The following is a 104806-nucleotide window of genomic DNA, read 5'->3' as shown; positions in this document are numbered from 1 at the left end:
TTTGGAGGTGCGCCTTAATTGGATTGTTTAAAATTACAACTTCATAAAAACCGCACTATATATATATATATGGCAATGACTTCATGCAACCGTTGTATAGTAATTTTTGGTTGCATATCTCTCTCCCATTGCACATTGGAAGCCTCTTTTTTGGGTTAATAATCGCTCCCACATTCTCCAGATCCTCTCGCTCTCTCTTCATCTTCCACCCTCCCTCTCTCTGCTCTGTGTCCTTCTCAAGCTTACCTCTCTCTAGGAATTAGCGTGGGGAAGTGTGGGCATACGAGAAACAAGAACACCTAGGATCGCCGAATCGGATTTACCATTTTACCCATATGAGTCCATTCTTACCTATTCAATTAAGGACACTGTTTTTATGAGCCCCATTGGTAAAACTCTATTTTTGAGATGGATTTTCAGACATGATAAATATAAATAAATATTAAAACGACAAAAACATCTGGACCTTTAGTTTCAAGATGGATCACCTATTTGCATCTATCTTTAAAATTGATGCTTTTCCTTGGACCCAGAAATGTGGTGCAGGCTGTATGACTCTTATATAATTCATTGGAGCTCCAGTTTTATAGATATTATATTCTCCTGAGACTAGTCCATCAATTAAAACACTCACTTGGGAAGAATTTGAAGCCTGGAATTTTGGGAACTATCTAGAAATTACTAGATGATCATTTAGAAAGAAAAATAATTTTTTTAAAATTTTTTGATACTTCGATTCTGCCCTTCAAGATTTGGACGGTCTATGTTCAATGTTGAGGCATTATTGTTTACTAGGACATAAAGAATTCAACCTGGATTTTTATTTTTATTTTTATTTTTATTTTTATTTTTATTTTTATTTTTATTTTTATTTTTATCTTTATTTTTATTTTGTTTTTATTTTTTTATTTACTTAGCTTAGTCTATGGGTTTTAGATATTATATTTCCAATACTTTGGGTCACAAAATTCCCTCTATATTAGGTTACCTCAGTGAGTAAGGACAGTATATTCCCACGGGAGTTTTATTTATATTTAGATTTTATCTTTTATCTCTACTAATTGGGCTCAAATTAGGTATTTATTAAGGATCACACACACCTACATAAATAAATTATAAAATAAAGTATACCCTTGAATACTCCAAGAGAGTTTTGGTTATTTATTATTTTTGAATTTTTAAAATATTTTTATATAAGTGTAATAGTGAGAAGTATAAAGATATTAAATTTGAACTTAATTAAATGAAAAGAAATAAATTTACAATAAACTATATGCTCTAAAGTTTTGAGAATTAAAATATGAATTATATGGGACTAATTTTAAATTTCAAAGACAAAAAAATCATTTTTCTACAAATTTCCCTATGTTTTAAGAATATTAATAAATTATCAAACTTGTCAACTATTTAGTAATTTACCCTTTGTTAACTGTGTGGAGTAATGTCTATTTTTGAGAGGCATTTTGCAATTAAATAAATATTTGTGTAAAATACTAAACAATCCTGGAATATTAAAAATAAAAATTAGAGGAATCATACATGTGGCATTTTCCATTTTTGAAACAATCTTATTCAGATCACAAAAAGCATATGAGATAATTTTATGGGATTGTATACTATGAGATCATTTATCTTTGTTATAAGGAGGTCATGATTGCTCCTACCCATTTTATGAATGGTTTGAGATGTGTCTAAAAGTTGGAATTTTTTGATTTGAACTCCGATGATCAACATTAATTGTGATCTCCTGGTATAAAACGTAAATTATCTATTAATATCCTTTTCCTAGCATTATTTATAATTCACTCTCAATAACGTTCAAGGTTTTATCTTTCCACGTGAATTATTTTAAAAAAAACTTGAGATGTGCCTTCACCTTAGCAATTTGGCAATTTTTTTATTACTCGCTAGTCACTCTTTCACATTCATAAAGCAAGGCCTCCTTATCTCTGCTCTTAGTTTCTTTATGCATTTGTTTCTCGCCTATTCTCTTATTTTCTCTCTAGAAATGTGATACTATTGAAGACACGAGAAAGCAGAACCCCATTTTAATTAGAATGAACAAAAAGACCTGTCCAATGTTTCCAAAAGGAAATAAGTAGCATCCATTTAAATGACTCTTACCATCCAACCCATCCATGCATTTAAATGGGGTTGGGGGCAATCCAGCAAGTCAATGAACGAGATACGTAGCGTAAGACCTACTTTCTCATATTAACTGTTGATACAATTGATTAAACAAAAGCCTCTAAAATACAATGGCCAAACCAATCAAAGAAGAAAAGTGAGTTCCCCTAATTTCTATAATTACATGGATAGAGAGAGAGAAGGGGGAGAGGGCGGGCAGGGGCGGACGGCGGGAGTTTACATAAAGAGAACAGAGTATAGCCAACTCCCAACACGTTCCTCACAACTTCCAATCAATCCAAATTCTCTAGATAAGTTGACTTGCTCATCTTCAGGTAACCATGATATAACACATTCTTCTATACAGCTCCCATCTTGGTTGCCTCAATGACCAACATAAATTATATACAGTGGGAGAACTAGTCTTCCGATCCCTCCACATTTGGGAAAGCATTAGAACTTAAAGCAGAGAGAGAGAGTGTCTCACTCCGGATGTCGGACCAAAAACTGGAAAGATGGTATTTCTCTCAAAAAAGGAGGAAGCTCCACATCTGCTGGATCGATGGCTGGTATGGCCTTGGAGAGATCCTCAGCAGAGAATGGGATACTACAAAGATAGACAGCATATATGGATTGAAAACTAAAAATTACCACTCAAAATGTGATGTACGAAAACCATAACCTAAAAATCTGTCCACATTGAATCCCAACACAAATGACATCAGATAATATAGTGCATTCAAATCTAGTGGCATCCAGTATCCTAAACATCGTGAGCATTACATAGATACTTCGACAAAAGATCTTGTGTATATACATAAAACATAAGCACGGACCTGCGCTTGCAGACACATATGCATTACAGATCTATGTGTTGTGCATGTGCATATAATGTGTGTAGGCGTGCACATGATAGGCAAATAAATATATCCACAGACAAATCAAGACGTATATTTCTGCATTACATAAACATAAAAACGGTATATATGCAAAGTTATATACAAACAATAGGCCATTGGTGTCCATTGGTGCACACAAATAACACACGCAGATAGAAACAGATACATGATGGTTTATAAAAGACAAATTTTCTATCAAAAAATTTGTGTACAAATTTCTGGGAATATTGACACACATGTAACAACACATGCATGTCTTATGTGGGTGTGCATGTATGTCTTTGTATGCAAATAGTTATATAAAACTTACATATGTGTATCCATATATATATTTATGACAAATTTACAGCATATTCCATAACGAAGTATCATCAGCTATAAGAGTGTTAACATTCAATATAAATTTCATGGCTTAACTGACCTCAGATCATCATCCAACAGAAACGAATTTGACGTGAAATTCTGTTCCTTGGAAACAATTTCCCTCATACTGGCAACAACCTGTTAAAAGGATTGAGATGCTAGGGAATCAACAACATACATGAACACAAGCACCCAACCACACACACAACTCACACTCTATCAGAAATAAAAAACGCAACCCACTGTATACAATTGAAATCAAACTTGCCTCATTTGACACACTCTGTGTCCCATATTTGTCATCCCAATACATGGTGCTTATCCGATAGAGTTGTTGTACAGTTAATGCCTGCTCAAGATATCAAAGTTTACAGGTTTAATTAAATTTTTTTTTGAGAGACGGTTAACTTTTAACTAAAAAGCAGAATATAAAAGTAAAAAGAGCAGGTCTAATTAATTTAATATGCTGCTATGCAGTACACACACGCAAGTTGCAAATTAGTAATGTAGAGGCACACACAGTTGGGTGTGCATGTATAGATAGTACCAAAGATGTACATAGCATGTGCAAGAGGATCAATGCCTGTAATTATGAAACATACCGGGCACAGTTCGTTCGTTATTTCATCCAGTGACTTTTTTCTCTTCTGATGTATGACCTGTAATATTCAAGAGAACTAGTAAGAACCAGAGAGATTCAAAAACTTCAGAGTAAATAGTTCAACACACCATTGTATTTGTGACATAAGAACCGATTAATGAGGACTCACCAAAAACCCAACGGCTTGTCTGATATATTTAAGCTCATGCCAAGATGTTCCAGCATACTGCAGTCCAAGAAATAGTCATAAAACGAAGATGAATCCTGCCCTACTTAATTGAGGGACAAAATGAAATTCGATCCACTTACGTCCTCAGAAGCATCATTAATCCATCTTTCTAACTCTGCAAGCCCAGACTTAACATACTCCCCATTGGAGAATGAGCAACATTCACGACGCAATAGAAGACTGCAATGAACAGTTGATAGAACAACAGCACATATATTAAACTGAGTAAAGAGCTCACAAGGTTATGCTGAACATTAGCAGAAATTTGGTTTCAATTACAACTTTTCAATTATTAAACTTAAAATTCAGCCAAAAATAAGCAATATTTTTACTTCAATAAAATTATTGAAACTCTTTGAAATGTTACATTTACAATTAAGACAAAGTTTGGCAAATATTTAGAAATTTTCCACTCTCCTTACTTCTAATAATTTATTTTATTTTATTTCATTTTTTGAAATTGTAACATTGTAGTAAGGAAGAGAGTCTACAGACTACAGAAAATAGGCATCTCGACGACTTTGAATAATTTACCAATAGAGAGTAAATAGTATTGGAAACTTATTCAGAGTTTCAATTTCAAACCATGTATCAGACATCTCTATTGTCAGAACAAAAGAAACAAAAACCCCTCGCACTAGGTTATCCAAAGCCACATAATATTTTAATTCTCGGGCTCCTTTAGGGGCTATTTGAATCCCTGGAAAAAAATGGCTGCAAAAATCTGTTTCATTTGAAACATATTTCTTGAGAAAAGTATTTTCTATAAAATAGAGTTTTGCCAATTGGATGGAACATAGATGCATAATATTTTCATGGCTTTTCTTTTCTCCTTGCTTCGTTAAATGCTTTCGGTTGTATTATTTACTACACTGCCATCAGTTTTTCAAAAAGCGCTAGGCGGCACCTAGGCGGTCAGAGGGGTCCAGGCCGCCCAGCACCTAGGCGGGCGCTCAGAACCTGAGTTGCCAAGTAAAAAAATGTATTATTTTGGGTTTTCTCTACCTAAAATAGCCTCTAATGGGTTTTAGGTTTCAAATAAACCTAAAACCCACAACTTTACCCCTTTAGTATTAAAAAAATGACCCAAAAATACCCTCAAGGAGCTGCGTTTCCACCTCTGGGTGGGGTGGAGGTCCTAGGCGGCCGCCTAGACAGGTTTAGGCAGGTGCCCAGGGATATCCGGCTAGGCAGCCGCCCCGACGCTCGGTGAACTGCTTTTTGAAACAGCGAATGTCATTTTCTTCGTTAAAGTTCAAATAGTTTATCTCTATGAAAATTTTGAGATAGTACTTTTTCTCTCTAAAATTTAATGTTTTCCGGTACTTTCTCTCTCTAAAACTTGATGTAGTTTCTCTCAACAAAATTTGAAGAAAATTTCTCTCTCCAAAACTTAAAATTTGTGATAGTTTCTCCCTCTCAAGACTTTGTGATACTTTCTCTCTCTAAAAAATTTAAAGTATTTCTATCTCTAAAATTTGATGTAGTTTATCTCTCCAAAATTTTAAGATACTCTCTCTAGGAAACTTAAAATTTGAGATAGTTTTTCTTTCTAAAGATTTTGAGATAGTTTCTCTATAAAAAAATTAATGTACTTTCTCTTCTTAAAATTTGCTGTAGTTGTTCTCTAAAAAACATTTGACATAGTTTCCTTCTCTAAAAAATTTTAGGTACTTTTTCACTCTAAAATTTATATAGTTTCCTTCTCTAAAATTTTAAGATACTATCTCTAAAGTCAAAATTCGAGATAGTTTCTCTCCAAACATTTTCAGGTACTCTTTCTCTAAAACTTACAATTTGAAATAGTTTCTCCATCTAAAAATTTGGAGATAGATTCTATCTCTAAAAATATTCCAACACTCTCTCCCTAAAACTTAAAATTTGATATAGTTTCTCTCTAAAAATTTTAATATAGTTTCTCTCTTAAATTTTAATATACTTTCCCTCTCTAACACTTAAAATTTGAGATAGTTTCTCCCTAATGATTTTGAGACAGTTTCCCTCTCTAAACTTTGATATAGTTTCTCCTTCCAAAATTTTAAGATACTTTATCCCTATAAAAATTTTGAGATGGTTTCTATCTCTAAAAATTTTCAAATACTTTCTCTCCCTAAAACTTAAAACTTGAGATAGTTTCTCTACAAAAATTTTGAGATAGTTTCTCACTAAAAAATTTCAAGTAGTTTTTCTCTTTAGCATTTCAAGATACTCTCTCTAAAACTTAAAATTTGAGATAGTTTTTTTCTCTAATTTGTCGGAGTGTTTTGGCACAATTAATTGTATTTTATAAAGTGGGCTGCTCTTTAATGGGGAAATCTGGCTAGAAAACAATTTTTTTGGGTGAAGGGAAGGATACATATTTCTTTATTTTTGGCTTGAATGAGGAAAATAATTTCTGGCAGAAATACTTTCCTATAGCAAACTTTTAATCCAAACCCATAAATGTGTCATCTCCATGAAAAAATATTTGTAGAAATGTATTTCCATAGATCCAAATAGTCCCTTAGTAAAAAGAAGGGATTGTGTACAATGAAACCATTACCTTTACTGCAAAAAGATCACAAACACACCAAAGCCACAGATGCAAAATCAGACAGCTGGATGCTCTACACAAACTCAAGTAAAAATACTCAGAAAACGAGCATGGTCAATGGTACAACCCCAGCGACCCAATTTCACATTTAATGGCTAGGGTTTGTACTGAAGGTAAATGTTATTTGCACACTTCCACATAAAAACCGTGCGATTTAAGAATATACACATCAATAAAAAGACAAAGATGCAGAAATAATCTTACCTATTGAATAGTTGTATATTGATGAATAAGAAAATCTGCGTGACTAATTTCCGTACCAGAAAGGATGGCACCTAAATGCATTAGATCATTCATCAATAATCCGACTGAACAACATCAGCTCCAAGTCTCATTCTAATAATTATCATGGAAGTATGCAATCGATATTTAAAACTGATATCCTTTATAGATTAGATCTTTACAACACACACACACACATGCATGCATACACAAACTCCGAAGGAGGGGTACTTTACACAGAAGTCATGAATACTTGGGCTATATATATTCTTGAAGCAGTAATCCTTTCTTCAAGAGTTCTGATAACAATAAAGCTTCCATGCAAGAATAGGATTAAAATAAATTTTGTTTAATAAATATTAAATTTTCCAAATTTTTCATTTTTAACTACTTAATTTTAGAAGACTTTTCCAAAAACATGATATAAAATTAGTTTATCCAGGGATTTTAGTCCCTCGGTTAAGATTTAATAAATTGTATCTTGATTCACTTAATTGTTCTATTTTCAATCAAATTAGAGAATATGACACTTCGCCATTTTTTTAATCACAAACTTTCATTCGTTTAAAATTACATTGCATCAAATTAAAAATAGGTTGTGCCTGTGATTCACATTGGCAGAGGACTAGTATCAAAATATGAGAGTGGGAGACTTTATTGCTCCCAATTCTCATATATATGATGTGCATAAGCTCGATTATATCGCAAAATTAAAAATGGGCAAAATATACTCACATGATTTTCACGTAATCGGCCTAGAAGTGAATCCAAAAATTTGATGATACTGTCCCAGTGACTGCTGAGTGACAGCTGAGAAGCCCCGCCTGGCGATTTCGATGCTCGGGCACTTGATGCACGTGTGGCTTTTGGAGCCTTCCAGAAGAACAAAAAAAAATCAAAATCAAAATATCCAGGAAGAACATTTCGTTTAGACAATGATTTGTTCTTTCACTTTTGGGCATGTTACTTCACAAGCAGTTTAAAGTTTAAACTGCTTTTGAAGGAAAAAATATGAACTTGCCCATAAGGCACAATTAGCTAGAGTCTTTTCCATGAGAAAACTAAAGAATCATGCATGAAATAACATCAGCTGGCAAGGGAATAAAAATATTTCCTGTTTCATATAAAATTATGTACCAGTCTACTATATTAGTTTGAAAAAAATATTTCATTTATCCTCAGATGGAGCTAAACTTAGGAAAAGATAATCCACGGACCAAAGGATTTGCATATGCTACATATACATCAGGTCAATATTGTAAAAAAACGGTCCGCCCGGCGCCTAGGCACCCGCCTAGGCGGCCAAGAACAAAATATCGCACGCCTCGACCCAGGCGGCCCAACACGGGCGGTTGCACCTGGGTGGGCGTCGAGCGTCCCGTTCTGGGCGGGAGCACAGGGCCGTAAATCGTTTTCGAATTTTAAAAAGGCAAAAGGGGTCATTTTGACCCCCAAGTTTGTATAAAAATGGTAAGGGGTTATTTTTTAACCCCCAAAGTAAAAAAAACAAGACACCCGCAATCTCTAAACTTATTTTTGAGAATTTGAAGAAATTTCTAAGAATCGAAAGTACTTTTTGTGGATTGAAAAAGTTTTCTTTTCTCATTGAAATTATTTTTAGGGTGCTATTGGTGGCATTAGAAGACTTTTGAGTTGATTTGTAGCTCGATTGACGAAACCAACATCGAAGATTAGAGATTGGGCAGAAAAGGTCAGTCTGCAATCTTTATTTGAGTTTTATTTTTCCAATTTGAGATGTCTTCTGCGGGGTCTAGTAGGGGTGGAGATCCGGGATGGAAATATTACGTTAACCAGGATAAGAATGATAGGAATAAAATTATGTGCAATTTATGTGGACATGTTTCTATTGTCGGCATAAATAGATTTAAGAAACATCTTACTGGTCTTAGAGGTGATGTTGCTCCCATGTAAAAAAGTCTCAGATCTTGTAAAGAAAGATATTTTGGAATACATTGAAGGTAAAAAGAGTAAAAAAATTGCAAACAAAAAGTATATAACAGAATTAAAGTCAGGGGTCCACGATTTTTATGATAATATTGACACTGAATATGAAGATGAAAAGGGGGAAGAAGAGGTAGCCATGGTTGGTACTCAGAGCTCTAAGAACAAGAGTGCTTATGGGTCTAAGAAGCCTCGTATGGGAGGGCCTATAGATAGCTTTTTTACACTTAGCCCTGAGACAGTACTTGGGAAAGGCAATAGAGGAAATGGGAAAAAACAAGCGACAATTGAAAATAGATTTCAGAATGAAGATAGAGCCAAGGTGATTCAGTTTATTGCACGGTGGTTTTACCATGCAGGCATTTCTTTTAACACTGCTCGCTTGAAAAGCTTCCATACAATGTTGGAAGCAATTTGGCAAATTGGGCCAGGTTTGAAAGCTCCAACTCCTTATAAGATTGGAGAGCCACTACTGAAGAAAGAAGTCGAGAATACTAACGAGTATCTCAAGACCCATAAGGAAGGATGGGCTAAATTTGGGGTTTCTTTAATGACATATATGTGGAGTGATAGGAGAAGGAGGAGTAACATGAATTTGTTAGTAAATTGTCCCACGAGTACAGTTTGTGTGCGCTCAATTGTTGCTTCCAATGATATTCATGATGCGCATTACATATTTCTTTTATTGATAAGGGCATTAAAGAGGTTGGAAAGGAACTTGTAATTCAAGTGGTCACAGATAATACTGCTCCCAATCTAGTTGCAAGTCATTTGCTTCGACAAAAGAGGCCTTGCTTATTTTGGACTCCTTGCGCTGCACATTGCATAGATCTTATGCTTGAAGCCATTGGTGAATTGCCTACAGTTAAAGGAACTATTTTTAAGGCAAAGGAAGTTACAATCTTCAGATACAGTCACATACTTACCCTTACCATGATGCGCAAGTTTACAAAAAAGAGAGAGCTAGTGAGGCCTAGGGTCACTAGATTTATCACTGCCTACCTTAGTCTAAAGAGCATGTATAAGAGGAGGATCGTATTAAGGTCTATGTTTTGCTTCAGAGGAGTGAAGTAGGTGTAAGTGATTTAGAGATGCCAGGGGAAAGAAGCCACGAGATATTGTTCTTTCGAAATATTTTTGGCGTGGCGTGAAGCATGCGATATTAGTATTTCTTCACTTGGTGAAAATCTTGAGCTTGGTTGATGCTGATAAGCCCTCCATAGGCTTTATATATGATGCAATGGAAAGGGCTAAGAATGAGATTGCAGAAAATTTGGGCAATGATGTAGCTAAGTATGCCCCAATTTGGGAGATTATAGATGACAAATGGGATAGGCAGCTCCATAGACCATTGCATGCAGCAGGGTACTATTTGAACCCCAAATTCTTTTATGCAGATGCGGATATTGAGTCAAAAGGGTTAATTATGGAAGGTTTTAACGAGTGCTTTGAGAAATTAGTTCCCGATCCACATATCCAAGATACGATATCAACTGAAGAGCTAATTTCGTACAATGTTCTTTGATGTCATTTGGAAAAGATATGGCATTAAGACAGAGAAACAAAGACGAACCAGGTAGTATACTTTTGACTTTTGTTTTATAAATTATAATTTTCTCTCAAGTTTCAACTTTCAAGTTTCAACTTTCAAGCTTCAACTTTCAAGTTTCAACTTTCAAGCTTCAACTTTCAAGTTTCAACTTTCAAGTTCTGATAATGTTAAATACCTAAATAAATTATAAACGTTGCCCACATTTTGTAGCCTAATGGTGGAGACAACATAGAAGTAGCGCTCCAAACCTCCAGAAGATCACTATACGAATATTGAGTTTGACAACTACCTCTTCTGATTGTGAGCGCAATTGGAGTTTGTTTGAGATGGTATTTTACTATTTTACAATTTTATATGTTTTTCTTGTTTATAAGTTCATTTTGTAATATAGATTCATAGAAGGTAAGAAGATCATAGACACATAGTAGTTACTTGTGCATTTTTCCTTATAGGTGCATACAAAGAGAAGAAATAGGCTTGAGCAAAAGAAGCTCATTGACTTGGTTTTTGTTAAATAGAATCAAAAGCTCAAGGAGAAGAAAAACCAGCCAAAGAAGGATCATATCTCTTCAAAAGACCTGGAGAACGCTTCGGATTAGCTAGTTAGTGACCCTGGAACTGAGGAGGTCTTCCATGCGGAGGGCTTGACACGGGAAATGGTCGAGGAAGCTTCGAGCAAGCTTCTGATCCTAGGAGGGCCACTCGAGCAACTTCTACTGCAGGTACTTCACGGAGGGAGATAGAGGAAGAGGAGGTAGATTCAGAAGAATCTCTAGAAGAAGAGGAATATGTTGAAGAGAGTGATGATTCTGATGATGACGGCCTCAATTCTGATGCAGATGAAAATAATGAAGATGATGATTCTGATTCTTATTGATATCTTCTCTCTTCTTTTGTAGTAACTTTATTGCACCATCATTGTTTGGCTTTAGACATTTGGACTATATTTATTTTGTTATGTGGTTTATACTTTTTTGCCTTTTTGGACTATTTTGTTGTGTGGTTTATTGGTTTCTTATATTTTGGAAATCAGTTTGTTGAAAACTTGGAGAGTTGGAGACTTGGATGTTATTATGGTTTATTTTATGGATATGGAATATGGAGAATATGAGAGTTGGAAACCTTACAATAGCCTATTAGACTTTTAAATGTTTTGTGTGGATTGAAATTTTGATTCTCAACCTGAGATATGTGATATGTTTGTATATAAAAACATATGTTGCGAACTTGCGATATTTTCAAATAAATTATAAAATTTGATACAAATATAGGCATATATGAGCATTTAGATAGCAAAAATATAAAAAAATGCTAAGAATTTGCACCATAGGGCGCCCAAGGTTCTGGGTGCCCGCCTTAGCTTTGGGCGCCAGGCAGGCCGCCTAGGGACCGCCTAGCATTTTTTGAAACCTTGAATTAGGTCTACGGATAACTTACAAAACAACTCAAAACCCATAGGTTCAAAAAGTGCTAGGCGGCACCCAGGCGGCAATGGGGGTCCAGGCCGCCCAGCAACTAGGCGGTCGCTTAAGCAAGCACCCAGAACCTGAGCAGCCTAGTTGAAAAAAAAAAAGAAAAAAAAACTGATGTGTGATGACTGATAATGATTAATCCATAAGAATTTTGATAATTCATACGACCATAATCCCAGTTTTTTAAAAATAGATAGAAATCGATAAGAGAATTTTGATATTCCATAAAACCATAATCCATATTTTCATACAATGCTAAAACAATAAAACCACACAAGCATACACTGATAGTCTGATACACTGTAGACTGTACACACAAAAGTTAGATAATGGAACTAAAAACTAAAAATATGAAGAAAAAAATATACAGAAATTCAAAAAATATACAGTGTAGGACACAATAGTCAACACTCAAGACTCAACACAACAATCAACACTCAACATCAAGAGTCTTCAGTCATCATCATCATCAGAAGGAATAGGGAAAGCTTCATCATATGCATCAGAATCGAGGCAATCATCATCAAAGTCATCTCCCTCTTCAATATAACGCTCGTCCTCCTTGTTTCTTCTGAATCTGCATCTTCTTCCTCTTCTTCTACCTCTTTCTTGCTAGTATGTGCAGATGAGGTCCTAAGAGTCTTGGCTATTCTACCCTTTTCTTCGTTTTGTGTTTTCTTGAACTCAAATATTGTATAATTTCCTCCCTGGTAGCCTCAAGAACATTTTTACACAGGGCAACATCCCCCTTAATACCGGCAAGGTGTTTTTTAAACAGGTAAATGCCCCCATTAGTATCCTTTCCACAATAATTACATTGAATAAGATTTTTGTCATTTGGATTCGTGTTATAACCATACTTCCAACTCGAATCACCACTTCTAAAAGAACCTGGAGAAGATATTTTCATATAACAAGACTCGCTTTTATCATTATCTGGTTCTTTTAAATTCAAAAGTTGTTTAATCTCATCCCGAATAGCTTCAGGAACCTTTTAACAAGAAGCAACATTCCCTTTAATATCAACAAGGTATTTCTTGAATCGGTTATTACCCCTATTGATAACTTTTTCACAAAAATTACACCTCATAAAATTTTTATCATTTGGTTTTGGGCTATAACCATACTTCCAACCCGGATCACTTCTTCTAAAAGTAGCAGAAATAGATCTATTCAAATGACAAGGATTTGTTCCTATTTTTGTTTTACAAAACTCATATATTGCTTAACATCCTCTCTGATAACTTCAGGAACATTTTTACAAAGGGCAACATCTCCCTTAATACCGACAAGATGTTTCTTAAACCGGTTTATGCCCTCTTTCGTATCTTTTTCACAAAAATTGCATCTAATGCAATTTTTGTCATTTGGATTCAGGTTATATCCATATTTCCAACCCGGATCTCCACTTCGATTAGATCCAGATGAAGACATCTCAAAATAAATTAAGCAATCTAAAAATAAATTTTTGCACATACTTTGATTGCTCGAACTCCAAACTCCCACCTCGGAGATGTTTTCTGGTGCTAAAATAATAAAAAACACCCTCTCATAGAATTACAAAACTCCAAAAGTAAATCAAATCTACCTGGGTGATCTTTGGATCTGTTTTTCGTAACTTTGAGAAACACTTCGATCCAATGAAAGTCATAAAACTTAGTTTTCTTGAAGTTTCTTTCTCTCTAAAAAGGGTTCTTGTGGGTTTAGGTTTGAAATGAAACTAAAACCCATCCTTCAAACCCTTTTTATTTCAATAAAAATCAATACAAATAATAAAAAAATTCTGCCCCTAGGCAAGGCGCAGGCCCTGGGCGGCCGCCCAGGGCTGGGCGCTGGGTGCCGCCTAGGCGGGATCCGTACCACCTAGGTGGCCAACCAGGCGCTGGGCGGTCCGCGTTTTTTAACACTGTCAAAAGCTCATGCCATTACATGAATCAGCGCTTAGAAATATTCCTTTGTTTTTCCTCAAAGAGATCCATTAGCAGCATATCTTCAAACCCAATCTATGACAAGATTTAGATCATCAGATTTATTTTGAATTTATAGCTAGAAGCATTACATGTCAACAATAACATTAGCAATTAGCAGGACAGCACATGCAACCACTAAACAAAACAAACGAGACCTGTGTAATAATGTGCATGAATTATTGAGGCCCACAGGAAAGAGACAAGGAGAGAGCACATTTGTCATAGAGTGTAATGGACATGGTGATAGATTTTCTTTCTAGCATATTCATAAAACCCGTATCGTGATGTCTTTTTACAAATATAATATATAGATTTATGCAGACTGTAACATATATAATAGTAGAGACTTTCATATTACACATGACCAACATTTATTTGACATTTAGACCATCAACATTATACATACTGCATGTGCGCAACAATATTTCCACTTAATAACTTGAATAAAATAACCATGCAGAGTTGCCTGTAACTGATTACAAATACAGTACGAACTAAAAAACAAACAAGATTTGCACCAGTACTCTTGCAATGGAGATGGCTGAATGCAAATTGCTAACAAGTATTACCACATACATTTACTCACTGCCACAAGAAAAAGATAATTTTTTAAGTAAATGACAAGAAAATAGACTTAACAAATAAATTACATAATACTCGTCATATTCGAATAGATAACCATCATCAATACCAAATAATTGATCATATCAATAAATAAGTATGAACATTACCTGAATACAGTTCGTCAACAATGGGTTTATTTCCTTCTTCATGTTATCCCGAATCAAACCGAAAATTTTCTCTAGACAAGCTGTCAGTCGTTGTTTGAAAAGTATGGCTGGGTACCTTGCATCAACATGTCGCGTACCCTCATCACTAAATGTTCCACCAAGAAGTGAGGAGCTAGAACTTAGGGGTGATTTCAAACCCTGCTAATTTTAAAACAATGAACAAACTCAAAAAACTAATGCAGTAAAAAATCCATATGGTCATACAAGAAAAGATCAAAATTCCACTAAACAAGTACATGTATCATTGCACACAATGAACATGCAAACATTAGCATATACAGAATTTGAATAAATGCTATGATAGTGGCATTGTGGCACACATCGGGTGAAATAAAGGAAGATGGTCGGTCACATCATGACATTTGATGGAGGTCATTTTAGGTAATGTGCACCCTAAGCATGGTGGCTGGTCCTGGGTGTACCACCATCTGAGGTCAACTGGAAAACTATGGCACCAAAAGTGGAATATTGTGACAAAAAAAAAAAAAAAGGCCAAATAATTGGATCTTGCTCTAGTGATTCAATGTCAAATCCCAATGCATAAATCGTAGTATGGCATGCAAAGTGAATCCAACAACATGCATAAATAAGTTCTGCAGGATCCATGGCATTTCAAATTATCAACAAAGGCCCTAGATAAAATTTTGCTCCAAGACCAATGCATTTGTTTTTTCCCCAGTGTGAGTAATAGTGCGAGAAGCAAATACACGACAAAGACATTTTGAATTCATCCCAAAGCAATAAACACAATGAATAAAAGCTAAGTCACCTGTAGCTATACCATTGTTCTTAAATTATGCACTCCATGCCACATGTGTCATGTGACCTTGAGCGCAACACTCCGGACCACATGTAGGAGAAATGGTGATGCACCCGCACATGTGGCACATCACCCACATATGCAGGCATATTGCATCAAAAGAGACATGCCCACATATGCACCCACTGCTTTTGGGTGGAAAACATGTGCACGAGCACAGGCAAAAGCGTCATTTTCTCCATCGAAAAGGGAGGAAAGGGTTTTGGAGGGGCTATAACCCCCAAAAGCACCTTAGAACCAGTTTTACATGGTTTCAAGGTGATTTAAAACAAAAAACTCAAACTTGGAATTCTGTTCTCGAATCCAAAGTTTTTGAAGGAACTAAGGGATTCCTTGGACTATCCCTTGAAATAGTTTTGGGCATTATTTGGAGGGTGATGAAAGTGATGATGATGCCTTTACATCCTCAGCTTTGGATGTGGGAGATGCACATGCAGAATATGACCTGTCCGATTGGGAGTTCAGAATTAAGATTTGGGACACTAGATAGTTTTATCTTTTTAATTCTATATGTGATATGCTTTTGATCTTTGCCTCTTTGGAGTTTAAACTTATAGCTTGGATGTTTGTATAACATGTACTTGTGACTATGAACTATGAAATACTTTTGGTCACAAGTACATGTTATAGCTTGGATGTTTGTATAACATCTACTACTCTTTATCAGGATATCAGGGGACCTAAACAACTAATAAATTCAAGACAATTAATAAATTAGAATACCTACTATCACATAAATCACGCATTTATGCTCTTCTATGCATTATTCTTTCTAGGAACTTTTATTTTCTTATTTTCTTTATTAATTGAATGCATTGGAGGTGATGCGACTTATAGGGACCGTGTCAAACTAAATCGCCTCATCAGACGCTTGACCGCACAAATCTGCATTCCACATTTTAAAACACTAAGCTATACAGTTGTAATATATAACAAACTCACATGTGCCACTCTTCCAATCAGTCCCCGTCGCTGAGGAGTTCCAAGATATCCATTGGACCTTAGGTTTCGCTGTAGAAGGCACAAAAGCGTTGAGGCATTGGACAGCCAATACGGAAGAATCTTTGCTTGGTCACCTCCCTGAAAGACAAGCAATTAAAATGAGTTATTTGCAAATCCTTACCAGCCAACGCAAAACAGAAGCTAGAAGTGACAAATAGAGGAAGTGCCACAAGTACTAGAACAAGTGATATCAGCAAGCAACTCGGTAAAATCATGATTAACTTTATTGTAAGCACAAAACCTCGCCATCCACATTTGACAGTTTAATTTGTACACATTCATATAGAACAAAGGTTTAATACAGAGAGATAGAGCAGGTGAAACTTTAGTCACCAACATTACCTCGAGAAGATTATTAATACCCTCAATCACAAAGTCGAAAATCGTGGTCCTTTCTGCCTCAAAGGCATGCCAATGGAGAAGCGATTTGTATATGATACAAGCAGCAACTGGTTTACCATTTGTGAACCCCAAATCTTCTGTAATGCACTTCAGAAGAAATTCATGATTGCCCTGCAAGTATCGGAAACCTATTCCTTAAGTATGAAAATTCTATACATCGTGAATACTGGAAAGAACAAAATTTTCATCAAGTAAGAACAATCAATGAACTATCTAAAGTTCAAAAGTCAACATCATAGTGTTGCAATGCATTAGAGGATCAACTACAAAATGTCACCTGGTGCCGCTCTGCAGTGATTTTAGAACGACGTGATTCTGACAGAGAATGGGTGATGCTTTTGACCACTTTTGAAGGTATAGGTGATTCCTGTAGAAAAAAGTTTTACCTGGTTATTTTGCTGAAAACAATTTAAATTTACTGCAAGAAATTGAAATAGAAAGAACAACTTACAAAGAGGGACATCTGGTTCATGTGGGGAAGCAAATGCCCATCAGAGAATTTCTGTTGCATAACACAACACATGCATTCTTAGAAGGAAGCAACCCTATGATATGCTAACAAGTAGGAGAAAGAAAGCACTAAAGAATCCCCACAAAGAAGGAATTCCAGAAACAACTAAATATTCACGAGACAAATAATGAAATAACATAACCTCATCCTCACATATTACAAACTAATAACAATATGAGAAACAAATAATGGACACTAGAAGGAACGGGGTTGAGGTCAAGGTGGTAGCATGACTTGTGACTCAGCTACCGGTTTCGGTTTTCATTCTTACCAATACTAGCCCCTTTCGCAAACTACTAACGGTTCAAAATTTGCTAATACACAACTAACAGTTAACGTTCAAAAAAAAAAAAAATTCATCATTATATATGACCTCAAGTAAAGGTTTCGAATGGCCCGTAAGATTGCTTGTAGGAGATACTGCCAAAGCCTGTTGCCGAAGGACCTGATTTTCATGCTCCAGATTTGAAAGCTTCTCCTCAAAACTAGAAAACATTAAAACAAAATTCAAGCTTTCATAGAAAGCTAAAAGAAATATATGGAAAAAGAATGGACCACAAAGCCCAAGAAAAAGTAAGGCATTCAGAAACCGCAAGCACTCACTGTGGTAACACAAAACATTGTATCCATTGTGCGATACTAGACAGAGTATATAGCATACTGCAAAAGATGTCACTGGTACAGTTTTATAAAGAAAAAATAAAAAAAATATGTGACATCTATATCCGTATCCTTTATGCAAAGCCATAAAAGAATGAAACCATTTACAGAGAGTTAAGAGGGACCAATTTACACAGTGAAGCAATACCTATGAAGATTTTGCTGAAGCTGCATATACTTTGCTTCAACTTCCTGCAATTTATGTATTTTGGCTTCGCTCTCTTTTTGAGCCTTCAGGAGTTCTTGCTGCATTGTCTTGGCCGTCTTTTGAAGGGAGTCTATGGAAACCTGTTGAGGAAGTCCAAGCCAAATGAGATTAAGAGGCAAAATTATGATCACTAACAGAAAATGACATTTTATCCACTAATATAGAAATAATTCCACAATGTAGCAGATATGGTGAAAACAGATGATAAAAATCATTGGATTACCCATCGACACGAATACCAGTCTAAGTTCCAACTTTAATAATAGAAAAGGGCACAAGTTTCAATTTCATACTTTCCACCAAATCATTCATGAAGAACAATATCATTTCAGTTCAACAACATGGCCATAGAATAGGAATTGAAAGCATTTCATTAAGATCATACACAGTGATCTTGCAAATCCCCAGCAATCATCCAAATGCAATTGAGTGAACAAGCTGGTTGAAATTGGCAAGGAAACCTCAAAGCAAGCATAAGACAACACGCATGATGGATTCAAAAATGCCAACTATGAAAGGTCAGCTTACTTTTGTGTCACAATAGGGATCACTAAAATCCAGGGGATAGGTTCAAGTACCAATAACATGTAATACATAAGTTTCAGTTGCCACAATGGGTCTGTACTATTTTAAGTGATTAACTTAATCCCAACTCCATATAAATAACATATGACATTCAATGTGCCAACAACAAATAGAATACCAAGCAAAATCATGAAGACTAGTCGTTGATGTTTCACCTTTAAAATATGGTTCTCCTTGCCATGTTCTTCCATTTTACCAAGTTTATTCTCCAGAGTTAATTTCTCTTTAGTCAAGAGCTCCAGCTGGCTTTGAAGCAGTGAGTTCTGCTTACGCTCTGTAAGAGAAACCAATTTGGCAGAATCGAGCTCACTTTGCAATCCACACAATGCATTCTGAAGCTTAGTGACCTCCGCTGCTTTTGTGTCCTCAACAGATGTCTGTTCTCCAAATTAATGATAGTAGTGATGAGATGTTATCATGAGCAGCATACCAATAAACAAGATAGGAAAGCATAAAGTAAAAACATATGTCATCCATGTCAAATAAATTCTCAAAAAAATTGGCACTCTCTCAGTATATGAAATTCGTACAAAAAAATAAATGTACTGACTGAAGCCTACCACTACAGAAGAACAGATGCAACAAGATATTTTGGAAAGCGACCATGCAAATGAAATAGCAAAGAGAAATAAATTGAGAACAAAAACCAAAGCTAAAAGTTCCCACCCGCAGTCTCTTCTCCAGTTTCAGGCGCCAAGTGAGATCCTCCAAGTTCTTTTGAAGCTTATTTTTGGCTTCACGTAATGCCCCAGCTTCATTTGCTTCCTGACAAATTAATCACGAAAGATACAGTATTTAAGAACCATAACTAAATCATGATGAATATAGGCTTTGTATAGCATAGTCGACCATCCGTTTGGTCATTATAAATTATGTCAGAGTGAGTTTTCACCCAGGACTTACAATGCTGCTTTCAAATCTTCTCTCTTGACAGGCTTGAATAATAGAAGTTCCAAGTCACAATGACAACTCAGGAGGATCGAGTGCCCATATTGGATATTTACAGAGAGTGTAATATATTAAGAGTAAGAACTATTTGAATAACTGTAAAGACCCGGAATTTAAATAGATTGTCGGTTAAAAGGCCCATTAACAGGGTCTCAGTGAAGGATTAAATTCGAGTTCATCATTTAGCTTTGAGTTCATGTTCAAACTCTGATTAGAAGGGTTGGGTTCCAATTCAGAACTTGATGGTACTTTATGCAGATGATTCCAGCATTCATAACTAGATTTAACTTCCAGTTGTTTGACAAACTTAAGAGGTGATTAACAAATTTGACAAGTTAGAAGAATGTGAAATGAAAGAAAGGAAGCAAAAAGAGCTCAATCCAATTATTGTCATAAACCAAATTTGGACATCCATTGATAAAGGAACCTGGGCTTCCATGTATCCAAGCTATTCAGTCATCTTGGCGAATAGTATGAAATAAATATAGGGCTGCTAACGAGGCCTCCTGGTGCTCGACCAAATCTGGCACTGACCTGCAGTTCTATGTATATGGAATACAGACAATAGCATTGCTTATAGTATATCAACTATACACAATAGCAATGTTCCAAGACTCGAAGGAGTCCACTCGGACTCGACCGAGTTACTCAGCCTTTGTCCTGAGTTTTGTGTACACAGAGAGGTGTTGATGCAGCCCAGATAATGCTTTCAAATATCTATATAAGAGAGACAAGCTTGAAGTTTACAAGAGGAACCGTTGAACGGCAAAAATAGTCATTGAATCTATCCTTTTATATCTTTTATTTATTTCTTGAGTCATTTTATTCCCTTAGGATCATAAGTAGTAATTTCTAAGTCTTTAATCTTTTATGTCTTTCTATTCACTTAAAGTCTTTATAATGAATGGCCATGATCAGATTAGATAGATTACCAGGATTAAGTATTGTTTAGGGCTTTCTTATATAAAGGGTTGTACTCAAGAATAATGAAGCATCTTGTTATGGACTTTATTCAAAACCCTAGAGCAGCTAGTGCTCCTCCTTTTATCTCTGGTTTTGCATCTTTCTCTATATCTTCCTCAGTTTTGGATCTTTGCTATCTTCCTCTTTGCTAATCCAAGCTACTAGGACTGCGCCAGGTTGCAACTGTAGTTGTTGTTTCTCAAAAACTTTCGACAAAAATTTGATCAAATTTTTACTGCTAACCCCATGCCATATCCTTTACTTCATTCAAAGCAATCTATCTTCAAATGATTTGGATCAAAACTAGTCATTTAGGGATTTATATATTGACTTTTTTGGTGAAAACATAACTGTATTTTGAACCAATCCACCTAAACATGGTTTTTTCTTTCATTTTTCATTCATATCCATTGAAACTTTGATGTGATTTCTTCTTGATTCATCCCTCTACGACATCTGTATACTTATTTGTTGGACCAAAGGCTAGATATGAAAATATCTGGCTCGAAAAGTCTCAGTTCTCAAGAAACTTCAGAACAAACCATAAACTATCCACCTTTCCATTGATTTCTCCCCCATTTTTTCACCAAATCTGTTGAAACTTGGTTCCATTTGATCGTGATTCAACCCTTCAACAACCCATATTAATTTATTTGATTAATGGATAGAAAATGAGATTTTGAGCTTGAAATTTCACTTTTATTTTTTCTCAAAAAAAGTATTTTTCCATTTCCAACAGTTTTTTGGCGCCATTAAATATATATTTTGAGGAAATTTTCATCTGTAGTACTAATGTCGATATTTCTAATTTGTTTCCCCTTTTTTCTGCTTTTTTCTCCAGCCTTGATCATATTGAGCTGGACTGGGGGCAAGTCCACTTGGACTCACCTGAGTTAACTCACCTCAATCCATTGACAAGTACCTAGCCCGAATCGATTCCCGGAACACTGGTTAATAGCATGGGGTATGGACTTTCAAAGTATGGACAGTAGACTATAATATGGACATAGTCTATCATGTTTTTGGATTACGCTCAGGCTAGCTTGCACCCAGCCTGACCCGCACCCAAGGCACAGCCCTTAGATTGTGACCAGAACATGGCTCGAAGCCAGGCCCAGCCCAGAGGCCCAAGGGCCGTACCGGCAGTTTGGCAGCCCTAAATACAATATAATCAAGAATATCAATCATCTGAGAGTGACAACCTTTTATCATATGCCATGAATTCTGCACAAGCAAAGCCCCCTGAACTACGTAGGATGCAAAAGCACACAAGGAACTAGCACCATTACAACATAACTTCAAGTATGCCAAGAAACCTAACTTAAATACAACTGACAAAAAGCATGCCCAGCACCTTCTACTTTCATTAGACAGCTGTGTCAGTCATTAAACACAAACTGCAAAATATGCAAAATGTGAGGCCCTCATTCATGGAACAAACAAATTTTATTTAGTCAGGACAAGGCCTCATGAGATTTCAAAAGCACCAAAAAGATACAGTAGAGGATCAACTATGATACAATAAACCTACATTCACATCTCACAGGATGACAGGATTTTCTATTCAATTTTAAACAATAATTTCACATCAACATAAAACACCAAAAATATACAAAAACAGCTTAATTTACCCTTTTTAGCCTCCGAAGTTCTCTTTTCGCAAGCACCCTTCTCCGAGCACATTGGAAGGTTATAGATGCATTTCGATACAGCCGGAAGGCTAAATATGCCTTCCACATCCGCCATTGTGCCTAAAAGGAAAGGAAACGATCATGTTAAGCATCAACATAATAAGAATTGCATAATTTTGGAGAAGAATATAACTCTCCAAAGGTAGTGGGCACACACAAAATCTTATAAGCTGTTGACTGGTGAGTACATGTGTAAGTTCAACAACAACTATTAACAAATAATAAAGCTTCCTGTAAGTTGATACAATGATGCTTATATAAAACTACTACTAAAATACCCTTCATAGGGAGACAATACAATATATCAAAATGCTTAAAATATGGGCATCATCAATTCAAGTATGTAATTTACCCAGAAGGTCAGCATGGCAAATGTAGCAATATCAGGGTTTCCACCACATTAGGTCATTCAGTTTCATCCATAGCTAAGACAATTACGTTGAGATGCACAACCATGTGAGTGAAGCTACACAGTCTAACACTCTCCCCTTGATTTACCATCATTACCACAAACAGAAAATATAGATTGAGTCCATTGCATTCACGAGATGCACAACCATGTGAGTGAAGCTACACAGTCTAACACTCTCCCCTTGATTTACCATCATTACCACAAACAGAAAATATAGATCGAGTCCATTGCATTCACCCAAGTCAACAACATTTGTCTTTTGAAAGTTCAGATCTCTGCAAAGCATGTTATAACACCAATTATTAAAATAAGGGCACAAACAATGACACATTGTCTCCCTCATGTGGGGAAGGTATCGTAACTGCAAATGTAATATAGTGCCAAAGTAGTTTTCCCCAAGTCTGTAAATTTTGTTCAGCCCTTTCTACAGAACTCCAATAAATTCTAAACAGAATGTGTTTTGCTGCAATCGTGCTCCAACTCATGCTCACATGGAGCTATTGATACAAATCTGGCTTCTAAGATTCACCCATTTATTTCAATAATAGAATTACATTATTTTAAACAAACAAAACGTTTTGCAATTCAATTCGTTAAATTAATACGATATAGATATGCACATATTATCACTTAAGAACCACAAATGCGTAACCACCCTTTGGAGAATGCATTGAAAATGCGCATGGAATGAAACACGCAATACTGAAGAGGCTTATTACATGCATTAGGAAACCTTAGAAAGGCATATTATACAACGTTACAATCACTTGTCTGGAAAAGAAGACACGGTGTCTCATGTAGTATAACTTATTTGAATAGACCTATGGATACTAATCACTGGACACAAAATGATGGAAACAATAATAAATCATAAATTGTGTAATGAAAACATCAGATGATACATCAAGTCAATCAACCAACAATTAGGTCAAGAGATTGACCTGGATCATCGTAGCAGCTCTTTCTTCCTTTCTTATAAGGAACTTTTGACGGACAATTGATGCTCTTATGCTGGCTTGTATAAGAAGAACAGCCAAACGTACTCGCAAGTAAGCTCGTCTAAGTAGCCAGCAGCGAGCATACTTTTGAATCGAAATAGCTGCAGCAGCCCGTCTTTTAATTGTATATATCGTTCTCGCAAGGCAGCCTGCAATAAAAGGACACAACATAAATGCAAACTTGTATAATCAATCCAACAATTTGTCACCCTGACAGTTCTTTCAAAGATATAGATGAAATAAACCATAGTTCATTTCTTGAGCATAACATAATAATGGTAATACTCAATATTAAATTCGGATACCAAGAGTAGTAAATGACAAAATACTGCAATTATTGCCTAACTAAATGTGAAGGAAAGGCAGCTGCAAATGAGTAGAGACACAGATGAGAAGTAACAAAATAACATGCATTGTCAGAAGTTTCACTGTCCTAAAAATCCATAGCCACGAAAAAAAAATTCTCCCTAGAGCACACCGAGGACAACTGCAAATAAAAGTTTGTGGCATGTGGGAGATCATAGTTTGTGAGCAGTAAGGACATATGGGTCCGTCCAGATGGAAAGTTGCCAACCCAACTCCATACCTTGTGTGGCATGTGAGAGATCATAGTTTTTGAGCAGTTAGGACATATGGGTCCGTCCAGATGGAAAATTGGATACCCAACTCCATACCTTCATTCTACGAGTATCATAGTATTGACCACAAAACATTCCTCCAAAGACTTACAATAGGACTCCATGGTTCCAACCAAGCAAGCCCTGTAGCAGAGTGAGACAACCAAGCTATCTGACGAGGTGGCAGTTCAAACTCACCCAAAAAATAAAAAAAGACAACATTCATGAAGGACAGAGAGAGGGCCAAGAGTGGGGAGGATAAAAAGAAGAAAAATGAGACGACAAATATAAATTTCTCATCTTTTAATTTTCAAGCCATCAAAACATCAGAAGCAGTTCATGTATGTCCATTGTACAGAACCACCATCCAACCAGCAAAAGACTCAATTACTGAGAAACCAGATGGCCTAGAAGAGAGCTGGGAGGGCCCTGCAGGGTAGCAAGTGTTATGACCAAGACCTAAGTTATTAAGTCACTGGATGTCTAGCAAGAACATAAAGAGTGTTAATGAGGCTTCCAATTGACATGCCTTAGGCCTATATTGGGTATTCCTCTTTCAAAAGATTTATATCAATAGCAAACAATATTTCTTTCCCCACTTACAATTCTTCCTCATATCATAATGCAAAGTCAGCTATCAAAAAAGAAAAGTTACGCAAGTTTTCTGAAACAAAACAAGCAGCAATATGGGGCCACCATATTTGTCTAGTGTCATATTTAATTTGAGTTAAATTAACTACTGCACAATTTTCCTGATCTTAGTTGCAGGAACCTTGCACTAGGCCACACTCCTGCTCCAATGATTAACATTCCCAAGGCAGTCACTAGATGATTCTTAGTAGAAAAAAGCCACTTCTCTACTCGCCACTCCGTCTCCAGTTCCCGCAGATACTCCCTAAAGTTGTCACTGATTAAATCCTGATAGCTCAAACCGAAGAATGGCATTCAACCCAGAAGAACACTATTTGTTCCAAAGATGACCTGCCCAAACACCTTACAGTAGCAATCTGATGGAGGGCAAAATTCTTCTTATTTTTTATTTCTATTCAATTTCAATTATGTATACTGTAGTTTTAGTTTTAGGGTTTTTTTCTAAAGATTTTTAGTTTTTTAGGAATTCTAGGATTTCTATTATTTATTTACTATTCATGAGTACTATTCATGGTACTGTTCACGCATTATTGTTCATGGGGGTATTTTTGGAATTAAAGTACTGTTTTAGGGGTATTTTAAAGTCTTAAATGTTTACTTGGATGTCAAATTAAATTAAGGTTTCATAAGCTTATAAAAGGTTGGATGTCATATTTAGGAAGATGTTATGAGAATAATTTTTATTTTATGAGAGAAAAAAGTTCTTCTGTTGGCTTGATTTACAGCCATGTTCTTTTTATATTATTGCTAATTTTACTTTTTTAAGGTTCAGGAAAATGGTGGATTCAATTTCCCACATTTCCTTCCTGCATCAAGTGATATCAGATGCATGGTTCGAGGACGGCTGGAGATTGCAATGGCCTGTCATGGAGGTCATAGCCGTAGGGATGCCGATCCGATCATACTTCGCATGGAAATCAACAACTTGACAGAGAGGGTTACAGATCTATTGCTGCACAAGCGGGCCCAGCAACAATGTGCCCTAAACGACAAGGAATCTACGGGGATAGATCCAAATCGTGAGGGTTTTATGGAGAATGGTGTGAATAAGAGTCTGACTCAGAGTTGGAGGGGAATGATGAAGTTGCCTTTAACCACATGTTCCATGCATGCCCTCCGCGTTGAGAACCTCATGTTCGGAAGAATAAATTATGGGATTTATTTGATCTACATGATTTGAAGGAAATTAAGGTTAATTTTGGCGTAAGCCATAACGAAATCAGCAGGTTGTAGATTGGAATTTGCCACCAATTTTCGATACATACTTAGATGATGAATAAGATCTTGTAAAAGATCCAATCTATGATGATGATCAAGATTATGTGGGTGAACCGATCTATGACAAAGAAATAGATAAAGATCTTAAGGATATCAAAGAAGTTGAACATTTAGGAGATTAGGGAGCATAGTAGCGCAGTGGAAGTGTGGCTGACTCAAAATCTGCAAATTGTGACCTTGGTTTCAGATAGTAATGAAATAGATATGGAGAAAGCCTTCAAAGAACAAAAATTTGAATCTGCAGTTTCCCATACAATTTTCAATGGAAGTTATATGTGATAAAGTTGTATGATTCCTCAATATGCATATCAAGATCCACAATAAATTATTTTTGCCTCGAATAATATTTGAGCCGACAAAGAAAAAGAAGGTTGAAGAAGGTAGTTTCGATGTTGAGTCTAGTTTTAGTTTTTGGGTTTATTTCTAGGGTTTTTTAGTTTTTTAAAGATTCTAGGGTTTTTATTTTTATTTACTATTCACAAGTACTATTCATAGTACTGTTCACGCATTATTGTTCACAATTACTGTTTGCATGTTACTGTTTACAGTGGTATTTTTCGAATTATAGTATTGTTTTAGGGGTATTTTAAAGTCTTAAATGTTTTACTTGGGTCACAAGTTAAATTAGGGTTACATAGGCTTATAGAAGGTTGGATGTCATATTTTGGGAGATGTTATGAAATGAATTTTATCTTATGAAAGAAGAAAGTTCTTCTCTTGGCTTGATTAATAGTCATGTTCTTTCTCTATTATTGTTGATTTTACTCACTTAAAGTTCAAGAAAATCATGGATTCAATTTCCCACATTTTCTTCCCGCATCACAATCCTAGAATGAGGAGTTTATGGGCAATGATTGAATGTGTCGAGAGACATTTCCAAATGTATGCAACCGGCTTTACGGAAGAACATAAAAAATAAAATTTCCAGTTTTTCATTGAATAATTAGTACACCAAAATAAAGAAAGAAATGATTACTAAGATTAGCACCAATATTTTTACACCTAACAGTTACACAATAAAGGACCGAGATGAAAAAAAGTAGAGAAACGAGGACTGAGATGAAAAAAAGGAGAGAAACAATCACAAACTTTGATCCTTGCCAGCAAAGTCCTGACAGTTGGACATGGAAGGAAAGATCACCTCGGCAGTATGCTTGAAGCATGATTGCAGCATCACGTGTCAATAAATAACTCCTGCGCGCAATGAAGGTCCGATAGCGACCTTGAATAGTTTTTGCTGCATTATCCAAAACTTCAGCTCGCAGTGCATCCAGAACAGCAATCTGACCAGCCCTAAGGAATACCTTGTTCTTGCCCAACTGCCAATTTTTGTAATTCGCCAGTGAATAATTCATAGGAATAAAATTTCAGCAATAAGAAAGATGAAAAAAAATGTTAGGAAAAGAGCCTGTGCTTAATTGGTTAGCGCTCGACGATTTGCTTCTAGGCTCAATTCCTATCAAGGGTAGTAGGGGCCCTCTCCCCGCTTACTCACCCAAAAACACAAAAAGAAGATGAAAAAAAAAAATGTCCATATGCCAGGATATAAACCTCTTACCGAAAGGGATTTGCTATAACTATGGGAAGTCCATATCAAAGATTAATACGAATAGAAGAGGGGATATGTAAAAGAAAGTTCAACATGGAAAAAAAGAAACACAAGCAAAAAAATTTAACACCATTCATAACCGCACTTGGTAATTTTCAAGTTTCAGCTTGTCAAGAAGCCTTCCTGTTGCAGTCTGTTCATCAGGACTGTTGCAACAAAAAAACAGAAGAAATCAGATAGATGGACAAGCCAAAGCACATAAATTAATAGTAATAAAGAACAACAAAAAAATATTCTAATATATGTAAGTAAGCAGATGAATAATTAGCAAATTGCAATAATACTGCAGGTGAGGTTGACAATAATTTCTGCGAGTGAGGTTGAGGGAAGGCTAGTATTTTTCAAAAGCAGATATATGGATTATTCACTTAATAATTATGTAAATATTGGACAATACAAATGAAACACATCGCCTAGAATCATAAACACAGATATCTGAGATCCACCTTCCATCAACAAGCTCAGGCGCTATAAGTCCAAAACGGTCTAAAAACTCCACATACGTCCTTCGAGTGGGGTAGCCAGCAAGGCTTATTCGAACAGCTTCTAAAACACCCTGTAAACAATTAGCCTTAGAAAGTGAGAAAACTCCAAACGATAATTCTTAAGAGAATAATGTAATTAATTCACTATATTGCTATGCTAATTTAGGTCAAGAGAAACAAATACCCAAGGTGAGAAAAGAATGATGAGGCAAAAAATATCCGGCTCAATAGAAATATTTCAACATCAAAAGTATTTGATTCTGATTACCATATCATAAATCAAGATAGTACACATCCTACAGTATGAGGATCAAATATAACTGCAATGTAAGGCAATATTCTACAGACAGAAATTAAGTGTTCAGATGGGAGAACATGAACATGCCGTACACATAGTACTGATTATTTTTGTCCATAGAATTTATCACTTAACTACTACCCAAGTGTCATATTCTCCCCTTCTTATCCTTCCTCCCTATTCCTTCTCGATAACAGAGCAGGTGAACATGTTTTAGTGTTTGTTTTGTCTACATATGTTGTGCAATGTTACAAAAAACAACCAGACAGGCCAGTTCAGCCAGATACGTTACAACCAAAGCCGAGTTACATGCCCGTGTTTTTTCTATTTAAAATTCAAGAAAATGAAGCAAAAGGGCCCTAACGAGCCTTAAGCCCATCTAACCAGTTAGACCAACAGGTTCACATGATCCGAATTGGACCAACCAGTCCTGGTATATGACTGCACAAAAGAGTCCCAAAACCTTTAGGGATTCAAGTCGTTTGCATAAATCTTTTTTGGCGTATTAAAAGAGAAGGACAGAAAAGTTCACCAAGCTAGTGGGGGGTTTCCTGTGTCTTAAGACCCTCTTTGGAGCAAATTAACGTTTTGTACTTGGCTTAGAGGAAGGATACTGAGCTCCACAACTCTAATTTTCTGACTCCATCTTATAGTTCTAAATCTTATCCAATTACTTCTATTTCTTTTTATGTTTCCTAATTAATAATTATGTTTATTCTTTAAAAAAAAGAACAAGTACAGTACATGTGGTTTAGAAGAGAAAAAATTAAAACCAAACAAACTAGGACAAGTTGTCCATTAAGCCCATAGCTCAACAAAAAATTGGCAACAAGAGATACAAAAAAAAAAATAACAAATACTCGTAAACCGAGTTTGGCAGTTTCTCCATTTGAAGCCATGAACCAAGAGAAAACAATACAAGATTTTTCAAATGGTGAGAGAAAAAGATTCGCCTCGAAATCATAAGAAAATAATAAAGCACAACCATCATGGTTCTCTATCCCACTGACCCCACAACGCAGCTGATGCAAGACACTTGGGTTCTCAAATTTCTGAGGACGGTTGTATGAGTTTGGCTTAACACAGCGAATATAATGAGGCTCCGTAGAGTTGAGTGTTTCCATCAATGCTTGAAGTTGTTGCTACAAAGAAAGCACAGTCAAATTATTAACAAAAATACTGAAACTTGTCAACAGAAAATAAGAATGCAGGGTCAAGTATCCAGAACAAAATAAATAACACTTTAATCTGACATATCTCCCAGGTTCATTTTTCAGTTATAGAATATCAATCAGATTTATTTAGAAAGGGACAACATCACTCATTTAAAAAAATATATATATTACAATGAGAACCAGTGATTAAAAACCAGAAGTCGGATCAGGACTTGCTCAGGTCCCAAGCTCAAGTCACCTGACTCAGCCAAGACTATATAAAAACTAACAAAAGAAAAGAAAAACAAGGAGACTCGGGGCAAATCCAGAGGTTCTGCCGTGGACTTGCCAAGGTCCAGATCCCATCCCCTAAGCAGGCATAACGGTTTTTTAAACACTGATAAGAACTAAATAGGCATGATTCCCTCATGAACCACATGAAAATAACAAGCTTCCTACAGACCATATGACGAGCAGGGCCAAGTAAGTCAAGCTCATAAGAATAAAAGCAGAACAACCTAAATCAGAAACGGGTTTAAAATGCAAACCAAATATAGTATAATATGCACAAAGGGCATAGCATAATATGCAACTACTAAACCCGCTTCAACAGATCAAATACACAAATAAGTAGCAACAGTTCATTGGCGGCAATACACTTTAAAATCGGCTAAACATATGCGGCAAATAAACATTGGAATCAAACAAACACTAGAGATGGATTAATCAGGCAGTCCAATTCAAAGCCAAACTTGTACATCCCATAAAAAAGTGACAGGCTAAACATATAAAAGACATATCTCTTGCTGCAGAACTAGACAGCCTTTTTGCTCCAAAATGCCACATCCCACCATGGGTATTGTCAGATAACACCCAAAATTTAATACAATGAATCCCAACTTGCGTGTGCCTTAGGACTGTCAAGTGACGTAAGTACTAATATGTGTATGTAGATAAAGGCTCTCACAACTCAAAAGGACGCTTATCCAACTCCGGATGAAACTCAAACACAGAAATAAAATACCCGGAATAAGCAAAGAGAAAAGGTACACCTTAGTCCTCTACTCCTATACATTGTTAAAGAAATTAGTCCCATGTAGAATAAGCACCCAATCACCGACCAGGTAGACGGGTGCATCAAGCCCCAACCTAGTCAGTTTAAAACTCCATCTATGTGATTAGGAATAGCACAGATTTCACACAGAGAAAGGCACACAAACTGCAGATATATCCAGGGAGGAAACCCAATCTCTCCAAAAATTAGATAGTCAATAAATGATACATTGAACCCCACACAACATTCTCCATTTCAATCAAGAGTATATGAAACTAAAGCGTAGAAGAACTCTATGACCAACCAAAGGGTCTTGAACAGCCAAAATTATGCATTGCACTAGCCTGAGAGCACCAGCAAGATGCCAAAATCGGAAATTTCAAGCACAAACTGAATCCCAAAAGTAAGACTGAAGTGCTGAACATTAGGTAGACATTTGTCAAAAGCATCATGGACCTGATCTGGCAAATCCAAGACCAGAAACTATATCCAAGATAAAATCCAAACCAGTAAAGTCTTCTCACTTGGTTGCACAAAGCTGGAGTCCAGGAATGTCCATTTCCTCAGAAGGCTCAAGGTTGCGGCTGTCTACGAACAACAATTTTATACACATGAAGTATGGTGGCCGGAAGATCTAAACAACTAAGAGACCCAGAAATCCCCGCAACCATATTTACATGACCTAGTGCCATTTAGGCTACTTGCAGAAAAGAATTAGAATATGAAGGAGGAAGATCATTCCATATGTTCATGCTCACCAAGACAATTGACTAAGAGAAAAGTAACATATGAAGAAAACAAAATATAAAAAGCAGCTTACAATAAAAAGTCCTAGAAAGCATATTTGTGTCCTGGATTGTGCAATCTCTATTAGAGTTCTTTGGCTGGAGTATCATGAGAAGTCCCACATAGTTTTCAATAAGAACTCCTGAAAAACCATTTTTTGATGTGACATAGATTTCCCCCAATCAAGTAACATAGGCATCCCTTTAGTTTACTTATGTGAGAACCATCATGTTCAGAAATACAATATTTCATGTTTCAATTAGTACATTAAGAGGGTTGTAAAGTACAGTTACTGAAACTAGCTCATAACATGGGTTCGGCAACCGAATGCCTGGCAGTATATGTAACATTTTATGCCAGGAAAATTTAAAGTTAATCATGATGAACAGAGGTCTACAAGATATTCTGAATAAAGATAACTGAGATTCAAGGAGCATACTCAATTACCTTAAATCTTGTTGCCACAGACGAGAACTTGTAAGATGATTTAGAGGACTCCTCGGGCAATGAAGGGAAGAGGCCAGCTATAAAAGGGCATTTCGATGATGACAATAGATTGCTATGTTCAACAACAACATAGTCTCTATTTTTGTCCAGAAATGAGTCTGTTTGATAGATCACCTACAAACTCATGAAGCATGATCAAAAGATAAATAACTTGTTCGCTGACTTCTAATCCAACTTTATGATTCGAATTCAAGAGCACAACCAAGACAGGACAAAAACACACAATACATTGTAATAAAACTTAGCAAAGTTACAAGCATAAAACTGGAATACTCGGCATACCTTTCCAGCATAGTGAGAAACTGTAAAATCAGTCTGTGAGAACTTTGGCTTTTCCAACCTTTGGTGCCTCCCAAAGCTCTGGAAAAGCTTGGTAGAAAATGTTTCATGTGTCGATTTAGGAAACATGCTAAAAAAATCACCAAATACAAGTTCTCAGCAAAGATTCCCACCCCCCCAACCCTATCCTGCCCCCCCAAAAAAAAAGTTTAAACAACAAGAAGGAAACAATCCCTACCAAGCTTCATCCAGAAGAGCAATAATTCCCACAGGCTTCTGCAAAAACAAACAACAATGAATTAACAGTAATTCAGTATCCACCTGTGCGGATCTATTTTAGTGCTGTCCAAGGCACGTGTCACCATACACAATGTTTAGAAAAGCACTAGGCAGTGCACAGGTGGTGTGGCACATCATGCCTAGGCGACCAGCTCCACACACACGAGTGTATTTGCAGTTCCCATGGTACATATATGCCTATCTATTATAATATTTTAGTAATATATGCATATGTATGCATATATAACACGCAAACGCATGCATGTGTGTGTAGACGATTAATCAATTGAAATCAAAATCAAAATTTTGAAAAAGACAATCCCAAAGTTTGAAAGTAAATAGGTTAATATTCAACCACATTTCACAAATCTAAATAAGTAAATTTAAGACGTGATAAGAGGGCAAAATTATACATAGTTTTAAGTTCTTCTCAATTATAAATGATGCATACTTTGATTTTAGTTTTAGAAATGATTCTTAGGATTTTTAGGTTTTTAAGAATTCTATGGTTTATAGTTTTTTTATTTATTTATAGTTTTTATTCATTTCATGAGTATTATTCATAAGTACTATTCATAAGTGTTGTTCATTGGTACCGTTCACAACAACAAAACTGTCATTACAAAATTTAAGTTTAAGTTAGGGTATATAGGTCATTCTAATCATTGTAGTCATGCATATTCATACACAGTGATTCAAAAAACGGACCACCAAGTGCCTAGGCAGTCCAGAAGGCCTGGACGCATTGCCCAAGCCTAGGCGGCCAATCTGGGCATGCCGCACAGGGCTTGCGCCACGCCTAGGCAGTACGGAACCCGCCTAGGCGGGCACCACGCTCAGAGGCGGAAATATGTTTTTTTTGTATTGATTTTTTGAAAAATATAAAGAGTTGAAAGGATGGTTTTAAGTTCATTTCAAACCTAAAACTTATTGGAGCCCATTTTAGAGAGAGAAAGCTTCCAAAAAACTAGTTTTTGGTGATTTTTTTAGAATCGAAGGTTTCTCAAAGTTGACAAAAATTGATCAAAACATCACCCATTGATATTATATTTAATTTTTTATGTTTTATAAATCTATTGGGGGGTTTTTTAGAAGATTTTGAGTCCTTAGAATCATCTTTGAGGTGAAAGTTTGAAGATCAAGCAATCAAACTCAAAGTAAGTGCCCTAAATACCTAATTTTTATTTTTTATACTATATATCCATTTTTTATTCAAATGGACATCCTTTTTGGATTTGACTAGGCCGCCCTGGTTCTGGGCGCCCGCCTAGGTACTGGGCGGCCTGGACCCCCAGGCCCCCTAGGACCCACCTAGCGCTTTTTGAAACACTGTTTATATATCTCCTGGAGTACCAAAACCCCTTCTTAGTATGAATCCCTCTTGGATCGAGTTCTAAAGAATCCTTTGAGAACTCGTGAGAAACTTTAGAAACATAGGGGCGGGGGAACAAAAAAATTCTCATACATCTATTTTGTGGAGAAAAAGTAAAACAAAAGAATTGGTGCTCGAGGAATTGGTGCTCAATACAACTGATGCGCTCCATTTATTAATATTCAAAACTTGGGCGAGTGAAGCAGGAAGGTGAAGTGGATTGAGATCACGAGATTGGTTGAGAGGTAATGTATGCAATCTTGAGGTTTTTATCGAGTAGCGATGGTTGGGTTCTCTGCGACTTCCCAAGAAGCCAACATTTGTCTTTCCAAAAGTCGATTGTCCCCTATTTGAGAAGGACGGAACCGAAAGGAAAGATTCGATGATTTGTCTGTGCCTCTTACTCATCCCGATCTAGAATCAAGGACAGGGGGGAGAAGAAAGCCACCTGTATCTCTGGTTTTGAGACATTGTGCTTCCACTGGATTTACGTTAATCGATCAATCGACTGATCTCTCCAAATGTCGAGTCTTTTTTGTGATCGAGAAAGTCTTATTAAGTATTTATTCAGTGTTGGTTTTTCCTTTAAGTGTTGTCTGTCAGGGTTGGGTTGTTTCTAATAGTCCATTCGTTGCGTGTGTTTGTAGTTCTTTTGAAATTGAGATTGTGAATGCAGTCCAATCTTTGGCTCGTTTAGTGCTTACACACTTCTCTCGTTGGGCCAATTTCTCAATGTTTCATTGATCAATCAATTCAAGGGAGTTCATGGAGAGATATACTCCGCTTAGCCAACCACCTTGCTCTCGTCTCACAACAAGTTGTGTGGTCTAAAATCCCAATTATATAGGTCCTTCATCCATTAGTTAGTATTCAGTTAGCAGTTCACGAAGTGAAGGAGGAATTGTCCAACTTAATGGTGTACAGTTAGTGAGGCGACTGAACGAACAGAAAGTGGGGAGGTGGCTCCAGTACTAAAGACCCTAAACGACATATACCGACAGAACAAATGGTTCAGGACTCCCACTGATTGACGGCACTCAACTAAGGAACTTCGGACCAGAATCAACTAGAAACTTTTGACTATCGTGAGAGACATTCAGTCCCGAAATAGCGGTCAAAACAGGCCATACAATCAATTTTCGATATTGAGCAGACACTGGATTTTTCGATCCGACTGATGAGGTGTACACAGGAACAGGGTCGAGCTCACCCGTCGACTCTTCATTCGTGTAGAAAAGACCGGGTTGACGCTCCGATTGATCTATGCATGAATGGGCTGCAGCACGTCGAGGCACTGCTTAGTCCCCGTTCGTCGAAAGAGACAAAATGGGCAGGCACTACTAACCAAGCCAAGACCAATTTTCTCCGATAGATGAGCTAACGCAACTGCTAAAGCTTTTGATACTGTCTTTGAGCTCTATTGCTTGCTATGCTAAAGCAAAAAGAAAAAGCTCACTACTGCTTCACCCATTGCGCATCTCCCTCTGTGGCTAACGCGGCGCGTTAGCGCATCCATTTTCTTGTTTGCATTCGTTGGTTTGCTTTTTTACCCTGTAGTTTTCTCACATGCATCGCATCGTCCCGTTTTCTTCGCTTGCTTGATTGGCTTTCAAAACTGAATACAAACTTCATGCGGAGGCACATGCCTTAGTTTGAACCAAAAGACTTTCCTAACTCGCAAAGCTGCCACTCGCTACCGCTCCATCTGCTCACTGGCGCATAGCACGCTTGTCAATCGCCGTAATGTTCTTGTCTCACACGAATCGAATGATCAATGTGCATTCAATGGCCAATCCACTTGCCGTCTTGTTGAAAAGCTAACTCACAGCTTAATTGAGCCGATTCGCGTTAACACTAATGATAGTTTTGAGTTGCCTTAACGCTCAATATGCTGTCTCTCAGAAGGAAGAATGCCGAGTGGTCGCCCCGATGGATATATAATATAATGTTTTAAAACATTGAATTATAACATACGAGGTATGTGGGGCCTTGAGAGGATCAAATCCATATGATTTTTAGAAATTAAAAGCGATAAAAGCTTAGGCTTTTGGAACTCTAGCTTGGGGTTTGGAAAAGAAACCCTAGGTTTTTTTGAATTGTGCTTATGTTCGACTTTGTTTCTTGCTGTTTTACCGTTCCCTCAAATTTACCAGCATCAAACTGGTATAATTTTGCCCTCCATCAAGATGCAACAGCCATAACGAACCAAGATCATAGCATTTCCAAAATTCAAGTGTCAATAAATACCACGCTTTAAATCTCCCAAATCTCCTCTTGTGATGTTTCTGATATTTCAAAATGAATCCTATCCAAAAAAAATTGGATTTGAGAAGATTTTACAAAGTTATTGGATTTTTTCAATTTTAGTTGTTTTCTCACACACCTATGTATCAAAGCAATTGGGGGGGAAGCGGGCTATAATACACCCAATGTCCCCCACCCCCACCCCCCTCCTTATGGGGAGAATTCGACCTTTTTGCCAATGGCCCAAAGGCAATTTTTGCCGTTGGGTCATGGGTACGTGATGCTCACCCATCTAGGGCTCGGCCTCCACAGACTAAGCGAGAAGCCTAGGCCCTACAACGTCACGAGGCATCACCTAGAATCCTGAGGCAGCGGTGCTCAAAGTGAGTTCTTTAAAACACTGCCCATACGCTTGCAACTGTATTTAGGAGAGTATGCAGCACCAGTGGCCCCAGCAGAAGTGAGAAAAGGGAAACAGCATGCAATCAAACATGACAGAAAAACAAATTTGAGAGAGAAAGAGAGAATAATGTAGGTTAGGATACAAGAAATAACTCCAGAGACATGTCATTCAAATGCATATATTTTGCCATTGTTGGGTTAAAGTTCGTCACCTCTCTATCACGTAGTGGAACACACCCCACTTCCCCCCAAGAAGTTCTAAGCATCTCAATCCACCAGCATGAATTCCCGACTAACATGTCCCAAATCAATGAAATAAAACCTTGACTTCATAACCACACTGACGCCTACTCTGAATGCACTAGACCTAACCATTCCCCCATCCATTGGACCCATGCAAAATAGTAAAGTGATGGTCACAAGAATGGAACCACCCAGTCACTCAACAAGAATACAGGCAAAATAACTGATCCATGAGAAAGAAACATGTTGCAATGCATGCAATACCTCTGAGCAACAGTAAACTATTTCTCTTCAGAGGATATTTCATTCAGCATTTTCTCCATAGCATTTAACAATCAGATTTTAGAACATATTTTCCCTCCCCATGTGTGTATATAGGTTGGGTGGCTATGGTACAAGTGTAATATCAACAAATTCCATGGAGTAAAAATCAGCAACCAGAAGCATTTAAACAAACCCATAGTGTGAAAGTAATCTCAACAAAATAATCTGCTTTCGGGGGGATCATGAAAAGCTAGCAGATCCCTATAAGTGGGAGTATTGTCCGCACAATGCATATGTAAAGGATCGAGATCCCTAAATGTTAGGGATCTCGATCCCAACCTTTTGGGATCTCAATCCCATTCATCTAGGGATCTTGTCCAAACCCTAAAGAATCTATATAGTTTAGGGCTATAACCTACTCTTTAAAGCAGGGCTCTCTTTGTTTATAGCCAACAAGCAATGCAACTATATTATAAGCAATGGTTCAAAAAGCGGACCGCCCAGTGCCTAGACGGTCTGAAAGGCCTGAGCACATCACCCAGGCGTAGGCGGTCAATCCCTGGGCAGCCGCCTAGGGGGTAAGGAACCTGCCTAGGCGGGCGCCCAGCCCTAGGCGGCTGCTCAGGGGCGGAAATTGATTTCGGTAGGGGCAATTTGGGTCTTTTTTTTTTGTTTTTAGGGGACGACCAATATGTCGAGGAGGGTGACAACTCCGATGAATATGATGCCAATGCAGCTGACCCAAGATTTTCTAATGATGAATGAATGATGAATGTTGATTGTTGAATAATTATTCAACTTTGAAGTTTGAACTTTGATTGAAATATTGTGTATTGAACTATTGAAGAATCTTTTGAGTCTTCAAGTATTACTTTCATAGTTTCATAATTCAATTTTGTTTTCTTCCTCATGGTGGTGTACTGCAATACTAGTGTGATATTATTTGATAACTTGGTTTGATAATTTGGTTTTAAGTTTTAATTGGATATGGAGTGCGAACCGACTTATAGATTATGGTGATGTTTATAGAGTATGTGCTAAATGCTAATATGTAGTATAATTTGAATTATGTAATGCAATACATATAATTGATACTGACATAACTGCAATGCAAAATCCTTATTTGGATTCAACTGGGCCGCCCAGGTGCCGGGCGCCAGCCTAGGCGCTGAATGGTTTGTAGGGCCCGCTTAGCGCTTTTTAAAACACTGATTATAAGTACAGTTGCATTGCTATCTTACTCGAAATCAACATTTTGGTTATTATCTTGCTCATTAAGGTGAGGATCTAGATCCCTAATTGTGAGGCTTGAGATGCCAAAATTTAAAAATTGAAATCCTTTCAAGATCCTTTCCCAAAGTAATATTTTGGAGAGGGATCGACACTTAGGCTGGGAGATCCCTACAGCTATGAGTCAAATATAAGAGTTCAAATTTTCAATAAAGCCAATATTCCAAGCTAATGGCAGCCACATATATCGAATAGAAATCTTCCATATGTCAAATAGCTCGAGGAATTACAAGCAATTTGATGGATAAACTAGCAGCCAGCACAACCGACACAAACGATAGAAAACTAAAAAATCCATAACATCGTGTATTTTACTACAACCATCAAAGTCCATTTGAACACCCATCACAAACACTACCAAGAAAAAAAAAAAGTAAATAAACCAAATGCATAAATCAGACACACACAAGACAATTCTACTAAAAAGCCTGACGGAGAGCATAAGAATGGACCTTCTCAATCAATTCCAGAACATCTTGGTTGTCTATGAACTCAATGTAGCTCCAGTTGATTTCTTCTTTACTGTACTCTTCCTGCTCCATCTTAAACACATGCTGAAAAAAATATAAAATAAAAAATAAAAAGAAATTTTCAGCAAATATGAGAACAGGTCCCCATCCTAACAAAGGCAAAGTGAGCATTCATGCCTACCTCATTAAAATGCTGCTGAAGCTTCTCATTAGCAAAGTTGATGCAGAACTGCTCAAAACTGTGCACAGAAAGAACAGAAATAACCAATCAAAAAATCTGGACACAAAAAAGCAACGCATACAAGAGACTAAAAAGTCCATTCATGCCATGATCTACATCCAATACGATATCAACCAGGTGCCCTCATGGTCCAGCTGAACATAAGAACATTGCATCCGATTGTCCACAATAAAAAAAAATTATATACACAAAAATTTCACCAGTAAATTTTATTTCTTTATACTTTTAACTCATTAATAGGATCAAAAGCAACAGCTAGAGATAACAAACATTTGGTATGAAGGGATACCAATCATGATACACCAAAGAGAGGTTAGTTGGAGTGTCCATATGTTTCACTAGAGAGGCAATTGACACAACTACCCAGACATAGAACTTGCTTTTACTAACATCCCTGTGCTCTTCATAGTCAAGAAATACAATTAATCAGACTGCACCAAGTTTGTGTTATCATGCAAAGGGGAGAAAAAAAAAGTGACATTAATGATTAAAAAAGAAGAGCAGCTCTAAATAATAAAAAAAAGCCTGAACAGTTACCAATAAAAAATTTGAAGAACACCAAATGGAACGATCAAAACCACCATAAATTTCGGCTTGTAAGGATCACTAACAACTCAACTGGTTTATGTGCTTTATGAGAGATGGCTACTACAGTTCCAAGAGTTAAATTCGCTCAAGAAGCCCCAAGTTCAATTTATAAAAATCACACATCACAGATGCATTTACATGTTCAAAGGTAAACTTGTTTTGGTTGCCAAGGTTTAATGTGACTTCCAGAAGCTGCAAAACCAGTTTCTCAATACAAGTAAAAATTACACTCACAACTATTAGAATATCAAAAAAGTAAGTTAACCCACAAAAGAAGTTAACCCACGGAAGGAAAACACTACAACATGATGCACACAAATCAGGAGAGATAATTGCAAGCTTGTATGTATAAATTAGATCACAGAAGGAACCTGTTTTTTTTAAAACATTCAAAACCATAAATATCCAGCACTCCTATCTGCATTCTAGAATCCGGATCTTGCCCAACAGATCTATTAATTTTCTCTACCAACCTGCAACACACAAAAAATAAAACCAAGATGTCGAACATAAGGACATGTCATTGTTTGCATGGGCTTTGGCCTAAAAGAGAGAAGCTTTCAAAATACTGTTAGGCATTCATGTAAGTCATGAAGAAGAAAAAACATGCTTACCAATCAAACAAACGAGAATAAACTGTTTTTGCCAAGGCATCACGGCTAGCCACAGCTGCAGCACAGTCCAACGCTTTCACAATGGTTCCCTCCCTAGTCTGGATTGAGCGTGTACATAATGTTGCAACCAAGAGTTTACGATCACACCTAATGAAAAGAAAACCAATTATATCGATAATGGATTTATGCGTATAACCTACAGCCAACTGTTTCAGGAAATATATAGAAATAAGGCATCAACATTAAAATGAGATTTTAGCCAGACTATTAATCCTTGGTTTAGGTGCACAAATGAAATTCATTGATAGCTAATAGCTGGGAAGGAACATGAAAAGGGTAATCACATGATTTCCTATGATCACGATTGTAAGCCACCATGGCAGAGCGACAAGCCAACTAGTGAAGAATCATGCAGTGGTCACTCTTAAGTAAAGAATTGGATCCAAGAAATGGAGTGGATAGGATCCAAGAAATGAACATCCAATATATTGTGCATGTAAAGTTCCTTACATGAATAAACTAGCTGCTGTTTGAAGATGAAAGTTAGACTTCTGATCCTTAATAGTTGACGAGTCATGCTCCCTTCCAGGTGAAAATTCAATATTTCCAAGGTGAAGAACAGCCGCCAACGTACGGAAAATGGCTTCCTATAAATGGAAAGGATAAGCACTAGAACAAAAGGAAGCAGGCACGAGAAGGCAGTGTTTATGGCCCCAAGAACCAGAATCTCATTTTATTTGCAAGCTAAGAAGAAAGAATATACACCTGATCATCGAAATTTATACCAACTATGTCCATCGCCCTTCTTGTCTTTATGTACTCCTCCGCACTACTCACTCCTTCTAATTCATATGTCTTGCTCTGATTTAGGTAATGGAAAGTATTCGGAGGGCCCAGCTTGTACTTTTCTGTGTCCTTAGACATGAATAATATATCAACAACAAAATTAATAGCACATTTGCATGAAGAAAACATCAAAACACTACATTTAAAACACAGGCAATGAATTACATGCACCTTTCCAAAGGAAATCCAATGAGGATGAAAAGGCAAAGGAATCTACTTACTAAATACAAAGGTACTATTAATCATTCCATCACATACACAAATAAATTGAAGACATTAGGCGAAACATTGTAAGCATAGAAACATTTTTGAAGAGTGGAAGTGACATACAAATTCCAGTCATTCAAAATTCAAAAATATCAAGCAGGCAGAAAACCATATTCAGAGGATTCATCGTTGCATGGACAAACCAAAGGGCTTCTATATACTCAATGTGGCAAACTTAGGCATTCATTCACCTTCAGCATTAATTGTGAAATTTCACAAACAAGGAAAATTCCAGGAAAAAATGCATAACTGAAATGATAATTATGGGTGGGCAGTGAGAGTCAAGGATTGACACCAGTATAGGCAAGCTCCTCCATAACTTCAATTTGCAAGCATTGAGAGATTAGCCAAGACAAATTAGTTAGGGACTGTTAAATTGTGATTTTTAATTATATTCATGTGGTCTTACTCCCTGTGATGTACTTTCAGTCCAAAAAATCACAATTTAACAGTCCCTGGACTAATATGTCCAGAGATTTTTATTTTCTGTTGATAATTCATGCATTATCACAAGCTACACATGAATTATCAACAGGAAAAAAAAATCACAAGCTACTCATGAATTATCAACAGAAAAAGAAAATGTACAAGGACTAATATGTCTAGAGATTTATAGTGATGTATAGGTCCTTATATTTGGATGAACTTCCATAAGCACTACAAATACATACTCATAAATACAATATAAAAAATATACGCAAAAGAACATATGAACAAAAATATGAATATATCAATATCCAAGAATTTTTAATTAATACTTACATCACTGCGTATCTTCAAAATATTTATGGATATTGATACGCATTATATGAATGGTTACTTAGATTCCCACCTAGCATATTACAAAAAAGCAGCCTCTACACCCAATTGGCCATTTCAGGCAGGATGGAACAAACCCACCCACCTACATTAAGGCAGCACACCTTAGGTGGGACTGCCTGAGGTGGTCTCTGCCTAGGCGGCCTCAAACCAACTTCAGCAAAGGGCAGACAATGTCCTTACCTGAAGGTTAAGGTTAAAATAGTTATTTCCACCCTTTTAAGAAGAAGAAGGGCTAGAGGGTGATATTCCAGTCCCCAAGCCTCTCTAATCTCTCTCTTGGGGCATAAATATGCACTTAAACTTGGATTTTCAATTGTTTTATGCAGTTATGTATTTTAGTAACTTTGTGTGTGGACATGGGGTCATTGTCAACCTTAGGCAAGGGTATTGTGGTATTTGAATCCCTGATGATGTTGTCAATATACATGGAAAAATGTATTCTCAATTAGATTCTTTGCATGGTTATGTAATGTCACACTTACAGTGTATCATTGCACGCACACACACAAACAATCACACACCCTCACCTATACAAATGGTATAACTTTTTGACATAAAATTAGTAGTGTGCATACACCAGTTTTTTTTCTTCATTTCTTTTTCTTTTAAAGAAACAGAAACTGAAATAGCACTATCTTGTTGAAAATCATACTATTTTTTATGCCATTTTTGTTCTCGGCCACCATAAAACTTGAAGCAGATGTCTCAGCACCTGCACGGCCAGGAACCCCTGGCGTTGTAGGCACCGCCTCACTCGCATGGTCTTACGTCCGCCATGAATGCTGGGAAGGACTTGCCTGGAAACTTCCACCTGTAATTAATGAAGGGGGAACCGAGCACCTAGAACACTTTCAATTCAATAGCTTTCCACAGATGTGGACCCCCTTTCTTTTGTTTTTAACCAGATCCCTTTATCAAATAAATGGCATCCCTTTCCATGGCATATAAAGTTCATATATGACTTTTGTAATCTCATAACAATAAAACCAGCATCTATGATTGCAGGAAAAATCCAATCAACAAATTGCCCATCAATCCTTGAGCATTTACATGTTAGATAACACAGTATTGACTATAACTGATAAAGACTCGTGAAATAGGGAGTGCATGTAAACATAAGCTGAACTGCAAATTAATTCTCAATAAAACACATTACTTGACCTTTCAGCTGCCAACATAATCAAGTAGGCAATTACTTCGTATAAACTTCATAAGACTAGATTTGTCTATTCTAAAAACGAACGGGCATGCAAAATAGCAACAGTAATGCCAATTGATTTTCACCATGCAACTTTCCCTTAAACAACATATATCATGACAACCTAACTAATGCAAGGAAAATCACTCACAGCAAATAAATACCTTCGGTGAAGCACATAGTTGATAAAAGCAATGATAATTCCTCTCAGGGTCAGTGATCTGCACAACCCGAGACCGTTCCAAAAGGTAAGTTCTAATTGCAGCACCAGATATTCTGCCACTTGCATCGAACTGGATCTCAACAAATTTGCCAAAACGACTGGAGAGAATAAACAGAATGTAAGAAACGAATAAACAAAGTATCATCCAGTAAGCAAGTGAAAATTCATTGTGCACTCATGCACAAAAAAAACACAAATAAACATAGGCAAGCAATAAAAAGATAAAGCACATATATTAATCATTCCCATAGAAAACGGTGCCTGAGTTTAGAAGGGCAGTGAACATTATTAAAAGTGAAACTAGTTTAACAGTAGAATCAATAAATACCCCCAGCACTGCTTATTACTTAAAGAACAATAGAGAAAAATATCCTAAAATTAAAAACCCATGGACTTTAGAAACCCATAGTCCATGACATCAGAGTAGGAAGTAATAAGGTAACTCTGTTTCTTTTTTACTGCTATAGACCCCATTATACATGTTTCAAACACGGCAGGATACACTAAATCAAAATAAACATCGCTTCAAATTGCTCTCACTTCTGCTGGGACAACCAGAAGTTACGATATAAAATAAATTCCATATGGAACTTGTAAACAGTCCCAGTGTGTAAAAAAAAGATAGATTTTAAACTTTTGTGAATAATCCTATATAGCAAGAAAACATAAAGGCTTTGTGTGCGTGTGCGCTTCTCAGAAATGTTGACAATTTAGTTCTGGCATGGTAGAAATGTGTTAGTACAGTCTGGTCTGAAGTTCTTGTACCAAATAGTTCATGAAGGAAACCAAAGATTCATCAGAAAGCAAATAGTACAACAATGGCTCAAATGAGTTCTTCATGGGAAGCCTTAGGCTAAAACAACCTAGAGATAGTCCCACCTCCTATTTTAGTGAAATTTGATGGCCGATTATCACCAATGTATCCACATGAGGCGAACGAGTTATTGGGGAGCTTCATGAGAAAACCTTTCCACTCAAATCATAGTTGTTGGGATTGGCAGCTGGATAGGGATCCAGAGCAAGGGGCTTGTAAAAGGCTAGAAAATCCTTGTGGTTGTGGGTGCTTTCTTCATACAATGCATATGTAAGGTTTCGCGACCCCCTAAATGTTAGGGATCTCGATCCCAAACTTTTGGGTATCCAGATCTCAACCTTTTCGGATCTCAATACCAACCTCTTAGGGATCTTTCTCCTAAACTTAAAGGGCATATAGTCTAGGATATACATACTCTTTAAAGTAGGGATCTCTTTGTTTATAGCCAGCAAGCAATGCAACTATATTAAAAGTATAATTGCATTGCTAACTGTCTTAAAAATCATTATTTTGGTTGTTTTCTTGGACTTTAAGGTGGGGATCTAGATCTCCTATGATGGAGATCAAGATCCCAAATTTTAAAAATAGATATGCTTTAAAGATCCATTTTCCGAAAAGCAAAAGTGAGATTCTAGAGCAGGATCACCGCCTAGGTTAAGTTATCAAAGGAACGTTCCCCCCCCCAGCCCCTCGGGGGGAGATGATCGGTAACGCTACCTTGAACGGAAGCTCCCTCCTCGTATACCCTAGCCCTAGGAACTGCTACCCTTGAACTAGCCCTAAGAAGGGACATCCCAGCATCTATGACTCAAAAAACCTAGATGGAAAGGTAATAACCGCATAAGCCATCCCAGTCCTAAGATCTAAGGGTGTCAATCAAGAGGGTCTAGATCCAGAACAACCACCTGTACCTAGTGAGTTGGGGTTAAGCTCTATCCAAGCAGGGTCCAGGTCCAAGTCCACCTAGACGCTAACTTCGCTAGCTCCAGGTCTGGGTATGGTCAACCTGACTAGGACCCCAATTTACTTTTTATAAGAGAAAATTTCAACTAAGTCAAAGTGACCCAACTAATTATCAGGCCCAGCTCTAGACCCCACCATCCAAAACTAGTAAATCAATTCCGATGTTAAAGAAATCGCAGGCAGGCACCTAAGCGTTTTGGGGGGCCACCTAGCCCAGAACAACGGACCTTAAGTTTTAAATGAATGCTCGATATAAGTTTTAAATGAAGAAAAACATAAGAAACTCAGTTTAAGTTTTAAATGATAATATAACAAGAAACTCGATATAAGTTTTAAATGAAGATATAAGATGATAGTTTTATTGACACCCTAGTCCCGAGAAACGATGAGTATATAATGTCAATCTGAAAAAAGTAATCGTATATAATTTCAAATAAGAACTAAAATATAACAAAATTATTAATTTATCAACTAAAGTAAAACAAAAATAATAGAATATCAAAACATGACATTGTACAAAAAAAAGAATCAACTATTCATAAAATCATTCGACATGGGCCCAATATCATCATCCAAATCAGAAAAAAATTCAATTAATCACAAAAAAAAAATCAATTTTTCAACTACCAACATGTAAATATATCATAAACGAAAAAAACGTAAAAGAAAAAGACAAATAATTCACAACATAATACATTATAGCAAAAACAAATCATAACACTTATTCAAATAGGATAATGCTTTAACAATATCAAAATCAAATTGATGTCGGTCCAAACCTCGTCTATTGGGCAGCCAAAAGTCCTCAAAGTCAACTACTAGAAGCTTCAAAAACACCAATGAATTATTGCCTTTGTTTTGGAAGAAGTAGAAACAATCAAAAATTTATCGATCTTTCGATAAATCATATGTTCGAAGTTTTTGGGGAGTTTTAATCTCTCTGACAGCCAAGGATTGGGTTGTGGGGGTTTTAGTGGGGGGGGGGGGGTATTACTAATTTTTACCCTAGTCAAAGGCATTTTTCCACCCTCGGCAACCAGCATCAAGGCGGCACCTAGGCAGCCGCCTTGACTGTAGCGCCTAGGAGGGTGCCAAGACGCAAGCCACCTAGGTGCTCCACCTAAGTTCTGCCTAGGCATTGCAGCAATTTAGCCGCCTAGGCAGCTGGGCAGCCGAATTTTAAAACATTGGTCAATTCCAAGTCCCGGTCGACCTAGGAAATAACAGGTCAGAATCAACTTGACAAAGACCCCCATACAATTTTACAGCCCGATAAAGATACCTTAAAGCAAGCAAAAAAAACGTGCAAATCAATATTGGAATTGGATCTACAATAAGAGAATGCCAAACAACAACTAAAAATAGCATGCAAATCACTTATTGTTCTGTTTATGTTATCAAAGGCAAGGCTCTCTAAAGAGTCATGGGTGCATATTTAATGAGTACGATCCACTTAATGACGGATAGATTGCAAATTTTGGGATTACTAAACGACAATATACTTTGAGAGACCTCTAGGAACCTCTGTCATGTGGACGATCATTTCGAATAAGTTGTGATATTTTGCACAAAATCATATGTTGCCAGATTAAAATTTTGCAACTGCTAGAGAACATACCAACTCTCTGTTTACTTTTGGTTCTTTCAATAAGTCACTGGGAACCAATTATTGAAGTTTGTCAAGAGAAAGAAGAGTGCACCGTAAATAAAACTATGTATAAATAAATTCCAGATGATTCTAATAAAGAAAGCAACTGACCTTACCTCGAATTGTCATTTCTAACAGTTCTTGCATTACCAAAGGCCTCGAGAAGGGGATTTGACTGCAATAAGCAAGTCCAGAATAATAAATGCCAAAGAGAAGTCAAAACATGAATTGTTACAACCCAAGGGAGATCAACCATCACTATCACCCTAACACTATTCGAACACAACATGAAAAAAGTTAGAGAAAAAGCATGCATCAAAAGATAAATGCAGTAAGCAAAAGTGATCATTCAAGAGATAAGAGAGTCATACTTCAAGAACTTGTTGCTCAACAGTTCTGTCATCACCAGCAGCTCGGCCCCCAACATAAGTCAGATATTGCATTATCAGCTTTGTTGTCTCAGTCTTACCAGCACCACTTTCTCCACTAACCAATATTGATTGGCTTCTTCCTTCACTCGCCATGGCTCTGAAGGATAAAATCAAAGCATGAAATCAAGTTAAAGACTCCTATAATAAAAGGATCATTAAATTACCTTTACCGTCATAAAACCACAAGAAAGCACACCTGTATGATGCATCAGCAACAGCAAAAACATGTGGATTCAGCTCTCCAAACGGGGCCCCTTTATACTGTTCCATCATGTAAGTGTTATATAGATGAGGAAGCTTTGTAAATGGGTTGACAGCAATCAAGATGCTCCCCGTATATGTCTGCATAGTAAATAAGAAAAAGCAAAAAGGAAGAAACAAATTAGAATAAATATGTCAAAAATAAATTAGTTTATTATAAGTATGAATATCACAGAGTCTCCAATCTAATTTATAAGTGACAGTGAACAGATTCAATACCTCAATACGACGAAACTTGAGAATGGCACCCACTCTAAAAGTTTCATTTACTTGTTGAACAAAATGTTTATGGCAAGAAGACGAAATAAAAAAAGAAAACAACAAATGTGCAAACTACTCACATAAATATCATTGAGAGCATAACGTCTTGCAAGGTTATAGAGAACTCCAGGCTCATTCAAATAAGCCAATTTTGTCATGTCGTCAACCCCACCATGTTCAGCCTCCGGATCTCTTGGATGCACCTTTGATGAAGATGTTGAAAGCTACAAAAATGCATATGGAATAGGAATGTAACGGGCAAATGTTTCCAAAAGGGAGAGAGGTAAGGAATGGAACTTTTTTTTTTTTTGGGTGAAGGACGGCGAAGGGGGTGGATTGGATTTAGAAGAAGGAAAATATAATTATTGCAATCCTTAATGGTTGATAATTAATGCAATTGTTTGTTACAAAATAAAAAATCATGTCAAGAAGTTCCCAATAAAAGATAAATTAGAGGGAGCCTTCAAAATGTAGAAAGACTGACTTCAAACTCATTCTTTTTCTTTCCTTCTTTATCAGTGCTTTATACTCATAAAATGTTATAAATATCATTTGATTCAGTGAACAACCAAGGATAACATCTAATTGCTCCACACTTAGCAAACTCTCCAGACTACATATATCATCTTCCAACAAAAACAGAACATTAAAAAAATTATAACCAGTGCTTAAAACCCAGATTTGGATCAGGAAGTCCCCAATAAAAGATAAATAATTGTGTCAGGAAGTCCCCAACAAAAGATAAATAAGAGGGAGCCGTCAAAATGTAGAAAGACTGACTTCAAACTCATTCTTTTCTTTCCTTATTTATCAGTGCTTCGGAGTCATGAAATTAAACTACCAAAACAAACATTAAAATCAATACTTTGACCAACTCCAATGTTATAAAATATCATTTGATTCAGAGAACAACCAAGGATAACATCTAATTGCTCCACACTTAACAAATTCTCCAGACTATATATATATCCTCTTCCAACAAAAACTGCACATTAAAAAATTTAGAACCAATGTTTAAAACCCATATTTGGGTAAGGACTCACCAGGGGGACAAGCCCAAGTCAAGAGGGTCAACGCGGCTAAATCTTGTAGAGACTCGGTCAAGTCTATTGTGGAAAAGCATATAAAGGCCCCAAAAGGCAAAGCATGTAAAGGCCCAAAAAGTGTAAGACTCGGGCAAGTCTCATGGCATTTTCATGGGATCCACTAGGGTCCCGAGGTAACTTGTCTCAGGCAAGTCCTGGGTCTAGTCGACATGGAATTCCAAGGTGACTTGTCTAGGACAAGTCCCAGGCCAAGTAACCATCAGTCCTGAGGTGACTTATCTTGGTCAACTCTCTGTGTTTTAAGACACTGGTTGTAAACCTAAAATGTGAAGCGTACCTTCTTCCGTTGAGATGTAATAACAATAACATGTTTATTTGTGATATCTACAACTTCAGCCTCTACCCAAGCAAGATCAAGATCTTCGACCCAAACTTTTGCTCCCTTCCGAACATTCATTTTGGAGCCCTTCAAAAAAAAAATCCACTTTATTATAAAACTAAACAAAGAAGCCATAATCAACTACAACATGCGCCATTTACACGTAATTGGCCTCATTCAAGCAAGGGCATAAAACCAAAACTGTGTGATATACTAATTCAAAAGCTTTATTTCATACAGTTAACAGAAATACTCCTTAGAAACCACAACATTTGTGGATAGTGGGTTATGAAGCCTTTGAAAACTATAAATCCACATAACATATGCACACTGTTTTCATGGTAATAACTTACTATAACTCTTGTTTCATTCTTATTAAATCTTGTTTTAACAATCAAATTTTAAATAACAATGACTATAAGCAGACTAACCACTGTCTATCAAAGTTAGCAAAATATGACCACTTTTTTAGCAAATACTTTACTGCTTTAATTCTTGCACCGAAGAAACATTCCACACTAAATTGCAACAGAAGCAGTAGAATAAACTAAAACCTTACCATTTCTCAACTTGATGCCGCCTATTAATCCAAACCTCCCCTTACAGATATCTGACAATAAATGCCTATGAAATCCTTCAAAATTGTGAATGCATGAGTGCCAAAGCATCAAAACTTCAATGCTAAAGAGACAAGTGTTAGAGAGAGAGAACAATAGATGGGCGAGAGAGACCTAGCATTACAAAGGCACAAATTCTAAACAAACAAAATAATAGAAATATAAAATCCCAAATTAAACAGAGACATTACAAAAGCACAAATTTTAAACAAACAAAACAATAGAAATTGAGAAGAGAAGACATATATTTATAGAGAGAGAGTGCTCCATTATAAAGGAACAGTCTCTAAACAAGCAAACTATAGAAACATGTAATTTAGTGTGTGCGTGAGATAGAGAGAGAGGGGAAAGCATAATTACCAATCCTCCCATGCAGAATGAGGATTGGAGGAGCCGAACAAAAATCGTTCAGAATTCCTCCAAACTGTAATTCCCACGCTGTGAGCCAACACTAGTCAGGATGAGAGAGAGAGAGAGAGAGTAATATAGAAAGAAAAATAGAGATAGAGAACCCTACCAATCCTACCTTAGTGGAACCCGTTAGGCAGAAGCTAACCAGAAACCCTCAATAATTCCTCCTAAACTGTAAATAAACAAGAAATAGAAAAGGAAAACATTAGAAATAGCAGAGAGAATGTAAACACAGAGGAGCGCATTAGAGAGAGAGAGAGAGAGAGGAGAAATACAAAGAGAGAGACCTAAATACCCAGAAATCGCTTAGAAGTCAGAATTCCTCCTCAGCCGTAAATTACACAAACAGTAAACCGGAGAGTATTAAACACACACACACAGAAACCAGAGAGAAGTAAGAGAGAAACAGATAACAGGAAGAGAGAGAGAACTGGAAGAGTGGAAATAGAGAGAGAAACCTGTATAACCAGAAATCACTTCGAATCCCTCCTAAACGGCAAATTACACAAATAATAAACAGGCAAACATCAAGAGAGAGAGAGAGAGGGTCATTCAAAGAGCAGAGAGGCGGAAGAGAGAGGAAGAACATAAAGAAGATTCACAGAGAGAAGGAGAGAGCTAGCGTGTCAGTAAAGAGTGAGAGAGAAATTCCTTGGGGATTAAAAATAAGAGAGAGAGAGATAGATAGAGAGAGAGTACCATTATTACAGAATGGGAGACATCATATTCTAGAGAGAGAGTACCATTATTACAGAGAGGGAGACATCATATTCTAGAGAGAGAAAAAGAGAAATCAGATTCCTTGAGTTCCCGCTCAACCAGATGGAAGACGATGGTCAAAAATTTGGCGGAAAGGGCGCCTCTTTTATGTCTCTGCTCTTGCTTGCCTATCCGCCCTACGAAGCGGTTTCGTAACCCCCCCTAAATATGGCAAACGAACACTTTCTCTCTCTAAAAACTCTGTTTCTCTCTCTTATTAATTGTAGGAGAGCGGTAAAAAGATCGTGTTCATGTTCAAATTGTTGGGGAATCCGTGCACTAAGGAAAATTTTCATTTTACTATAAAGTTCAAAAAAATATTTTCTTTATGCTCAGGCCTGCTTTCCAAGAGTTTGTGTTGTGTTTTCTATTTTTTATTTTTTATATTTTTTTTCTATTCATAATAAGCTCGTATTTTTTGGAGTTATCACGATCTCACATATATAAATAATGTAAAAATTTAATTAAAAATAAATATAATAACTATAATACCTCTAAAAATTTGAAGATAGTTATGAAATTTAGTTATTTTTATTTAATTTGATTATTTTTTAAATATTTTTTTCAGGTTATAACGAGAAGTTTGAATGCCCTGAATTTGAGCTTAATTAGATATATATATATATAGAAAAATAAAATTAAGAAAACAATATTCACTATAAAAAGTTGGACTTAAGCATAGAATATAAAACATGGATATTTAATTAAGTATGAGAGATAAACTATACACAAAGACATGAATTTATTATAGAAATGTTTGTACTTGTGATGTTCTCGTGAAGATAAGAAGCAAACTATAAATTTAACGATGGAGAATCAATGCAACAAGGTCATCGCCATGCATGTAAATGATGGACGGTGATGACAATGAGACACCCAACAATGTGCTTGTTTCGGTGGCTCCCGCTCTCTCACGATTATGGCCTTTATATAAGGTTGTGATTAATAGTATGTAGTATCTTTTTTTTTTTTTTTTGACTACGTAGATTTGGCACATCTTTTAATATAGGACCATGATATAGCACTTCTTTTAATAATGCAGCCTTATTTATAAAAATAAGGTTGTGATGCGCTATAGTGTTTATTTTATTTGGACGGTATAAATTTGGCACTTTTTTAATACAATATCAATATATAGCATGTATTTTAAGATAGTGTCAATCTAACACCATTTAAATAAAATAGCCGGTGTAGATTACTACAACCTTATTTTTACGACTAATGTTGCAACCTTGTATAAACTTTTCATTTATTAAAATAACTTGAATTATTAACTGTGACATTTTACTCATTTTAACTATTTCAACTTACGACTATGCTATGTTTTACAGTATTTTATAATTAAATAAAAAACAAGGGGTAATTGTTATAACTTGGATGCTTTTGGATAAATTTCCATGAAATATTTTATAAAATCACTATAATTGTTCATGTAATAGTTTTTATATAACATATATGTGTCTATCCGTGTAAACTAATATAAGATTTTATCAGGCAATATTGGTCTAACCATTAGTCAAATAAATTAAACTAGCTTTTTTAAAAAAACAAAACAAAACAAAACAAAACTATAGTGTGAAACAATAAAATATATTATAAATAAAAGTTGTCTAAGTTTATTTAGTTGATCCAATCGATCAAACAAACTAATCTAGCTAGTCAATACCTATTAAACATTAATTGTAAAATGTTCTGTACTAAAATCCAATCTTTGCTTTTGATTACACTATCTGAGGTATTGGTCAGCGATCTTACTTGTTGGACTCGCCAATCCAATTATAATAACAACGGAGCTAGAGCCCGCCCTAGATTTATATAGGTTCCACTGAAACCCACATTGGCTCTGACAAGAACGAAAGACCTTTTGCTCAAGCCTTGTCCGAGCCAAGCTGGACCAAGAGTTGCCCCAGCCCAATAGATTAAAAGAATAAAAAAGCAAAATAAATAGAGGGTTGGGCCACCCTACGACCTTACAATGGCCCAGGTTGACCCAACCAAACCTTGGGATGCAGTTGCCAAAACCTTGGGCCATATTATGCAGCCAGGTCTTTGATTCGCAGGGTTGTTTTGGGTTGGCCCATTGTCACCCCTATTGACAATTGCATAAACACATCCATGTACGTGAAGGTTTCAGGGTGGCTTTGGCTTGTGACTTTAACATAATAAGGACTTTAAATCCCATAACATTTTGGTGGATCAACCCTCCACTGGATCAATAGGGATCAGCCGAATCACATGAACTGGTTTAGTTGAATTGACGATCCAACAAAAAGTTTAAATTCGGAAAACAAGCGAAACAGCTACATGAATCTTCGAGTATTATGCTTGTTTTACAATTTGGAATTTAGTTCGCTACAAAAGCATTAGAACTTTGATCACAGAAAAAACATACTTGACATGTGGAATCAGGTTCGGGTTAAACAGAGAGAGTCAGCGGGCCTTCAATACCAGAAGATAATCAGGCCAATTAATCCCCATTTCTGAACTAAATCTGCAGGCCCGTATCCAAATTAGTGACATTTAAAACACAATGAAATATATGTTCTTTCTCTATCTAAATACCAAATAAGCATTATTCAACCACATTTCCCACACAAAGCAAACAATAGTATTATCGGAAAGGGGTTGAATTGTGGTGGTAGCACCCATATACTTAATTACCACATTGCAATTTCCAATCCTGCAGACACCAGTTATTGATATCTTAAAAAAAGCGAACTCCCTAACTTATATGAAAAAATGAGTGGGGCTTGTCCACCCCCAATGAATTACCCCAAAAAAATAAAAAATAAACAAGCATAGAAAGGTAATAGCACAAAACTCATACGGTGATCCATCCAAACAGGCTCTTATGTATGAGTACTCTTGGGACTATGACGTGACATAGATATGGAAAGGTGTGCCAATGATATCATTTTGTGTGATATTGGGACAGACATGGACAGGGATCTTGATTTTGAAATGGCATTTCAAAATAGTTATAATTTTATTTTTTTTAAATTCCACAAAAAGGGTAAAACTATATTTTTGTTCTGTTGTTTAGCTAGGAATGGTAATGGTAATGTTACAAGTTTTGTTTTTTTGCAGTGATCCGCCAGTCCACCCTTTAGGATTGCACGTGCGCATGTGGGGTGCTGGTCAGATGAGGTTAAATAAGGTGTCTTAACTCTAAAGGAAGCATATTTCGGCGGCAATAACGGATTTATTTTGGGTGTTTTAACTCTCTAACATTAATAATATAAACACTATAACAATCAATAAGTAAATATCGTAGAGAGCATACTATCTCTTTGCTCCCTCAGGCAAGAGAGGCGCTTTGATATTTATTATGATTTTTACATTTGAAAATTGGCTACCACCTAGTAACCAACAGTTTATTTATTGTCACCTTTATAAGAAGGAAAAAGTTTTTATAAGGATACGTCGAGATGCATGACTATGAAAAATAAAAAAAAATTAAGTCTCATAAATAGTGCATATTACAACATGTTATTTACACCGTTCATTTTCAAGATTTTCATATGTTTATATATCTACTTTATTTTGACCATTTTAAAATTTTAAAATATTATAATTAGATATAAAAATAGATTTTGAGATAATCCTAAGAACATTTTACATCAAAATTATATACCATGATAAAATTTGAAGGTGGACCTTACCTCTACAGCTACGGATGCATCTGTATGCCAACTGCACCCTTATAAGAAACAAGCATTATTTAGAAACAAGCATTATTTTTTAAAATAGAAATGAAAATTTATCCAAATGGCCATAAGAGAAGAACTATTTAACTTTCCGCACATACCTTTTAATTTAATTTCAAACATCAAAAGACATGTGATCAGGAGTTGGAATAGTAAAGTGTAAATAGATGATCTCTCATTAGTGTGTTGATGAATTTCTAAAATAAAAAATATAAATTTGGGGTTTTTTGAAAGAGTGTGGTTTGTTGAAGACTGAGGCCTAGATAATCAAAGTAAAACACTCCTTCTAATAGTATCAAGAGCTGTTGTTTCAGTACTTAAAATATTTGTGATGGTCTGGAAATTTATTTTTACTTTTAATTATAAAATTTAAATATTCAAAAAGTAGTGTGGATCGAGCAAATATATGAGCACTGGAAAATCTATAAAATTGACTGTCCAAAAAATACATTACAAGAAACACTATTTCGAATACTTTAAATCCATTTTTTCTTATGTCTATACATCTTGAAGGCGAGACTATCGATTTGAGGATTTTTTTAGCATCAAAATTGTGAAGAGTTACAGGTTTATTTGAAGAGACTCCTTGTGTTCATTAATCATATGAATATACACACTTGTCTTTTATAGACAAATTACAAAAGACAATAATATAAACTAAATCATGGATACCTAAACCATACCCAATCTTATAATAAAGTACATATACTCTATCAACCTTTCCCATAAATACTGATTGTAATATATACTTTATATATTAACCCGATACACAATATATACTTTCATTTCACACTCTCCCTCGAACTCAATATATTATTAGAGAGAGTAGCTAGAGTTTGAGCACTAATTGCAAAAAACGAGCAGTTGAATCTTCATGTGCATGCTCAGATTACTTGATCAATAAGCATCAAAAGCTTGCGAATCAACAAGCATCGAGAACAGATGGCTTCAATAACTCTTAGAAAAATATCAAACAAATAAGAGAGTCGAAACAAGACTCAACATAGAGACAGATCTGAGCGTCGAAATACGACTTGGCAGAGAGTCGAAACACAATTCATCGGAGATGACAGATCAAAGAGTCAAAACGCGATTCAACAGAAAAGATAGATCAGATAGTCGAAATATGACTCGACATAAGTTGCACCGGCTGGGTGAGCAACATACTCATATTGAAATTTGGCAACAATGCGTCATGAATAACGAATTGACACAACTAAGATGAATCTGGCTCTGATGCCATGTGACGAGTCTCAGGTTTATCTGAACTAAATCATAGAAGCCTAAACCATACCCAAACTTATAATAAAGTGTAAACAATTTATCAACCATTCCCGTAAATACTGATTGTAATATATACTTTCTATATTAACCTGATACACAATATACACTTCCCTTTCATAAAAACAACCCATTATAGTTAATTTTGAGGGTATGCCTTAATTTAATTAATTAGGGCTTGAGCCTTGTATAAATTTTTTTTTTTTTGAAAGCTCAGTTATGTGTCCAAATCGGGTGGTCCTTGTTCATAATTATTTATGCATTTTTTTTAGCGAAATTTGATCAAGATTCACCTATAAATATCCTATTTAATATTTTCATTATATCTTTTGGTTTAATTTTAGAATATCGCCAAAATACAAATGGTTGAAAATGGATAAATTCTTAAATAGTTGATAAGTGAACTGTATTTAAATTTCCCTTTTTTTCTCAGGAACTTACACTTGTTTCCTTTTATTTTTTAAATTAATTGCTAGGTTTTGAGAGGTCAGCTCCCTAGATTTTGAGAACTCTGTCTAGGTTGGTTTTACTCGATGGAGAAAATGAGAAAATGCTCTTGCGGGACCACAAAATCTTTTTAAATAATTAATTATATATAAATAAGGCCCAAAAAAACTAGAGGTTGAAGGGGCATCGAAGTTTTCGTCATTTTGTTTTAAATTGTCGTGTTTTCGCCGAGTCCTCTCATTGCTCGCGATCTCTCAAAACGTGCAACTCGCGTCACAACTCACAACAGCTATTTGAGTTCAAATCTCAACCAAAATTTGAATCAACAAATGGTTAAAAGGCACATAGATTTACTTTGTAATTTTTTGGTTTTTTTTTTTGAATGTTGGTATATTTGTCCAAACATCAACTATTAATTTCATAAATAAAATGGGCCAAGCTCAAAGAAGAAATAGAGATAAACTCCTTACTTTTAAGGCTGAGAATGGGTCGGACAGGGTTGAGATCCACCAAGAACTGGATTTGGATTTAAAAAAGTATATATAGGATCCAAATCTGAACGAATTTAGAAAATTCATATTTGGATATGGGTCTAAAAAGTATGCATGGAATCTGGATCTGGTTAGATCCAATTACTTATTTTATATCTATAAAGTCATATAAAATGACATATAATAAACAAAATTATAATATATATATATATATATATATATATATATAACATAATAATAACTGGGTCGGATATACATCAGATCCACCTGTACCCACATCCGATCCAAATTCCTATTTGGATCCAAATGTCAGATTTAGATCTGACTAGGTTGATCCAAAATTTGGATTTTGGATAAATTCTCAATCCTACTTACTTCTAACAAATACTGATATGGACTCCCAAAACACAACATAACTCCAAATTTTGAAGAACCTACACTATCAACTACTTAAAAATCCCCACTAACCACATAAAACAACTGCTAAAGGATGCGTTCCCTCTTACCTACTCAACCCAACATGGGCTTTTTATGATCACTCTCCTAATTGTTTTAGTAATTAAGTGGGGAAGTGTCATGTACTATTGATAGGAATGAAACTTCATATATTAAATTACGGCACCTTGCCTTTTTGACCACTTAGCCCTGAGCCTATTGCTCATGAATTTACTTGATAAAGCCAAGCATTTCATGGCGTGCTTTGCTATTGCAAATGCCGGTACAAATATTCAAGGAAAAGGTTGAAATGAAGTTTATTTTTTATAAATTTGTTAAAATACATTTAATAGATCGATTTGATATATTACTTGTATTTCTCAATTTGATTTAAAAAACCCATCAAGCTGCGTAATGAATTGGAACAACTGAAACGGATAAAATGTTAAATCTATTTTTTAATACTAACTTGGGCCCCAAACTCTCCCAATGAAATTGGAACTTTAGATGTTATACGAAGCACGTGCCATCGATACCACTTCATCCTAGAGACCATTCTCGAATGAGGTCATTTGCAAATTTGTTTGTTTTTGAAAATCCACCAAAAGTAGATTTAGGAATCACTCAAGATGCATTCTTCAAAAATTAGTTTAAATATGGTGATCTTAAAACATTTAGAATGGATAGTGTAAAATCAAAATCTAAAACAATATATTATAAGATTCAAAATCTATGTCTTTATTTGATCAAAATTATAGATCTCAATTAAAATTTTCGATATAAATTTTACATTTAAAATGTGAGCACTATGAGACCGACTGGTCGAACAAAGACGAAAGTTGACCATGGTGAAATAGGAGTCTCGTGTGGTAGGGGTCTCGCTCAATGGGTGAAAGGTACGACATGCATAATAGGTTGATGTGTCTGAATAGTTCTTATCGACATAGTCTTTTGGCACCTCGACATCAACTCATCACACCCTGGGGTTGAAGAAGGTCCCAAGGGTTAAGTCATTCTCCAATTCGAGTAGTACGTGAGCTGGGTTTAGAACGTCGTGACACAGTTCGATTCCTATATGTGAAGAATCTCAGGTTTCTTTGAAGAGACTTTTTATGTCCATTGATCATATGAATATACATACTTGCTTTTTATAGACAAATTATAAATGACAATAATATAAACTAAATCATAGATACCTAAACCATATCCAAACTTATAACAAACATGATACTCTATCAATCCTTCCCGTTAATATTGATTGCAATATACATTTTCTATATTAACTCGATACACAATATACATTTTCCTTTTACACTCCCCCTCGAACTCAATATGCTATGAGAGAGAGCAGCTAGAGTTTGAGCACTAATTACGTGAGTAGTTGGATCTTCAAGTGCATACTCATATTGCTTGATCAATAAGCACCGAAAGTAGCAGCGAATCAACAAGCCTCGATAACAGACGGCTTCAGGAACTCTTGAAAAAGATTAAACAGATTAGGGAGTCGAAACACGACTCAGCATAGAGACATATCAGAGAGTCGAAATATAGCTCGGTAGAAAGACAAATCAGAGAGTTGAAACACGACTCGGCAGAGAGGATGTATTAGAGAGTCAAAACACGACTCAGTAGAGAGGACAGATCAGATAGTCGAAATATGTCTCAGTAGAGAGTCAAAACGCGATTCGATAAAAGTTGTACCAACTGGGTGAGCAAGAGACTCATCTTGAAAGTTGACAACATTGCTTCAAGGACGAAGAATGGACACGACTGAGATGAATCTAACTCTGATACCATGTGAAGAGTCTTAAGTTTATTTGAAAATACTCCTATACTATGTGAAAAGTCACAGATTTCTCTGAAGAGACTCATTGTGTTCATTAATCATATGAATGTACAAACTTGCATTTTATAGATAAATTACAAATGACAATAATAGAAACTAAATCATACATACCTAAACCATACCCAAACTTATAATAAAGTACATATACCATTCCCATAAATATTGATTGCAATATATATGCAATATATACTTTATGCAATTAACTTGATATACAATATACGCTTTCCTTTCACACTACTACTGCTTGTGTTAAAGGGTGAACTGTGAGCAACCAACCCTAGTACGAGGGGACTGCGTTGGGTCAACCTTTGGTTTACCAGTTGCTATGCCAATAACAGCACCTGGTAGTTAAGTTGATATGGAAGAACTATTGCGCCGCATTTGAGCTAAAGATATAAACTCACTCTCAAAGCAACGAGACCAGTTTACGTAAGTCTAGTTACTTATTATCTTAAACATTGGAAATCCTTCACTATACAAGTACTCGTACAATTTTTTTAACAAAACTCTAATAAGCGATAGGGGTAGGCACTACGAGGGGGCGATATCGTACTAAACAAAAGTACTTTCTCTTTAGGGTGTTGGGGCTTTTTTTATGACAAATATAATAGGGGGGAAGAGGAATCATCGACGAATCAAGCATGCTCCTCATGCAAAAGAGATACTTATTCCCTTCGGAAAAAATAGCTTATTGGGAGGATTTTTCTAATATGAAAATTTGGTATCCACATAAGAATCGCTAGATAATTAATTTTTTAAAAAGAAAAATGAATTCTAAGTTTTTCAATAGTGGACCTCCCCAATTCAATTTTGGGACGATATTTGTTTTTTCAAGCATATAGAGTGTGAGATTTTGATTTTTCTTTTGGTCATAGGTTAAAAAAAGTTACATCTCCCAAATTTAGGGATTCAAAAGATACTCCTAACTTAGATTTTACCCATGGGAGCAAATAGACAACATGCTCATGCAGGAGTAGCATCACATCTCAATGACTGCATGGGCTGGCACGCCAAAACCTCATCCCTATTTTAATTGTTGATTGTTTTGGGGTATATAAACTTAATTAATTGTTATGGTTAAAGTGAGAAGGGGGAAAGAGTATATGAAAGGTTAATTTGGACCAAGAAAACCCTTTGCAAGGCAAATACATGTGCACCCTTCACAAGGGAGGTTTGAGGTTGATTTGGATTTGGTTTAAGGAGAACTTTGAAGTTAGGATGAAGTTTCCATAAAACTTAGGATTCGTGAAAACAAAATAGAGCCTCACCTCAAATCCTCATCCAGAAATCACTTTTGACAATGAAAATCTCCACAATGACTCTAAAATCAAATTTTAACACTGACAATAATTTTTTTAAAAAAATGTAAAGATCTTGCGGATTAGTGAACACTTATTTTAGGACGAAATGGACAATGTAGATAATTTGTTACAGTATACACTATTTTTAGAGCTTGAAATCCTTATTTTTCTTGCTTGAAATCCTAATTTTTCTTCACAACCATAATGTTCAAACCGAAATGATCCATGTGTTTTCCAATGCTTGAAGTATGATGAGTTATGAGGTGAGGCTTTACTTATTGTGATAGGGCTACAACCCTATCAAACCATTTTCCTTGAAGTTATATGATTTATAAAAGTAGGGTTGGCAATGGCGGTGTCGTGGCCCACCCCGGTCTCCTCAATTCCAAAGGGCTTGGTCACAAAATATCCTTAGGGTTGGACTAAGGCTAGGGCCAGGGCAAAGCTACGACAACAATGCACGAGGGTTGGGGCTAGATAGTTTGCTGTGGGATTGGACTTGGGCTAGGGCACGACATCCTTGGGCTGTATCGACCCAATGCTTTTCCCTTACTTTTTTCTTTGAATTTTTCAGGCCAACTTGAGCCTAGGCTGGGCCATGGCCAGCCCCACATAAAAGGGATTATATACAATGAGAAGGTTTATTTTCGTTTACTACCATCGCAAATCCTCTTGCCGTCAGATGTATAATCAAAACGTGTAGAGTGTACTAAGTTCTATGCTTAGGGTTATGAAAAATATTTTTTTATAAAACCATTGGAATTTTGTTGAACTATAAGCATAGTAATGAAATACCATTCTAATTATTTATGAAGATTATCAAGGTAGGAATGGAACTCAAGATGTTACGTTATGATACCCCGCCGCCCTAACCACCTAGGCCTGAAGGCGGGAGTACATTCATGAACAATACACCTTTAACAATGTCATTCCATATATGATAATTAAAAGTAATTACAATTTCTTTTGTTATAACTAAAAATCTTTAGGATTTTATTGTGCGGAATATTACACAAAAATAACATTAGAGAGAGAATCCACATCAACCAAACCTTATGTGCGACGCAGGAGAGAGAGAGAGACAGAGGGAACCCACACCCATAAAACCTCGAGTCATGAATGAGGAACAACCAAGTAAACTAAAGTTTTGGGTTGGGTAGGGAGAGATAAGTATATGAAATTAGTTATTCAAATTTCACTGATTTGGAAGGGAAATTGCTGATTTTTATTGGGAATCGGTAAGAACCAACCTGTTCGTTGTTGGAACTAAAAATCGGTCAGATTTGATGGACATGCATAGTTTTGTCAAAGAACCAGGCAAATCTGTTAGAGAATTAGTTAACATGGATTTCTTAAATAGCCTAGTTCCCATTCATTTCATTTTTTTATAGTATTTATACCTTTTTATTTTTTCAAATGTAAAGTTATAACCTATTTATTTTTTGGCACCAATTCTCACACCGGAGAAGGAACTATATATTGACCTTTTTATAAGGAGGTCACAATTACTTATAACCATCCAATGTGAAATCTGAGGGTTTGGATGTATCACAAAGTTCGATTTTTTTTTTTGGGAACTTTAAGCTTAAGCCACCATGTGTCCTACAACCCTTCTTTGCTCAGCCAAGGATAATTGGTTGAGGCATGGCTGCAACAGTGGCTGTCCTAAAAGACCCCATGACCTGTATGAGCCCCAGGGTAGGAGGGTGGGTTTACAAGGCACAAGGCCACGGCCTCTATGAGACCTAGGAGAGGAGGGTGGTTTTATATACTTGCAATCATGAGTATGACCTGAACTCAAGTTTCGGGCTCGTGACCACTTCCTACCGCCTGGTAAGTGAGGAGAACAGGAGCCATCGGTAACTACTTTCAAAGCACCCATAAGTCAATATTTTAAAACTGCAGGAGACGGGGTTGAGGCCGAGGCCATTAACTAAGAAGGAGAAGCAATCGGCAGGTGCTAGAATGAAGATGAACATGAACTCGAAAGTCACCAGGTTGCTGACGAAAAACGATCGAGAATGGTATCAATGGGATAGAGAGAGAGATTGGGGTGGAGGAGTGATGGAGAAGATCTTAGAGCGCCCGAGGAAGAGAGGGAAAACTTGAGAGAGAGGGGAAGGCGGGAGAGGAGAGGATTTCATTCCATGATTTAGAGACGGCTTTGAAGCTCACAATGGATTAACAGGAAGCAAAATCAGTTATATTGTGAATGTAAATTTTTCCATTTTGCAATATCCGCCTGAAACCATCACACTCAGGATATTATTGTGAATGTAATTAATGCAATTAGGCTATATTTAGTACTTGTGATCTTATGAACATGACCCATTTTTAGGAGGTAGAGTTATTTAAAAGGGAATTATTGAAAATGGCAATTGGTAGATCTAAAAGGACGCGGTTAAAAGGTGCTCGAAAATATATGGGGACTCATGACCACATTGGGAGTATGATCTTAAATAGAGTAGAACGACGGACCGTGTAACCGACCCCAATTATTTATAAGGGTATGGCTTAAAATAGAGCAGAATGATGGACCATGTAGCCAACCCCAAATAATTGGAAAAAAACTATGATCATGATGATTAGTTGTGAAATAATAATAAAAAAAAAAGTTAATATAAATTGTCAACTTCATACTATAGAAGTAAGAGGCATCTCAAAAACCCATTGAAAAATATTGCTTTAATATTGGAAAACCCTCTAATAGATCAATTCATCATGGAGATGTATATGTATTAAAAAAAGGAAAAAAATAAAGATTTCAAGTTCTAAAAATAATGTACTTTCTAGCAGGTCGTTTTCAAGATTTTGAAATTTTATAGAAATACTCGAGCTGCACCATTTATAGAAATTTCAAATTTCATAATTAGGTTCAAAGTAAATTTTGAGGCCACCCTAGAAATTTCATACCCCAAATTGACATATTATAATAAAGTTTGAAGGAGCGCCTTACTCTAATTATTCACGGTTAACGACTTATGTAACTTTTTTTGCTTGTAAAGACAATGTATTGTTTTTAAATATTTGAAAATTTCCAATAAAAAAATTAATCATAAATATTTTTTAGAGAGCATGTTTACTTTAAGTTTTTAAATATTGGAATGAAAATGTCTAATATTTGAGAAATATAGGAATTGGCTGCAAGTATTTTTAAGTGAATAAAAATAACATAAATATAATTTAATTTAAATAATGATAAAAAAGGAAGAAAAGTTCATTTCTACTATTTGAAGAAAAGTTTGCCTTAATTTTAAGAAGTATTTTAAAATTATTAAAAAAATAAAATAGTGGCCATAAGGTATTTCAAAAGCAAGAAAGTTGCACTGAAAAAATACCTGGAAATTTTTTATTTCTATATTCTTTAAAGATCACAATCATCAATGAATTTGGAAATAATAACAATTTTTAAAAAATATAAAAGATTTTAAAATTATTTTTCTATTTCAAAACAATTGAAAATTAAAGCTTTATGATATAAGGAAAGGGAAAAAGAGGGCCACACCTTTTATAATGAAATATAACAATTAAATATTGTATTAATAGCTCAATACTATTAAGCCAGTAAAATCTTAATTTAAGCCACATTAAAAATCTATTCTTTTGTAGAAACCCTAGACCAATTGCTCATATTATCAAATATAACAATCAGCAAAATAAAACAATTGATGAGTGGCTTTATCAACAATGTTATTGAATATTATTGCAAATTATGAAAAATAATATATATATATATATATATATATATATATCATCGTTCTATTACTACTACAGCTATTGGCTCATAGCTTCAAAGACAAAAGAAAAATCTTCTTTTGTTTCCTGTGATTGAGAAGCTAGGAAGTAAGAGTGTTGTGCAGAGAGAAAGTTGAGCTTCTTGGTCTAATAAAAAACCAGAGAGAACAAAAGAACAGTAAGAGTTATTTAAAAAGAAAAGAAAAAAATAATAATCATAAATTTAATGATACACCAATATATTTCAGAAATACGATATCTATTTTTTGACCTATTTCTCTTCTCTTCTCTATTTGTGTTATTGCAACTTCAACATATTGCTGCTATATATACCATGCATAGAATGTTATTCTACTGCAATTATTTATTTAATAATTAGAATGCAAAAGTTAGGGAGAGAGAACCTCATGAATCTAAAAGGTAGTGTGAGAGAGACCTGAAAGGAAGAGAGACATACATTAATTCTTTCATGTGAAATTACTTTCACAATGTGATTTCAAAAACATACAGAGAGGAATACAAAATGCAGGCATAGAGAGACCGAGAGAGTACCTCCAAAACCTAAAAGGATAGAGATAGAGTACCTCCAAAACCTAAAAGGAAAGAGATAGAGAAAGAGGAATCCTATTGGATTGGGAAAGCTTTCTATGTTCTCCCTACAACATAGAACTTCATCATGATTGATGACTTGTATTATTATGAAAAAATAGATATACAAGATGGAGTCAAAAGGACGATTCCGGAGTACTATAAATGGGATTTGATATAGAACAAAGAGGCATAAGGAATAGAGCTATTGTAATATTATTATCTATTGCCAGTAAATAAGTTATCTCGTGGACGTAGACACATTGCTGAACCACCTATATCTTTGTATTGTGGTTAGTTGTTTTTTTTTTGTGTTTGTTTATTATTTATTGTTTTTGTGGATTGCCTTTTTGTTTCTATACTATCATCCCCTTTATCCAACGGTTCATTTTTTAATGGAGGGTTAAGATTGCCCCAATCACAATGTCACGTCTCTATACTATTTTATTTTTAATTTTTATTTTTATAAATTGTTTTGTCACCAAACACCAAATTTTAGACGTCCATTCCTCTATTAAACTCGCACTAACGAAAAATATAAAAAAATTATTTTAAATAAAATAAAATAACCAAAATACCTCTGAAAGTTTAAAGGGGTATTTTGGTTATTATTTTTTATTGAACAATTATTGTTAATATTTTTTATTGGTACACCCCAATGAGAAGATGACACGTACAAAATTTCATATCCAAAAAAATTGTATTAAAAAAACTAAAAATAAAATACGTTTAGACGTCAGATCTAAGATCAAACCATAGTGACTCTCTCGATAAAAAATAGACGGTTGGATAGTAGGGGAAGATAGAGCTTCCATGTTGTAGGGGGACATACAAAACTTTCTCATGGACCGTCTCTAATAACTCTATTTATTTAGAGAGAGAGTAAGAGAGGGAGAATCGAGATAAGTTTAGAGAGAGGTAATCCTTGGATTTTTTTTAAGGATTACTTAGATCCAGACCTAAAAATATGATGTGGGATTCGGATTCGGACGAGACCGATCAAACTCGATTGGACCCGAGCCAAAAAAATAAAATATCTATGTATTTAAATATATTTTAATAAATTAAAATATGTGGGAACAAACCTGACTTAACCCAAACCTAAACTCAAATCGCATTCCAAATCCAAAATTTGCACCCAAACCTGACTCACAGGGTCCAATTTTGGACTAATACCTATATCCAGGTTGGGCCTAGCCGGCGGTCCTGGGCCCATTGCCACCTTCGTCTCTCTGTCCCTAAACTTAGCACCTAGCCACCGATCATTTTAATTGCGAAGCACCTCTCTCTCTAAACTTAGCTCGCGAAGTAAAAATCTCTCTTTTGATCTTGAACTAATCATCGACCATTGCGAAGCGTCTTCTCTCTAACTTAGCACCAAAACACCAAGCTCCTGCCATGGCCTCTTACGAACGAGAGATCTCAGCTGCCGTAGCTCGCCTTGCCCTAGCAGGCGATGGCGCTCTGCTAGGCTTCACTCTTGCCATTTTTGCCCTCCAAACTTGGTCCAAATTTCGATCTAGCTCCTCTGCCCTAACCAAAATTCGACAAGCCAGAGCCTTCCGAATCTCTGATCTACGGTCCCTCTTCTCTGAAAGCGATGAAAACCAGGCTGAAGGCGGAAAATTGGTTGTGGTTAGAGGGCAAGTTCAGGCAAAATCCACAGTTGATGGAAATTCGAAGGTTCCTCTATTTTCTCAGGATTCAGGGGAAAAGGCGGTCGTAATTTTGAGTACACAGACTGTAAGATTACTTTGCCTTTGTTGTCTTTAATCTTTATCAATTATTCATAGAAAATATGCAGGATCAATTATGTGTTTGTTTAATTTTTTGTTCCCTTAGTTTCTGAGCATGGAGAGTGTAATATTTGCTATCTCTTTGGTTTGTTTTTCTGTTATTATTGGGTTTTCATCTAAGATAACTTTGAGCTCTCGAGAGAAGTTTAGGAGCTTAGAGTGATCGTTATGTAGTGTTTTAGTTTGTTTCTCTCTCTGGATTTCTGTCTACCAATGTTTGTTTTCTTTATTTCTCTTATGTGATCTCTTTCTACAGATTTTTATAGGAACAACCAAATGTGCTAACCAATTTAGAAACCTCTCTCTCTCTCTCTCTCTCTCTGTTTTCATATGAATGCATTATATGATGCAAATGTTGGCCTTTGGGTCTTCTAAAGCCAATTTTTATTGGATTTCTGTTAACTACCTGCGGTATACCAAGAACATTAACTGCTGCGAAAAACTGGTATCACTATTCAACTGCGGCGTGAACTGCACTATCTCCTTGACTGCTGCAAAAATGAAAACATCGTTGCAACTTGCAAATTACAGAGAAGACTGGAACACAAAGCTTGCACTAGTCTGTAAGAGTAAACACGCAAGCTCAAAGCTCAAACTTTCTAAAACAAAGAGAAGTTTCCCCAAATGGAGGTCTGGCAATGGGCCAGGCGGCCCAAGGGCGGGGGTAGGGCCAGGCCACCACGGCACGAGGAGGCCTTGGCCAGGAACACAAATAAGGCCTGTAGTTCGAGGAAGTTTTTTTGAACTTCAAGTCTAGTTAAAAACATAATCACAACCACCGCATTTGAAATCTGACTAAAGAGAGTGATTGTCACCTCTTTGTATTAGTAAATAGTCTCCTTGTATACTTTTCCATATACACACATCTATATAATTTTGTTTTGAATTTTGAGTTTAGTCAATGACACCCTTACAACCACCTGATTTGAAATTTGATGGGGAAATAGTGTTTGTAAACTCCTTGTACAAAAAGTAAATGGTCTCTTTGTATATTAGCATCGTCGTTAGAGCCTTTTCCAACTCGTTGGGGTTGGCTACACTAATCGTGGTCCACCATTCTGCTTTATTAAGGGCTACATCCTCAATGAGGCCACAAGTCCCCATATCTTTTCTCACGAATTCTAACTATGTTATTTTGGGCTTACCCCTTGCATTTTTTGAGCGTTCTACTTGAACTAATTCGCACCTCCTAATAGGTACTATATTGGGTCGGCGTAGCACATGGCTAGTCCACTTAAGTCTACTTTCACTCATCCTATCGCCTATTGGTGCTAGTGTGCCACACCTAAATTCTCCTAAATATATTCATTTCGAATTCTATCATTTCATCGTCATCTCAACTACACTCATTCTATGGGTAAGTTGTTTCTTGAATGCCCAATATTCAGCCCCATAAAGCATAGCTGGTATCATAGCTGTCCTATACAATTTCTCCTTCAGCTTCATTAGTTTGTAGTGATCACATAAAACTCCGGTGCATATCTCCACTTCACCTACCCAACTCTAATTCTATGTGCAACATCTTCTTCTATCTTTCCATTTTCCTAAATTATCGACCTAAGATATAAAAAATGCTCTTGTTTTGGTATTTCATGGCCGTCAATCTTAACTACTTCCTCATCTCTACTCCTATTATTACTAAACTTGCATTCCATATACTTTGTCTTAGTCCGGTTAATTTTAAAACCTTTAGATTCTAGAGCATCCTACTAAAGTTCTAACTTTGTATTGATGCCATTCTGGGTCTCATCGATCAAAACTATGTCATCTGCGAACAACCTGCACCACGGTACCTCATCTTGTAGGTGCCTAGTTAAATTGTCCATAACTAAAACAAAGAGATATGGGCTCAATGCTGACCCCTGATATAGACCTATTGTCACTGAAAACTCACTCGTCTCTCAACTAGTTATTCATATACTAGTTAGCGCTCCCTCGTAGATATCTCTCACCAAGTCGAAGTAGTGTCTGGAGACTCCTTTCTTTTCCAACACCCACCAAATGGTCTCTCTCTCTCTCTCTCTCTCTCTCTATATATATATATATATATATATATATAGGGCACATGTATTCCTCTTCTTCATGTGGAAATGTTTGCTTAAAACTGAAATGCTGAAGTGCCTGTAGAATATAAATTTACATCTCATTTTGTGAATATGTCACTTGTTATTGCAGCATATTACTTTTGGATCCATATTTTGTCGATGTTCTATAGATTACTCGAAGTTTGAAATTTACGGAGAATAGTATTAAACTGATTTAACTTTGGGAGATCTCTTACTGGTTTTCATTTGTTTGGTCAATTTCATTTTGTGAAGTGTCTATATAATGAATGGAGGGGTATATTTGGATGGAATTTCGATTGGCGTGCACTGCTCGGGAGATCTTTGAAGGAGCAACTCACTACCTCATTTAGAATGGTAAATTTTCCTTCCAAAAAGTATCTTATTGATAGTAGTTTTATATGAAAATCAAGTAAGACTTTAAATTCAATTTGTGTATCTCCTTTTCGTCATTTTTGCATTCTGAATTTTTGTCAATATTTTGCTTACTTCTTTAGATTGTAAACTTATTAATTATGTTTGATCCATAATATTTCTCTGAGCTACTCATTAGTATGAAGCATTCACAAGAATTGGTAACTTAGCTGTCTTCTTGGCAACAAGTGAAGTGAGTGATGACATCTTTTCTGCCTAGTAGCCCTTATTATTCGAAGGTATTGGGGAAACAAGAAATGCTGAAATGTGCATTTGATTTGTTGCTAGTTATAAGTTCTCTTAATCTCTCTCTCTTGCTCTAATATGTTGTATACATAAATTTCTTGCTGAGTAAGTACAGGAGCTCAATTTTGTGAGTCTGGGTACTCTAATGTATGAAGCGCTTGTTACTTGTTCCCATGATTTTACGTATGATTGATTATCCATAACTGCTTGCTCAGTGGTTTGGGCTCGTGGGCCTGTGGTTAGAGTGCAAGGGCTTACAATACATCAGTGAATGCTCAATAGGAAAAAGCAAAGTGCTTGCTTATCCCAAATCCGTCTGATCTCCCTGCCATGGATGAATTTTCTTAATGAATAGTTGTGTTAGGGTATGCTTCAAGAGAACCATAGAGGCTCGTGGTTTAGGACTTAACTGTCCCATAAGGAGGATTTGCTTGAAGATCCACACCTAGAACTGGTGTCACAAGGTATACTTATTGTCGAAAGCGCAAAAGGGCTAAAGTTATGAGTCTATTTCCGAAGAATGATTACACATCCAGTGAACAGCATTACAGCACATGAATATTATTGTCTAGTTTCTGAAACACTCTTATGTAGTCTTTTGGTTCGACAGGTATTAAGTTATGACTTCTCAAATTGGTGGGATCAATAAAACAGTTAAATTGAGCATCTGGTATCAACCAAGCAGAATAGGAGATGGTGACATGTGGTTGTACCCCGTAATCCACATCATGGAATTGTCACAAGCAATATTTTTCATTTGTGTTGCATGGACTGGAGAGCCACTATACTCAAATGTGTTTGGAATGACATAGAATGGCTAGTTCTTATCTCATCCTACAACATCCCCATCCATGGCAAGATGAAGATATGTCGGGTTTTCTCATGCGAAACAGTCACCTTGCCTGTGGGAAACCGTAAAGTATTGTGCTTTGAGGTTTCTGACATCAATTTTAAAAAATAAATAAAATAAGGCATCTCCATGATTAACTGTTTTAAGTATTTTCCTTTGTGACATTTGAGCATTTTTACTTTGTGGACCTATTGGATATCTTGGTTAACTTCTTGACAAATGTTAGCTATGATGTGGATTCCTTACATCATTAAGTTTATCATAACAGTAAAGCAATGACAGTGGCAACTATAGCTCATCACTCCATCGAGCCATTGATCCTATTACCGATCTTTTCCGTTGTGACATTTGAGCATTTTTACTTTGAGGACCTATTGGATAGCTTGGTTAACTTCTTGACAAATGTTAGCTATGATGTGGATTCCTTACAACATTAAGTTTATCACAACAGTAAAGCAATGACCGTGGCAACTATAGCTCATCACTCCATTGAGCCATTGATCCTATTACTGATCTTTCTGAACTTCTACCCAGCTAGATAGAGGTTTTATTGGTCAATATGCTGTTTTTTTTTTTTTTTGGGTTGTTCAGTGGGGATGGGAACCCCTACCTATAGTAGGAATGGAACCCAAGACGTCATGTTGTGGCGACTCACTACCTTGATCACCCCAGCCTTGAGCCCATTCCTAGGTCGATATGCTGTCTTTTGATGTTCTGACTTGTCTTCAGCACATCCATTTTCAAGTACTTGTCGTCTAAATGTGACAATGGTCTTAGACTTTTAGTATCAAGAAAAAATTGTATCCCTTTAACAATGTGTTATCTTTCACACTCTAATTTATGTTCTATTTTCCTAAATTGAAATGTGGTCTGATATGTCTCTTTCAGGTTCCATTTGTGCTTGTTGAAGATGGTAACTGGCTGTGTTCTGATTATGTCATTGTTAACCCGGAAAATTCGAGGCATTCATTACCCCTTACCACTGTTTATCATCAATTGCGCCCCATTCAGGCTACCCCTTTCACATTCTTACAGGCTATTTTTGGACATGGGTATCCAGTGAGTTCTTTAGCCTAGAATGATGTTTTTGTACTTCTAGTGTGATCTTTTATTGTGACTTTCTTTGAAATCCATTACCTTTGAAGCTTCTCTGCCTTGGGCCCTTGGCTCCTAAGCAACATACAAATTTCAAATACCAGGTGCTTAAAATTGTTTATTTAATGTTTGTTGTTGGAAGGTTGGCATTTTAGATGAAGAGAAGATCCTCCCACCCGGTAAGGAAATAACTGCAGTTGGCCACTGCAATTTGCAATGTGGAGTTCCTGAGATCAGATCCTGTGAATGGCTTCCATATTTCTTGTAAGTGAATTAGATGAAAATTTGTTATATTGCTTTCGAGACCACATGCATGGCTCTCTAGCTTTGGAAAAGTGTCATTTTGGTGTGGATAGATGGATAGTTCAGTAGATGGGGAGTGCAATGGCTTAATTTCTGAAAAAAAATTCCATTGTTCTAAGTGGTGGGGTGGTGATTTATGGTTTGTATTTGGGTTTATGCTTCATTTAGGTAGACCCATGCTATCATGTGTAGAATGTTGAATTTAGATGTTCACTAGTAATTAGTTCATTTGTGACTATCATTTTGTCATGTTTTCTTCCAATCACATTTCTTGCTTTCATGCAATACATGCATTTATGCATATATAGTCTCTAGCTTTTCACCGTTCTAGAACTATTCTCTCCCAAACACAATATAACGTGGTTTCTACTATTCATTGTCTGCTATGAGATGCCTTTTAGATCTAGGTTAGCATTACAGATACAACTGTCATTTCATGTTTACCATATGCTTGATTTGACCCATGCAGGTCTGACTTGACTAAGGATCAGTTGGTTGCAGATCTTGCACTTCAAACAAGATTTTTGTTTTGGGGTGGCATTTTGCTTAGCACCTTGTCCGTGGGTATCTTAAGCTACTCTTTCATAAGGTATCTTATTTTTTCAGGCTAAGTTTTTTTAAGGTATTGTTGCATTCCTTTTAGATAGTTATAAAGTATTGTCAGCCTTTAGCTGAGTGAAGTTGCTTTGAGATTAGACACAAATGACTTTAAGGTGATGCAATTTCTCTATGTGTGAAAGTTGACAATTATTCAGACAAACAATAGTTCTGATGTGTTCGCTTCATAGCTTATCTTCTCATTATTGGGGCTTAGCGATAGATTTTTGTGCTAAGTTCTGTTTCTGATTTGTTGTGACTGAGTAAATTAGGTCGTAAAATGATATTTCAGCACTCAATCTGGACTTTCACAATCTTCTAGTAGCTTTTCCTATTTGGTAGAACTCCAAAGCATCCATCTTTTTGTTTATTTCAAGACAATAGCATTACTGTTGCTTGTCTTTGCTTCTACTTTTGAGAAACATAATCCTAGTTTTCAGAAGGTATACTGTGAGTACCAGTTTCTTTTGGAAAGAAGGGAAATAGGTTAACTTAGATTCTTTTTACCCTATTTTTTACTTGATTCGCTATTTCTCTTTTCTTTAGCAGCCCACCTCTCTCTCTCTCTCTCTCTCTCTCACACACACCCCTCAAAAGAATATTACAGACTTTATACAGGTCCTTGTCAGAGTTTCCCGGGTGTTATGTTGCTAGGCAACAAGAAGGTGATGTAAAGACATTCACGTCAAACAACAGCAGTTATCCTATTCCCATGACGAAATACATGATCTTCCCAGGACCATTTATATCTCAGAACTCTTCAATAACAAGTAAAAGGAACGAAGAAAATGAAAGGGTAAAAATGTCACTTTCGTCTTTGTGCAGGAATAGGAGTAAGTGGCAAGAGTGGAGATCTTGGAGGCAAGCCCAACAACAAAGAAGCTCTACGCCTGAGATGACTGAAAATGAGGAGACAGGTGATGTACCTGATGGACAATTGTGTATCATATGCCTAATGAGGCGAAAGCGCTCTGCTTTTCTCCCTTGTGGCCACCTTGTTTGTTGTGCTCGTTGTGCTGCTCTTGTGGAACATGATGCTATTCCAAGGTGCCCATTGTGCAGGCAGGACATTCAAAGCTCCATCAGGATATATGATTCTTAGGGGTACGCATTCTCTTGTAAATTCTAATACTATAGAACTTGATATCAATACATATTGAAGAGAAAAGTTCAGATGCATGAGTTTTTCAACTGAAAATTCTTTGTTAAGATGCTAGTGAAAAGTTTTTAGTGTGTGTGTAGATAGATACATTTCTGCAGCATTAAAAAGTTTTAATGTTTCTTTTTGGACATTGACAAAAGTTTATACTGTAGTTTTTTTGGGAGTTACCTATTGAGAGGGACATGCTTCTGATTGTATTAATCTTCTTCACCTATTACACAATTCTGGATTTCTAGACATCAGAAAATATTCGCCCCAAAATTATATACAAAGTTATCGACTATATGTATGATGCTGTATAATGGTTCTGGTTATATCAATTGTTCGCACCCATGCACACTTTTCCTGATTACCGATTGATCTTTATCATCAATAAAGTTCAAACATATATCCTTGTGGGTTTTGTTTCTTCGCCAAGTATTCTAAGAGAAGTTACGAGAGTAAGAGAGGCCACATGCCTTTGAAAAACTGAATTTGCCAAGAGTAGGCAAGATTTTCATATTCTTCCCTATCATATGTGGGGTTATTTCTTAGCCAAATATTCTATGGTATCAGGGGTTTTACCCATCTCCATAGTCTTCAAGGACAACAATTCAGGAACTCCTGGAGGGTTAAGGGGCCCTTGGTGGAGATCAGAGCTTATATGGAGAAAGGAGTAAGAAGATTTTGATGATGGTGGTGATATAAATTACAAGGGCTCAGCTTTGAGAGATGTGGATGCATGGAGATGCATTCGAAAAATTCAATAGTAGCCTTCATTTTGTAAAGATTGTACAAAAGCAAGCTTTCTATACTTCATTTAGGGGTCGTTTGGATGCCTGAAAATATAGTGTTTGTGAAATAAGCAAGCTTTCTCTACTTCCCTCAGGGGTCTTTTGGATACCTGGAAATATATTGTCTGGAAAATATATTATTGGCGTAATACATTATTTGTAAATGGATTGTTACTGTTTGGGTAGTATTTAGATGCAACTTGGTAAATACATTGTTACTGTTTTGTTTGGCTGTCGGAAGAAATATGGGAAATGCATTAACAACATTTTACTAGCACTTGCCTATAAACTATTTGGCTATGTCGGGAAGAAATATGGGAAATGCATTAACAACATTTTACTAGCACTTGTCTATAAACTATCATTTTTTTTTTTTTTTTATCACAAAATTCTATTGAAATATGGAATTAAAGTCATCATCACACCATTCCAAAAATATTTTCTAATAATGTCATCACCATTCCAAAAAGATTTTCTAATAATAACTTGTACAATTCTAAAGTCATCATAACACCATTTCCTACTTATTTTGTAGGCCTTTGGCACTTATAAAGAATCACATGTATTCGAACATGATTAGACTTTGGTTTCAACATGATAAGTCATTGGAATAATATGATTGGAATAACATGATTTTATTGTGATAAGCCTTATTTTTATTTATTTTTTATAGAAGTATTTCAAATGTCTCTCTATATAATTTCAAATAAACAATAAATTTATGATACCAAATTCAAAATCTTTATGGTACAAGTTTAAAAATGAGAAGAAATTTGATTAGTAAATTAGAAGGTTTGGTAATTACAGTAGAAAATTTTGAGGCATTAGAGGAGACTAAAGAGGTATCTTATTTCAGTTGAGATTTTACTAATATCTTATGAGGATTATGTTGTGTGAAATTTTTTATTACTATTGTATTGTTTAATTTCTATTTGATTACCAATTATTATTTTTATTAATGAGGGATACAATCATTTCTACATCCCTCTATCCCCAATGTGGGTTGTAGCGTTGATGTGAAGCCATATCTCTCATATAACAATCATCTTATATAACAATTATGAGGATTATGTTGTGTGAAATTTTTTATTACTATTGTATTGTCTAATTTCTCATTGATTACCAATTATTATTTTTATTAATGAGGGATACAATCATTTCTACGTCCCTCTATCCCAATAAAAATAAAAATAATGCTTATCACAATAAAATCATGTTATTCCAATCATATTATTCCAATGACTTATCGTAACCAATTATTTATCATGTTGAAATTAAAGTCTAATCATGTTAGTGTCAAAGACATGCAAAATAAGTAGAAAATTGTGTCACCATGACTTTAGAATGGTACAAGTTGATAATAGAAAATATTTTTGGAAGGTGATGATGTTATTATTAGAAAATCTTTTTAGAATAGTGCCAATTTCACATTTCAATGGAATTTTGTCACCAAAAAGACAGAAATGATAGTTTATAGGCCCATATTTCTTCTAGACATAACCAAACAGTGGCAATGTATTTACCATGTTGCATCGAAATACTACCTAAACCGTAACCATCAAAATACTACTCAAACAGTAACAATCCATTTGCAGGTAATGTATTACTCAGTAATAACGTTACTTTAGTAATATTATTATTACAATAATATATTTTACGGACAATATATTTTCAAGCATCCAAACGATATTTAAATCTCTCCCTTAAAATAAAATATCTCTTTGGTTAAATCACTCTATTCCATTCTCTCTCTCAATAATATCTCTCTCACTATCTTTCCCAAGACCATTTTCTCTCTCCCTCCATTCTTTTTTTAAATCTTTTCCCTAAAATAAAATATCTTTTTTTAAATCACTCTTTCGCTTTCTCTCTCAATAATATATCTCTCTTTCCCTGAACGCTGTATTTCATTCGCTTCTTTCCTTAAATCATTAGGCAAGAGAAATACTTTCGCTATTCTTGCAGTTTTTTTTTTCCTAATTGCCCCCTATCTTTCTCTCACAATTCTCTCTCTCCCTATCTTTTTCAACACTATATTTGTCTTTTCCGGTCTTCTTTCCTTAAATCTCTCCCCTAAAATAAAATCTTTTTCCTTGAATTACTCTCCAGTTCTCTCAGTAATATCTCTCTCTCCATTCTCTCTCTCCCAACGTACATTCTCTTCTTTTCTTAAATCATTATCTCTCGCAATAATATCTCCCTCTCTCGCTCTCTCTCATTCTCTTCACCAAAAATAAATCTCCCTCTTTCCTTAATTCCCATTCTCCCATTCTCTCTCTTAATATAGAAATGAATTCAATTTTTTCTCTTACTTTTTCTTTAAATCTTTTGCACACCTCTTTCCTATCTCTATCACCTCTTTTCTAAAATATCTCATACATCATCTTTTCTAAAATCTCTCTCTCTCTTTACTTTCTATATTTTTTTTATTTTACACACTCTTTCTAAAATCTCTATACTTTTTCTTTCCAAATGGCCTCTTTCTATTTCTCTCTCCCTCTCAAACAAACTCAAATCTTTTTTCTTTTACCCTTTCTTCAAATCTCACACACCCTCTTTCATATCTCTCTCTTTCCAAAAATATAACACTCTTTTCTAAAATCTTACTCTTTCTTTCTTTACTCTTTACAATTGCTCTATTACACGCACCCAAGTACTAATTAGTCTAAAAGGTATACATCTCTCTCAATGTGGTCACTCTCTCTAATGCCCAACCTTAACAATATATGCTTCTAACTTGATCATAAAAATGAATTATTTTTAGTTTTTGATTAATTAAGTAGTAATGAATTATTTTTTACTTTTAGGTCCATTAACGTTAACTTTTACTTTGTAATATTGTTCTTTCCCAAGCCTTTGATGCTTTTCTCTACACAGTCAAATCACATAATTTACATGGGCAGCTAGAGGTGAGTTTATTAATATTTTTTTAGATTTCCTATTTCCTTGAAATAGTTTTTCTACGGATATTTCAATGAATAATATTTTTCCCAATCCTTCGCATGAGTTGGAATGGTTGAAAAATGGAAAACTGTTAAATTGTTGACAACATAGGAAATTCTCTACAAACATAGATGCATACAATGAGTACATCTCTAAACTTTGCTTTCTTGAAACCATATCTCTATGTGTGTACTGACTATGTTGAAATATATGCACTAATTTAGCACTGAAATTATAATATATTAGTAAATTTATTCTCTTTTTGGTAAATTATAATATACTATCTTAAAAAATAATATCAATACAAATAAATCATCATTTTAAGTGTTTTTGTAATCAATATAAGTGAAATTATAATATTTATTAGTAAATAATTATTTCTAGCCAAAAAAATTTGTTGCCTAAAAGTATAAATAATTATAGTTTATTTTATAAAAATATGAAAATAATATAAGACAACATAATCCAAATTATGAAATAATGTTATATAAATTATTTTTTGTAAAAAAATATATATATTTTAAAAATAATGTAATAATTTTATTTTTCATTTTTTTGTATTTTGTATTTTTTTTTGTTTTGTTTTTTTGTTTTGTTTTGTGTTGCTTTGTTTTTGTTTTTTGTTTTTTGTTTTTTGTTTTTTGTTTTTTTTTTTTTTTTTTTTTTTTGTAATTTTTAACATCCACAACGAAATTGAAAAAAAAAAAAATCTCTATCACTTTTATTTATGCAATTTGAATTATTTAATTGTTTTTGTTTTAATTTGTGCCAAATGGATATGTGTTAAGTAAATATTTTTAATATACTGTATTAATTGTAATTATTTGATACAATATTCAATTTTAAAGATTCCTCTGTTTAAAGTAGATTTTATAATTTTTTTGGTATCTGTTAATCTTATTTTATCATAAATAATATATTTATTTATTTATTTCTTTTATGGTTTTAAAAAATCATAATTATTTAATATTGTGAGGATAAAATTCAAGAATCTTACGCCATGTTTTATTGAAAATATTTATCAATAATAAATATGTTTCAGTCATTAATATTAAATATAACGTGCAACGTATGTGCGTATTGCTAGTTTTATAGTAAGTCCTAGGCTTTGCGATAAAAAGTAAAGCGACACTTCAAAAACCCCACTGAAAATGTAATTTCGGTGCTGTAAAACCCTCAAGTTGATCATTTTAATTACAAAAATTGTGGACATTGAAAAAAAAAAAATAGTGTAGCTAATAAGATATTTAAACCGTTTATTTTCAAAGTCTTTACATAAATGCTAGATTTGCACAATTTTTGGAGCTTAATTTTCTAGCCATCATAGGTTTGTCAACATTGAAACTATATATTCGGACAGGCCGTGATATGCGGTTCTACTTTTTTTTCTAAAACCTACGCCTAGCATCTACAGGCCCTATGCTAAGAGCTCACCTCTTAGAGAGCTACTTCTAATACAAGTACTCGGTATAGAAGTTCTATTCCCCCCATCCAGCCATCCTATTTACCAGGGAAATAAGATATTGATCATTTGATCTAGATTTGACGTCTCATAGTAGTTTATTTTTAGCTTTTACCATACAAATTATATAAATATAAAATTTCGTATGTGTCATCATCTTAAAAGTGCACATCTAATAAAAAGTAGAAAATATTTTTAATAAAATATAATTACCAAAATCCTCTTGAAACTTTCAATGTTATTTTGATCATTTTATTGTGAGTATTATATATATATATATATTTCAGATCTTAGTTTAAGAAAGGAGTGGGGGCCCAAACTTTGGTGTCAAAATGTTTTGTAGAAACAAAACTAAAAAAAAAACAATGTAGATTAGGGGAAGTATAGAAAGCTTCATCCAAGTACTCATGTTGAATTCTCACCTTTTAAGAGAAAAGTTTTGGTAAGATAATTCCATGGAAAAACTAAGTTTCAAAGCATTTATTTGCATGTACAAGTGGTGTTACTAAGTAGTTGCAAAGCAAAGTGGTCTTTTTCGTGGTTGGATCCTTTGTATATAGGCTAGTTAGGTGAAAAGCTTTTTTTCAAGCCCCTCTTCCATGATAAGACCAAGCCGCAACTTGAATATATTTTGAAAGTCATTACATTCACATGGCCACTAGCCATTGTGCACATGAAATTCTTAGAGTATTCTCTCTTATTATGCCCCCATTTGAAAATATTTTGAAAGTTGTAATATACATACCCATTAGCCATATTCCTCATGGAATTTTTTGAAATATACTTGGGATCTCTCGACCCTGGATGGTTGGGATAATGTTCGGATGATGATGATGTTCGTTAGATCTCTCTTGTTGTATCCTTAAATCTCTCTCTCCAAATCTAATAGGACATTCTTTTTTTTTTTGATCATTAAGAAACCACAAATTTCTTTGTTAAAATTTTCTCTCCAAATAGGGACATTTTTCTTTGGGTTGATCATTAAGAAACCACAAATTTCTTTCTTAAAATTTTTGTAGAGATTTTTTTTATACATAAGAAAATATAGTGTTTTTATTTCCCAAAAGAATATAAGCACAAATGCTTTTATTTTTTAAAATATTGAAAATAGTGACGGTGGTAATTATTATTACAAATAAATAATGTGATTATATACTATTAGATGTGAAATTTGATAAATTGAAGCACGGTTTAAAAAAATGGATTGGTGACTCAAAACGTCCTCTTACCATACCTATCGCATCGGTGGATCGGACAGGAAAATAGGCCGAATAGCAAAATTTTTTCCCAAAGTTTTTTTAAAAAATCACTATAAATATCTAAAACTAGTGTTATTTTAGTTTCTAAAAGAAATAGTGACCATTGCTTTATGTTTTTTCATTAGCGAAAGCTTTCTAGGTTCCCCTACAACTTCTATGTCCCCCTTATCCAACCCTCCATATTTTAATGAAGGGCTAAGATTGCCCCCATCAAATTGTCACGTCTCTATACTATTTAATTTTTAATTTTTTTTATAAACTTTTTTGACACCAAATTTTGGACGTCCATTCCTATATTAAACTCGCACTAACGAAAAATATATAAAAAATATTTTCAGTAAAATAAAATGACCAAAATACCCCTGAAAGTTTCAAGGGGTATTTTGGTCATTATGTTTTATCGAAAAATTATTGTCAATATTTTTTATAGGTGCGCCCCAATGAGAAGATGGCATGTACAAATTTCATATTAAAAAAAAATTGTATTAAAAAAACTAAAAATAAAATATTTTGAGACGTTGGATCTAAGATCAAATGGTGAGTGGCTCTCTTGATAAAAAATGGATGGCTGGATGGTAGGGGAACATAGAACTTCTATGTTGTGGGGGGAACATATAAAGCTTTCCCTTTTCATTATTGTATAAAAAATATATAAACATTGAGAATCTGTTTCATATCGAGTGTTTATTGTTTATAAAAATTATTTTATAATCAAAATAAAAATTACAATGCAACATAACAATAAAATGAATATTTGTAACTCAATTTATTTATTTTATTATTATATTAACTTAGGATTTTTTATTTTTGAAAGAAGATATGGAATAAATTTAATGTAATTAAGTAGTTAGAATATCTTTTTATAATTATATGTAATTAAAACTTAACTATTTGTATTGTTATTTTTTGTAAATTATAAAAACAAATAAATAAATATTATTAATAAAAAAACTCTATTTTATTGATTGTTTCATGTAGATGACTATAAACAAGAGAGAAGCAATCAAGAAAAATCAAGTCAACGAACATATCCTTTTCCCCATTAGAAAAAAGTGATACACCAGTTCAGGTACAAGATGTTATTATTACCACCGGGGAAATTAGACATCCAACCCGTAATCGCAATAACCCAATTGCAAGAGCGGAGATCTACCAACTGAGCTATATCCCTCGGGCCAAATAGAGCATGCATGAATGAGTAAGATGCTTCTTCTATTCCATGCGCAGTTGGGCCATCCTGCTGGGCCATCCTAGACTTGAACCAAAGACCTCGCTCGTGAAGTAAATCATTTCACCTTCGATTTGATCAATTGGGAGAGAATTTTTTAGAGATATGTGCCAAATTTAATGGTGATCTTTTAGGTTCCTATACACATGGGTGTGGGAAAGGATCATTATTTTTGTATAAAGACTAAGCAAACTCCTAAATGATGTATTACATAAACGCTACCATTGACAAATTTGCCTTTGTTGAAATATGGAATGGGATGTGGGCAGGAGAAAAGGGCGTTGTCAACGCTGATAAATAGCATGTGGTACTGTTTTATGGGGTTTTAGGGCATGTGATGCAGATGGAGGGACCCGTTCACATTTTTTGAACACTAAATTGGTTAGTCTCATTTACAAATGTTAGGATTATTCCGGATCGGGTTACCGATTTTTTGAACACTAAATTGAAGTAAGTTACATAAATTTTATTTTGGACTTTGTGCTCAATGACAGATCCCAAACCACCCACTTTTGGTTCGCAATGATTGTGATTTCCTTAAATAGATGGTCATACTGTTGTACATAAGGGCCTGACCCTTTTTGAGGTCGATGTATCTCGGAACCTTGATAATCTTTATTGTTTGAATTGTACAAGGTGTCGATCAAAGTCATATTGGACTTAAAAATCAACTTTGACGATAGTTACTTGATAATCTTAGGCTGGATGGGTTTGGTGGGGTGGTGCGAGATTGAATGGGAAGGCTATCTTCTCCTATGCTGGGCCAGCAAGGAGTTAACCACACTGAACTTCTCCCCTCATGTTTTGAGGGATTGAAGATTTTTAAGGCTAAAAACTTGGGTTCGGCTTTGGTGGTTGAAGGTGACTTAGGTGTAAGAGAGAGATGAGGATCCTTTGGAAATTGAGATCGTTATGGCTGCAAATTTTAAATATATGATAATCTCCTGATAGCTTTTGTTATATGATAATCTCCTAGCCCATGGTTATAGGGGGACCGAGTCCTTGGCTAAGTTGTGCTTCCTCTTCTTTGGCTATGGTATGGTTAGGGACGGATGTAATCCTTTGGTTGTAATCTCTTTCTTTTTCAATAAATTTTGGTTAACATTTTTTTTTTTAAAAATACAGAGGGTCATATTGTATACATTTCTCTAAATAATTGAGGTATCCATAGTAAAGGATTCGTGAGGAATTAGTAATAGTTGTTTCATTTGAAAATGGCCCTATTTTCATGGAGTCGCATGTTGGGGAGTTGGGACCACCCTTTCCATTTGATTTTTCCAACCAAGTAAACGATTTTTAACCTCATGCACCTTTGATTACATGTGTTTTGTAAAAAGAAGCAATAAAAAGATTAGCTGTTCCTATCATTTCCGTTATGAGGTTTTAAATAGAAATTTGACTAAAATGAATATGGCATTGTTTAATGCGTGAGGCTGAGGTTTCCCAGGTTTTCCATGGTTTTGGGACCAAAATCCAAACTACTTCGAATTCATGTTTGCTCATAAAATAAAAAAAAATAAAAAATGGAGGTCGCTTTGCTTTATGAAACTAATAAGGCCATATACATATGGGTTATTCTAGAATTTATCATACTAATGGTGATTTTAGAAAATTCTACTCTCAAAATTTGAACAGTGAGTTGTCCTTAAAATAATTACAATCACATTAATTTATTATTCGTTCTTAAATTTCAGAGAGAGATATTGATTTTTCATTTACTTTAAATTCCAAATTTTGATTTTGATTTTTCTTTATTTTATTTTTTGATATTTTCTTGGATTACCAATTCTAATACAATTCGGATATTGGATGTAGCAAACCAACATGAAAATCTTGGGGTGAACGATCACCCCCACTGATCCGGGTTTTGAAACGCTGATGCAAACTAAGATGGAAGAAGCTTCAGATTGCCTTGCCCATATTAGGACTCTCTTTTGATTGGAGAAATCAACTACTATGGATCTTAAGGTTCAAAGGTAAAGCACCTAAAAATTTCCTTAACCAAAGTAAATTGTCTGTAATCATTTTGGACAACCAGTTCTCTTGTTTGTACTCTTATATCTTAATCATAGAACCCAAAAATTAGATCACAAAGCATCCCAAATAATGAAATAAATTATTGACAAGTGGCTGTAATTTGCCCCATACTTATCCTTTATTTGGTTTATTTTTGACAAAGTACTGGATGCCAACATCCTATGTTCAGTCCCCAGTAAAAGGTGTTGGACGGCTACACTCTTTTCTTCCAAGAGCCTTGCCTCATCGCACATTTTTTTAACTGAGAAGAGAGAGAGAGATGATTTTTAATTTAGGGTGAGGTTTGACTCCCATTTGGAGAGAGATGTTCAGTTGAGGAATGACGTTTTGAAAGAGAATTTCCACACATTCAGTTTTTAATGAGAGGCAGATGCGATTTCTCATTGCATGAAGTTTTTAGGCTTGGTAAAAACAAAATAAATTCTCCCCTTGCAATTTCAATTTATCTTTTGGAAAGCACTTAAAAGTTAGCTGTGAAGTGTTCAGGAAAAGTAGATGAAAACATTAATTACAGAGTGTCAGGTTTTCATTAATGAAACTGATGAGATGTTTTGATTTTATTAAAGCAACTGATGAGATGTCTTGGTTTATTAAAGCAAAGGATGAGTCATCCTGGCAGCATTAATTTTGGCCGGTGAAGGATCAGATGAGGTAACATTGATGACATCAGCGGCTATATCATAGCCTACGTTATTGATGACATCATGTTTTGTATCATCGAGACATGTGTGCTGAATAATTTTACAGTCGAGCTGTCCCATAAAATATTATTTTAATGTTCTATCATATTGACAATATTGGCTTTTCCTTGCATACTTTTTTTTGAAGCTTTGATCTTTCTTCGAAATCGGTTTCCTTGATATACCGCGATTTTCAGTATTCAAGAATTTATTTTATGGCTTTGAAATCATTATACTCTTCTTCTAGGGTCAGGATTTCAGTCCCAAAGCCGACTGACTTACATGATTCATAAACGTCTTTGAAAACATTATTTTAATTCAAAGATTGTTCAAACTTTTTAGCAAATTTTTTGACTCAGGGTTTAAGTTTATATCATTTATTATTCCTAAGCCATATACTTCAGAAATCTTTTCTAAAGTTTTTTGTTGATTTTTTGAAATATTTTTAAACCAATGATTACATGGCAATAGAAATCTATGTGATGGTTCTAAAATCAATTTGGCACTAAAATCAATTTTCAACATCGACAATGAAATTTGAAACTAAAAAAAATAGTGCATATCTATAAACACTTAATTTTAAGGTGAAATAGATAATTTGTTACAATATAAACTATTTATAAAACTTGAAATCTTAATTTTTTCTTTACAACCATAATGTTCAAGCCGAAAAGATCCATGTAAAGGTTTTCCAATACTTGAATTACAAATTTCGATGCGTTATGAAGTGGGGCTTTACTTATTTTGATTGGTTTGTCAAACCATTTCCCGTTTTCATTTGGGGTGAGGAATGATTTTTCGTTTGGGGAGGGGAACGAGTTTCACATCTTTAGATGTGTTTTGGTTTCGAACTGCTAGTTCTGAATTGGTTTTTTGTGTTAAAAATATGGAAATGTATGTCTCCATCACTTCAGGGTTGCTAATTCCAAACTGGCGTTTTGCTCACAAGAATATCGATTCGGAAGTAGCAGGTTTCAAACCAGTGAGATAGACAACGAACTAAGGTCGTTATGGAAAACTAGAAAAAGCGAGAAAAAAAGAGAGACATGGACATAAAAATATGGTATATCAAGGACTTTTTTCTACTTCTTCTGTTCACATGGAATATTACTGTAATTATCTAGAAAAAAGAAAGCACCCAAGCCAAAAAAGAAAAAAGAAAAAAAAGTGTAATTTATGATCATTATCAATCTTCATTATGCCTTATCTCAATTGTTTGAAATCGGCTAATTATTTACAAAAATGACCCATCACATGTGACTCTTCCCCTTCTTCAAAATTTCAATTAACCCCATAATCTCAAGTTAACTCTAAACCCCCTTCCAAAAAAAAAAAAAAAAAAAAAAAAAAAAAAAAAAAAAAAAAAAAAAAAAAAAAGAGGTGACCCCCGAGCCCTTTAACCTATTTCCATCCTTCCCCTCTCTCATCGCTTAGGCACCAACCAAAGAGAGCAAAAAGATACAGGCTGCCCCTTCCAAAACAGAGAAAGACACCCCTCATCCCCTCTCATTTCCCACCCAGAATCATATTTTTTCAAAAATACCCTCCCAGCCTCAACCATCTCTTCCCCCAAAACACCCCCAATAAATCCTAAATTCCTCATCTCGTCCCCCCACTTCCTCTTTCCCCACCATTCTCTCTCTGCACTAAAACACATCTCTGCAACTTCTTCCTCTATCAATCTTCTCTCTTCACACTCTCTCCCCTTAAAACCCACACCGCATGAATCCAAAAACCGCCATAAAAACTCCACTCCCTCGCTAAACCACCTAGTAAAGCCACCTTCCTTTCCCCCAAAACCGCTCTCTTGTGATGCAAAACCGTTTGCCCCAGGACCGGTCTCTTTGGCCGCATAACCGGTTTCGTTCGAGTCAAAGCCGATTTCATTTGCCCTAAATCCGGTTTCTTTGGCTTTAAAACCAATTCCTTTGTCAGGTAAACCGGTTTCGCCACCATCAATTTCACTTAAAAACATAGCCTCTGCTCCTAAGCCCTTTAGAAACCCGAGAAATTTCCGGCGGTCACCATTATTTTCAGAAATTTCATGGAGCCGAGATTGCACGCAAATCGCCAATCTCTCGCCTGGAAAGATTCCTAAGTCCTCGACCGTTAGATTCTCTAGGGCTTTTCTGACCACCTTGATGTCCAATTTCATATTGAATGAGGTTGCAAACCTAGTGAGCCGCACAGGAAAATCGTCGCCATTAGGCCCCGAAGCGAATGGCACGATCAAGCCCGTCACCACCGTGAGACGCAAGCTCATGGTCGGCGCCTTCCTCGCCATCGCCTCGATGAATGTGGGCCATTGGATCCCATGCGAAACACCAATATCCAATATATGCAACGTCGAGCCCATGTCAACCGGACTTGAGCCCTGGCCTTGTGGGCTCGAGCCCAAGGCTTGGATCAGGGCTTGGTTACAAACCGTGTGAGAGAATGAAAACCAAGGGCTGAGCTCGTGAAACTTGAGTAAGGCTCGGTGCAATGCCCGAGGCTCAGAGTTGGCGAACCCGGTGGGTCCTGGCAGGCTCGGTTGCTGCTCGAGCCTACGAGCTAAGGCTCGGAGCCCATGGGCAGCGAGTCTATGGTTCGGGTCACCTGATAACGAGGCCAAGTCCCGTAAAACGAACAACAAATGGTGAACACGGGCGTTATTTCGGGCCTCAATTGCGGACGCGCAAGGATTTAATAGTTGCTCAGCCCATCGGGACTCCTTCCCGTTATTCTTCCCGTTGCCGCATCCCTTTGGCTTGGCCTCCGTCGTAACGGGCGCTAACGCCGGCGTAATTTCGGCCTCGCTGCTCTCCCCTGTCTGAGGCGACAAGCTGCCGTTACGTTCGCCTACAAAATCGTCTTTTCCGTTACCGTTGCATGCCCTCTTGCTCTGGTCGTTACTGCAAGCGTTATTTGGTCTCTTCCGGCCGTTTCTGCCGCTGCCGTCAATTCCTGCAACTTTTTCGCCGTTACCGTCGCTGTCCCCGTCATCATCACGGTCGCCATAGTAACCGTCAAAGACTTCTCTGCTGCTGCCGTTTCCATTACCGTCACCGTCAGTTGAGCTCCTGTGCTTGCCGTTACAGTTAGGATCAAGCTCGACGGGTTCCCAATCGCACCAGGAGACGGTGCCGTCAAGAGAAGGTAACGGGGACGGTAACGGTAGGAAGGGGTCGTGACGGTCGGCCGTTAGCCATTCGAGGAGGTCGGAGCCTTCACCGTCCGTTAGGGGCGGGGGCGTGCCGTTAGCCAACATTGAGTAATTTGGAATTGGAAGTTTGTTTCTCTCTCTAGAAAGTTGGGGAATGGGACATGGAATCAGTGAGATTGAATGGGTTTCGAATTGAGAAATCTCGCTCTCATGAGTTGGGGTAGCAAATTTGGAGCCAAAAGGGAGAAGGGGAGGAGAGAGAGAGAGATTGATGCCGAGTTTTAAGCGTCTTTCTCTCTCTAGAACACCAAATAGAATGGAGGGAGAGAGAGAACTGATTGTAAGGGGCTCTGCAGCTGTGAATTGATTGAGAGACTCTCTCTCCAGCAGGTGTTTTGATTTATAGTCTGGTGTTTCTCTCTCTGCAAGCTTTGTGAAGGGCTGTGAAGTGTAATATAGACTGAGAGCTCTGAACTAATTCTTTGAGGTCATGCAGGGAAGAGATTTTATAGACAGAGAATGCGTTCAAAAAAAGAGATTTTATAGAGAGAGAATCTAGAGAGAGAGTGAGTTAGAGAGAAGGGGAGATTATCTTGGGAACAGGGTCTATTGAGGTAAGCGAGAGTCGTACCATCAATTAGACTATAAATCATCGAATATCTCCTCACTTCTTCCATTAATATCTTTCTAGACATTTTTTCTTCACCTTCTTGGTGTTGTTCTAACATGATGTTAGACATATTCAAACCACTCAAAGTCAATTTTCCCTAAGTTTTATCGCCTATCGATGATTTCAAATGTATTTCGTTCTGATATAACATTCGATCAAGATTCATAATAAAAATATGATATAAATTTTACCAACCTCACACAACTGTTTTTTCTTATTTGAGTGTGGAATCTGCATTGGTAGAGAGCAATCTAACAAAATAACTACTAAAAGCAAAAAATAAAGGAAAATATATTTTTCGTACATCTCGTTGATGATTTAGATATTTCAAGTAAAAAAACACATACTAAAACATAGATTTGTCATTATATACATAAAGGGTGGGACATGCACAAGGTGTCCACCTTAAAATAATCAAAATAAAATGCAATGCACCTTTAAATATTATTAAAAGATGCATTTTTGGTGCCATAAATTTTTATAATGGCCTAAAAATCTACCGATCTGAATATAGTGGAGGCTGAGTAGAACTGCAAGTCTAGTTATAAAATATATTATTTTTAGGACATGAGATCTTTTATTGTCATTTCTACATCGAGATGATTAATTGCAAGACTTTTGGACATGAAAGCAACATTTTCAAGTGGATTTTTGATGTGCACCCTATTTTAATAACATAAAGTTGACACTTTATATAAATTTTTTTTTATAAATATAAAGAAAAAGTATTAGACCACTTATATTTTTTTATAAAGTGGTCACTATTAATCTTGACCATTAGATGTAAAATTGAGTGGTGATATTTATTTTAATAACCAAGTACAAAATTCAAATGAAAATTTCTAGAGCTTTTTGACATATACAAACTATCAAAGTTCTTCTCGTATGGTTATAAGTAATCGTGACCTCTTTATATAATAGGTAAATAGTCTCATTGTGTATAATCTTACATATAAATTATTTCGATAAAGTCAACTCACCTGTTGAATTTAAAAATTTGGACGGTATTTAACGATTCTCGATCCGTATCGATGATTTTTCAAATAGTATTGGAGATATGCTAATTCGTGGGAGGAAAGATGAAGACAGAGAGAAGGTATTACTTGAGGTGGTTGCACTAACAAGACGTAAGAATGTGACCTCAAATTTGTCTGGTGTGGGAAGCCAGCTCAACTCCTGCCTCTCTTTCTGCGAAATGTGAAGCATCCTTTTCAATATACATTATTTTCTAAAGGGTTATAAAGGGTGTTGTTTGTATAAGGCCAAGGCTCCACACAATCACAATAAAAGCGCACTTTCCAATAATGTTTAAAGATGTTGTTTTAATATTAAAAATTTTTGTGATGGCTTGAAAAATTATTTTCATCTTTAATTATAAAAGGATTTTGTTTCTATGCGGCCAAACCCACATATGTAAAAATATGGGCCTATTAATAAATCTATTTTTAAGATAGATTTTTTATCTTAATTTTTAAAGATATGTAATCTCTAACATGAGATCATGAGTATGGAAAAATAAGGAAATTTTTAAAAACTACAAATAATAATTCTAGTAAAAAAACATTTGGACCCATTAGTTTCCATTGTTTTTAGATAGAACATCTATTTGCATCCATGTTTAAGATGGATGCTTTACACTTTTTGGACTGCATATGTAGTCCTGCAGTCCAGCCCACATGAAACAACTTTCCATTATAAAATCTAAAGCTTAAAAAATAGGACTGCATATGCTTTACACTTGAAGAACTTGAAAATTGATGGGAGGTGTGCTTTAATTTGATTGTTTAGAGCCTGGCCATATATAACCTTTTTCTTTTTAAAAATCTTAACTTAATTTGAATAATTAAGTTGCCCTCTCAAACTTTGCCGGAGGATATGGTGCTGGTGTTCAAAACTTTTTTTGGCAGCCATAATTGAGTAAAATTCAATCCTTCAAAAACAGTGCCATTTGTGTCATTTTCTTTGTTGAGAATCGAGAGAAAGAAGGGCTGACGATGGGCTAGGCCTAGCTAGGGCCAGGCCTGGCCCACCAAGCCCAGTCAAGGTTACGGCCGGTAGATTAAAAGAAAAGGATAAACATAAACTAGGCCGAGGTCGAAGCCTAGGCCCAACTAATGCTATATTATACAGCCCAAGTCCTTTTTTAAGGTTCAGACCGACCAAACCGTGGCCAACCAAGAACCCTGCATGTTGCCTGCACTAAGAAAGAGCAAGATACACTGGTCAGAGCAGTCAGGGCATATAGCATCCCCAAATTCCAAGAGATCGATTCATTTAACAGTTTTGGTAGGTCAGCCAACTCACTATTGTTGTGAGGTCCCTTATGCATCAAAATATGGATGTCAAAAAATGTTGCACGTAAAATGAATGGTTGAGAGAGAAATTAAAAAATATTTTTTATTCTTTTTTTTTTAGGAATTTTTGTTTTAAATAAAAAAATTTCATATTCATGATCAACATCATGGCTGAAATTAGAAAACACTAAAACATTTCGCCCCATATACTTTTTCCTTTTTTACTAGGTATTCCCCCATTCTATATAAGGTTTCAACCTTATACTATATAAATAAGGTGCACCTCAAAATTCGGTGGAAAAGAGTGTTATAAAGTTAAAAACCTTTCAATTAATTATTTTGACTTTGAGATGTATGGATGGGAAGAAAAAAATAATTTTAAATTATAAAATTGGTGCATCTTGTAACAAGTTATTTGGACTATACATTTTGAGATTGTCTACAAAGAGACCATTTGTCTTTTGTACATGAAAGTCACAATCATTATTGTCCCATAAATTTCAAAATGGATGGTTATAAGAGTGTCATTGAATAGGCACAAAGTTTCAAAAAAAAATTATTGGACTTTGTGACTCACCTAAAACCATCCAATTTGACATCTAATGAATGGAAATGGTTGTGACCTGTATGTATAAAAGATAAACGGTCTCTTTATAGACAATCCATTTTCAAAATTCTCAATTATTTATAAATTTACTCGACTATATAGTTTTTAAAATTTTAAATCATATAATTAAGGTTGAATCACGCCAGTTTCGACATCGAAAATACCTCTTCTAACAAAATTGTTACAATTGTTTGTATAAGATAAAGTTGACACCTTTTACAAATTTGACCATGTTTATCGCATAGCCGAGGAACAATCATAATAAGTGGAAGAAATTTAATTCACACCCAAGTTTCCCTCGTAGTCCAAGTTTTCGGCCCGAAACTTCGCTGCAAAAGGAATCGTCATGCACTTTGCGTCGGGGGATGTAATTTCCAAGTTCCCAAAATTTTAGGGAGTGAGAGAGTAATCTAGAGAGAGAAAGAGAGAGGAGAATGTGAGAAATTTTTATTAATGGCTGTGAATATATCTATGCCGTTTTTTTTTAACGGTAAGGTATTGATTTATAATTAATTCATATGTAAAATACAAGATGTTCAAACAATGTCACAATATTATGGAAAAAGAAGTAACCAACAGAGAAGGAATATGGACTCTTCTTTTTACAAGAACATCGACATCTTCGTTCGCCTCTCTATAACAATATTGAACCGTTGCTATAGAGGTTGACAAAATATTTCAAATTTGATGAAAAAATAGTATTTAATCTCCAAAACATTTGTCGAGTCTTTTTCGATAATCTTGTCCCCTTCCAAACTGCATAGCAATTTCAAACATTCTAATAAACCTCGTGCTTCCGCCTCATTTGCTGTTGTGATGCCATAAGGATCCGAGTAAGAAAAAATAATGTGACCCCAATTATTTATGATGAGTCCACTATAGCCGGTTAGCTCTGGATTGCCAAGTGAACTTCCATCAAAATTAAGTTTGAAGGAATTTACTTAAAACACTTTCAAATCTATATGTTTTAAGATAAACAAATTACTTCCGGATCTTGTACATGGGTTAGCGAGATTTTTATTTTGGTAACTTTTCAATCATTCGATCTAAATGGATGGTTTGAAGAGCTCCAGTCATAATGTCATAATCTAGCTACCAGGTCTTTGTTATTGATCGAGAGGTAATGACATAATCACATTTGATTTTTACATTTTATTGATCACTTTAATATAAAATTTAAAGTGTTTTCAAATACTGTTTACAAGAGTTAAAAAAAATTTAAAGTGTTTTCAAATACTGTTTACAAGAGTTATCAAAAAGTAGTTTTGCTTGTTTTATTTTATGTCAAAATGGTTTATAAAAGAATAAAAATAAAATAATGTTCAAAAAAACATTATTATTGAAACTATCACAACTATCCATTTAGATCGGATTGACAAACCAACAACTAAATGTAATTTACATATGGGCCGCGCCGCAAATGAAGATTTCTCTGGTATTTGTGTGTTAGATTAGATATGTTTTCACAATATGAAAATCGTTTCATAGGGCAGCCCTATCAAAAGTAAAGCCTCATCTCATAATTCATCGAAAATTATAATTCAAGCATTGAAAAACCTTTATTTCTATCATCTTGGCTTGAACATTATGGTTGTGAAAAAAAAAAAGTTTTCAAGGTCTAAAAATAGTGCATATTGCTACAAACTATCTAGACCGTCTTGCCTTAAAAAATCCAAAAGATTTATATCATTTTTTGAGTCTCAAATTTTATAGTTAATGTTAAAAATTGATTTTATAATCATTATAGAGATTATTTTTGCCAAAAATGCTTTCCGAACAAAGATTTGAGATGAGGCTTTATTTTGTTTTTATCGATTCCAAAGCCTTATAGAAACTTCATCCTATTTTATTTTATAAGATAAGCTGCATGTAAGTCATGTTTTAATCATTAATGATATGTTTATGTCTTCAATTTCAAAAGTCCTCTCAGTTTGAAATGAAAATCTGACTTGTAAAGGAGTTGTTTGACGGTTTCTAAAATGCAAATGCATTAACACATGGAGGTAAATAATAGGTCTCAAAGTCCATTAAAGCTTGTTTTCCAGGTCGTCCTCAATCATGTTTAAAGTCAATTCAATTTTTTTATATTAAGTGGGCAAGACTTCTTCTTCCCTTAACCGTATGGTTGAAGCAAAGCTAATATTATGGGAAGGTCTCTCTCTCTCGTGCGTGTTATTTTTGGACCCGGCAAATCCAGTTTGTATCCACTTGACTTTGACCAGAACGGGATCGGGGTTGGTCATAATCAATCGGATCCGATCCGATCAGGTACATCATCATCATTTAACTTTTTTCTAATTAATTAAAGTCGGCTACACGAATTTTAGTCTACCATTCTGCTCTATTAATCTTCATATCCTTAGTAAAACCATAAATCCCCATATTTTTCTCATTACTTCTTTTTGGTCTATCCTTTATTTATTTTTTAGCCTTCCACTTGAACAAACTCGTGCATCCTAACATGTGTTATACATATTAATTAAAATATTAAATAAATATTATAATTTTTATTCACAGTCTGGACCCAACCCGACCCGACTTGACTCAACCCAATAGGTCGGAACCCACCCCAAATGTTATTGTATACCTCTCATGTGCCATGCATGTGTAAGTGTTGTAGTGTGCTTGGCAACCTAGCCCAAACTGGTCAGCTAAACCTGAAAAACTAAGCTCGGGCAAAAAAATTTGGCTAAGGGTTGGGCTTGGGCTACAACCAAGATTAGCCCGGCCCTACTCCAGTCAATTTGGTCTTGTTCAGGCTTGGGCTCAGGCCCCCTCAGCCTGGTTCGGCCAGGCCGAGCTAACCATTTACAGGCCCGAGCCTTGATGGCCCTGCCCAAGCGTTGCCAAGTCTTTCGCATTCTGTCGTGCATGCATATTTCCAACTCTTATATAACCTCTCACCCTCTACTGTCACCATTAACATATCAAGAAAAATAAAAAAAACTTAACATGTGGTGCCACCTAAATACAAAAGCATATGTGACTGCTATTCCAAACCTCTGATCTAAACACTAACTTATAACACTTATAAGTTAAGAATAACACTAACTTATAACACTAACCTTCTATAAGGCTTTGGAATCTAAGGTTTGAAAATCCTTTTTTCTTGACCTCGACCATTATAGTTGTAGAAAAAAACAAAAAAAAAAGGATTTCAAACCTTAGAAAATGTGACAAAAAAAGGATTCCAAAACCTTGGGTATGAAAAATCTCTACCATTAGTCTAAAATTAATTTCCACCACCGATTATAAAATTTGTAGTCCAAAAAATGGTACAAATCTTATAGAACTGTGAAGACTGGAAAATGAATTTTTTAGATAATGTGTTATATTGTACATTTTCTAAGGTTTGAAATCCTTTTTTTTTTGTTTTTTTCTACAACTATAATGGTCGAGGTCAAGAATTTTCCAATTCTAGAACTGCACCTTTCTGGGAGTAATGAAATGAGGCTTTACTTATTGTGATAGAGCTACAACCCTACCAATACATTTCCCTTTAGAAATTGCTCATATGCACTAATGTGACACATTTATGACTTATATGTGAGGTAGGATAATAAGAGAGAGAGAGAGAGAGAGAGAGAGAGAGAGAGAGTAATATGCATGACAGAGAGAGACTGTGTGCGAGAGATGATTTCTAGAGGAGAGAGAGAGAGAGGTCCTACAGTTTTCTAGAGAGAGAGAGATGACTTAGAGGCAAAGATGACTAAGGTAACAGTGGTTTTCTAGCAAGGCGGTGTGACTTCAAAGTTCAAACACCAATAGTGACCCAAATTTGAGGGCTCTAACTTTTCTAATTGAAGTATATTTCAAAGCATTGACCCTTATATACTATTAATTCAAATTTAAAAAAAAAACTAAATTCCTACTTCCTAGTAAGTACACATCACCAACCAACCCTTGTGATTAACCCACTTTAATTTATCAGTGTTCTATAATTGGTCAATAAAGCAATGGATTTATTAACCCAATTTAAGTCATCATCATTTTTTAATTGGTCAATTAAACAATTAGTTCATTAAACCAGCTTAATTTATTATTATTATTTAGTTGGTCAATTATGGAATAAGTTTGAAAACAAACACTAGATTTCGGCAGCAAACCGCCATTTACTTATTTTTCTTCTCCTCTTGTTTTTTTCCTTGGAGGGAAATGAGGAAGACCCTAGTTAAAATACGGTTATTCCATTAATTATAGGGAATCATCGATATTGTTTATGTTATTAAAAATATTGTATATCTTTAACAGTATGTGATAAATGTATTCTTATAGATAAAAATGTCAGTGCATTTTTGTTTGTTTATGTGGAAAAATACAAATGAGGGTATTATTATGAGTGATTCATAACTAAATGAAATGTCTGAATTTTTGGTCAATAATGGATAGAAATTTCGTTGGTACTTCTGTATCGACTTGTTTTTTTGTTTTTTCTCTTGTCTTAGCCTCTCAGGATAGTACCCCTTAAAACCCTGTACTTTTTCTAGGAGAAAGTTACAAGTATTTTTACTCTCAAACATGAAATCAGGCTAGGGCTTGTACTATTGATTAATGCTTAAAGTGTGGAAATTTTTCTCAAACATGGTTTAGAGAAATGATATATTCTTAATTGTCCGATTTCACAACTAAGGTGTTGGCGGTTATAGCAACAAGACAGAGTTTCATATTTTGTGAGATTACAAGATATTGAGTTTCGTATTTTGAGGATTACACTTGTAATGAGATTTGTACTAAAACAAAATTATAATTCTATAAATATATGGTAAACCTCATAAATCTTATGAATGAGAAACTGGTCAACTCCGTCATTGCCGAACAACGCATATGCCTTGTCGATCAATTTCTTTCTCTCTTTTATCTATTTATTTTATTGTAATTCTACATAAGGACTAGGTTTAATTGTAATCTTCTTGTACCAAAATAGAAACTGGGTTTATTATACATTCCATTTTTTCTAAAACATATTTGGAAAATTCGGATGTGATCTAGTGTGGCTTCCCTAAGATTGATTAGATGTTCAAGCTTGATTAGTGGATGACATCCTAAGAGCTGAGTATATATACCAGGAGCACTCTATACATTTACTCCGTCTAGAGAACGACTTACTTAAAAGAACTTCTTGATCTAAACTTTTGAGATCCACCTTAAAATCACTAGATAAATATTCTAAATAAAAAATTATTCCTAAATACTCAGTGCATATACATTACATTTTATTTTATTTTATTTTATTCTAAAATTAGTCGTTAGGATGAAAAGGTTACATCCTCAAAATTTGAGGTAAATATGGGGTCCTAAAAATTATCCTCCTAGTTAAGATTTACTGGAGAGAGTCAATGCATGATAGCACATATTCTTCTGGCTTTAAAAATAAAAGCATTGATTGGTGAGGTTGGCCATCGCAGGCCGGCTGTCTTTTAGTTCTTACCATTGGATTTTTATGGATCGGACGATTAGGAATCTAAAAAGATCTTGACCATTAGAGCATTATTTTTTCATGTGTACACAGCAGACCCAGAGAGAGGAGACTTGTGCCTAGTTCGAAGCTCATGTGTACACAGGAGACCCAGAGAGACGAGACTTGTGCCTAGTTCGAAATACAGATTGTGTGTATGTGTGTTTTGTGCAATCAAGAGAGAGAGAGAGAGAGTGTGTATGTTTTGTACGTGAGAGAGAAAGAGAGATCTTTGCACGATCAAGAGAAGTGTGCTATGCCAAACTAGATCGAGATTGAGATCGAGATCGAGGGCGAGAGGGAGAGAGAAAGATCTGAAATACGATCGAGAAAGAAGTGTGCTCTGCGAGAGAGAGAGAGAGATCTGAAATACAACCGAGAGAGGCGTGCTTTGCACGATCAAGATGGAGGTCAAGAGAGTTTTGTGCCTCTAAATTGAGAGAGAGAAAGAGCTTGGTGACTTTACATTTGAGTTTTTTTTTTTTTTTTGGTAATTCAGTGGGGAAGACACGTCCTTACCCATTTTTTCAACTATGGGGGTCAAGAGAGTTTTGTGCCTCTAATTTGAAATAGAGAAGTTTTTTTTTTTTTGGTAATTCAGTGGGTAGAGTTTTTTTTTTTTTTTGGTAATTCAATAAGGAAGACAAACCCTTATCCATTTTCTCAAATAGTTAGTATTTTAATGAGGGGTGTCGGTGAGAAAGGAAACACCATGATAATCAAACTGTGGGAGTACTACTACCACGACCCCACCTTTCCTCATAGAAAGAGATAATTGTGCATCAAATTAGAAAGGACATGAGAGAGAGGAACGTGGGGGTGAAAAAGATGGTGTCACATACCTTAAACCTAATCACCTTACAAAGGAAAAAGTTTATGTACGAATAAAGTTTATGTACGAATACGACAAAAATAAAGATTTTGAATCCCATAAATAATGCTGCATCTTACATCGCATTATCTAAACATTTCATTTTCAAGATTTTCATATGTTTATAAATCTACTTTATTTTAATTATTTTTGGAGTTTAAAATCTTATAATTGAATATGAAAATTAAATTTTTCAGATAATCCTAAGAATTTTTACACCGAAATTACATATGATAAAATTGCTTGAGTGCCCTTATTGGATTGTTTAAGGTTAAAACCTTATAGAAACCACACTCACAAATCAAATAGACAAGCTTAGAGTCAATATCAGAAGGGATATTGATTTAAATAATTTTTGAACGACGTGACCATTTCTAAAGGGTCCAAGCCTGGTCATACCTCAAACCAGTGCTCAAAAAATTGTCGGCCAATTCAGAAATCGATCAAGTTAGGCCTATTGGAAGAAAGGCGATGTTGGGGCAGAAAACCCCGGAATCATCTAATTCTCTCATTTCTTTTAGGAATACTTGGAATTTTTATTGTTACAATTGCCTAGTCCAACTCATGCTCGCCTGAGTTGGACTGGGCACACTCAGGCCTTAGCGAGTTAGTGCTCGAGCCCAGCTTTTTAAACACCGCACAAAAATCGGCACAACCCTTGAATAGGGAAAGAGAAATCAAGTCACTCGGTGCAACCTTTGAAAAAGATTTAGAAGCCTTCAAGCTCGCTCTCTCACTCTCCCACTTACACTTCATCATTTGCAACATGTAAACCCCATGATCTTTCAAGGCATGGATCTAAAAACCCATAATTTCATATGAAACAATCATCAAAAACTATAAAAGGGGAGCAAAAAGGCTCAGAATTCCAAAGTATCTGCCACCACCCAAGAAGCCTAAGTCTTCAAATTTTTGGTCAAGTCTGTGCTATAGTTGAAAATCATTGCACCAAGCACATGGTGAAACAAGTGAGAGAAACAATGCAATGAAAGAAACTTCATGTGAAGCTCCCATGGTATATCTTGAAAGAAAGAGTATCAAATTGCAGAATAGGTAAATCACTAGAGCTTCCTTGATCTCTCCAGGAAAGAGAACTTCGGAAGCCAGAAGGACAAGAAAAAAAAGTTCAGGACAAATCATAACGATATGGTGATTAGAAAAAACAAAAAGCTGTGACACAATTCCGCAATGGGCATGTAAAATGAAGTACAATGAGATAATGAGCAGAGACTATGTTCTTTCAAAATGAGAATGAGATAGAAACAAGCGAGTGCCATCATATTGCAACAGTTAGCCTCTAAGAGGACTTAGCACCACTTGAATCTTGACCTTGCTGAAAGGCTTCAGGTGAGCTTTTCCTTTTAGAATATGTGAACGATGTCGTAGGCAAATCTGGAATTTGTCAAGGACTACAACAGGAAGAAATAAAAAAGAAGAATGACATCATCTCTCTCTCTCTCTCTCTACACGTGCGTGTCAAGAGAGAGAGAGAGAGCACTTTATATATTTTTTCCCAAAATAAATGCAGTGACATGCAATTGCATTCAAAGGATACGTCCAGAACAGCACGAATGACTGCAACACATGAAAATAGAGGCATCAGACCAGTATAGACATAAATTACCATAACCATGCAATCATTAACTATTCCAAGAAATGATGTCAGAGTGAAATGGTTCAACCCCGTTATGTTAAATGGTTTACCCCGTTCATATATTTATCTTCAAAGAAATGACAGGAAGCACACTGTAATCCCATGGATTGCAATGTCCAATAGTCCATTAGGGCCATCAATGTTGAATAAAACGATGGACAGTGATAGAGGCAAGACCTACCAGATCTGATGACATGTTCCATGCTCTCCATCACCATCCATCATTTATGGGATGGTGGGGAACCCATAGGATTTTGATTTTCCATAGCCCACTGAATTATACTGCACTTTCCCAAAAAGATAAAAGCACATGTAGAATCTCTCTTAGAACGAAGTCATCCCAGAAAAATTGCACTAGAAACCAGTACCATCATTATAAATCTGTTTTGAGGGAAAAATATTAAAGCTAAACGGCTAGCTTGCTGCTTTTCTTGATAATGTTTTTTACCTCTTAATTGTGATTAACACTGTTGTGTTACAGTTACATGCAGTGTTTTAAAACCTGCCAAGTCTGACTTGGACTCAGTTGAGTCCTCGGACCTGGCACCCTGCCGGTCCGACTAAGAAACCTTGGGAACTGGCCGATTGTTACTGGTACCCATGGTTTCTTTGCTATTTTTTCTTAAGACATTTGAGTCTGAATCAGACCGGGCCAAATAACCCCGCTTGACTCAAGCTCAGGGCTCTAGCAAGTCCCAAAAGAAATCCAGGTTTTAAAACACTGCACACATGCATGCAAACGACATATAAACCATAAGATTTTGTCCAACATGATTTATCACACAGGTATGCCACCAATAGTTAGAAATTATGATTTAATAAATATTTTGATACATATACAATGTAAGTCTGACTGAGAGTATGGCTCTTGATAGAACGGAACAAGATTCATGTAAACGAATCCAAATCGTTGGGATAAGGCTCGGATGACGATGATAATGATGATACACATACCATGTAAACTAGCTCAAAAGCAGTCTATATAGCTAAGACAAGGACAAAGGCAAAGTCCAGTACAGTCCACTGGGGTCATAACTGTCCAACAGAAAGATGAAGAGTGATGGAGAGGAGCAAGACCCATCATTAGGGTCATGTCTGTCCTGATGCTCTCATTCTCTCGCCATCACTTTCCATCATGACTCCAATGGCCTCTGGATTTCTGTAGTTCAATGGACTAACATTGTACTTCCCCTCAAATACTAAGAGAAAATGCAATCAATTTAGAAAAGAAAATATTTTTCTTCAAACCCAATAAAAAAACTTATGCTCTGACAAATAAGATAACAATCATATACAATTGATGCCACGTATGCATGTTGGAAATAATGGGAATAAAAGCATACCATGAGCCCACCCAAGACAGCATCAAGCACAACTCGGTTCCATGAATCAAAGTACTCGTGAATTGAGAACCTTGCCTTGGCAGCAAGTCCCAATGAAGCCAATGCCATGATCAAGAAATATAACACAAATCCTTTAAGGCCCGTAAGCCCTAGTATTCCAGCTATCACACCACCAATGATTGACAAAAATGTACGGCTGCAAAATTATATATGAAAACAAACAAAAGACAAATCATACATAAAATATGCACTTCTTCTTTTGATTGGTCACTGTAATGAAGAACGATGAAATGGACAACTGGTACACTAGAAAGTGAACTCTGAGAATATGGTGCAGAAAAATATGAAAGATTGTACATTTATGAAACACTGTCTAAGTCCAACTAAAGAGCCATACAAAAACCCAACTAGAATGGATTAGTGCGTTCGAAGAATAAGGAAATTAATGCATACATAAGGTCTATTCTCCCATGCTCATCAAGAGGAAGAAACACACATAGTGGATAATGCAAACAGATCACTGATTTCTCTGCTCCAAAAATTTTATAAGTTTAATTCATGCACATCCATAAGATAAAAGTTTTCCTCCTAATCACCAAGGTGACATGCAAATTGGAGAGTTGTACTGTCACAGTTGTTTAAGACTGACCTGTAATAAATAACCTTCATGTTACTCTGCAGATTCTCTGCACTGAAACCTGGTAAATCATTGCTACCATCACTATGCTTCGTATCAGAGCTGGATGAATCATCATTATGCATTGCCATAGCAACCCTCCTTCCAACTTAACTATTATATCAAGTAGCACACTCCAGTTAATACTCGTTAAAATAATATAGGCAATTAAATTTTTAAAACTACATACAAGCAGTTACAAATGAATGTGATAATCAACAAGTTATTGACAAAAAGATGCACTACATTGAAGAACAAAAATAAGGTAGGTCTTAAAAAACCCTTCATAGATATCCAACAAAATAGTTATGTTAATGAGTAGCATTTTTACAAAGTAAAGCATCGATAAACAACAAATATATTGCCAAAACTCATTCTATGGTTAAATGCCAGTTAAGAGACCAGTAGTAGGTGAATATTTAGTCAAGCAAATGTTACAGAATAAACTAAAAGTTAAGGTAGCCCCCAATTATGGACTCTTCAAAGATGTCGGAAGAAGAGTACATAAATGGGCATTCTGAATAAATTCCTAGTTTCAAATGCAAAAGAGGACTACTTGAAATTTGAAGGATGCCACCATTGATGATAACTGCGACCTAGTTACGAAACCATCAGGTATTTTCCACTCTATTGTACCCTCAACAATATCTAGGCCCTTTTTGATAAATTTTTTGCAGTTTCAGTAGGAATATCTGAGAATCTCAGGGATTCTGGAAATGTATGGAAAATTGGTGCAAAAAGTTTTCCCTGTTTGTTAACCTGTCTGGAAAACTAGAACAGTCAGCTTCCCCAGTTTGTCTAACTTAGTAAGAGAAAACTGCCTGTTTTAGTCGCCCATTGCATGATTCACCAATAAATCATTAAAAATATAGCTTTTCGAAAGAGGTATTTTAGTTATAGCTCATCCATTTTTTTTTTAATATAAAAGGTTTGGATTGTAAATTAGTTTTCCAATTAATTTGTTGCTCTCTCTCTCTATGGTATTTTTTTGTCAGTGGGCTTCTTTTTGTATACCTGCAAACGTTACTCTATGAAGTATTAATCTTGAAAGGAACTACAAAAGGGAGATAGTGATAAAGAGAGACAAAAAGGAGTCACAGTACATAAGCTACACCAGGACCACACAAGATGGAATACATCTCTAACAAGATCGATATCTCATATAGGCAGCCCACATTTGTGTTGTAATGGTCTCCTTGATTTGCACCACATAATGATGGTATGCCCTACTTTAAGGATGAAGCTCCTCAATTTCTACTTCTTCAGAATCTTCATGTCCTATATCTTCATCTGATCTTGCAACTCTTAGCCTTCTCTTAACTCTTCTTATCACCTCCTCCTAAAAATTAAGTTCCTCTTGGGAGCTTTGCACTCTCATTATGCAATAAGGATGTAGTATATACAATCTTGACTTGTGCACCACATAGATATTGGAATTGCTTCTCCAATATAGGAAACTGATATTCGAAACCAAATCCTATACAGGGTGGAGAATGCGTGCCAAGACTATTTTTCCAAATTTTAATGAAGGTGAAACATTTAGCATAATGTACTCTCAAATTTATAAGCTTCAGGCACATTGGAGCACATTGGCTGACTTGCCCCTCTTTGAAGAGAAAATATTAGGACCAAATGATAGGTAATAATTCTCCCATGACACAACCAAACACATTCAAATTGATTACCTATTCTTTGTAATTATTGACAACTTGAAAAATAAAAACGAAGCTTCTTAAAAAAAATTGAAATATCACAAAAATCACTTTAGAAAAATAACAAAACCCTCCAAAACAGCTTCTATAGAAGTTAATATTAGAACATATATCCCCATCTCCAAAAAAGGATAAAAACCTAGACGTACTAGTTCTAGTATAAAATGTTACCCAGAGTTTTAAAACACAATAACCATAACAGAAATGCCTCTTATAACTCATCGAAATGTAGAAATACAGGGGAAAAAATAGTAAATATGATTGAGGAATGACAAAATTAAGTAAAATTAGAAAGCCATACTAGTTCCATACGGTAGTTACAAAAGAACAAACAAAATGGTTGGTACTCATCTAGTCCATGGAAGAAAAAAATGGGACATGAGAAAAAACAATAAAATATAGTCCAAATAACATTAAAAGAAACAAACTAAATTGCATACAATAATGTAACCAGTTTAAATTTTAAGACCCATGTAAACAACAATTCATGTGTTTTAGAAAAGGGAAAAGTTTATATAGAGCCGAGGCTCAAAACAATGAAATTTGAGCCTACCTCAAAACTTTCACTAGAAGACATTGTTTTGATGCCCAAATATCTTCAAATTGATCATCTCAACATCAAGATGCATGGACATGAGAAAAAAAAGGATTTCAAGTTGTGGAAATAGTGTATTTTGTAATGCATTTTTGGATCGTCAATTTTCAAGATTTTCAAGTTTTCATAAATCTGTTGATCTACACTATTTTTGAAGCTTTAAACTTTATACATAAATATGAAAATATATTTTAAGGCTATTACAAAGATTTCCAGTATTGAAACTACATTTCTTGACACCATTTGAAGGTAGGCTCTAATTTGATTGTTTAGAGCCTAGGCTCTATACAAACCGCACCCTTTAGAAAATGGTCAGCAAAAGAAAAAGATCAGCAAACATACATAACTCCACGCAAACCTCTATAAAAGAATAAAATGGGGGAAAATAAGAAAACCACAAAGCACTTTGATTAATCACAAAAAGAATGCAAAAATGGAAAATGAGTCCACATATGTAATTGTAAACGACTTAGCTTTTGAAACGCACAAGAATTCCTAAAAAGAATCACAAAACATGACAGAGGAACAGTTAACAGACAAACAAAACTCTATGTAGTCCAGTATGAAAACCAAAAAAATTTGTCAGAAAAAAAAATGTGGGAAAGAAAAGAATGTCATACCTTATGAAACAATCTGCACTATGTGAAAATTTTCTCACATGGATTAATGAAAGGAAAGCTGATCAATGACAAAGGGAAACAGGGGAGAAAAGTGCAATCCCAGTAGCCGATATTTATGGTCGTAAATACAAGGTTTTTGCGCTGTGATGTGGTTTCTAATGTGCTAAGACGTAAGTTGTTTTGTTCTCATTAAGCGAACTTTCTGTCAGGGAAAAAAACAAAAAAAAAAATGCAAAATCATAATCAAATGACATTTTAGCAGTCAAGTATACTGGAAATGAGAAGGAATCTCCAAATTTTGGGTGTCTCTGAAATTCTCAATTAGTCGAGTTGGAACAAATGAGGAAGGTCCAACTTATTGGCTGCCAATTAAAATTGGAAATCTCTAGAACATTAGGTTTTCCATAGGATTAACAGACAAATTACAGTAGATAACAAAAATGAAAAAAGAGGGTTACATGAAATAGAACAAGACATTCTTCAAAACTGACCTCTACAAAAACCAGCTGGGAGAGGGATCCTAGCTCGCTGGATTATTCAGATGTGTGAAGAGAGCACCTAAACCACGATTGACCATGAGAGAGAATGAGAGAGCAGGGGATGAGACCTCGAAGGTAACAAAAGGGAGAGCGAAAGGGGGTTTTTTGGAGAGAGGTGGTGGAAGAGAGGGACAGAAGTGGAAACGTTCGGGTGGTTGCTGAATGAGAGAGAAAGAGCTATGATTTTAGCAGGGGATGGTGTTTGTTAAGAGAGATGGCTGGGGTAATAGAGAC

General features: G+C 35.5%; 4 protein-coding genes across 25 annotated transcripts in view; 1 reads left to right on the top strand and 3 right to left on the bottom strand.

Moving 5' to 3' along the window:
• Positions 1-2081: 2081 nt before the first annotated feature.
• On the bottom strand, positions 2082-50902 carry XI-I (myosin). 20 transcript variants are annotated; one of them, XM_088864248.1, is made up of 40 exons: positions 50843-50902; positions 50425-50546; positions 49824-49952; positions 48521-48664; positions 48115-48260; positions 47859-48015; positions 47604-47662; positions 44004-44160; positions 41472-41621; positions 41217-41353; positions 40707-40853; positions 40464-40565; positions 39445-39502; positions 39246-39347; positions 32938-32975; positions 32703-32829; positions 32361-32534; positions 29930-30061; positions 28583-28692; positions 28222-28282; positions 27669-27846; positions 23925-24130; positions 22512-22631; positions 19636-19734; positions 19125-19346; positions 18325-18464; positions 17890-18001; positions 17457-17507; positions 17283-17372; positions 16946-17116; positions 16544-16681; positions 14722-14922; positions 7770-7907; positions 7017-7087; positions 4300-4399; positions 4160-4216; positions 3992-4048; positions 3658-3738; positions 3448-3527; positions 2082-2734 (listed from the first exon to the last, which is right to left on the bottom strand). In XM_088864248.1, exons 2-40 carry the CDS (start codon positions 50425-50427, stop codon positions 2611-2613), a joined length of 4569 nt encoding a protein of 1522 aa, XP_088720374.1. In that variant the 5' UTR covers positions 50428-50546; positions 50843-50902; the 3' UTR covers positions 2082-2610. The 20 variants fall into 20 exon arrangements, 18 of the variants coding, with proteins under 18 accessions (XP_088720374.1, XP_088720381.1, XP_088720373.1 ...); XM_088864255.1 differs by having other exon boundaries at positions 41472-41614; positions 44004-44060; XM_088864247.1 differs by having other exon boundaries at positions 50425-50538.
• A 15938-nt stretch (positions 50903-66840) lies between these two features.
• SPL2 (E3 Ubiquitin ligase family protein) lies at positions 66841-83909 on the top strand. Of its 2 annotated transcripts, none has more exons than XM_020670541.2 (7): positions 66841-67226; positions 69598-69699; positions 71741-71911; positions 72090-72211; positions 72720-72839; positions 73673-73951; positions 83490-83909. In XM_020670541.2, the coding sequence occupies exons 1-6, from the start codon at positions 66882-66884 to the stop codon at positions 73947-73949; spliced, it is 1137 nt and encodes a 378-aa protein (XP_020526200.2). In that variant the 5' UTR covers positions 66841-66881; the 3' UTR covers positions 73950-73951; positions 83490-83909. The 2 variants fall into 2 exon arrangements, with proteins under 2 accessions (XP_020526200.2, XP_011625309.2); XM_011627007.3 differs by lacking the exon at positions 83490-83909 and adding an exon at positions 74565-74990.
• Positions 83910-85549: 1640 nt separating this feature from the next.
• LOC18439455 (GRAS family transcription factor) lies at positions 85550-88247 on the bottom strand. The gene has a single exon (XM_006849619.2). The coding sequence runs from the start codon at positions 87639-87641 to the stop codon at positions 85815-85817; it is 1827 nt and encodes a 608-aa protein (XP_006849682.1). The 5' UTR covers positions 87642-88247; the 3' UTR covers positions 85550-85814.
• Positions 88248-98419: 10172 nt separating this feature from the next.
• The window catches only part of LOC18439456 (Rab5-interacting family protein), an 8612-nt gene continuing 2225 nt past the window's right edge, over positions 98420-104806 (bottom strand). The window contains exons 2-6 of one of the 2 annotated variants that reach the window (XR_016053740.1): positions 101080-101220; positions 100431-100626; positions 99269-99369; positions 98989-99008; positions 98420-98825 (exon numbers count right to left, since the gene is read on the bottom strand). Coding sequence is in view for 1 of the 2 variants with exons in the window: in XM_011627008.3 (XP_011625310.1) it covers positions 98795-98825; positions 98989-99008; positions 100431-100626; positions 101080-101198 (366 nt within the window). In the remaining variant the exon portion in view is untranslated. The remainder of the gene's footprint in view (positions 98826-98988; positions 99009-99268; positions 99370-100430; positions 100627-101079; positions 101221-104806) is intronic. The other variant, XM_011627008.3, reaches the window with a different exon arrangement.

This window comes from Amborella trichopoda, chromosome 4 (assembly GCF_054954075.1).
Source record: "Amborella trichopoda isolate Santa Cruz 75 chromosome 4, AtrichopodaSantaCruz75HAP2 v2.0, whole genome shotgun sequence".
NCBI classification, from domain to species: Eukaryota; Viridiplantae; Streptophyta; class Magnoliopsida; order Amborellales; family Amborellaceae; genus Amborella; species Amborella trichopoda.
This window is presented reverse-complemented; position numbering and strand designations above follow the sequence as displayed.

Excerpts from the sequence above, each read along its gene's own strand:
- SPL2 (XM_020670541.2), top strand. The coding sequence starts at position 66,882 with ATGGCCTCTTACGAACGAGAGATCTCAGCTGCCGTAGCTCGCCTTGCC. Across the intron at positions 69,700-71,740 it reads TCACTACCTCATTTAGAATG|GTTCCATTTGTGCTTGTTGA; the intron begins GTAAATTTTCCT and ends TGTCTCTTTCAG. Across the intron at positions 72,212-72,719 it reads GAATGGCTTCCATATTTCTT|GTCTGACTTGACTAAGGATC; the intron begins GTAAGTGAATTA and ends TGACCCATGCAG.
- XI-I (XM_088864248.1), bottom strand. Across the intron at positions 48,016-48,114 it reads GTTGCTGATGCATCATACAG|AGCCATGGCGAGTGAAGGAA; the intron begins GTGTGCTTTCTT and ends TTTATCCTTCAG. Across the intron at positions 22,632-23,924 it reads GAGCTGCTACGATGATCCAG|GCACAATGGCGGATGTGGAA; the intron begins GTCAATCTCTTG and ends CTTTCCTTTTAG.
- LOC18439455 (XM_006849619.2), bottom strand. The coding sequence starts at position 87,641 with ATGTTGGCTAACGGCACGCCCCCGCCCCTAACGGACGGTGAAGGCTCC.